This window comes from Zootoca vivipara, chromosome 8, assembly GCF_965207765.1.
Source record: "Zootoca vivipara chromosome 8, rZooViv2.hap1.1, whole genome shotgun sequence".
Classification (NCBI taxonomy): domain Eukaryota; kingdom Metazoa; phylum Chordata; class Lepidosauria; order Squamata; family Lacertidae; genus Zootoca; species Zootoca vivipara.
Window position 1 is genome coordinate 49,391,912 of NC_142591.1, and position 144,179 is coordinate 49,536,090.

General features: G+C 40.9%; 2 protein-coding genes and 1 long non-coding RNA gene across 12 annotated transcripts in view; 1 reads left to right on the forward strand and 2 right to left on the reverse strand.

Moving 5' to 3' along the window:
• The window catches only part of PCMTD1 (protein-L-isoaspartate (D-aspartate) O-methyltransferase domain containing 1), a 37,183-nt gene extending 31,027 nt beyond the window's left edge, over nt 1-6,156 (reverse strand). For 2 of the 9 annotated variants that reach the window (XM_035125078.3, XM_035125074.3), the window contains exons 1-3: nt 6,017-6,156; nt 1,241-1,309; nt 484-570 (exon numbers count right to left, since the gene is read on the reverse strand). The gene's annotated coding sequence lies outside the window, so the exon portion shown is untranslated. Of the gene's footprint in view, nt 1-483; nt 571-1,240; nt 1,310-3,932; nt 3,993-5,608; nt 5,834-6,016 lie in introns of those variants that run through there. The other 7 variants (XM_088675486.1, XM_035125075.3, XM_088675485.1 and 4 more) reach the window with 6 other exon arrangements.
• On the forward strand, nt 5,795-28,099 carry LOC118089928 (uncharacterized). Of its 2 annotated transcripts, none has more exons than XR_015951486.1 (4): nt 5,795-6,903; nt 8,224-8,479; nt 9,686-9,745; nt 24,872-28,099. It is a non-coding gene; the product is annotated as an uncharacterized LOC118089928 (long non-coding RNA). The 2 variants fall into 2 exon arrangements; XR_015951487.1 differs by lacking the exon at nt 24,872-28,099 and adding an exon at nt 14,671-14,810.
• Nucleotides 28,100-32,539: 4,440 nt separating this feature from the next.
• Nucleotides 32,540-98,938, reverse strand: ST18 (ST18 C2H2C-type zinc finger transcription factor). The gene is given in 21 exon segments (XM_088675488.1): nt 32,540-33,226; nt 34,721-34,864; nt 38,422-38,525; nt 39,625-39,713; nt 41,325-41,546; nt 43,332-43,412; nt 43,625-43,687; nt 46,856-46,924; nt 47,527-47,589; nt 49,532-49,541; nt 51,052-51,253; nt 58,095-58,340; nt 68,302-68,513; nt 69,670-69,875; nt 70,392-70,496; nt 72,370-72,460; nt 74,613-74,747; nt 77,429-78,217; nt 83,215-83,393; nt 95,298-95,328; nt 98,779-98,938. Coding segments are annotated over 21 exon segments (3,237 nt in total). The 5' UTR covers nt 98,834-98,938; the 3' UTR covers nt 32,540-33,085.
• Between the last annotated feature and the right edge of the window lie 45,241 nt (nt 98,939-144,179).

The window sequence follows — 144,179 nt, forward strand, 5'->3', positions numbered from 1 at the left end:
GGTGGGGGTAAAGAAGATAAAAAAGTGTAACAGTCTGGACAGAATGCAACATCTTTTGGCACTGAGGGGGCAAGAACATGATCCCACAATCCTTCTCCTTCCTCTTCACTCTGAACTTCTAGAGTGGCAAATTAGGAGCCAGGCGGTAACGATATTCCCGCAGAGATTGTGAATGAATGTATGTATGTATGTATGTATGTATGTATGTATGTACCGTATGAATCCACCCACACAATTTCTCCACATAGGAATGCTAAGAGTAGGGACAGGCTCCTAAATACATTTGTTAGTAACTAAAACCCTAGGCTGAAGAAGTTGGCATTACCAGTACTGGAACAGGGCTTAAGAGTTTGCAACCTCAAATACAATCAAATCCTAACAATTTTGTATCCTTTCAACTATTCTCTAATTAATATTCCTTAACCAAAGCCCTATTTTGTACTAAAACAATCCACTTACTGAAATAAAATGGGAATCACTTACCTAGAAAAAAGGTAATTCTAGGAAAAAGCCTTCTGGCCTATCTTTCCTTGGCTGTATTTTTCTTCAAGTATCATCATCACAGAAATACTGTAAAATAATAAAGTGAATTATTCTAAAGCATTTATAAACTGTTTAATATTTTAAAAATCCTAAGTGGTATACAATATAAAAAAGCAACACAATGAAACAAACAATATCTTTAAAACAAAGATTCAATCTTACAAATGTGTGTTTGGAACGCATTAAATTCGTAGGTAGAGGTACCACTGTACTGTGCTGTGTAGCAGCAGGAGAAAGGTTATGTAGGTAGGTGGACAAGTATACATGTGTTATGATCCATACTGCTCCAAACCCACCTTCAGTAAACTAAAGTTCCTCCATTGCTTGCTTCAGGCAGAGCAAGAAATAGAAATGATCCAGCCTTTGAGAACACATGACAATTTGTGGAATGAGACATTTAAAAAAAAAAACACACACACACCCTGAAATGACTTAAAAGTTAAATGTAATTAAATAGACATTTGGTGCCTCTGTGGGAGGTGGGATTGTAAAAACAAAACAAAAAATAAATCAGCTGTTTATGAATCACTGCTTATGACTGATATATATTGCAGATAAAGAAGAAACACACACAGAAATAGAAATGATCTACATGAGAGCAAGTCTGTGAACTAAACACCTATTTAATGGGATAAATTTGCAATGGAAACTCCTTGGGATTCTCAGATATTTAGGCTGAAATCCTAACCTTGTTTACCTGGGAGTTCCTTTGAATTCAATAGGACATACTTCTGAGTAGGCATAGTTACAACTGCATTGTAAATTGCTGTGGAGAGATAGGGGAGGAAAATGAGGGTTTTTTTAAAACAACAACAACAACAACAAAACAATCCAGAGTAACAGTTTGTCAAATACAGGTTTTGATTACACATTCAGAGCCTATTAACGTTCATTCAGAAGGAACTCACATAGAATTCAATATAAAACTGCCAAGGGTAGTTAGGATAACAGCCTAAATATACTTGAACAACTGTTCCATACTTCTCTAAAATAGTAAGCAGTTATAGTACAACTTTGCACTATTTAGTTTGATCCCAGAATTTATATGGCTTTTGTATGAGGCTCAGAAATACCATTCAGAAGTTATTCAAGAAGCTTTTGAAAACATGATGTAGCAATACTGTAAATAATAATTTACCACCCAACAATATTGCTATTGTACAGATAACCTTCAGGGATGAATAATCAAATATTGCTGACTCTCTATATTATAAACTTAAAAAATTGAGGGAGCAGAACTAATAACATTCTAATTGATTAACATTCTATGGCTTTTTAAATGTGTTTGTAGGAGGGGGGGGTTGTTGGTTTATTTTTGCTTTATTGTGTACAATATTTTGTATTCCCATTTGTATTTTTCTGCTGTGAACTGCCCTGGGATCTTTGGATGAAGTGTGGAATTCAAATTTAACAGTAATAATTATTATTCCCAAAGCTTTTAAGTATACATTCATGGTGGCACACAAGGGGAAGTAAAAATAAACACAATATTTTAAGCATTTTTTCTGATATTTATTTTTTTCTGCTTTAGTTCCATAGTCAGAGAAACATTAGTTTATATTACTGTAAAAGCAACTACAAACCACAATTAATAAAGCAGTTATTATAGTCCCATTGTAAAATGCATGTGTTTACATAAACTGGGCCAGCCCTTAAGAACCAATGCATTATTGGAAAGCCTTCCAATTTTTTTATTTTTTGGCATTACTAAAGGCTTATTGACATCATCATTTACTGTTGTGACAATGACTTTTTAACATGAGCCAATAATTCTTATAATTATTCAGTATTGTGTTGTGTTTATTGTATTTTATAATTGTTGTGCACCATCTTAATTTTTTTAATGAAAGGCATTCTATATATTATTGTTGGAATTAAGACATTTGATTGTGAACTATGTAAATCTAGCAAATTCTCAGACATGACTTCGAGTTTGTTTAGCTGTAATTACTGCATCATGAGAAAATGCAAGTGAGGTCAGGTCTAAAAATAATAGACCACATTCCTGACATTAGAAACTTTTTATTCTAGCTATATATTTAAACACAATTGGAAACATTTTTCTCCTCACTTCTTTTGTTTGCAAAAAAGGCAATCTTGTCTAAATGCCTTCAAATATTTGCAGATACAGTACTATACTGAGGAAAACTTAAATGAAACTCATCAAGACCTTGAAAAACTGCATAAAAAGGCACTTGTAGTACTAGGCCTCAAACTAAGCAACATTTTTAAAAAACAAAAGTCTAAACAGAGACATCCTATCATCAAGTTATATCTGCTGGGCAAGGATAGAATTACTATTACGGTAAATTCTACTGCACCAGCAGGACATTATGCTGGTATAGTGTATTCACACCAGTGTAGTATTACTGTCTTGCCAGCAGTAGTACAACACTGACACAACTACTATGCTGGCAATGCCAGCACAAGAAGAAAACGTGGTCAAAACTGGAGTGTGGAAGGGAACAAACAAAAAGCTTAGGTAAAATTCTACACTCATTTCCAACGTCAGTCCTGCACCTGGAGCCAATGTAATATTATGCAACAAGATAGACTGAGATAGGTGATGTAAAATTATCTCACTGAATTCAACAGAGAAGCTGAGGTAACTGTCCCTTATCCACTTCTCTTCTACCAACCATATCAGAAAAAAGAAACTAAAATTATGATCATGCACCCAAGTTGTACAAATGGTTCAACTGGTTGCAAACCAATGTTTTTACTTACTATAACTTGTATACAAGCTATTTCAGGAAGTTTATGAATTTTGAAATGGAAACTTAAAATTCACATTCATATTCTCCCTCCCTGCATGTACATTTCAGCAATTTCAAAGCTCAACAACTTTTGTGTCCAGATTTTCATTTTCTGAAATATGGCAACCCTAACTTGTGACTTTAGGCATTGGGGTAGGAAGAAGGCAATGTGGACTTGATATGATCTAAGTTCTACAGCACAGTGTTCCATGCATCAATGATGTGGGGTTGTTATCAGAAGTGAGGTTATGGTGGGTGGGGGGCAACAATGCTTTTTGGTAGCCAAGAGCATATATATCATTGTTATGTTCCCTCCCCCCCCCCGATTTCTTCATGGATGTTTTCCCACAGGCCCTTCATGTACCTCTTCTGTCTGGAACATGACAAAGCATGTGCTTGTTAATATTGTTGTATGTTTTGTCCACCTTACATTAGGTACCAACAACTACCATAAGCTGATACAGGCATATGAAGAAAGAATACGATCAGGCCACTTCTGCCAGTAATGAACAGACCTTCAGCAAAATAAGAAGTCAGGTTTAATTTGTTCCACAGTGACAAGTGCAACATTAGGTCTTTCACTTTGGCACCAAATCTAACAATATTTGCTAAAGGGAACTCAATTTCCCTTACCCAGGGACTGCAACTGGTAGGCAGCACATGTTCCACTGACCAATAAACCATGAGTCACTGGAAGGCTGCAAGAGAAAAACCACTGTGACCCCATTCACTGACCAGAGAAAGAACTAAAGGAAGCTTCTTTCACCTACCTAGCTCTCTAGAATTAACAGTTAGAAAGAACTTTGTAACTAAGAACTAGCTACCTGAGTTTGCTTTATACACCCTTGCCACAATCAATATATTTACCTGTTGTGTGTTTAATATTTTAAAGTCTGACAGCAGCATACCTCTCAGTACTTATTTTTGTAAGCCACTATGAGAACCTTAAGGCTTCAAATAAATGCTTCAAAAAAAATATAAATTTAGGCAGAAAAAATGTTTTGCACCCAATGTTTTACTCTTCTTAGATGAAATGTAAAAGCAGTGCTGAGTGGTTTTGTTTTTATCTTGCTTATAAATAACATACATGGTATTTCATATTTCCAAATACAACTGGCCCTCTCCAATCACTACTACAACAATGAGCAAATATAAATGGCTCTCAACTAGGTCAGATCAGGAGACTAGCCAGTAATCACAAATTGAATGGGAGGCCACATTCTGCAATCACAGATTCTTGACTCCCTTTCGATATTCATCTCTTAGCTTTTGCCTCAAGGTCAACAGCAGCCATCACAAGAGGTCCTTTACTTTGGCACACACACCAAACAGGAGATAGCAAAAGCCAGGCCCTGTGTTGCTTTGCTGCGTTACAAACAACGTGCAAAAAAGACTCCTTCCTCTACCGTGGAGCCAGACACCGACACTTTCTGAGCAACTGTGCACACAAAGGAGGAAGCAGAAATGCAGGAAGCCCGCAAGTGAGAGCAAGGAGCTAGAGGCAAGTCTCTGTGGGCCGCCCTCGTTCTTCCTTCCAGCCAAAACAGAAACGAGAGCAAACAGCAAGCGCCTCTCCGGCAGTCAAGCCCCCTTGCCTCTCCCCCTCCAGGGTTCAATGCAGAAGAACCTTCAGTGTAAACAGAAGGAAAATGACAAGTTCCTGAGGAGGAGCCATGCCAGCTTGTTGCAACAAACACAACAGAGTGCCTGGTGGCACGTCCAAGCCTGAGAAATGTATTGACGCGTATTATTTTCCTGGCCCGTGTCGTCAGAGATATTAAGGCCAAACGTGGCTTCTTTTAACTCGGGTAGGGGAGGGATGATTTGTAGGGACCAATTTTGGAATGGAGGGGACACAAATGACGCTGTTTCTGTCTCCCCCTCCCCCCCATCAACCTTGTGACGAGGAGACTCTGGCGCCCTCCGCCTCTTTATTGTGGAGCGGCTCATTTGCTCTCTTCTTCCTCTTTGGCACCTCTTCAAACCGAAGCCAACTGGCGGCCAAAAAGGCAGAGCAAGGAGAGGAGCAGACAGACGGCAGCGTCGGCGGCGACTCCACCAACTTGTTTATCCTTTTATAGCCCCGGCTCCGAGGGAAAAGCACGGAGAGCAGAAAGGCCCGCCTCGTTTAATTGCTAGAACCAAGGTGGGGAGGGAAAAAAGGTTGGGAGAGAGCTGCCGGTGAACATTATTTGTTCCTCTCTCTCCCCGCACCAACATCCCGACCGGTCTCAGGATCCCGAATTAAGCAAGGAAAGCACTTGCGCTTCACGATATATATATATATATATATATATAACCCAACAAACCTCGCCGTGCTGCTTGAACTGCGCAGGGAAGGAGAAAGCAGGAAGCGCCTCCAAGTCCCTTGCGCGCTCTCCTCCTCTCACCCACCCGCTTTCCCCAACGCGGGCCTTCCCGCGTCGTGAAGTGCCAGCGCAACGAACGCTCCGCGGGGGGGGGGGGGGAAGCAGGCGAGTGATGCGCGGACAGTTGGTCTCGCGCCGCTGGACTTCTCAACGGCCTTCGTGCCGGACGGGGGGCGGGGCGGGGGAGGAAATGCGGGTGCAGCATCACTAGCCGGGACGTTGGGCTCCAGCCCCGATGTCGGCGACGCCATAAGCGCCTCGGCGGCCACCGCCGTTCCTCTTCTTCCCCAGCAACTGCCCCTCTCACCCCCCCCCCCCAGCCCCGTGCGTCCACCACCAGACACTCACCCTTCCGCAGTGTCCTCTGGATCCCGAAGGGGGAAAGGGAGAGGGAAGCTTTGGCGTGAGTGTGAGGGAAGCGGGGCCGGAGAAGGAAAGCCCTCAGGCGCCCATTTCTCAGGGGGCGGGGGGGGGAAGGGAACTTGTTTTCAGACCGTGCGGCCAACAGGGTGGTTGAGAAGGGCGAAGGGTGGGCGAGGGCAGGCGCTCTTCAGGGTCAGCCACTCTCCGCCCCCTTCACACGCCGCCGCCGCCGCGGGTCCCGACTGTTTGTGTTGCTGCGAGAGGAGGAGGGGGGCGGGGAGCGAAAGAGAAGGCGAAAAAGAGCCAAACAGCTGAGAGGATGTAAACAGTGGCGTCACGTGATCGCATTTACAGCCGAGAGCCTGCGAGCCCCGCCTCCTTTTTCTTCCGACTGGGCGCCGGGTTTGTTTGGTCTCCGACGCAGAACGAGCGGAGGCTCCGCCTCGCAACTCGGCGGCCAATGGAGCGGCGAGAGAACCACGTCGAGCTGCCACTGCCGCCGCTGCAGTCAAGGGCTGGGCGACCAATCGCAGCTCCAGCTCTGGAGGCATTGTTTTTTTTCGGCCGGTCTGTCAGGCTGTGCAGCGTTACTGAGTGTAAGAGGAGCGAGCAGCTGGCTGTGAAAAATAGGGCGACGTATCCGATTCCACCCGTAGGGAAGGTTTAGTTTTGAATCACAAAGAAAGGGATTTATTTTCTGCTTTCAAATAATAAGTGTTTTCATTCTTACCTTACTCCTAAAACCGAAGAGTACTGGGGTGGCTTCCTCTTATTTTCACTTTTTTCCTACCGTGTTTTCCACTCCTCTGGTCCATGCGTTTAAGAGCAAGCTTCCCAAGCTCTCCTGTCAGAAGTGGGACATGCTCATGGTGGTTAGTACCCTGTTTCTCATATTTTAAGACATACCCATAAAATAAGCCATAGCAGGATTTTTAAGCATTCAAGGAATATAAGCCATACCCCGAAAATAAGACATAGTGATAGGCACAGCAGTAATACCGGCCATGGCAGGAGGAGGAGGAGGAAAAATATAAGACATCCCCTGAAAATAAGCCATAGTGTGTTTTTTTGAGGAAAAAATAAATATAAGACATGTCTTATAATATGAGAAACACGGTATGTCCTCTTTTCTGGCCTTGCTGGCTGCCATGTCTTTAACAGCAGCCTTATAAGCATGCAGACATGCTAAGTTAAGCATGCAAAGCTTTTGCTCTCTCTATATGTGTAGCAGAAAAATAATCATGGGTTTCATTTATGTATTTACTGCTGCCATTTTTTTTCAAAAAAAAAAAAAAACTGAAGCCACACTTTAACAGAAGGTTATAATTAGTGCAGAATGGCTGCCACGTCCTTGTTTCATACTTTTGATCATTAACACTAACACTACATGATCCTTGCACACCTGAATAGAAATCTACTTGCCTACTCTAATTATGAACATCCACAAAAGTGTGAAATGAAGACTGGATAGGATAACCACTTATGCATTGTCAAAGAAAAAAGAAAGAAATGGGTCACCAAAACGGACATAGAATTTATGCACATTTACATGCAATAATTAGTTGAATGGAAATTTGTGTGTGTGTGTACTTATACAGCTATAAGTAGTAACAGAAAGGTTGCTTATTTTTACTATTTCAACAATGCACACAAGTGGTTTATTATTACTAAAACACTCCAAATATTATACTCCAAATATATATATTAGTAAAAACATATATATATATATATATATATATATATATATATATATATATATATATAGTGTTTTACTAATAATAAACCACTTGTGTGCATCATTGAAAGAGTAAAAATAAGCAACCTTTCTGTTACTACTTATAGCTGTATCAAAACTGGGTGGAGAGGGTTGGTTACCAATATACAGAACGACATGCGCACATATCAGTAAAACAGCATGAAAGCTGTCTAGATGCAATTACACATACTGTACAATCACATTGAGATTGCTTTTGGTTTTTTTTATCAATGTATGATTACATATCAGTATGCCATAGGGGAGAAAGGTGCTCTAATTCTGGAATTAAATTTAGCAAATCTGTTAAAGAAGAACTCAGGAGGGTTGGAAAACAGCTGAGCAAACCCACAGAATAAATGTATAAAATAAGGTATAGGTTCTCATCCCTAATGGTAAGACATGTAACGGTAAGAATGGTGTGTTTTCTTCTTTGCAGGTTGCTTTCAGAGCTGTTTTAGCTGAAAAGGGATGAATTAAACAATCCCATGCCTGAATAAAGGAGAAAAGGCCCCGGTTTCCTATGGTATACCCCTGTGTCTGTTGAGGATGAAGTGAATCAACAACACCAATGAGGCTTGCGGGAGAATATTTTATATCACAAGTGAAGTCCTCAAAGAGCCTTTTCCACCAAGAGTTCCAAGAGCCAGGAGATACTGCTCCCATCTTTCTGAAGAACCCTACAAGATTTCAAGGTATGTCCTCTTCTAGGAAGAGTGCAGATAAAACTGAAATAAAACCTTTTAGAATTTAGGAAGTTTTAATTGTTGCCCAATTTTACTTTGCAAACTACAGTGATTTTGTTGTTAATGTGGTATATGGATATTCCAAATCTAAATTAATAATAAAATAAAATGTATTGGCATATATTGGTTTCTGGCAATGAATTGCATGAGTGGCGCAATTGAAAAAAAAATGATCCATTGATTGCATTAAGAGAAATCACTGTAAGAAACAACTGATTCAGTGTCCTTGTTCTGGCCTACACTTCTTTGTGGCTCCATCCACAGGGCTCCCCCATGAGAACATAGTGTTATGAGTTTGGAGGGTCAGTCTGGATAAAACCCTGGTTGCCCTTCCAAACTGGGGAACCTGTATCTGTGAGGGTAAAATGTATGAAGGGAAGCTGGTCAAACCAGTTCCATTGTCCAGGTAATGGATTTGGCTGGCTAGTTAAGTATCATGATTTAGTATAACCAAATAAGTTGCTCTGTAATAGAACAAATGGATGGGCCTTTCTCCCACCCCACTCACCTAGCTGCTATGTAGGAGATCAATAGACAATGTTGTGTGTGACAGGATGCAGGTTGGAAGCTGGAGGCACAAATACATATTTACTCCTTGCTAGATATTGGGGCTCACATAAAAACCAAATGGGAAAGTAAGATCTATTGGGGTGCTATTGGTGTCTGTTCCTCCATTCTATGCTCAGGTTGTATCAATCAATCTTTATTGTGGTCAAAGATCAGAGAGCAAATTTAACATATGCCACATCCACATGAAGAAGCAGACGTACTGAGAGATTAAAATCAGTAAAATCAGCTTGCCATCACTGTCACCGCAGCCTGTCTTGTGTTCAGGTTGTATATATGTGTAAATAAAACCTAAAGACACCACAGTCTCAGCTGATCCTCATTCCAAGGAAACCAAACCGTGGGTAAGCATTTGGAACCCCTGAAGTCTCTCACCACTCAGAGTTTGGGGTGGTGTGTAACAATATGAACTGCCATACAGGCTGTGTGATACTTCAGCAGCCAAATTCCTTTATCCTATCATACTCTATTGTAAGCACTTTGCCAGTGGTACAAACCACTCTCAATATATTTTATTTACTCAGTTTTTACCACATTGGTCCCTCAAACACTATTTTCTCTCTTCTTATGTCTGTTTCTCCTGCTTAGCACAGTGGCATCGCCTGTCTGGATAATCTGCAAACCGATCTTAACCATATCTACTCCAAAGTAAGTTCTACTGAATTCAGTGGTGCTTACTCCCAGGTTAGGATTGAATCCTTAGTTTTGTTCAGGGCAGTGAGACAAGTCATACCTTTCCTTTTGGTTTCCTTCATCTGATGTTACTAATAAATATCCCTTTAACTAGTAGCAGATTGAGGAGGACATTTGTCTCTTATTTTAAGATGTTTACCAAATTTCTGCATGCATGCTTAGTAGCAGCAGCAGCAGCGCATGAAATTCTGACAAGCAGGAGCAAGTCTTAACATAATGTTAGAGCTCTAATCTCACCAGTAGCCTGAAGGTTTCTTTGTACTGAGAAAGAGCCAATAACCTGTCTTTCAAGAGGTTGGACTTAAGCACTTGTACTGCTGCCTCACAAAAGGGGGAAAAGCTGTTGCTGCTTATTCTTAATTTCCAGTATGACTAGCAGGTAATAAGGATGGGGATACCGTAGGAGTCTTCATAATCCACAAACACACACATTTGATTACATTAGCAAAATGAGAAGCAAGGACACCCAGCATGGAATATTGAGGGCAGGCCACTGAGAGAGAGGCAAAGGAATAATGTTGACTGTAGGAAGTCAAATCTACAAATATTAATACTAGGTTTTCCTAAGGGAAAAAAAACCAATTCCCAGCTGGTTCAAGCACTGTAAAACTGTACAGGCTAACCAAGTAAAAACCTTAAAAGGATTAGATTTGATAACAAGGCTGTTAGTTAAACCCTGTAGTAATCACCTGAAATAGCCCCAGTTGAGCCAGGATGAGAAAGTTGCACCAACATATCTCCTGCTGAGCTGTGGTTGGGGGCTTCCTCAGGGTGAGAACATGCAAGGTGACAGGGGAGCAGGTGGACAGGATAGCAGCAAAGTAGTGTAGAGTTCCTCCACTTGCAATGGGAAATTTTCTTGCTTTGTCTGAGAAGTTACAAAACACAGCTCTTTAAAATTCTATGTGTCCATAGTAAGTGGCATTTCAGTTCTATAGCAGTTTCTTGACATATTTAGATCACAGGCTTCTGCTAAAAGTAGGAGGCAATTCTCTTGGACATATTCTTATCTACTTGAAGAGTGGGAACAGCCAGTTCTCCACTGTTGCTCATTTCCAGTCTACTTTAGGTATATTATCTATGGAGCCTTTTCAAGTCAGACTTGAGGGCCTGAGACAGCAGAGGTAAAAAGGGTGGGTAAAGAAAAATCCAGGTTTTTATCCTCTCAACCCCACCAGTTAGATTGCAGCATATCTGTTAATCAGAAACGTATTTATGTGTCTTCATTTTGTAAGAAATACATCCTTCAAATATTTCTACTGTGGAAATTGTGCAGAGCAATTTAGGGCAAAGATCTTTGCCTTGGCTTGGACCTTGATGCCATGGTAGAGGCAAAGCCCAACTTCATCTCAACTGTCTCTCCACTCCTAAGAGGTCCCTGATGTAAAAGCCCTCTCACTATTTAGAGCAGTTTCGTTGGACAAGTCTGTATAGATGCAGTGACGACAATGAAGTATATATATTTTAATGTAACCTGAAACCTGAATCTAGAAGAATTTCATGTGAACAGGTTTGTAATGTATACAAAAGATGTTTAAGGGCTTTCAGATATTATCTATATTGTTACTGTTCCTCTTAAGGAAAGTATAACAATGACAGAATGTATTTCAAGGAAGCTGAGGGAAAACGTAATGGGAATGCATTGTGGAGTCATAGATTGGCGTTGCAGTTCTCCTTTATGTGTAATGATTTCTAAGTGAAAAGTTAGATTAAAGGCAAGGTGAAGAGAAATGTTTAGTTTTTTTATAAATCTGTGTTCTGTGTAGCTGCTTATAATATACTGCAACTTGACAACATCGTTTGAGGCAATTCTTCTACTGAATCAGTGAAGATTCAGAAAGGAAGAGCAAGTTTCAAGTTGACAGATGCCATAGGGGTAGAATGTTAGTCTGTTACACCGAAGAGATACAAAAAGAGTCCAGTGGTGCCTTCAAGACTAACAGGTTTATTGTGTTATAAGTGGGCTCTAGTCAGTGAAAGCTTGTGCCACAACAAATCTCGTAGGGCTAAATGGAATTTGATGTTAATTGTGTATGTGTAAGCAACTATTGTGCTCAATTTGAAAAAGAAGAGCAAGATTAAGGCCTTCTCTCATGCTCCTCACAAAAATTGTCCCCTCAAACTGCTAGTGCATCATGTACCATGTTAGACTTGTAGAAGTAAGTTGGCCCATAACCTATTAGACTTGGGCCCACCATTTGTTGTTCATACTACATCACACTTTGACCAGTGTGATCAGCAGAGTATTGAGTCTGGACTAAGGATTCTGAGCTCCTGTGTTCTGATTCTATACATGATGTCCAAACACAGAACATTTCAGGATTTGTGCCTCTGCCATTGGCCCTTGAACTCCGAGTCGTGATTCGCAGCTTGGAAGTTTAGGCATTGGGAGTGGCCCAGGCTTTCAGGAATGTATATAAGCAGTTGCTTTGCCCCTGTTTCCCAATTATGTAGTTCAATAAAGGTTCTTGCTGTTATTGCTGTGTCTTGCCTCATGGGAACACCTAGACTTCACTTTCCATCTTTTACAGCAGGAGAAATGTAACATGTCATTTTATTTGAAAGACAAACATCAGAGAGTGTAAGTCAATTAGCAATCCAGGTGTTGATAGCATGTCTATGATAGGGTTTCTAAAACAGCAGTTGTTTGTCTTCACCTCTATGAAATGTTGCTAAACATTTTGCTTTAAGGGAAAAGACATTTAATCGAAGTTATTTGTAATGTAGCTGGGAAATTAAAGAGAGAAGGTGATAAAAAATAGAAAATACACTCTACCTTATTGTTTTATTAGGATATAAAAAGGGCAAAGTGCTGATATTAAAGTGTAGTTTTCTTTATGGAAAATCCCCTGCTTGTGTGATAGTAGATCTGGTAAACTTTTAGGAGCAATTATTATTTCCATAAACCATAGTAATAACAAGTCTTTCTATTAAAATGTAATAAGCTTTATGATGCTATGTGATTGCATGCTAACTTCCTTTTTCCTTAGCATCTGTTTAGTAAAAGAACATCACTTTCGGTTTAGAATCTGATTTTTATAAATTTCTCAGTGTGTCTCATTTATAACTACCGGTAACTAACTATGGCTATGCTTTCTCCCCACTGCCTCCTGTTTCATGTCCAAGTAAATGTCTAGGTTGTACATCACATTCATTTCGTCATAATCAGATGCCTTTTGTATTCTTGCTATATTAGCCTTGGTGTACTGTATCTCCTTGTGCAAGACTGTACTCTCGCTCACCTTCTTAGTTCACTCTAGGCATCTGATAAAGTCAGCTGTTGCTTATGAAATCTCACTCCAGGTAAACCAGTTATGTCTCCCGCTTGCCACAGCAGTTTTATATGAGCTTCTACAGTTTAGCTAACTCAGTATGACAGATAACTCAGTCCAGTCACATTATATCTAGCTGCTGGGATTTAGTTCAGATTTACTAGTCTCTAGGGGTGTGTGTGTGTGTGTGTGTGTGTGTGTGTGTGTGTGTGTGTGTAGAGGTGTGTGGCTTCTAAGGTTAGAGTGGAGTTTGGATGAAGCGGAGGTACACCTTTGACTTTTGGCCTACACCCTAATTAGACTCTTGCTTGGAAGTCCCATACATACATACTGAAGGGTTTGGAACCAGTTTATTTAAGAGATTGTCATACCTCATCTGTGCCTATTTGATCCTTCCAATCTGTGGAACAAGCGCCACACAATAACCATTCTGCATTTGTAAGGATTCATGTCTTTAGTGTGACAGCAGCTGTACTTTGGAGCTCCCTGCTTATTGACATTAAGCACTACCACTGCATTCCTTTAGATATCTGCTGAAAACTTCTGTTTAAGGGCTTTGAACATACATAAAAAAGGCAGCATTACTTCCTTTTGGTGAATTTAGCTTCTCAAAATCATTACTGTCAAAGTGAAAAGCAGACCTTTGTCTCAGCACTATTTTCATCTTTGTAAAACTTGGACATTTTCCCTAGCATTTCTCTCCATCCATCAGTTGCCTTGTTTGTTAACTGACATCCTCATTAGACTTGTTTAAATTCTCATTGGTTTCTTCAATATTTCAGCTTCACTTCCCCTAACAGAACTTAATGAGGCTAGCTAGTGTTTGTTGTGGGTCTCTGTTAAGCTTCATTACAGCTTGGCAATAGCAGCTGGTGAAATGTGCCTTGTGCAACCCATTTCTTCCAGGCTTATCAAACAGAATGGCCTGCAAAAAGGTGGACTTCATTTGTTTGATTTACTTTCATTGATTCTTGTATGTGGCAACTGACACCATATTGTGCATTAAAAAACTTCCTGAGCCCTGTCTTTGTGAGTGAGTTATGCTGGAATGTGCAGCTTATGGCAGTATGGCATGGATGCACTGAGAATTGGCTAGAGATCCAGTGGATTGTAACTCTTGTGTTTAGATTGCTCCCATAGTTGAGACATGACCTTCAGATGATCTGATATTGACTGATGGAATAGAATCAAAGAGTTGTAAGGGACCCCAAGGGTCATCTAGTTCAACCCACAGCAATGCAGGAATAATACTAGGAGTGTCAGGAGTTCCTAGTGTAATGATACTAGGGTACTAGGAGTTCCTTTGCTTACCATAGTTGATGATGGTTTCTGGCTGTGTTGGCACAAAACAATTGTTTGTAGCAAGTTTGTGACAGACCTAAGCAGGTGGTTAAGCCCTTCAGACTCAACTTGGCCCCTTCTTTATATTTTCTATCATAGATAGATAGATAGATAGATAGATAGATAGATAGATAGATAGATAGATATTCTTTTTTCGTTGTTATCACTTCACATGCCCATTTCTATTATATGCAAGCTAGCCTTGACTGCCTTGAGTCAAAGTATATTGTTAAGAAGTGAGTGTTGATTGTTCCCCATTTATTTTAGGATAAGCCTGCCATTTCTTAAAGAAATGGGAGTGCTTGATCGCCTCATCTGTCTCCTGAGAAATCTCTATGTGGGACAAGAAGCTACAGTTAGAACTGGATATGGAATAACTGATTGGTTCAAAATTGGGAAAGGAGTACGACAAGGCTGTATGTTGTCTCCCTGCTTATTTAACTTATATGCAGAATTCATCATGTGAAAGGCTGGACTGGATGAATCCCAAGCCGGAATTAAGATTGCTGGGAGAAATATCAACAACTTCAGATATGCTGATGACACAACTTTGATGGCAGAAAGTGTGGAGGAATTAAAGAACCTTTTAATGAGGGTGAAAGAGGAGAGCTCAAAATATGGTCTGAAGCTCAACATCAAAAAAACTAAGACTATGGCCACTGGTCCCATCACCTCCTGGCAAACAGAAGGGGAAGAAATGGAGGCAGTGAGAGATTTTACTTTCTTGGGTTCCATGATCACTGCAGATGGTGACAGCAGTTACGAAATTAAAAGACGCCTGCTTCTTGGGAGAAAAGCAATGACAAACCTAGACAGCATCTTAAAAAGCAGAGACATCACCTTGCTGACAAAGGTCCGTATAGTTAAAGCTATGGTTTTCCCAGTAGTGATGTATGGAAGTGAGAGCTGGACCATAAAGAAGGCTGATCGCCGAAGAATTGATGCTTTTGAATTATGGTACTGGAGGAGACTCTTGAGAGTCCCACGGACTGCAAGAAGATCAAACCTATCCATTCTGAAGGAAATCAGCCCTGAGCGCTCACTGGAAGGACAGATCCTGAAGCTGAGGCTCCAATACTTTGGCCATCTCACGAGAAGAGAAGACTCCTTGGAAAAGACCCTGATGTTGGGAAAGATGGAGGGCACAAGGAGAAGGGGACGACAGAGGATGAGATGGTTGGACAGTGTTCTTGAAGCTATGAACATGAGTCTGACCAAACTGCGGGAGGCAGTAGAAAACAGGAGTGCCTGGCGTGCTCTGGTCCATGGGGTCATGAAGAGTCGGGACACGACTAAACAACAAAACAAACCCTGCCAGGTCTCTGTCAGTAGTAGTAGTAGTAGTAGTAGTAATTTTTTATTTATACCCCGCCCATCTGGCTGGGTTTCCCCAGCCACTCTGGGCGGCTTCCAACAGAAAAATGAAATAAAATAATCAATTAAACATTAAAAGCCTCCCTAAACAGGGCTGCCTTCAGATGTCTTCTAAAAATCTGGTAGCTGTTTTTCTCTTTGACATCTGATGGGTGGGCGTTCCACAGGGTGGGCGCCACCACCGAGAAGGCCTTCTGCCTGGTTCCCTGCAACTTGGCTTCTCGCAACGAGGGAACTGCCAGAAGGCCCTCGGTACTGGACCTCAGTGTCCGGGCAGAACAATGGGGGTGGAGACGCTCCTTCAGGTATACTGGACCTAGTGACTAGGCTGCCCTAGCAATCCCCAGTTGCTTCCTCGCCTAACACATATAATTTCCTCACAAAAGAGGAAAAACAGGTAGTTAATATTCTGGAAAATTAAGGGAAAATATGCCCAGATATTATGTATGAATGAAGGAGGAAAGCTGTGGCACATTAGATACAAATTAACTTACTGATGTATAACCTTTGAGAAGGCACAATGTTCTTTAATCAGGAGGTGATGTGAGTGAGAAGATAGTGAAGACAATGGGTGTCACACCAAGTTAAACAGAAGTAATGATAATGGGAATGAAACACATACTTTGTTCAGGCTAAGGCAGCATATCACTCTGGCAAATCATTGTTTTGTATCATATAGCCTGGAGACAAAGGTGTGGGTGTGAGCTAAGGGTCATGCCTTCTCATTTTCTGTAAACCATTTGCCCTGATTTTAAAAGCTGCAAAGTGTTGTCCTTGCTTTTTAAAAAAACTATTTCTAGCAGATGCTGTTCTGAGGTCTGCAACGGACAGGGCATCCGGCCCCCCGCCCAACACAAAAATGATTCTCTGTGTGTTTTCCTAACCAATGGAGAATCAACCACACTGGTACTTTTCTGAAGAAGTAGTAATTAACTCATAGCAGTTGCAGAGCAGCCATCTAAACAAAGTTTATTGTTATTAGAACTGGCCTTGTTATAGGAAATGTTTAGCCATATTAAATACCAAGAAAACTTTCTAATGCTAAGAAAGTGCCAACTAGACTAACCGAATATGATATATCACAAATTTATAACTACCCTGCAGCTGGTTACAAAATGAACCACTATTTTCAATATTGTTAGGGTCGCCTTATGTTAAGGTGGACTTTACAAAACATCTTATTGTGGGTTGACTGCTGTGTTACAATGATTTCTGCTTTACAATGCGTTTCTCATTATTTACTGAAATCAAGGAGAATGGGCTTTAAAAAATATCTTATTATGTTTCTATTTTCTTTTGTGAGCTAGTTTTGAAGTACTTTGTTAGACCAAAAAGGTAACAAAAGTATTTTAAATAGCTAGGTTGAATTTATTACACACACACACACACACACACACACACACACATATTACACACACACACACACACACACACACACACACACACACACACAGTATCCTTTTATTTTTCTGTTAGGAAAAATGGGTCTCATGGACAATAGAGAACAAATCGGCAATCAAAAAAGAGTTGCCAGCCCTAGTTCCTTTATCCATGTTATATAAATAAATAAGCACATTTCTTAAGGATTTGAGATTGCAATGCTTTCCTCCTGTTCTGCATTATACTATGTTTTGCTCATTTGAATCCTTGGTACTTTATTTATACGGTACATATGTTGTCGTCCCCCCCCCTTTTTTTTTTACTGCTCCTTTTCTTTCTCTTTCATTTGGAAACGATGCAGGTTTGAATCTAGAAAGGCCAGGTCATTTCGTGAGTAACATGCACCTCCTGACTGGTCAACATCTCTTTATTGTGATCCCCGGCGGGGTGCTAGGTCTTGGGGAAAACAAATATTTGAATATAGGTTCAACAAAATGTACCCTCCGCAAGTCACTTCCAGTCTGTTAATGCTCCTTTTAATAAACCAGGAGAAAATGAAGCTGTTTAATTCAGAAGCGGCACGAACTCCTGTTCATTATTGTGTGTACCCAAAAGGATTCGCCAAAGAGTACTCGATGCAATGACAGGCTGGCAAGGGCCAATTTGTGAATAACTTGTCAACAGCTTGAATGAAATTCTAGAAATCCATAACAGGTGCTCTCTAGCTGTAATCGAGTGACAGATGGATTAGATACACAAAACCACAACAAATTGACTGAACGAGAAAGGGAGCAGGGACAAGGGCAAATGCAGGCAGGCTCATTAACTATGCACACAAATACATGAATGATTAAAGATGTTACACAAGACAATTTATGTCTTCTTGCTCAACTTCATGCTGGTTGTAAAGGGAACTGTGCAACAACAAGGCAGGAAAAGCTGTAGGTTATCTAGTCCAAACCCCTTAAACAAAGCATCCTTCCAGAACCTACTGCACTCTACATTTCTGGTACTAGGCAATGGTGGGGATGGCAAAAGAGGTAGAAGGTGGACAAAAGGCTCCATTTTGCCTCTCATTGCTGTTGGGGCCACAACTACTATAAAAATAATAATAATAATAATAATAATAATAATAATAATTTTATATCCCGCCCATCTGGCTGGTTTTCCCCAGCCACTGTGGGCGGCTTCCAGGCTTTTAAGGAGGGAAGTGGGCCCAATTCACTTTCATACTCATCATCTTTGTCCCTTTGAGGGACCCAAGTGCCTCAAAGAGCTCTTACCTCAATAACAGCCACCTCAGGTCCTACAATCATCAAGGGAGGCCCTATTGGAGGTGCCACTGCTGGGTATTGCCAGTTACTGCTAACCTATAACAGGACCTTCTTGATGGTGGCTCCCTGTTTCTGGACTGCTCTCTGGACTGTTCCCCCTCATTATTAATTGTTGAGACAATTTATGGGCACCATCTATGGGCACCAGAAAATGGCCGCCTCTGGCGCCGGAAATAGCTTCTACGCATGCCCAGCGGCCATCTTAGGGCTGGCCATATGGCGGCGGCCATCTTGGAGGTGGCCGCATGGCCACCCCTAAGATGGCCACCCCCAAGATGGCCACCGGACAACTTCCGGTGCCGCTGCTGCTGCTGCTAATCCCGTATTTTTCTGTGGGAGACTTGGCAGTTATGGGGCTGACCCTGCAGGCTCTTATATTCTTACTTTCTTAAGCACTGCTTATGGTTAGTGATGTGAGGTGAGAATATTCTCCGGAGAATATTATTGAGAAGGAGAATATTCTCGAGAGTATTCTCTGCTAGAAAATTCTCCAGAGAATAGTCTCCACAAACTGTAAAGTCTAGTGTAAGAACCAGTTTTACAACCCACATATTTAAAAAAATCTAGTAAATAATAAGTCAAGCTGTGATGTTGCCAGTGTATGTAATGAATAATGATTTTTTTAAAAAAAAAATCCAGTTACATTGGTGGGCATTGTGTCATTCACCATTGGCATTTCTGAAATGTGAGTTTTAGGTTAAAAAATGCTATTCATTTAATTTGATGAATATTTGAATTCATATGTATTTCAACTATATGCCTTTTTTCTATTTTGGTGTGGCCTTATTCTTAGCAATTCTATACCCTTGGCCACACAGTGCGATTTAATTTATTTTATTTTTTTACAGAACGTAGCTTTAATGCTTTATACACTTAAAGTACCTAGGCCTATACAATTATGTGTAACAGCATGTGAGGTGGCCTTGATTTAAACAGTTGACGTTTCTATATTTTTATTTAGTGTCAGTAACTGGTGTTTGCAGTACTATTCAATGGTACAAGGTGCCATTTTCCAGAAATTGACATACTGGTAACATACTGAGATACTGAAATATATTCCAATGTAGATTATATCATTTTCAATGCATTAAAATGAATATTCTCCTATTTTGAATGAAAATTCTCTAATCTCACTAATCCAGAATATTCTCTAAAAGATTATTCTTGAAAATTTAACATCACTACTTGTGGTTATTGCAAGAGGTATGCTGGTGCTTTTCTGACACTTCATTAATTGCATTTATAGCCTCCTTTTCTTTCAAGGCAGTTTGCAGTTTAAAATATTAATTTAATATCTGACAATCTTGAACAGCAATCTTCTTTGAAATGCCAGTGTGGCTGCCTTAAGAGTTCTGCTGTACAAGATGGATCTTTGGTCTGATCCAGCATTCTGTTCCTTGCTGTAACCTGTAAAGTTCCTTTACATCCTACTTAGGGCTACTGGAGAAATTAGATTTGGTTCACATTTAAAGGTGAATCTCCCCAATTCACGCTTTGCAAAATTTTGTGCAAACCTCAGAGGTGTAGCCATCCTTCAAAATTCACCCTTCTTCTGTTTTTGCAGTGCAGTTCTCCAGCCAAGTAATGTGTACAATATTGTAACTTCTAAGGTAAAGCGACCATTGCTGCAACTTGTAGTAGTGAGTTTCATAGGCATATGCATTGTGTGAAGAAATATATCATTTTGCATGTTTTGAACCTCTCACTATTTAGCAGCATTGGATGGCTGCTGAGTTCCAGGTATATATATATAATTGAATGTTATCCATGTAACCCAAAAAACAAAAAAAGAATTACATGAGACAAACAAAGACAAACTATAACAAATAAAACCAAGGTTGGCATAGGATGTTACATTTGAAAGAAGAAATAAAAACACAAAATTCATAACATTGTTTCTTACATTGCAAACTGCCCTGCAATCTTTGAATGGTGGTATATAGAGGACCCAGGTGGCGCTGTGGGTTAAACCACAGAGTCTAGGGCAGGGGTCAGCAAACTTTTTTCAGCAGGGGGCCGGTCCACTGTCCCTCAGACCTTGTGGGGGGCCGGACTATATTTTGGAAAAAAATATGAACGAATTCCTATGCCCAACAAATATCCCAGAGATGCATTTTAAATAAAAGGACACATTCTACTCATGTAAAAACATGCTGATTCCCGGACCGTCCGCGGGCCAGATTGAGAAGGCGATTGGGCCGCATCCAGCCCCCGGGCCTTAGTTTGGGGACCCCTGGTCTAGGGCTTGCTGATCAGAAGGTCGGCAGTTCGAATCCCTGCAACGGGGTGAGCTCCTGTTGCTTGGTCCCAGCTCCTGCCCACCTAGCAGTTCGAAAGCACATCAAAGTGCAAGTAGATAAATAGGGACCACTCCGGCGGGGAGGTAAACGGCGTTTCCGTGCGCTACTCTGGTTCACCAGAAGCAGCTTTGACATGCTGGCCACATGACCCAGAAGCTGTCTGAGGACAAACGCCAGCTCCCTCGGCCTATAGAACGAGATGAGCACCGCAACCCCAGAGTCGGACACGACTGGACCTGATGGTCAGGGGCCCCTTTACCTTTTTATATCGATTTAATTAACAATAAAATAATAATAAAATCTGGCTGGCTACTATAGAGAACAGAATGCTGATCTAGACTGGCCTTTGGTCCAATCCAGTAGGGTTCACTGTATGTTCTTATGTTAAATTTCATTCTGTTTAATTTTATCTTTTGTCTTTTGGTATCTGCTCTTAGCTGGAAGGCAAGGAATGGCTATCAACTGAAATCAGTCAATAAGCCAACTAAAGCAGTCTCAGAAGGAGTAATAACCAAAGTTTTGTTTTGTTTTGTTTTGTTTTTTAAAAGCTCCATAGATCTGGATATGAGTCCTCATAAATATCGTTCATTAAACAACTGCATTGTGTCACCATCCAAAAACACAAAAGGAAGGCAGCTTTAATTCATATCCTGTCCTGCTTTAAAGGGAAACATGGAGAAACCAAAGGAATGAAAGCACCAATAACACGGGGGGAAATGTGTGTGAGAGAGAAAGACGGGGGTGTAAATGAAATCTCAAGCATGTAACAAAATTAAAATTGCATTGGCCCAACTCTTTCAAGCCATCCTTCTTCATGAGCACTTAAAGCCCCCCGCATTCTCTAGTGTGCTCTTTAACCGAATGGATAAAATGGACAGCAGAGAACTCAGACCGTTTAGTTTAAAGGGATGCAAAACAAAACTGTCTCATATTGAAATGAGACCAGTTTTGGCTGCAGTCAATAAATGTATCGCATGTCAAGAATGATGTATTAACTGCACAGACTTTCTTGTAAGCCAGAGCCCCAGCCATAACTGGATGTAGAAGGTCAGCTCTTTTACCGCTCACACCTTGGACTGAATCCTACAACGCTTCAATGGAAGTGAGCCTCATTGAGTTTCGTGAGGACTTGCTTCTGAGTATGCACACATAAGACTGCACTGTAAAAATACCACAGATAGTCACATTAAGCTGTTGTTATGCAGTGCAAGGATTGTCAAAGCCCTGCTCATCCGGAGGTTTTCTGGGTGGTTTTAGGCAAGTTACCTATTATTCACACACTGAATCACTTCCTAATCTGTAAAACTAGAATAATAATGACCAACTATATGTTGTTGTTGTTGTTGTTGTTGTTGTTGTTGTTTTTACAGTTCTCACGCTGTCCTGAAATGTCAGTATGAGGTAAAACATTTGACACCTTCTGAGGTGGTGTATGTTTATATCTATATCTATCTATTTATAGCTATTTCTCTCTACCTTGACACTGATAACTACTTGGGGTGTGCACTGACTCTGTGTGCGGGCCAAATAATGAGACAAAGTGATGTGACGCTCTCTCCCCACAGCCCGAGTTGAAACATGATGGCAATAAAACTCCCAAGTTTGAACAGGACCCCCATAAAGCTGTATGTTGCCCTATTATTTCTCTATTCTTCTGAAGTATATCCATATCCTGCAACATTCTCCAATGAAAATAGGGACATCCTATATTTTCTTATATCTCTGTTTCTTTAGCTCCATGAGCATTTCAAGAAGTGAGTGGCTGTACAAAATGTTGCCTGTGGAGTACTGAAGAGTCCTGGGTTGTTTGACGTTAAAACACATCAGCAGTTTGTTTTTTAACGGAAAAGCTTCATTTAAGGTTGTTGTTTTTAAAGGAACTCTGCAGGCACCATTATGGAGACAGTGTAACATTGTAAAGGCTATTGGGCACAAGCAAAAAGACCAGGCCAGTGTGACCCCTTACTGCGTTATAAAAGATCAATTAACAACAATAAAATTATTAAAGGTTTTCTTCATTAACAAAAGTATGTTCTTTATGTAATTTAAAGTAGTTTATGTAAACATGTTAATCTTGTGATTAGCCCCCATTAGTTTGGTTTAAAGAAATAACCAATTTAAGGTTTCCCTGTTAGAATTTGGTAAAGCACATCTACACATTAATTGCTATTGGATTAGAAAATTACGCAAACCTAAAATACAGCTTTTTTTTAAGGCAGCAGGCTCTGAATCCTAACTTAGCTTTTTCAATACAATCCTGTGCATAACTGTGGTGAGAACTGCCACAGCAGTCTAGCTTACATAGTTCCCCCTTACAAGACTGAACAGTATGTATCTGTGCTATAGATGTGCCCTCCGTCAAACAGCTTTAATTTTTTTGTAGAATTATTCTACTTAAATTCCAGTAGAGGGCAGTGGTACATAGGGATACATAGTAGCCTCTCCTTTTAACCATATTTTCCTTTGTACCTTTAAGGTTTTGGGCAGCTGGTGTTTGTGTTTGTGTGTGTGTATGTATGTATGTATGTATGTGTGTATTTTGGTAAAGAATAAGTTCCCAACTCAGCAGGTGAGATTCCCTGTTTGCCATGTCAACCAGAAGAGCCCTATTCTGACAATCTTCTGGCAGAAAGCCACATGGCTAAGAAAGGTGGAACTGGCAGACGTAGCCTTTGCAAAATCTCACATCCAAAAGCTGTCTCCTCTTACAGTACAATCCCATTCATGTTTGTTCAGAAGCAAGTCCACTTGAATCTAAGAGGTGACGGCAGGCTGAGGCCAGTGGGGCAGTCCCCCATCCAACCTTATAGACCAGCCTCCTTTGAAACAAACATAAATATGAATGTGAACCAGGTGTATCACTTATCCTGACTAGAATGTTCATTCATACTGCAAATATAGTGCTCTCCCATGTTTAGTTTCTCATTTTCAATCACCATTTCATTCTGATAAATGGTGCACAAGAGAGACTCTAAAGTGATTTAAATCCCAGGCAAATGATTTGACTGCAAAGAGGACAAAAATTATTCCAATTCTTTTATCTTTCCCTCCTACCTTCTGAAAGATGATCTGTCCCAGTGAGACAAATGTGCAGCTCCAGCTGCAGGCACATTTCCTCAGAGTTATGGGAGCTATAGCACAAGCCCCACTTCTAGCACACCCCTATTATAGCCAAATCACCTGGCTGCCACAAAACTTCCTAAAAAGGTCACTTAGGGGTCTGCTATGAAAAGGGACTCCCTCTGACCCACTATAATTTGAGTGCTGCATTTCCTCTAGTTGCATCCGGGAGTATGGTTAACGATAAAGGAAGCATTTTGCTAATGTTGGCTTTGTGTATACTATGCGAAGTTGTCGTTGTTAACCCAACCCTTATTTCCAGAATGATATGGAGGCTAAAGTTAATTATTGAAGCTGAATGGGGGGGGGGGAATCACCAACATTTCTGTGAAATGAAAGACCATAGCTCAGTCAGTAGTAGAGCAACCACTTTGCATGTCGAAGGAGGCCCTAGACATCTCCATGTTGGCCTGGGAACGTCCCCTCTGAAATACTGGAGAACTGTTTTCATTAAGTGTACTAGATGGACCAATGGCCTGATTTGGTGTAAGACAGGTTCCTATGTTCATGGATACATCTGTAAGCCAGAGTTTCCCTTCAGACTGCTTAATTTTCTTCTACCAAAACACCTTATTAAACAGATGAGGTTGATGAACCTGGAGAATTTCTTCTTCATTTTTAAACACACAAGGTAACTTGTTTTGCCTTGCTCAGACGTGATTGAAAATGCCATGCTATTTTGTCAAGAACCCCATTTGATGCATAATGGCTCTGGCACTGATAGAGGAGAAAACATATGCTGTTTGCATGCCTCTATGGTTCTGCCTCCTCTGTAACATACACTGTGATTATCATTATGAAGACATTATTATTTTTTTGCCTGTTCTCATTGACACACAGCTGGTTGTGGGTGAAATGGAAACTGTGATGGGAATGCTCTGATGTTGCTCTCCTTAACTACACCTGCACAACACAGCCATTTATATGTCACTACCTTTCAGATATCTGATTTACTTCTAGCTTGCTTCATCCTGAATCAGCAAGGGCAAATTTGCATGAAGAAATTGGCATTATGTTCATGGATAACTCTTTTGGATGCAGTCCTGGATGTACAAATGAACCTGAGGGAGATGCTTCGAATCTTACCCCCTTTGTTCCGTAAATGGGAAGGGGTGTCGCTCAGTGAGAGCATCTGCTCTGTGTGCAGAAGATCCCAAGTTCCATCTCCAACATCTCCTAGTAGGGTCAGCATAGACAATACTGAGCTAGATGGACCACTGGTGTGGATCAGTATAAGGCAATTTCCTCTGTTCCTATCTCGGTGCTGATGACTTATTTTTGTCATGGGCCAAGAGCAGCCAGAAGTGGGAGACGGTGGAGTGACTCCCAACTGCAGCTGATCAGCCTTCAAGGACTCAGAGAAGGCACTGATGAGAACCAGCTGGCTTCAGCCTTCTTAAGCAGAGCTTCCAGCAGCAGTCAGATAATGGTAACAATGCTTGTAGTTCCTAGCCTGACCTTGCTGCTTCCTGCTCGTCTTGACCCTTGACTCTGGACCCCAAGATCACCAGATTCCCTGAACCCTGGACTGACCATGTGGATTGCTGTTCACTTGACTCTAGGACTTGACCGACCTTTGGATGCTGACTCTGCTTCCAGGCAAGTACACACCAGAGATTCTTCTAGTTGGCTGGCCTCTTACTCGACATGGTCTCTCAACAAGACTACTACAGTTTTGAGCGGTTAGAATTTAAGTACCAAGTTGCTCTCATTATCAAACAAGTGATCAGCACTGTGAGAGGCCTGATTCATAATATGTCAAGGGTGATATGGTTGCTGCTTCCCTGTACCTAGATCCCACATGTTCTCCGGTTAACATTTGGAAGAAGGAAAAATGTGAGGCAGCAGATCACATTGGAAACAATGTCAATTTTACAGGCCTTCCAGAAAGGCAAAGCACCCAGAAATGTAAGATTTGCTGTGGTTAGGGAAAGGCTTCAGAAAGTGCACTGAACATCTTTGAAAACCCAGTTTGTCATATTCTGTAATATTTGACATGAAAGATCAAGATGAAAATTTCAAAGCAATATCTTAAAGAGTCTAAATTCATCCACCATCATCTTGTTGTTACTTCAACCTATTCCAGGTATGTTGAGACAGGTGGAATTAGACGGAATAGGTTTGTGTTGGGACGCGGGTGGCGCTGTGGGTTAAACCACAGTGCCTAGGGCTTGCTGATCAGAAGGCCAGCGGTTTGAATCCCCGCGACGGGGTGAGCTCCCATTGCTCGGTCCCAGCTCCTGCCAACCTAGCAGTTTGAAAGCACCTCAAGGTGCAAGTAGATAAATAGGTAGTGCTACAGCGGGAAGGTAAACGGCATTTCCGTGTGCTGCTCTGGTTCACCAAAGCAGCTTTGTCATGCTGGCCACATGACCCGGAAGCTGTATGCCGGCTCCCTCGGCCAATAACGCGAGATGAGCGCCGCAACCCCAGAGTCGGTCACGACTGGACCTAATGGTCAGGGGTCCCTTTTCCTTTACCTAGGTTTGTGTTACATGGTATAATACTAATTTTTTATGGCTTTCCCGGCAAGTGTCTCTGCCAAGTTTGAGGGATGCCTCTTTCATCAGCAGCCTGTCATGCCACAACCCTGTGATTCTTGGACTGGAGGACTTTTGGATCCCTTCCAGAGGGATTCTGTGATTCCTTAACCCAAGTAGAGCAGAAGAGTCCATTGACTCTTCAGAAAGGCATTTAGGGTGATGGTGGGGGCGGCTAGACACAGTTCCTGCAGTGTTTTGAGAGTAATATGTGGGGTTGCTCTGAAAGCATTGCATGGACAGGTGGAGCCCCCCAAACCCCAGGCGACCCCTGAGCGGAATAATGACTCAAGGCAGCTTGCTATGGGATTAAAATTGGCCACAACTTTATTAAGATTCAGATGTAGGGAGACCTTGGCTCAGGCATTGGGCGTTTATCCCTCCCAGTCCCCAACCTTGGATCTGGGAGACTTCAGGGTTATCCAGAATGTGTTGGGATTGGGCTGGCTCTGGAGAACATATGTTCAAGCAGAGAGCCCACCCCCCGTTCGTCGCCGCTGGAGGGGAGAGCAATGACAACCTTTTGGCATATGGCCAATACCTCCCCTCAAGACCCCTTTAACGGGGAACCCTGATATCGCCACCACAAAGGGGGTGTGGGGCACAGCTCCACGCCCACCCCCACCCCTCATTTAGGAAGATAGACTAAAGGATTCTGCCCAAGGCCTGAAACTGCCAAAGTTGTGACGTATTACTTTGGGAAAGGCGAAACCTGCCAATGCAGGGAAATTCGTTTCCAGCCCTTCAACAGCGGCCCTAACGTAGCAGCGCCTGCGTACCTGTGGAAAAGAGGTTAACCTGCAAAAGAAGACTTAAATGAGGGTGTGGAGGGTGGGAGAAACTCTGGAGCCAACTGCCGCTTCCCAGGTAAGATTCACCTTCTGTTGTGTGGGCTGTATGGTCCCTCCGCTTACCTGGCCAATCCCCTGGCAACGCCTCCTCAGGCGGGATTGGACAATTGGCTGGGGTAGGCGGAGATCCCATGTATCCAGCCTGGGGAGGATGCAGCCAGTCCGAACTACCAGGTAGCCGCTCTGGGATCCAGGGGGCTGTGCACGACCACGCAAAAGTCGCCCCCCATTTAATGTGGGGAGCAGTCATTCCAGTCAATGAGAGGTTGTGGAGAAAGCCACACTGGTGTAGGCTTCTGAGCAAATAAAAGTTTAATGCATAGAGGAAACCCCTTGGCTACCTTGTAAGGCTGTTTTTTTCCCACTCCCCACCCACCCACCTAGCCAATGGATGAAAAAGACAAGCTTTCAACGTAGCTATAGTTCAACCCATTCTATAGCTGCACATTTGCAATTGATCTCTCTTTTTGAAATGGAGTCTCTTCACACCAGGAGCAGCCAAACTGGCAGACCAACAACAACAACAGTTAGCCACCCTTTACCCTAAGGTCCTAGGGCAAGTTACAATCATGTAAAAATACATTAAAACTGATATTGACACCATCTTTTGACACTCCAAAGGTAGGAAGATGATAGTTCTACTGATAGGAGGACAGAGGGTTCTTCATACTGCTCAACAAGCAAGCAAATGACACATTTTCCATGCTATATTAGTCTTTGTTTTATATTGTTGTATTTTCCAAGAACTTTCAAAATTTTGGATATATTTTTAAACAAATAAAGCTGAATCCTACTTGAAAGCATTTTTAAATCCTCTTTCATGAAATGCCCAAAAGAAGAGAAATTAGGAAAGGAAAATGGTCCTAAAAGTTAACTTGTGTCTCAGTGATACATGTGCTCATCTCCCCCCTGGCTTTCAAACATGCTTTTCATACCACCATTTGCATGCAAAGCTATTTCTCAGGAAATGTGTTATTGGACTTTACCAGGCATCCCCAAACTGCGGCCCTCCAGATGTTTTGGCCTACAACTCCCATGATCCCTAGCTAAGAGAACCAGTGGTTGGGGAAGATGGGAATTGTAGTCCAAAACATCTGGAGGGCCGAAGTTTGGGGATGCCTGGTCTTTACTAAGGGCAAGATGAGCAGGTGGATACCATTAGTAGGAAGGACAAAGTCCATGCATGTGGTAGTACAGCATCTCTAGGAAAGAGAATTTGGGATAAATGGACAAAAAGTGGGTCCATACAACATTAAATGGTTCGGTCCATTGGTTCCTGGGTGTGCCCCGGAGGTCATAGATTTTGCAGCTCTTCCTCTTTGTAGACAGAAAGGGAGGTCCATCCTGGCAGTTGTGAAAAGGACCATTCCCAATGCTCTTTCACCATTGGTGAGAAGGGGTGGTTCCCAAGGGTGTGTCAGGGCAGATTGGGGAAGTTTTGACTCTTCCAGATCTAAAACTGTTTCATTCCCTTAATACACACCCAAAATGGTGCCTCTGTGTTTGTGCAGATATGCTGGATAGGCATTAAGACAATTTTTTGCAGATGTATTTTCACTCTGCTACCCTGCTTCCTTCCCGAGGCATGATACATTTCCGTGTCTCAGAACGCCACTGGAGCCAACTCCAGGAGGCCACGGGTGCTTCAGCACCCACAATAATATATTTGTGGGGCTGTGCCCCCACAAATTCAATGGGCAAAGTTGAAGCCCTTCGTTGTGGGCAGCCACAATCTTCGGTGCGAGACGGTACCTATGCAAAGTGGCATTCAAATACTGGCTGGCGGGGGCTCTGAACAGTTTCTGTGAGGGTTTTGGGGGGATATGCAGCAACATTTTGTTGCCAGGCTCCTTTTCTGGCCTCAAAGTTTCCTGCAGTTAAGAACCACCTGCTGTTTCAGAGAAGTTGAGATCCAGCACACTAAACACTAGATCTCAGAGAACCTCTGAAAGAGAAGGTAGATCTTAACTGCAAAGAACCTTCATGCCAGCTTTTGTGTTTAAATGTACCAGATGCTAAAGGCAGTACAAATTTATTCTTTCTATTTTTTCTTTTTTCTTTCTTTCTTGTTCCGTAGGCAATTGAACTTTGCCCATGAGTGAAAGTACAATACAAAGTGGTAGCTATGGCTTCCTTGGTTGTATTCCCAGTGGATTCTGAAATATTTTCACCTCCTATGTACACACACACACACACACACACACATCTTGTTCTTACAAATTCACACACTAATAATTTCATTCCTGGGTGTTCCATTAAGATGTTAAAGTTTAGAGATGTCTGTAGGTCACCGTGTTGGCTTGTGGCATTTATCACCCCTTGCCTTTGGCCATGCTAGCTGGTATTGATGGGAATTGTAGTCAAACAACTTATAGGCCTTTAAAGCCCTAAATGGCCTCAGTCCAGTATACCTGAAGGAGCGTCTCCACACCCATCATTCTGCCCGGACACTGAAGTCCAGTATCGAGGGCCTTCTGGTGGTTCCCTCACTGTGAGAAGCCAAGTTGCAGGGAACCAGGCAGAGGGCCTTCTCGGTAGTGGCGCCCGCCCTGTGGAACACCCTCCCATCAGATGTCAAAGAGAAAAACAGCTACCAGATTTTTAGAAGACATCTGAAGGCAGCCCTGTTTAGGGAGGCTTTTATTTTATTTCATTTTTTTTTTGTTGGAAGCCACCCAGAGTGGCTGGGGAAACCCAGCCAGATGGGCGGGGTATAAATAATAAATCATTATTTATTTATTATAGTTGATACTACGTTGGCTGCTACTGGTTTAGAGGAACCCCACATTTCCAAGGCAAAACAAAGAAAACAACTGGCTGAGTTGTTTGTAAGTGTAGTTAGATGTGCACCATACACCCCTGTTTATTGAAGACATCGAAGAACTTGTGGAACCTGTTTCAGTATCAATTTTATTTCCTACCATACACCAAATGTACAGCACAGAACACAGTTTTGTTGCTTTTGATGTAAGAAATATTAATTGTATGAAGAAACAGTATACAAACTACTCCAAATTAAAAAAAATGCATACATCATTGCTCTTTACAAAAGGTCTAATTTACAGGATAACTCGTCAATGCAAATTAATCCAACAAAGGAAAGGAAGAAGGAAAGGAGGAATCAGAGTGCACATTACAAAACATCAAGTACCAAGAAGGCAAATAAATACAAAGATACATCCTGAGCGAACAATCCAAACACAGATAAATTAACCTGAAGCCATAGGAAATCATAGTAATAAATAGATAGGTCAGTAGGAGATTGTTTAAATTAAATTAAATATATAACAAATTTCTTAAAATATTTAGTAAATTAACTTTTAGTCTCTGTCATGAGTGAACTTGGTTTCTCTCCCCCCCCCCCGTAATGCATTGAACAGGTATAGCAACCATCTTTTTTAAAAAACAAACAAACAAACAAGTACAATAACTTAATAGCAATTTGGTGTTCTATTTTATATTAGCACATACTGTGATAGCTTCTGTCAAATTGTTTTCTTTAAAAAATAAACACAGCTTCTAAGGACATTCTTGTCTAAACTAAGGTCCGAGGGCCAAATCACCGCTGCCCCCCGCCGCCCCCCAAACATTAACAGCAAGCTCCACCTAATGCAGAACAGCAACCACAGCATGACAGCTGAATGATTTGGGAGAAGCACTCTTGGATAGGAACCCTATAATATAAATGTACGAGTGAAGACTGTGAATGCTGTCATATTCAGTCAAAATATAAAGTAGGCAAATAAAAATAAACACTTTCATTGTAGCACAGGAAAATTAAATCACACGCTAGAGTCATGTATACATTTTACATTGAGGCACATATGCACATGAGACGTGTGTGCATACCAAAAAAGGCAGTTCAGCTGGTTGTATATATACCTTCTTCTGAAAACATTAGAATTCTGGAAAAAAAAATTGCATTATTACTTCTAATCCCTGAAACAGACACTGGACCCCTGTTTATAGCTGCTTACTAAACTGAGAATGGATACGGGTGATCAAGAGGTCCACCTGGGATGCGCACGTATTTCTGAGTGGCTGCCTAAGGACTGTAGCACTTGGAGACATACCCTTATTATGGGATGGTAATCAACTGCAACTAAGGCTGTCTTTAAACTCTGCTCCAAACACATGCAACAACCTGATCCAAAGGAACATGGGATTCTGATATGTATGCAGATCTCTTCTGCAAGCAGAGGCTTCCCCATTCACTTCCATGCACGAGGCAGCAGAGATGCACATTTAGGGGGCATGAGCCGTTGCACAGTGGTCAAGCTTTTGCATACAAAAAAGGCCCAGGCTCATTTCCTGGCATTTCCAGGTAGGTCGGTGAAGTTGCCTGTCTGAAATACTGCCAGCCTGTGTAGACAATACTGAAGTAGATGGACCAGTAGTTCGACTTGGCAGGTAGATGGCAGCTTCATATGTTGAAATGGAGCTGCTGGAGTAGGGATTTTTTTCTGAGATGTTACATCTTAGCAGTCGTAATGGAACTTGCAGTAAATCTGCTCGGAATCACAGCATTTGTGTGCAATTGGAGGCAAACCCAATCGGTGCATTGCTACAGTTCATAGATCCAGTCACCAAACACCATTGCCGTGCAAGCTCAGTTCACAGCAATGGGGCTTAGTCCCCCTTGTCAGAAGAGAAAAGCAACTGCAGCCTTCTCAGATCCTTCCACTCAACCTAGTACAATAACTGACATCTCAGGGAAGATTTGCTCGGCTTAATTGTATGTACAAAATCATCAGCTTGGGATGCATTTTTCCAATATGAAATTATATTGATATTGATCAACTGACCAATGTTTTTACAAGGCTCTGTACAAAAAGGGGGGGAAAGCTACAGGTCATTTCAAAGCCTATCACATTAAAAGGGATAAAATTTATATATATATATATATTTTCCCAATGAATGACCATGAGATAGGGGAAAACATATCTTAAATCACTCCAACCTTCCCTTCAATGGTTACCAAGGATTATTCGGGGCAGGCTAAGATACAGAGCCAAGTCCAAAGCTTTGCTGATTGCTATACAGTATTTCATTATTGCTAAAAAAAAATCATGAACTATTACGTTCTGCACTTGAAGAGCTTATGTTCTTCCAGCAGAGGGCACCATTCACCTTTGCATCCTTGGTTCATCATATCTCATGCTATTGAAAACCCTTTTGAATATTTTTGTGTGTGTTAAAATAAAGCTGTTATAAAAAAAGCAGGATGTGGTAAAAATAAAACTAGAATCACAGTTCTGTTATTTTTGTTTCTTTCATAGATTTCCCCCCTTCTTTCCTGTACAAACCCAGCAAAATGTTAAATTTACACTATAACTTTCAATCTATTTTAAAATCCCATTGGAAAATAAATTAACAAACACATTTGTAAAAATATGGCAGGCTGCAGAAATGCTGTTAAAAGATTTAAAAACACACGCACACACACAACTCCTTGATTGAAAATAAATTAAAAAAGTAAAAAAATAGTTACACACACTTTTTACATTCACTTTACAAAATGAAAAGAGTGCAAACCATGATGACAACAAAAAGGATTTGTACAGAAATAAATATATTCTATGATCTGAGTCATTGCTGTTAATACAATAGTCTGTTATGTTCTCTGTCCTTTTTATGTCAGCTGGAAAAAAAATAGTGCAATGTTGTAAATTGTAAATGCAGCACAGAAACCAATACTCCTAAAGCAGTCCAGGCGCTCTTTGCAGATCCATCTGGAGTTTGCTGCTGCTAAGTCACTCCTGTTGCCCAGCAGCTTCCTCATCCTACACGTGGATACCCTTCACTGCCTGTTTGATACTTTCCAGCAGAGCCTTGCAGTCCGGGGAATACTCCCGTTCCAGATTGCTGTACATATCTGTGAGTGTATTTACATATGCTTCAAAATTCTGCTCGCTGATTGGGCCCTGGAATGAAGATGAAAACACATCACACCTAAACATGGGAGTTGAATATTAGGCAAGAGGTCCACTATGTGACAACTGGAGAGAGAGAGAGAGAGAGAGAGAGAGAGAGAGAGAGGAGCAGCTAGACATGGAAGGAAAACAGCAAGTGTGTGACTCCTGAGACCCTCCAAATGTTGTTGGACTTCAACTCTCATCAGCCTCAACTACGATGGGCAGAGATGTTGGGAGTTGTGTCCAACAACATTTAGAGAACAACAACATTCCTATATCACAGCGAGTTGGACTAGATGATCCTTGGAGTCCCTTCCCAAACTATATGGCTCTGGGTAACCCATTCCTAGTTTAAGATATTGCCGGACTATGGCCTGTTGCTAGGATCACCACCCAACCAGAGAAAAAAAGGCCTGGTCATTTTGAATTCTCTTCTTTTCAGAAACAGTCAAGTCTTTGACAACAGCTCTTTGGATCCCAGCCAGCCAATGGGATGGGGAACTGGGATTCCTTGGTCCTCTATCTGGCACTTGGGTTTCTAGGCTCACCATATCCCCTCCCTAGACTACACCTCTCACTGCCCCTCCTTTGCACCCACCTTCAATGTTTTTGTCTGGATGGAAATGTGTTCTTGAACTCTGACCATGCTTTTTTGCTTGCTTGGATAGAGAGGTGTTTGTGTAGAAAACAGCCTGTTGTAGAAACATAACATTTACAATTCTTCCTCGGCTCACTGGTATGTGGCCCTTGGAGGATTGCCCAGAAAGGAATGTGACCCGAGTCTTCCCCACTCCCAAAATATTTCTCTTCTGTGCTTCAAGGTATGGTCATGGTCTTCTCCAGCAGTAGAGGGGCATTACTCACCTGGTTTCCCAATGCCACATGTCACTGCCAGTTTCCAGGAGGGAGAGTGGGAGGGGCAAATGTGTGGGAAGCTCAGCATGGTGCAGGCACAGCAACACAGACAATCTCACCAGCACTGGACAGGCAGTGTGGTGTAACAGTTAGAGCGTTGGACTTGGACCTGGGAAGCCAGGGTTCAATTCCCCACAAAGCCATGAAACTCACCAGGTGATCTTCAGATGGGCCAGTCACCATCTCTCAGCCTAACCTACCCCACAGGGTTGCTGTGATAGTATTTAGATTCTGCCTTTTTCCTTGTTAGGGGAAAAGCTTACAGATAAAATGGGGAAGAGGATAACCATGTACACCACATTGAGCTCCTTGGAGGGGCAGAATTAGGAATGTTGGACTGGCCATGTTGCTGCACCTGCTCTGTGCCAAGCTGCCTGCTCCCTTACCACCACCGCCCTTGGTAATTGGAAAGCCAGGTGAGTCCTCGCCACCCCCCTGGCCACTACTACTATCCATAATTTTTGGCACAACCCAGAGATTAAGAATGTTGTACAGTTTGAAATTCATCTCTGACAGCCCTACAGCATGGCGTTGAGTAACTTCCCTGAGCTCCCAGAGAAACTGCCACGTTCCCAGCCACAGACATACCATTTGTGGAAGCTGAATGTCGGCCAGACTGGAGATGAGGGCTTGGCTGAGGCCAGCCAACTCCTTTAAGAGGCTCTCGTTGTTCTGCTCGATAAGTTTGTTCTCCTCTTCTATCGTTTTCAGATTGCTCTCCATAGATGTTATCTGAAACCATGAAGCAAAGCAACGTGTGGCGGTGTGAACAGCAGAAGAAAACCAAGGGCTGAAGAATTGTCAAAACGCTCCCAAAAATGTTTAGTGTGCCTGATAAAGCCTGGCACATTTTAGCGGGAAAGTATGCTTTCCAAAAAAATCCTTTCACTTTTTGCTTTATGAGAAAGTATATTTGTAGTTCTTTTTTATTAGTATTATTTTTCAGAATCATCATATACCATCTAGAAACAAAAATAACCCATACCCAACAGAACCAACCAAAAGTCCCTGCTGACCACCAAAAATACATTATGAGAACTTGTGTTCCTGTATGATACCACAACATACAACATCTGTAAAACATTTTCATATTGATGGGTTCTTTTAAGTGTACAATTCCGTGTTTTTGTGTGTGATTGATATTGCCCCTGAAGAAGGAAAATTCACTGCTCCCGCAAAATGCATTGGGCTAACACACATAATTTATTTTTCCAGGGAATCAGGCTCTTTGCAAAGTTTTCTCTCTTTTGTATTCCTGCATTCAGTTCTGGTTACTGCAAACAGTGGGGTTCTTGGCCTAAAATGCAGCTATCAGAAGTGATAGCCCAGGGCAGTGGAAGTTGCCTATGCAGAAGTGAAGCACAAGTCCTTTCCATTCCATGCACATCAATGTCAAAAGGCGCTCCTAATTGGGGCGAGCCATTTTATTTCTAAGTCAGTGGATTCTGCTGTTCTTTCAGAAGAGGAATATGTTTAAATGATGCTCTAGACAGTGACCCTGCTGGATGAAAAGAGCATTGTTTGTGGGAAGCGTGTTCAGAAATGGACGAAAGACTGCAGGCCTCGAGCTGACAACTCAGGAGGAGTGTCTGATTTAAAATGAAGTGTTTTGCCCTTAGGGACTGGCGTAGGTAGGGAGCAAGCAAGCTGCTATTTACATTGCTGCCTTTTTCTTACAGCATCGCTGCTGACTCACTACAATAGCAGCAACCCTGGTACAGTATAGGCTTTTGAGCTACTTTCCAGGGCAAGGTTATGCTGCAGAGTGGCTGAGTTTGGAGACAGGACAGAGTATAAAAGCTAAAAATAAAAAAGTAGAATAGGAACAATGCAACAATTCATTGTAATGTAGGCCAGGCATTATATATATATTATTTTGAGAGAAGCTGAGTGAAAAATTGAGATTGGGGCTGAGACCATACATTTTAAACTCTATACCACTTTAAACAGTCATGCCCCCGCCCCAAAGTCTGGCAACTGTAGTTTCCTCAGGGTGCTGCAAATTGTTAGGAGACTTCTATTCCCCTCACAAAGCTGTAATTCCCAGTTCCCTGGGAAGAGAGATTGGTTTTAAAACACTGGTAATTTTAGCTTTATGAGAGGAATAGGGGTCTCCTAACAAGTCTTAACAAACTACAATCCCCAGGAATTTGGAGGGAGGGTGACTATTGGAAGTGGTCCAATAGTGCTTTCAATGTATGGCTTGGATGTGGCCTGAGACATTTTTAGATAGATACTCTGTCATATAGGGATGGCTCTACTCAATCTTTTCTGTCCTGTTTCCTCATTTGATGGAAGTACTTATAAACGTTTTCAGATGTGACAACTCCCATAACATACACTTCAGTATACTATTTATATTTCAAGGAGGAAAAATGAATGCACTGAAAACAGTTAACATACCCAACTCAGCCCAACTCAGAGTAGACTCATTGAAATAAGTGGACATAGCTAAGTTAGGTCCATTCATTTCAATGGATCTACTCTGAGTAAGACTTAGTTGAATACCATCTCTGGTTTTTAGCATGCCTGAGGAGCTGTGTATATACACACAAACACATATCATTGGAAAAAGTTAATTACAATTAGAATTTTAGATTTAGCTTGTATTTTTTTTCCATTCCAGTTGTCCAATTTTACTTACATTGTGCTCATTCATTAATTTGATGAAACGATGCATTTTTAAAAGTGGAAAATTTGCCATATTTGTGGAAATTTAATTGAGCAAATCATTAGTTTTCCGTATCAGCATGATTTTTTCAAAAATGGGCTGCAGATTCAGTTAAACAACTGCATAAACAACAACAAATTTGGCTCTCAGTAGGAACATAAAAAAGCCTGCTGGATCAGACCAATGACAAATCTAGTCTAACATCCTGTTCTCTCAGTGGCCAACCAGGTGACTGTGGGAAACCCACAAGCAGGTTTCAAGCAACTGTGATTTCCAACAGCTGGTATTCAGAAGCATTGCTGCCTCCAACTGTGAATTTGTCAAATCCTCTTTTAAAACCATTCAAGTTGGTAGCCATTACTGATTCCTGTGGGATTGAGTTCCATTGTTTAATTATGTGCTATATGAAGAAATACTTCCTTTTCTGTATCCTAGATCTTCCAACATTCAGCTTCATTGGAAGTCTATGAGTGCTAGTGTTATAAGAGAGGAGAGGAACCCCGTTTTCTCTTGCCACTAGGGTTGTCAGACTCAATAGAGGACGGGACTTCTGTGCCTTTAATTGCCCTGCTCTCTTTTGAGTATGGAAACCTTAAAGAGAAACCAGCAGACCCTTTGTTTAATTTCCAAGCAAAGGGTCTGCTGGTTTCTCTTTAAGGTTTCCAGACTCAAAAGAGAGCAGGGCAATTAAAGGCACAGAAGTCCCATCCTCTATTGAGTCTGGCAACCCTACTTGCCACTTTCTCCATGCCAGGCATAATTTTACAAACTTCTGCAGGTCGCCTCTTACTCTCCTTTTCTCTAAACTAAAATGTTCCAACTCTGCAACCTTGCTTCATAGGGGAGTGGCTCCAGGCCCTTGATCATTTTGGTTGCCCCTTTCTGAACCTTTCCCAGCTCAACAAAATCCTTTTTGAGCTGAAGCTGTATGACAGCAAACTAGAATGATCTGAAAAAATTAAAAGCAACCCAGGCATTCTATGAGACCATGACTTTAAACCAGTGGGTGGAATGCAGGGAGACCAACAGTAGGTGGAGCTAGACAGATGAAGCAACAACTCCTTTAAAGCTCCAATGAAACCCTCGCTGAACCAGGGAAATGGACCATATATGGGTCAAGGTAGAAGAAGGCAGAGGCAAAACCTCCAAAAATAAAATTGGGCCATGTTGCTTAGGTTTCACAGGCCAAAATAATAAGCTGCAAAGTTGCTGTGATTTCCATGCAACTCTGCCCAGTTTGCATGCTGCTACAATGCTGGATCCATGGGTGCAGGAATGGGAAACATAGTATATGTTAACAACAGCTTGCAAACAAAATTCTCAGTGGTCAACATGCAGTAGCAGTGGCATAGCATAGGGGGTAACAGGGGCAGTTGCCCCAGGTATAAGATAGTTAGCAGGTGCACATTTTGAACACCTGGTGCTGTCTCAATACAGCCATGTGCTTCTGTTACTGGGCTCTGTTGAAAACAGCTTCATGTGAACCAGGCTGGCAACCCACACTACGCTACTGTGCAGTAGAGTTCACCATCATTGGAATGCTAGAGCAATGCCCAGAGAATAGTAGGAGTTTTTGATGTTTGTTTTTAAGGGCTCGATCAGAGATTTTCTTCCTTACCTGTGTCTGAAGTTTCATCATGTCAGCTTCAATTTTAAGGTTGGATTCATTCAGTTCTTTTATTTCTTCATCCAAATGTCTGATTTCCTCCTCATTCTCTAAACCTGCACAAGAATGAGCCAAGTCAAGTGTAAAATCACACCTGACTGAAGAGATGGGCAAATGCTAACCCCTGTGTAATGGTATGTTATAGAACAAGCCTCTTCAGTTAACCTGGTCTCTGGAATCAAAATTGCACATTTGCAATTTAATTCTACACTTAACGGGGTCAGTGTCAAAGCTTCCATTATGGCATGTCAGGGGCAGAGAAGCAGCCATGAAATTTTCCCTTTGCACTGATGGAGCTCAATAGGCCTTCAAGTGGCTGAAAGTGGCCCGCCTGGATTGAAAGGATCAATCCAGTACCTATATTTGTTGAAGGGCAACCCTGGGAACAGAGCGCAGGTCTCCATAGCTCAGGATGAGGGAGAAATTTGGATTACATGTCAATGCAGATCCTTTTATTTTGCAGTTTCTGAACCAACGAGCATACTGAAAAAGCAGTGATCCCTCCAAATTCGCACTTTCCCAAATTTTGTTGTGCAGCTCCCCAACCACAGCATGTGCATAAAATGCTCATGTACAGAAATATGTTAAGGGAAATTGCTTGAAAAATGTGTATTTAGGAGAAACACATATCAATGTGCTGATGAATTTTGGTTAGGCCTATTTTTATTACTAAAATTGTTGTTGGTTTTTATTGTTATTATTGCAAATTTGATGTGGAAATTTGGTGGACTAAAGATGAGACACGGATATAGGCAAATTTGTCCATCTCTACCTGTGTCCTGTTCCTTGTGAGGCAGTACAAAGTACTTTTAATTAAAATGTTCAAATGAAAGGCACAATGTAATTATATATATATATATATATATATATATATATATATATATATATAGTAAACCAAACATTAAATTAATTAATCCAATTATGTGTCTTCATGAGGCAGCAGAGGGGCTGTAGCTCTGTGTTTGCAGAAGGTCCTGCTTTCAGTATACAGCATCTTCTGTGAAAGAATATCTGGTAGCTGGATGGAAAGACACTTTTTCTAAGACCCTAAAGAGCTGCTGCTGGCCAGAGAAGATAGTACTGGGCAAAGACAGACTCATTTCCTTACTCCCAGATTCCAGCGTCATATATGTACTGCTTTTGTTATCTTCTTACCTCCACTTGCTTTCAATTTGATGGTCATCAGTTCTTCAGATATTTTGCCCTTTTTTAAGGCTTGTGCATTCAGAGGGCATCCAGACAAACTGAAAAGAGTAGGAAAGGGGACCTATTTGAAAATTGAAACACATTTTTGATTGCTGTATCTCAGCTTCCAGGTTCTTGGCAATACAAGTCCATTTTATTGTGCTGCATGTAAGCTGCAATCATATATTGCTACTATACAGTACAGTGTTACTGGGTGCAGAATATTGCCAATGACCTACTAACTGGTTGTGTAGTTACTAAAATCTCTCTAAGACAACAAATAGGCAAATTGTCCTCAGTGCAGCTCCCTACATGGCCCCACATTTGAGCTGTGTAGTGGGTCATCTTCGATGGTGGCTGCTACCAAAGCAGAAGCTTTAACACACCTTCTGGAAACTAGTACATAGTGGTGCAGCAGTGGTAAGTCAGTGCTCTCTACTGGGAAGGAGAGGCAAAGCAGTGATGAGGTCAATGTGGCACAAACACACTGCAGGAGTGCTGGATTGGCTCTGCAACTGCATTTGCACCATGGAATACCCCGCTGCCTTGCCCTCTACCTCTCAAACTCTGCTGTCATGCTATCTGCAACTAGAGGCAGCAGTGTAAACTCCTGGACCAATTACAGCACAATCCTATACATGTCTAAAGGGACCCCTGACCATTAGGTCAAGTCGTGACCGACTCTAGGGTTGTGGCGCTCATCTCACATTATTGGCTGAGGGAGCCGGCGTACAGCTTCCAGGTCATGTGGCCAGCATGACTAAGCTGCTTCTGGAAAACCAGAGCAGCGCATGGAAACACTGTTTACCTTCCCGCTGCAGCGATACCTATTTATCGACTTGCACTTTGATGTGCTTTTGAGCTGCTAGGTTGGCAGGAGCTGGGACCGAACAATGGGAGCTCACCCTGTTGCAGGGATTCAAACTGCCGACCTGTCTACTCAGACATAAATTCCATGGGATTCAAGAGGGCTTATTTCAAGGTAAATGTGTATAGGATTATTCTATTAAAATCTGTGACTGGTATTCAACTAAATTTAACTCAAGAGTAAACTCAGGAGTTTACTGGAATGAATTAACATGACCAAGCTAGGTCTATTAATCTCTGCTGGTCTGCTTGGAGTAATACTTAGTTGAACACCACCAAATTTACAACTCAAAGGGTCAGCTTAGATACGCAAATGAACATAACAGCTCAGTAATTTGCTAATAAAAATACTTTACATTTTAAACAGGACTTTAAAGCAATAAATTATATTTGCATTCTCAGATAAGTGAATTTAGGATTGTGGTATTTAAAGTCTAAAAAGCTTGCAACTCAGAGTCAACTTCAAAATTTACATGAAAAGAAGAGTTCAGCAATATGGTGCTAAAAATACCTTGCCTTTTAAAAAGAGCTTTTAAGGCTAAGCAGTAAACTATATTTGCAGATTTATCACCTATTCTAGGTTGATATGTGAATGTTTAGACAGCTAAAATAAAACTAAAGACATATCGAAAAATCCTGGAAATCTCTAGGAAACGAGTTGGGGTTAAATCAGGGACTTATGCAAAATGCTAACAAAATTATTCTTATCAGTTCAACAGCTTCAATTTGTTAAATTCACACAATTGCAATACATTGTAGGTATTTGTTGAGTTAAAAAAAAAAGTAAAGATACAAAGTGATACCTTCTATGGGTGACAAAAACGTTATTAACATGACCCAGCCCGTTGCAGCCTGGCAAAGGACAGTGTGGCAGCTCCTGCTTGTTCAGTCTCCAGGGCAGCGAAGACCCATTGAGAGGACTCTCCTTCTGTCTCTTGGCAGCCATAGGACAACCCGAAGCAGTGCGATGAGAAGTGTATTTACCTGATATGTGACCTTGGCCATCACAGCCTAGCACCGGACATCTACAGAAGCACAGCAAAACTGATGTTATTTTTAGGGGAAAGAAAAGAAAAACCAAGAGGCAGAGGGGGAAAATGTCCATGTACCAGCAAAAACACCTCAAGAAAGATTTCCTCCCCGTAAATAAAACAAAGCCTACTATGTTATAATATGAAGGTACTAATAGCGCTTGGGTCTTTCGTGAGGGTTTCCTGTAGTCATCTGGTTGGCCACTGTGAGCTGCTAAACTAGATGGGTCATTGGCCTGATCCAACAGCATCTTTTTTTGTTCTTAGAAGGGTTTCTAATGACCAAATGCCTTGTTTGATGCTGGATTACTGAATTTTTGGCTACTGTATTTTACTCTTGTTTTAAGAGTCATTGATTGATTTTATTTATATGTACTATTAAATAGTGTGGGTTTTTTTTGCAAGCTGCTCTGGAAAGTTTTTTTTTAATTTGAAGAAACAAGGCAAATATATTTAAAAGGAAAAGGAAACAAGTAAAAGGCATGGTTTGAGGGAAATGGCCAAACAAGCCAAAGTAGACTCCTTGGTGGGCCAAGATTGGCCCACAGGCTGCTGGTTCCAAGCTGTCTATACATTAGGGCTGCTATATGAAGACCACTTTAAAAAATACAGTCCAACACACCGTTATTGAACTCAATGGACTTGAGTGTATGCAAAGGATTGCACTGTGAAATACTTTAAATATGGTGGCTTTAAATATGAAGGAGGCCCAACTAGCTTCCATTAGTGGTCTGCCACAGTGTCACGAGTCCCATGCTGTGGATCACTTTTTCAGCAGGCACACTCACTTTTGATTTTCAGGCATCTCTGAAAGACCTTTTTATGTAGGCAGGCCTATGCACCTGTTTAGATGTTTTGATCTATTGATCATTTTAATGATCATTTTGCATTCTTCTTATAATGTTTTCTATTTTATTGCCTGCCCTGCCGTATGCTAAAGGTAAAGGGACCCCTGACCACTAGGTCCAGTCGTGACCGACTCTGGGGTTGCGCGCTCATCTCACATTATTGGCCGAGGGAGCCGGTGTATAGCTTCCAGGTCATGTGGCCAGCATGACAAAGCCACTTCTGGCAAACCAGAGCAGCACATGGAAACGCCGTTTACCTTCCCGCTGTAGCGGTTCCTATTTATCTACTTGCATTTTGACGTGCTTTCGAACTGCTAGGTTGGCAGGAGCTGGGACCAAGCAACGGGAGCTCACCCCATCACAGGGATTCGAACCGCTGACCTTCTGATCAGCAAGCCCTAGGCTCAGTGGTTTAACCACAGTGCCACCTGGGTCCCTTGCTATAAATATATGTTTATAAAGAAATAAAGAGGTCAAATCTTCATGTGCAGAGGCTCCACATGCAGACAATTGTCACCCCCTGTGAGCATCAGCCAGTGAACTGGTAGGGGGAATAATGAATGATGGGTGTACAAGACTGGCAGAAGGGTGAGGTTACTGGTCATAAGGGCTCAGAAGAAGAATGATAGAGTGTCTAAAAAGGGATTCTGCCTAAAGTTTGGCTCATCTGGGCTGAGGGATGAGCCAGATAAACTCAGAGACTATGTGCTTCCTTTGTTTCTTAAGACCTGGGACTTTTCCAGAGCTGTGCCATCTGCTTTACTTCAGGGACAGCACAACAACACCTGAACCATAAAGCCATCCTTTGGAGATTTTGTTTGGATTTATTGTTAGGAGAGGATATAAGTTAGTGAATCTGAGACCAATCTTCCTGTGATGTATCCAACTGAATAGTGAGACATAAGCGACAAGCCTTTGCCACTCCACTTACTTAAGTTCAGGGTCTTCTTTTTCTTCCTTGGTAGGAGTCACTTTGAGACCACCTTTCCTGGCTCGGGGACAACCAGACAAGCTGCAAGTACACAGAGCAGAGCAATATAGATTTCTCAGGCTTTTGCTTCTGGATGATTCAGGGGTGATGATGCTGTGGCCCTCCAAAAGCCGGACTGCAACTCACACCAGCTGCAGCCAGAATAGCCAGTGGTCAGGGGTGATGGGAGTTGTAGTCCTGCAAAATCTGGAGTGCCAATTCCCCCCCTCCCCAAATAAGCAGAAGATTCTTACCTTCTGTGTGAGGCATAGTTTCCAGTGACATGACCAGACCCATCACATCCTGGAGTTGGACATCTATAAAGCAAAGTGCAGAGAAGAAGATGACCCTTGACATTTCATGAAATATCTAATTTAGGAGATTTTTGCATTGGAATTTCCCACAATACTGGTTTGACATGACTGTGTGCAACTGGAAAAATAAGAAAGTGTACCTAAGGAAAGAAACTATTTTGGGGTGTACAAGGGCTGTGTTGTACAGGGGGTTGCTGATGAAAACTCAGCCACTGATATAAACCTCACAATTTCCCCACTACTTATTTAGATTTCTGGGAAGGGAAAGAAGAAAACAAATGTTTGATTTGTTAGAATCAGTGCATTTCAAATCTGAGAATATATATGGTCAGGCTCAAATATATGCACTGGATTAATTGTTAAAGAAAGAAATATAACCCCCTGTATACCCAATACACACAAGGATTACATTACTCCTAGGAATAGGGATTTTATAGTCTGGCTCAACAGCATTTTGTATTTCTTTTGTTAATACTGTGCAGTGGAGTTATTCATGCCATTAGTCCTGGATCTCCATACGGTAATTTATAGTAGATGTGCAATACAGGTGTGATGGGAACATCTTAGTGGCCTCATATAGAATATACACAGTAGTGTCTCACAGAGGCTTGCAGTGGTTGTACAAAAGGAGAATAGCGATGTTGCTGGAAGTTATATTAACCTGGTTCAGAATACAAATTTAGCATGTTTGGAGGTAAAGGTAAAGGTAAAGGGCCCCTGACCATCAGGTCCAGTCGTGTCCGACTCTGGGGTTGTGGCGCTCATCTCGCTCTATAGGCCGAGGGAGCCGGCGTTTGTCCGCAGACAGCTTCCGGGTCATGTGGCCAGCATGACAAAGCCGCTTCTGGCGAACCAGAGCAGCACACGGAAACACTGTTTACCTTCCCGCTGGAGCGGTCCCTATTTATCTACTTGCACTTTGATGTGCTTTCGAACTGCTAGGTTGGCAGGAGCTGGGACCGAGCAACGGGAGCTCACCCCGTTGCAGGGATTCGAACCGCCGACCTTCTGATCAGCAAGCCCTAGACTCTGTGCATTAACCCACAGCGCCACCTGGGTCGCTAGCATGTTTGGAATAGTTGCCTATATTCAAAACCCAGTGTCATTTCTCTGATTGCAATCTGACCCAGGGAAGAATCCCCATAAGGCACTGTAAGGGCTCAGGTATCCTAGGAAAATGACATGTCCAGTTTTCCTGGCAGCTGAGACACTAATATTCCAGCATTCTCAATGCCAGAGCCAGAGGGGTGAGGGAAGGGAGGAAGAGCTTCCTGTCAGACCTCTTACTCTGCTCTTATTGTTACCAGCTCACCAAACCAAAGAGAGTGGGGCAGAACACAGCTGGAAGCATAAAATGAAGTGCTTGTTAATAGCATACAACAGTTTGCAGCACTGCTTCATGAATGAAGGGACACTCCTGGCAGTAGTGGTGGTAAGAGTGTGTTGCTCATTGGTAAGAGTTGAGGTGATGGGCCACAGCTCAGCAGTAGAGCAACTGTTTTGCATGCAGAATCTCACAGATTTAATTCCTGGAACCTCTAGATAGGGATGGGAGATAATCATGTCTGAAATCCTGGAGAGCCACTGTGAATGGCACAGGCAATACTGAGCTAGATGGACCAACTCAGAAGAAGGCAGGTTCATATGTTCCTAGCAATTACACAGGCAGTAGCCCACAGGTTCCAATGGCCCAATGACGTTATGCACAGCGCTCACTATTGCAACCAATGCACCAGTTCTGAAGACAGTCACATTTCCTCAAGATGCTACAGTGGGAATGCGGGAGGAGATGTGATTAATTCTCAAACAGAAATGCTGCCCTCGAGAAAGATGTCTGCATTCCTCATAACAAATTAGTAACCAGCTCTGTATTTGTTGCACTTTTTCAAGCTGCACTACATGAACACAGGATTCTGTCAAGCATTCTTGGAAGCCTTCGCCAGACTTTATCCAAGCATCTTCATCAGCCAAAAAGCTCCCAATGATAACTGGGTGACTGCCTGCCAACCTTCCTCTTCAATAATAAGGCCAGATGCCCAGATTGCTCAGGCCTCCTTAAGAACCTCCACAACCACTCTTTTGTTTGTGACTTTTCTCTGCAGTATATGGACTCATCTGATTTAATGCTTGCCTCAGCCACATGCAGAGGGGTATGTCTAGTGGCAAAGGATAAAAAGGAAAGATTTGCAGGCTTGGTTTGGATAAACACTCACATTTTAAAGCTTAGCCCAAGTACTTTGATCTGAAAAACCAGACTGCTTATTTTGTGAGATCCAGCCATCTTGCAAGACTTGGTATTTCCAGCTGGCTTTCAAAATATGAGAATAACATTTTCTTTCCCAACATTTAGACACATCTACTTCAAGACCTGACAAACAGTAAGATTCTCTCCCCTTCCTCTGATTTACACCTGCTGCGTGGGATAAGACTGCTCCCAAATTCCCTTAGCCAGGGCAGTTCAACTCCCTTCTGGTGCAAACCCAACAACCTTGTCCCCGTGGGAGGTGACTATTACTATTACTATAGCTATACCTCTTACAGTGGCAGGATTGCATGAGTGAAAGGGGACAAACTGGACAGGTATGGGGCAGAATGGCAGAGGTGTAGAAGTTAGACACTGACAAGTGGGATCTGCAACACAGTAAAGTATTTCCCCTAACCTTTTCTGCACTTCTGCAAACCCTGGAGTTTCCCCAAGCCTGTTAATATCCCCCTTTTGGACGTGGCTGTCACATGTGGAAAAATAGTTAATTACGAGACCTGTAACAAAATATTGAAGTGTGGAGTTTTCCTGTTTGGAATTAATTCAGAAGTGAATTAATAATCATGCAGTCTCTGGACAATGGGGAGACAGACATCTTTAGGCCTACTTTGATAGCATTTGCACCCATCCAGGCTTATTCCCTGCCTGGCTACATGCTACCCTTTGCCACCATATCCAGGACACCATATCATGTGTCCATGACCAAAATCTAGCACTGGAGCAAGAGCTGGACTAGTAGTGCATTCTACAGAAAGCTGGAGTTGTTACCCCAGAGGCTGAGCGAACACCTGCTCCGCAGCTCTACTGGTTTCTGTTGCTGAACAAGCAGACTGAGTTTTGAAGTAAGTAAAATATGTAGGCAGAGAACAGCAACGAACCCCTCCCTCTCCTTTGATACTAATACTCACTTAAGCTCTTGAGAGTTGGCAGCCATCAAGGATTTTAAGGTCTTGTCAGCCAACGGGCAGCCAGAAACACTAGAAAAGAACAAACGTGAAATAGGCTTCCTTGAATATACCTCAGCAAAAATTAAAAGATTGCACTAAAAATATTTAACCATTTAAATTAAAAAACAGATCACAGAGCAACCGCTTGTAAACAAATCCCTTCTTAGTTTCCTTCATCCCCATAGGGATGTGAAGGAAGAGTGTAGTAGAGGATTCTATCCCTCATAGACCACAGAACTCCTTGTGGTTCAGATGATGCATTTCAACTGCTACAGGGACTAAGCTGGATCTTGGTCATCACAGAAACCATCGCATAAGGAGCTCCATTCAGCACAAAGTAGGAACTGGGCCTTTAGTAGCATTTACCCTTTGGAACCCTCTCCTGTTGCATATCCGACAAGCTCTGCCTCTGTTATCTTTTTGGCACTTACTGCAGACCTTCCTTTTAAATGGAGCTTTTTATCCACATCTGCATCTGTACTGGATTTCAGCTCTGTGTTTTTATATGTTTTTATTGCTAAATTGTTCAGGTTGTTATTATGGGATGAGGTCTGTAGTGTATATGAAGTAAGTAAGTAAAAATTCCACAACATCATGCCTTCATTTTGTTATTAATTGCTCTCACTTTTTACCTGCGGTGCGATGCATAGTTTCCAGTCACATGACCACTGCCATCACATCCTGGCGTTGGGCACCTAAAGAAATAAAATGGAAATGCAGATACACATACAGTTGTTGTACATCTCTCTTATTGAACTGTGTGATAAACATACAAAGATGGAGAATTGTTTCCTACATAAACTGCGCAAGTCCAAAGCAAGACTTTAAAAAGGTGAATGAAGGTAGGGTGGAAGTCATATTTTAATATTTGTATTAATATCATTTCTATGGATATGTCCATTGCTCCTCTTCCCCCCCCCCCGTTTTCTTGGAGACTTTTTCTTTTTTCTTTTTTTGAACTTTGGGGAAAAAATTGCTTTATGTATATACAAAGCTGAAGAAAATGTGGTGTATGTGAAATGTAATTTTGATATTGGTTATTAGATATGTAAACTAAATAAAGATTATTGTAAAAAAAGAGAGAGAATTGTTTCCTACATGGGAACACCCCTCTATTACATACCCATAGATATATATGAGGTGCCCTACTGTGCCAAGAAATATTAGTGTAAGTGAGAGATACTCCCAGGCCTTTCAGTGATTGCATCAAAAAAAATTCATGCCATTGAAACAAACAAAATGAACTTAGGTGATAGTCAAATAAATTTTACTCAGAGTAGACCCGCTGAAATTAATGAACATGAGGATGTTAGGGCTATTTATTTCAGTATGTCTACTCTGTGTAAATTTTAGTCAAGTACCACTCAATGAGTTTCTACACTACATTTCCCAATTTGTGCTAATATTTCTCCAAGTGTATTACGATTCATTAATTTATGTACTGCTTCCATGCCCAAATGCTGTCTTAAGTGATACACAATAATGTGGAGAGGCATGGGAAGATGCTTATGTGTATGAACCATCCTTACATTTGTCTGAAATGATACACTTCATAATAGTACCTTTTTCTTATCACATCAAACATATTATGACAGTGAAGATGAGTTCAGAGCAGAGCTGAAGATTCTCAGAAGGCATGGATGCAATAACTTTCATATTCTTGTAAAAAACACTATACTAGTTCAGCATTGGGTGCCCATAGACTCTTAATTCACCACAGGCATTTTTTTCCCCAGGGGGGAAAGTTCAATTTAATGTTTTTTTTAAAAATGTTGTGTATGGATCTGGATTCACACCCCTTGCTATATATTTACAATATGTGTAATATTAAAAGCTGATGTGACCTTGTGATTTAGATGGGCCAGGTTCACCAAGACACTGTAACAGTAACGAACCTGAGGGCCCTAGAATATGAGAAACTGCCATTTTCTGAAAAGGGCTCACCTATTCCATTTTTTAATAGGTCAATTGTTAGCCCCCACCCCCCCAATTATTTTTTAAAAAATCCAGAGACTGCATTTGGGTCCCAGCTACTACTTTGTTATTTCTTCAGAAGCAAAATTATTCTCTTAGTTAATCCTCCCAAAGCAGTGTTGATGCATGGACCACAAAGTAATATTTTAAAAACAAGCATAGAATGCACCATATTTTTTTTTAAGAACTAGTGTATCATTTAGACAACTTATTCCATTTTGTGTCATACAGCTGCTTTGGTATAAATATAATCACCACAGAGACCATTAATATTTAAAAATATGTAATCTATATTTATAATGAAGAAAGTTCATTGTAATTGAGCCTCAGAGGTAGAATTTTTCTTTACAATTGCTATTGTCATTATAGGTGCTTCCTCACGATGGAGCCATTTGTATTGCTCATTAAACTACCTATTCTGCCGGTGAATATTTAGTAAATGTCCTCTGCCCTCAGTGTTACCTTTAGAATCTTTAAATGGCAAGTCTTAAGTGTTTATGAATTAAATTGTGTAGCCAAGCACATTTTGGGTACATATCAGCATGCAGAGCAAGTATTACGGATGCTTTAAAATCCCATACAAGGCTTGGAGTTATTGAAGAAATTATGTTCAGTCATTAAGGTAGTAAATGGCTGTGTGGATCCCTGGAATTAATGTCACACAGCAACAGATCTTTAAATAGAAATTTAATAAATAGTAAAAAAAAATAAAAATAAAGTGTCATGGGGAAATTATTGCTTTTCCTTCCGTTAGCTTCATCAACATTTGTGTTCTTTAAAAAGGCAAAGCTAACACATAAGTGTGGATACAATATGGTGAGCAGTCTTTAGATTTAGATTGGGGCATGCTGCCTCAAAAAAGATTTGGCCCATGGGAACAGTAATATCTGGAGGAGGGCTTCTAAATCCATAAGGCAAAATGTCAGAGACAGAATTGATATCAAAGTATTTGGTGATGAATAAATGAAATTATAGAAAACAGAGATAGAGGCTGCATTCATGTGGCTATTTATTCCATTTTCACAACTTCTTCCTATCTATTAAGTTCTGCATTATGTTTGAGCTTTCACATGGTGTAAAAGCCAGCTCTGGAACTATAGTGGAATATAGCACAAGCTTAGTATTCATTTCTGTGTTACTTGCTTCCAGAAAAAAACCTGTTGGCAAATAATGTGGAAATGAGTGATATATCCCACTATATTCCAGAAGTGGCTTATATACGGTATCATGTGGAAACTGAAATAGAATGTGGAAATTAATATTTAGGAAAACATTGTGGAAACGGAAACACTTCTCAGCCTTTTCGCTAAGATCAAGTGTAAAACGGAATAAACCGCCTTGTGAATGCTTCCAGAGAAAGATAAAGAATATCAACTATTAATGATACATTGATCATATGAAACTGACTGATTACTACACCAGTGTGGTGTAGTGGTTAAGAGCGGTAGACTCGTAATCTGGGGAACCAGGTTCGCATCTTTGCTCCTCCACATGCAGCTGCTGGGTGACCTTGGGCAAGTCACACTTCTTTGAAGTCTCTCAGCCCCACTCACCGCACAGAGTGTTTGTTATGGGGGAGGAAGGGAAAGGAGAATGTTAGCTGCTTTGAGACTCCTTCGGGTAGTGATAAAGCGGGATATCAAATCCAAACTCTTCTGATTACATATCAACAACTGCTCTATTAGAAACCAAGCTCTTCTTGGGCAGAGTTAACTTTTTGCAACAAACACATTCTGTTGTCCTTTTGTGTTCCCACAGAATTGTAGCATTCAAACAGGCCTGCCTGTAGATTGGTTTCAGGTACAGCAAACAGGAACTATAATATTTTTCCATCCAAAAGACACCCCCTATTTTGGGGGACTCAGATCTAAGAAAATGGTGGGCGATGGCTCAGAGTATAAGATGCCCCCTAATTTTTGACATTATTTTTTTAGGGGAAAAACCTACTCTTATACACAGAAATATACGGTAATTATTTGTGGGATCCAACCCCTTGCAGGATATAGATGACCTGTTTATGAAGTGATCATTTCCCTGAAGATTTCATACTTGCTATGTGGCATGAGCCAAAAGCAAAGGAGAATATTGCCCCAAATATATCCAGAGATTTAAAGTCCAGCGCTGAAAAGGAAGATGTAATGGCACCCAATATTCTGCAGTGTAAATTAGGGATGAGGTCCAACGTTTCTTCACCCTGGGCAAATCAGCAGTGTATGTGTGGAGTTCTCAAGCCCATAGATAACAAAAAGGAAAGGAATGTTTTGTGACTCACGTGATTAGTTCCTTTTTGAGATCTCTTGAATGGAGCTTAGATTTTGGACTAGGGACCGAGACATCTGAGTATCTTTTTTCATCCAGGCTTTCAGGACAGCTCGCAGGATCTTTCTGAAATAATAAAAAAAGTATGAGGTGTTTCTATCTTCAACACAATACTGGTAGCTAGAGCTTAACCAAAATTTCTCAGAAGACCTATTTCTGAGCCCCCCCCCCTTTTCCCCTAGGAGAAAGTAGCTGTTGCTTCCAACATCAGCAAGACAAAGACAAAACCTTGGGGTGGGAGGAGTTAAGGTGCCAACCTATGGCCACTGCTAATGGAAAGGCTCAGCCCCAAGAAACTGTTTGAGAATTTCTCCTGTCCTTGGGGAAATTTGGTAAAAAATGCTCCCCTAATTCTTCTGCTGATAATATCTCTGATGGAGCCCTTCTGGGGGTTTCCCTAGCCCAAGGCTACCAACCCATAAGGCAAGGTGAGGTGGCAGGATCCACATGGGCAGCTGATCCCAATGATAGATCTTCATTCATCTCTTCTTCCCTGGTAGGGAGGGGCCCCCACCATATTGCGATTCACTGCAGGTACCAAAATGTCTTGGGCTGACCCTGCTTCATCCCCTGAGGTTCAGTTGCCTTCATTAGGAACCAAGGCTTTAGCATAGCAAGCCCTGTCCTGTGCAGCTTCAGCAAGAACTCCCCCTGCTTTCTTTCAGACATCTCTTAAAAGCTGTGCTTTTTTAGGTAGGCCCTCACCTTTTCTTTTCTTTTTAACTAGCCATTATCTATTGCTGCTTTTTAATTATGTTTTACCTAGATTGATTGCTTTTACTGCATTGCATGCTGTAAGATATTGCTTGAATGCCAAGGTTGCAGGTTCAATCTGTGTATGGGACAGCTGCATATTCTCCTGCATTGCAGGAGGTTGGACAAGATGATCGTTAGGTATCTTCCAACTCTACAATTATAGGATTCTATGAAAGTGCAGATCACAAATATTCAAATAATAAATAGAAAGGAGAAACTTGAGAGGCCATTCATGTGCACCACAAATGCTGACTACTGTGAAATGGTCAGTTGATTCAGAGAAATAAGCTACCACTTACAGGTAGGTAGCCGTGTTGGTCTGAGTCGAAGCAAAATAAAAAAAATTCCTTCAGTAGCACCTTAAAGACCAACTAAGTTTTTATTTTGGTATGAGCTTTCGTGTGCATGCACACTTCTTCAGATACACACTGATAACAAGCTAACAAGCTTACTTCCAGTTAAGACCTCTCTCTCTCTCTCTCTTTATAAAGGTGGGGGGAATGTGTACAAAAGCTGAACTTCCCCATTATTCCCAGAACAGTCTGCCAAACTGCAGACTGTATTTGTGTGTATGTGTTGGGGGTGGGTGGGAAGGAAGCTCCACTAGTTTCAAGTTGAGTTCTTGCCAGTGTGCATATTCCTATGTGCACACAGAACGACAAAAATAAATGAATGAAATTCCATTAATGTGCAGATGGACATTTATATTGATTTCTGCAAAGACCAGAACATAATGACAACACGAATAACAGATAATAGCATCTGGCACTTTCAACGTTTTAAACCCTGGAATCTTTGGAGAACTGACAGTTGAACTAAACTGACAGCTCCAGTTATTTCTCAACACTTTCCTTTTGGAGAAAGTGTGAGCCTCTTCCAAATTCAGGATTATATTTTTTAAGGGGCATCTGGACAGGCCATTTCTCAGTGTACGAGGGAGACAATATTTTCTAGAAATGACCAACAAAATCAGCCAACTGTTGTGCAGATGAACCAGAAAATAAATTAAAAATAGATTATTTTATTTTACTCTGAGGCAACTTACACCCTTATAATTTGACAAGTTTCTAAGACTCCTGCCATCATGTAGTGTTGGAAAAAATGTAGAATTTTTTAAAAAAACATTTCAGAGACAGTAAGTTGACTTTGGAGGATCAGGAAGCTTGTGGGTTGGATGATGCGATGCGAGCTTGACTTGTGAGGAAAGTTTCAGATCTTTTTAAAAAGAGTGGTGCACAAAACACTCAAACCTACAACATTTAAGCAGAGAATCGCTAGGTGCTGAAAATCTTGGCAGCAATTTTTGTATATAGTATTGCCTCCATCAAGGTTTTGTGTACTCAGATCCAAAGTTTCTTCTTTAATTCACAGAAATGTTTTGGGGTTGTTATATTTTTTACTTCTACAGCTGCAATAATAATAATAATAATAATAATAATAATAATAATTTATTTAAACCCCACCCATCTGGACTGAGGCAATTTAGGGCTTTAAAGGTCAGCACCAACACTTTGAATTGTGCTCGGAAATGTACTGGGAGCCAATGTAGATCTTTCAAGACCGGTGTTATGTGGTCTCGGCGGCCGTTCCCAGCCACCAGTCTAGCTGCCGCATTCTGGATTAATTGTAGTTTCCGAGTCACCTTCAAAGGTAGCCCCACATAGAGCGCATTGCAGTAGTCCAAGCGGGAGATAACTAGAGCATGCACAACTCTGGTAAAACAGTCCACGGGCAGGTAGGGTCTCAGCCTGCGTACCAGATGGAGCTGATAGACCGCTGCCCTGCACACAGAATTGACCTGCGCCTCCATGGACAGCTGTGAGTCCAAAATTACTCCCAGGCTGCGCACCTGGTCCTTCAGGTGCACAGTTACCCCATTCAGAACCAGGGAATCCCCCACACCTGCCCGCCTCCTGTCCCCCACGAACAGTACTTCTGTCTTGTCAGGATTCAACCTCAATCTGTTAGCCACCATCCATCCTCCAACCGCCTCCAGGCACTCAAGGCAATCTATTGGATAAATCCCATCACTATCTCCAGGGATTTTCTAGATTCACTATGGAACAATTTTCCCTTTTGGAAACTTGGCTCATATCACCAGCAACAGGACTCAGTTGTGAGTTTGGTTCATTGGATGGGTTCAAATCAACACCAGCGGAATCAAAGTAAGTTTATATTGAAATCACTCATTATCCTGGTTTACCACTTCTTTATTAACAAACAAGTGTTTTAGCATGTCTATGACTAAAATGTGAGCATCTGTGTCACAACAAACACACTCCTCCCTCCTCTTCCATCACCACAAATGCAGCAACTGCTGAGGACCCAGGAAGATAAGGCACTTCTTTAGCAAGGTCAACCTCAGAGATAGGAACAAGCACAACAATCTTGTCTTGCAATTACTACCCCTGTCACAAGCTGCCTCATAACTCTTTGGTGGTTTATCTTCCTTGTGGCTCCTGTATAGTCCTCTCTGATCATACCCACTTGCACCTTACATGTTTTCAGCCAGCCTCGTGTTCTCCTAACCCCTTTGCCTCGTGTTCTCCTAACCCCTGGGTGCTGCTGCCAAAAAATTAAAGCAAGATGCTCAACAATAACATCAACAAAAAGTGGGCCTGTATGGCAATTGTCCTCCTAAGGAGAATGTCACTTCAACACAAGGTTTTTTTTTTATAAAAAAACTATCACCTGTGAGATTGCTCAGGACCAGAAGACACACATAATTCACGAAGGCACAGCTTTAAAATGGTTGATTGTTGCAGCTGACTTATTGCAGCATGTTATTTGAGGAAACAGTTATGGCTAAGCAAGTAGAAAAATACTTTCTGTGAAGAAGGTATAAGGTTCAATTCCTGGTATTTCTCAAGTAGGGCTGGGAAACCCTGGAGGGTCATTGCTAGTCAGTGCAGACCATGGGAGTCAATGAGGTGCCCTCTTCTACTACCACCACCACCCCTGATCATTGACTAGCTGGGGCAGGTCAGAGGTAAAATATACGTGTGTGGTAGGGGGGGCCCACCGGTTTGGCTACTTCTGGTGCAAGCAGTATTGAACTACATGGACCAGTGATCCTTTAGAACTGAAATCTGAGCAGTTGTATCACAAGTTTACGTAAGCTTTCCTATGTTTAATATTGGTATGCAGCAGTTATCCAAAAGATTCAGGAATCCCCCCCCCCATACTATGTGGGAATTAGACTCTAGTTCCCATTTGCAGACAGCCCTGGGTTGTTTGGCCCTTTAAGTAGTTCTCTTTTCCCTTCCTATAAAAAATTACGCAAGACACTCTTCTTTTAAAGTTCAAACAACATGTACTGTAACTTTTTGTACTTGCAGATTAAATATACAATGCAGGTAGGTGATACTTAAGTTGCTAAAACATGGATTTGTATCTAAGACTGACTAACATTTACAGACTGACTGAAACTCTGAGGCAGACAGCAGCCTAACACAACATACCTGCTGCTCTAACTGTTAAGACTCTTAAACTAACAGCTATAACTGAAATAACTGCCATAACTGCCTTAGGCGTATGACATCGCAGAGTTCTACATCTCTTGCAATTAACCCTTTACATATGCATTTCGGATGCTAACATCCCACAGACTCTTCACTCGCAAAATTTACACTGGCACGGAGAGGAAACCCTCATTTTCTGCATTTTGACCAAAATAGCTTTATCAGCATGAAACTGCCATGGCAGCAAAAAAATAATATGACCTCCACCTGGCAGCCATTTTGTCTGTACCGTTCAGTTACAGGGATATATAAAGCTGAACAAACTGTTCTGATTTCTGTTAATTTATCAAAGTGTCAGTCGGTTGGCATAAAAGGGTCAATGCTGGTGTTTTTTTTTCTGTCATAAGAGAAAGTCCAAATAAACCTCCACTTTGCCTTGATCTGGCAACAAGTTCCTATGGAAAACATGGCCAAAAAGATGGAATGGGGAAGAAAACAAACAAACAAACAAGCAGAAAAAAAACACCCCACAACATCCTGCCAAGGCTCAATAAACATAAAAATGAAAAGAACATAACAAAAATCAAGGAAATCACCAGGTTTAAATTATAATTTAGTACAGTATCTCTTACAAATGATGAATTACTTTATGTAAATATTTGTCTTATTTATGAAGGGGTGGGCAGGGGACCACAGCTGCATTTTTTGTTTTCTATTCAGTTTCTATTGTAGGCCAAATTGATGTGCCATGTTGACATGCATATTGATGTTCTCTTCTAGTTTCTTTGTGAGGAACACAGAGAAGTAAATGGGATGCGGCTTATATATTTTTAAAAAAATATGTGCTTGATTTCTTTAATGTCTAAATCTGAGCATTAGCTTTGGGTCAAGCTACAGATGACAGCAGCAGATCTGTGTCTTTAAACCATGGATCTATACCAGTTTAACAACAACAACAACAACTAGTAATAATAATAATAATAATAATAATAATAATAATAATAATAATAATAATAATAATATATTTATAGTCCGCCCATCTGGCTGGGTTTCCCCAGCCACTCTGGACAGCTCCCAACCATTTATTAAAAACACAATACAGCATTAAACATTAAAAACTTCCCTAAACAGGGCTGCCTTCAGATGTCTTTTAAAAGTAAGATAGTTGCTTATTTACTTGATATCTGATGGGAGGGCGTTCCAGAGAAGGCCCTCTGCCTGGTTCCCTGTAACTTCACCTCTTGCAAGTGAGGGAACCACCAGAAGGCCCTCGGCGCTGGACCTCAGTGTCCGGACTGAACAATGGGGGTGGAGATGCTCCTTCAGGTATACTGGACTGAGGCCGTTTGGGGCTTTAAAGGTCAGCACCAACACTTTGAATTGTGCTCGGAAACATACTGGGAGCCAATGTAGGTCTTTCGAGACTGGTGTTATGTGATCTCGGCAGCCACTCCCAGTCACCAGTCTAGCTGCTGCATTCTGGATTAATTGAAGTTTCTGAGTTACCTTCAAAGGTAGCCCCACGTAGAGCATAGTTTTATGCTTAACAAGCAGCAAAGATGGAATCTGAAGTGTGTGGGGAAAGGATAGATAGCCATGGGGCTCTTATCCATTGCTTGCCTTTATGCCCCCTCCCTAGCCAGGTTCACTTCCAGTGTCAGTACCAGACTGGATAAAAAAATGACCTTGGGGGAGAGGCTGCAGGATGCCAATGGGAAGCAGCGGACAGAGGTTTCAGCACCCTACATCACTGCTTTTTAAGTGTACCACCATTTTACATATGATTGGGCAGGCCTGCACATTCATCCAGGAAGTCTGTACTTCATAAATCTTAGCTCTATGAGTTTGATCACATGATAGCAGAGACTTTTATATTTTGACCTCATATTTCCCTAGGGATAAGAGATGTATAGCCAAAGGGTTGAGACTTAATCAAAGTATTTTAAATGCTAAGATTTAATGTTGAGTTTGCTGAGAGAGAGAGAAAAGCCTTTGGAAGACCTTCATTGTTCTAGCAAATCTCTTTAAAGAAGTGATATTGCTAGGAAAGCAAAAATTACCATCTCTCTCTAAATCATGATGTATAAAGAATATGAATGCATAGCAGATCAGAGATAAAGCTGGGTTATAACTTTAATTCTTAATGTCTACCATGGAAGTGTGAACTTTAATTATAAATTGATCATATCATATATACAGAGCTAGAATGCAGTCCCCCCCCCCTTTTTAAAGGATATAAGATGCTTTCATTATTCCCTACATAAACTGGTTCCCAAAATGTGATGCTACTTTCTAGGAATACTGATCATGCTTTCTAGAATCCATGATTTACAGAGCAATCCTGTATGCATCTAATCAGAAGTAAGCCTCATTGAGTTCAATAGGACTTATTCCCAGGTATTTGGATACAGGATCATAACTTCATTGGCTTTCATAACGGTTCTAACTGCACATCTTCCGTAATCCCTCTTTCTATAGGTCAGGAAGGAAACATCCTCATTAGCACCCTAATTCTTAGTACACTGTCTCATTCTTACTCCCACCAAAATGAATAGTATCATAGACTTGCACATGGGCTTAGGAGTGGAGTGTTAGCTGCCAGAGCTCAAACTGGGTACTGTAAAACAAATTATTCCAAGATGAACAATCCCCTCCATGGTGTATCCTGATAAATATATATATATATATACCTCTTTCTCTTCCCCCTTTCTCGCCTGGCTCTTGCTATAGTTGATTGGCGTATCCCATCCTTCCTTCTCACACAATGCCTGGTAGAAGGTGGCATTGACCAGAATGCTGCCTGTTTTGAAGGGAGAAGAGGCAGGAGTGGGGGCTGTTGTACTGAAAGGCGTTAGCGGAGTACCCTTTTCTTGGTGCCGGTTCTTTTTCATGCTCAAATCGAGGGTGCCATTTTCATCCACTTCTATATCAGCTCCCTGATACCCAAGAGGAAAGAGAGAAATGTTTAGAGTGTGAACAGTTTGCAGCAACAACATAATAAGACTTGCAGAGCTTTTAAGGGATAAGTGGAAATGCCTGCTTTTATTTAAATTTATCTAAATCTAAAAAACCAGCTTTTCGATTTACACCCGTTAATATTTAATTCTTAGGCGGACTTAAGAGATACCTCTATAATGCTCTTTCCATGTTTCTATGCTTAAACACAGTAAGCAGAATAAGATGCTTCTTAAATGTAAACTATATGTACTAAATCTGAGGGTTTTTTTTACAAAAAAAGTTTAGCATTAAATCTCCTGAATCATTTCACTTTTACAGAGAACTATGATCCCCTTTCAGATAAAAGCATTAATTCACTGCTTAGCTCATCAACAGTATTATTATATTTCATCCACCCCCACACTCTCACAGTATTGCAACATCTGTATCAGAGGGGGAGGGGAAACAAATGTACAAATCAGACCCAAGGGGAGCATTCGTCATGGGTCTTTTATACAGTATATCAGTGACAATCTCACTTTATCTCAAATGGAGCTTGAATTATAAAGATCTTTTAAAAGGTTTACTGTAATCAAGAGGTCCAGACTGTGTCCTTCCCTGAAATGCAGAGCTCCATTGTGGACTGAGATGCAAGTTGTTATTCTTCATGGTGGCCCTTATTCTGCCATAAGGCCAAACTCTGTCATGCCTCTGAATGTTATGTGTGAATCATATTTCTCATCTGCTTCACCATATTAAGAACATAAGAGCCTGCTTGATGAGGGCAGTGGACCATCTAGTCCAGCTTCCTGCTCTCGCAGTGGCCAACCAGAGGCCTACACAAAGCCTGCAAGCAAGTTCTCAGTGCAACAGCACACTCTTCTCATTTGTACAGAGAAATCTACCAGTTAAGTTAGTAGTTGTACAACAGTGTCTACACAGGGTAGAACGTCTGCTCCCTGCATCAGTCAAATGGCAGGTGCCTCCCAGGACCTTATAGTACAGAGGAAGAACTGGGGCACTGCACTGGATTCTCTGATTATGATTTATCAGGGCCAGCCCAAGACATTTTGGCACCTGAGGCATACCACAAACTGGTGTCCCCCACCGAGGAAGAAAGAGTGAGTGAAGATCTACATTAGGAACATGGAAGGAGTAAAGATCCACACGGGGAACAAGGGTAGGAGGAGACCAACAGATCTGGCCTGCAAGGGGTGTGCCACTACAGCAACAGTAACAGCCGATGCATTCATTGGATGCCAGATCTCTTGCCCCTGTGGATCCTGTCACTTGAGGTGGTCAACTCTGCTTGATCAGCAGTCTGCTTGATCAGCAGTCAGGTCAAAGGGCTTCAGAAGAGGCAAGGATTCACTATGCCAATAGTTTCCATACACCCTTGCCTGTTCATTTGTATTGTATCTGACAGAACAGCCAGAGAAGTTCACTGGGGGAAATCTATATCACACATCCAAGAGGTCTGGACTAGAAGAAGAGGAAAGTTTTTCTTCTAACTGTGGAAGGGAGGAGGAGGAGCAATTACCAATGGAGAGATTCAGTAGACAGCCAAGTGCTGCTTAGGGATGGATGGGTGATATGTGGAATAGTGTTTCTGGTATGCATCTCCTTAAGAGCAGAACTATACAGAACTCCAAAGCACTAGTTACATATCAGGCATACAATAATAATAAATAAAAATAATAAATTTCTATTTGTATCCCACACACCCTGGCCAAAGCCAGGCTCAGTCATCTTACATCAATTATTCCAAATATTTATTTAAAATGCAGAGTAAAATCATGCGGAGTAAAATAACCAACACCTGGAAATGAAGTGTCAGGGGGGCCTTCCTACAGGGAGCCTCCTCCCCTCTTGCTGACCAGCACTTCGCCCAGTGAGAGCAGCAGTGGTGGGTCAGGTGAGGGGAATCAGGAAGTGAGCGGGATGGAGGTGTCAGGGCTCAGCGATGTTAGAGAGTCCCTGCGCCGCCAGGACCAAGAGGTGGAGGGGAGCAGGCAGCCCCTTCCGGCGCCCAAATTAAGGCGCGCCACCAAACGTAAGGTTGGGAGGAGGCGTTTCGGGATGCCCAAGCTCTTATGCTGGTCCCGTAGCTGGAAACGTCCACTCCTGGATTCTGCGAGTGACTGAGAGGTCATGTTTACTGCTATCTCTGCACTGTGACTACTATGCACCATAAAACTCTCAAAGACAGAGAGGACTCGGGCGTCTTTACTCAAGAGTAGCCGCAACAACACCATTACATGAAGGGTCAAGTGATAATAATAATAATAATAATAATAATAATAATAATAATAATAATATATTTGTACCCCGCCCATCCGGCTGGGTCTCCCCAGCCACTCTGGGCGGCTTCCAGGAAATCCTATGGCTGTGCCTGGCCCTGGAGGTCTCATACCTATTGTCTAATAACATCTGGCCTAATGCTTTACCTCACATGCCTGACAAACAACTCAGATGGTTGGCTAGAAAGGGGAGGGAGTCAAAAGGAGGGTCAAATGTTCCTCAAACTTTGTACAGTCAGCAAATATCTCAATGGCATCCAGTTGTGAATGTAGATGTCAGGTACAATGTTGATTCAAAGAAGGCCAACCACTTAACATAGACAATCCTGGTAGCAGCATCCAGTTAGCAGAAGAATTCCTGAGAAAAATAACTCATCTTGACCTAACTTGCTGCAGCTGCATCACTGTATGCTGCTTCTCAAAGCACGAGCCAGGAAATGTTATGCCTGCACGATGCTTAGACACAGGCCTAGACAAAATATCAGTTCATCTCAGTTCCTTTTGAAAAGTTGAAAACAATCAGGCCAATTGCCTGAGAGAGTGCAAGTTAGAAACTCTTGCGTTTGTTCCTCTCGTATGACAAAGTCCACATTTTCAATCCCCCAGCTTAAAGAGAGATATGCTTTATTATACTTATGGGAAGTAAATACACTTCTAATATGTTCATACACTAAGATGCTTTCGTTATATCTTTTTGCCCCTTTTTAGTAAATAGTTTAATCTCCTGTGATAGTTTTAAGCCCCGACTTTGACAGTACAGCTTATCCTGGATAATAACTTAGTAACCACAACATCTTATGCCATCTGTATAATATCAAATACATTTTTATATCAGCATTAAAAAAACCCTTACTTACAAAAATCCAAGATATTAACTGTATCACTGCCAGCTGAACCTCCCAGGACCTGAGCACATTGTTGCCATGATTACCCTTGTGTTTTTTTGGCTTCATAGCTGATATATAAGTACAGCCATGAAACAGAGCTACAAGTAATCAAGTTTAATGGCCACTGTAAAGTAAAATGCTAAACATTGTAGTTGCTGACATTTTTCATAGGGGAAAAAAAAAACTTGGGTTAAGTCTGCCTGACCAACATTCACATAAAATGCCAGACCTCTGTGACAGATGGCTTAGGAGAAGATGCCATGCAATGGGGGATGCAGTAGTTTTATAGTGCAAAAACCATAAATAGTGCAGATTTTCTGTCACTGACAAAATACCAGCAACTCAGAAGGCAGGAGACAGCAGCAAACAAATTCCATAAAACAGTCAAAGTCTTCTCAAATTAAATCACAGATCCAAACATGTCAGGAAACACATCTGACAGTTGGGAATCTGGCCTCATTTAGCAGCACCAAAGAGGCTTGGTTGGAAGACAATACACGTTTGTTGATGTGAATATGAAGATACTGGCGAGGGCTATCTTCTGTTGTGCAAGGGAGTTGGGTTGGTGAGTATGTACCTAATTCAGATCAGAAAATACCCGGGTTGTGTAACAAGAGTGCAGATGGGGTTTAAGTGAGCTCACAGATGTACACAACAATCAAATACAGTCACAGAGAAATAGCCCCTTGTGCTCACAGAAGGATGGATCCCATGTTTACAGCATGGCCTTTTTATTCAGTCCAATATAAAATTGCTATAACTTTTGCTGCAGTCTCCACAAATGCCAAGTGAAAGACTATCAGATTACCTCTCCCCCCCCCCATCATGCCCTTACTAGATCTTTCAGTGTTCTTTATTGTTCAAATGTTTTTAAATATCTGCATTGAAGTGATTACCAACAGAGAGTAATTTTTAAAGGATAGAATTGCCTGCTTTATTTATACAGCTTATTTTCATCCTGTCAAAGTAAAGATGTGTTTACATTAGTGCTATACTGAAACTACCTTCTGCTTTTTTTAACCATTCTCTACCAAATGACAAGAAAAGGAATTCCATTCAAAAAAATTCAGAAAGAGAGACAATGTTGCTGAAACTCTCCTGGGTTGGGTGCCACGTTTTTGTTGCAATTGATTTACTTCTGAGGTAGCTCAGAAATTTTTTGTATCCTTTCATCCTGTAGATAATTTATCCAGTGATCTGCATTCTGCAGCCTTCCTGGGTGCCTATACTTCCTGAAAACCCCATAACATCCTTGACTGGGTTTCCCATAAGCATGGGAGGATGGGAAGGCTGCCAACTGAGCATCTGTCAGCTGTTCATTATTAACTGTTAAGTGAAATCTGTTTACTTTTAAAGAAATCTGAATTGAAAGTTTTTTTTCCAAGGCACAAGGGAAAGCTTTCCATTTAAAAACACAATCAGTGAGAACTCTTAACTCAGAAACTGAGTAGTCAGGCTTCCTGCCCTTCAATTAAAACCGGGGGAAAGTATCATAAGGTACCTCCCTCCCAATGGGGCTTTTTCAGAGCAGAGGATGTGGGCAGCCAAGGAGGCTGCTGGAGAAATGTTTATTGGAAAGAAAACGCACACACCACCTTCAGATGCCTGGACTCAATCCCAAAGCATCTTGCAATCCTTTTGTGGACTCAATCCTTTTGTGGAGCAGAAAACTCTTGAGAAATTGGGGGCAGGCTTTGGCCCAGCAGTATTTTGCATGTCTTTGGGAGGTGAGCTATACTTTAAGAAGAATCATGAAGTTTCTCTCTCGAGATTAGTCACTTAGAGTGTGGGAGGGACACTGTATTATTCCTGGTTTATTTTTTATCTGCCAGAAAGAATGACAAAGATCATGCAGATTTTATTGTGTTGAACAGTATTTTTAAAAATGTTTTAGACTTTTTTTCCTAGGAATTGCCCAGAGAACATGTATTATTGAGTGGCCAATGCATAGTACAGTATAGCCAACAAACAAACTAACAAATATTAATTCTCAATATTCCTTTCTAATTCCTTTCAAGCAGGAGTGAAGCTCTGGCCTGCAGGCCAAATGTGGCCTACTAGGCCAACTCAGTCAGGACCCCTGAAAGTGCCCCTCATGTACTTCTGCTTTAAAGCCACCTGAACCAATGCCCATCACCACAACTTGAATCAGTAAGTTCAGTGACTTAATTATGTACTATGGAACGTATTTCAGTGATCCTCAGGAAGCAGTCCTCCCAGGGTTCTGACCAATGGGTCCAAAAACAATGGAACAACTGACAAGAACTTAGCAGTTCTTTTTATTTTATTTTAAAAAACACTTTCTGTGTTTTTTAGGGTTGTGTGCAACTAAGTGATACTCAGAGTAGACCTACTGAAATCAATGGATTCAAGTGAGTGATAGTGGGTCTACTCTGAGTATCACTTAATTGGACATCACCATTAGTGTTTAATAGGGTGGCGCTGTGGTCTAAACCACAGAGACTAGGGCTTGCCAATCAGAAGGTTGGCGGTTCGAATCCCTGTGACAGGGTGAGCTCCCATTGTTTGGTCCCAGCTCCTGCCCATCTAGCAGTTTGAAAGCACATCAAGTGCAAGTAGATAAATATGTACTGCTCCGGCGGGAAGGTAAACGGTGTTTCTGTGCGCTGCTCTGGTTCACCAGAAGCGGCTTATTCATGCTGGCCACATGACCCAGAAGCTGTCTGCGGACAAATGCTGGCTCCCTCAGCCTATGGAGCGAGATGAGCGCGCAACCCGAGTAGTCCGTGACTGGACCTTGCGGTCAGGGGTACCTTTACCTTTATTAGTGTTTAATACAGTGGAATAACTTTAAAATTAGATTACCTTTCTTTTGATTCTGGCAGCGCTGCTCTCTCTCTCTCTCTCTCCCTCCCTCCACACACACACACACACACACACACACACACACACACACACACACACACAAATATCTTTGGGTACAGTTCTGATTCACTTGTCAACTTCACCATTACTAACACAAGGGAAGAGAGGAAAAACAAATATGTTTTCATCCTACGGTAGTTTATGCTGTTTGCTTTTCTGTTTTGTTTTCTTTCAAGGCACAGTATGTATATGTCATTTTGTCCAAACATGTTGGGAGGAAAACACGCAAACATTAAATAGAATTCTTGGCAAGAGGCAGCTCAGAGGAGAAAGACAGAATGTACGGCTTGTTTCTTCCTCTTTGAGTGGCAGCCACATAAGCTATAAGATAAAACTGTGGGAAACTGTGACTTGATGGGATTGATATGTGATACTATATGACATGACAGAAAAACTTGCAGTAGAAGTTGTGAATCTTAAGAGCTCCAAAAATCATTTTGCCACCTTGTTGGACAAGCCCATGTGCAAGGGGTTAATCTGAAAAGCTTTACTTAAACTCTTGGTGCTATTTTTCTTTCAGTCACCCAAAAAATGAAACAAGAGAGACAGCTCTTGTTATTTAAGTGCATCAGGATTGTCAAAACCAACTCTATTTTTTTTTTGCTGGTAATTAACTATATTTGCATGCAGTTGATTGTAGACAAATGTAGAATATCTGCAATCTGATTCAGTTAGCCAAATTAATTTATAGAGGTTTGTACACAATATATGAAACACCACATGGGATCTCTGAGCCTTTTCTAGATACCACTATCACTGCCACTGTATTTTGGGAAAATAAATTTGTGATCATTTTATTTATGCTGCTAATTATACCTTTCCCTTAAAGCATGTATTGCCTTAAAACATTGTGTCTCATGGATGTTACTAGTATAACTGGATTGAATTTTGTATTGCAAACCCAGCGAATACAGCTATGAAGTGGTATCCTCTGGAAACAGATCCTCTGGAAACAGATCCTTCCGCAAGGCATGTTTCTGGCAGGAATTCCCACCAAGTGAAAAGGTCAGGAGACGTCACTAAAGTGTCCCTTGCACTTGGGTGAGGATTGCTGCAAGAAACATGCCCTCGAGGGAGGAAATGATTCTGAAGCATGTTGCACCTGAAATAAATCTCATTTCTAGAGCCTGGATTTTTTTCTTTTTCTTTTTTGCCATTCAGATGTGCTTTCCCCCCAGATTTAATCAAAAGCTGGATTTTTTAAAAAAAGAAAAGAGAAAGAGACTGGTGCCCTGTTCCAGAATGCATACTAATAAGGAAATAAAACTGACAGATAAGACAATCTGGAGACAATGAGGGATGCTTTTTGTCCTGATCCCTGGAGTTCGAATTTGAAAGCTGGTGGGCATCATTTCTACCTTTCCATCCATCCCATTCTCAAGACCCAGATTATATTTTCTTGCATTATGGTGAGCAGAATAGATAACATTTAAAGAGAGGATAGTTATAGGCAAGGCCAAAGAGAGGATATATTAATTCCAATTATGTTGCCAGTACCTTTTTGTTTTATTTTAGTAGATACAAGTAGAGCTATGGTGGGCTTCAGGAAGAATAACTGGATGCTGGCAGGTTACTTCACAGTCTTTGTTTAAAAACTCATGACTCAATCTACCAAGAACTTTTCATTGACAAGTAACTCTGAAACAAATAGAATTTACACAAAAGCACTGCTGTTCATTCATGTTTACATAGGAGATGTCACCAGTAGGGGTTTCTTTTCTGAGGGGCTGGGAGATTCACATGGAAAAGCTGGATTGGAGAGGAGAGAAAGTTATACCCTTTCAATTTTATTTTATTTTTAAATCCAAACTAAATGAAGGCATTTCCTGAGAAGGTGGTGCACAGGCTTGAAGTGCATCTTTGCAATTAAAAGAAAAATAATGTGCAGTGTGAACAAAAAAGCAAAGCGATGGTCAAATGAAAACCAAACAAGTTTACAGTATTTGATTCACTTTATATTTTCAAACCTCAGTGATTTGTTTTAGTTTAGGCACCTGCATCCATAGTCTATTGCAGTATGCATTTCTCTGTTTAAAAATCTCAATTTCCTAAAAAGGAGCACTATCCAAACCAAATAAAAAGAATGTGTGTGATTTTGGCTACTTCGTCTCTTTGAGCTTTGCTTGCCTTCACTCTGGCCAGAAGCTAATTCTCATTCTTCTGTCAGATATTTTGTACCACTGGTTGTCATTGTGCCCTGCTGGAAGTTTGGCAAAAGTGAAGGCTGGCAGAGAACAATGCCTGACGACCATTTTAATACATTTTTTTTTAATTTCTGGATGAAAATCACACCCACCCACCTCCTATATGCCCCAAATGCTGCCACGAGTGGTTACGATTGCCTTCCGCTTTTTTGGCAAACGCAAAACAGGTGTACAGCTGAAGAAGAAGAACAATAATCTTATGCCTGGTCCCTTTATTACCTTTCTTTGGCAAGAAAGGTCTGTTTCTAAGGTCAGCCAAAGGTAGGGGAAGCAATTTAATACAGCCTCTGGCACCAGTCTCCTTTTCAACAAGAGGGGGTGGGGGTGGCAAAGTAATATCTGCCATAGCCCAGCTCTAGAAAATGTCTCTGGCCAATATCGTGAATAAAAGCCGTGGATGCAGAGATAGCCAGCAACACACCCTGGGCCCTAAAAATGGAGCTGTCTTGATAGGCAGGCTTTGAATGCAAGGATGCCACTATTGTTGGCTCTGAGAACCTGGCTGCTGCAACGGCAGTCAGGTGCGGGGGGGGGGGGGGCAGGTAGGAAAAGCAGAAAATTCTACTGCACTTGAAGACAGGACTCAGATATAGAATCTGATTTTGCCCATGTGGTAAAAAGATGAGCTCTCCCACTAGGCAAAGCAGTCAGTTATGTGGAACAGGAGTCCCGCTGAAGAAGCATCTCTTCAGCCAGGATAACTGCTCTCAAGATCCTGTTGTTATGAGTCTGCTGCTGCATTACACAGTGGAAAGCTTGCTAAACAGACATCTCTCTGTGTCCCAGAGAACGTCTCCAAGTACAAAGGCAATGTTGTATGTGCCATTCTATAAGACTTTTCATTCATCACCCTTTTCCATGCCCTGCTCCCATCTATCTTTTCTACAAGATGGATTATGTGAGCTGCTGCCAATGCCATAGTCCAGTCCCTAATGGTGCTATGAATGGTTTCCAAAGGTACTAATACAGCTTTCAACAACAACGGGCCGAAGTTGTTTGTTTTCTGGGTTTCATAGCCAGAGGTGTTTCATACCCTATGGAGCAAGGTTTTTCACAACACAAAAATAACTTTTGTAACTCTTAATACACCCTGAAAATGAAACTTGATTACAATGAAATAGGCAGAGTTATCAATGGGCTACTAAAATGGTCTATCCCTATGTTCATCACACAACGCACCTTTTATTCACCTCTTTAAAATATTCAGTGGAATTATCAGTAACAAAAACAGCAAAACAGGTCTGTGATAGCCCCTCCCCACCTCTTTTCTATTAATTTTAATAACCAGACTAATGCTGGTAACTTGCAGTAGTATTTGCACCATGCAAATAAGCCTCATTTCAACAGATTCTGCACCACTGTCCCCTCAAAACCATTTCTGGAGTTCTCCCCCACTTTCCATTATTATTATTATTATTATTATTATTATTATTATTATTATTATTATTATTATTATTACCTTCCACAACACAGTTTTTGCATTTCCTTTCTTCTGCTATCTCCCCCACCCCCACCCTCCCATCTCTCTTCAAAAGAACAAGCAAAAAGGGGCTGCTCTTTTTCCTTCTCTCTCTCTCTCTCTCTCTCTCTCGGAAGGAATTGAATGCAATCACTAATATGAAAGACAGTTTATTCACACAGTTCAGTAGCTAGCACACCCTCCAGGTTCTTGGACTTGCCTACCTTGGCAGACAAACTCAGTGGTTTGTTGGAGAGGATCTCTGCTGCTTCCCTGCAGTGGGTGGAAAGGTTCAGGATTGCAGCAGCTGCTGCTATGTGGGTGTCTTCACTACATTGACCGTAGCCATAAGAGTTGGCATGGCAAGGGCTCTGTGTGTGGGCGCTAGCACTAGGCAGCCGATTAGAAAATTTCCCTGGATTTGAAAAATGCTTTGCTGTTGAAAAGAGATTTGATTAGAAATAGCTTGAGTGCAACTGTCCCCCTGTTAAAGATACTGGGGTTTTTATGTATTATCGTTTTATACAATAAAAACAGGCAAATAATACATTAAAATAAGTCTGGTTGGTTTTTTTTACTGGAAGCTCTACCATTGCTATTAAGAAGCATCAGAATTGAATGCATTTAAAACATGAGATCATGAGATTAGTTAAGAAACCCAGAGTTGCTTTATAAATTCACAGGTGCTCCCATTTTCAGCGAGAGCCTAAATTGTGGGTCCTTTCCTTAAGACTTAATCACTCCTTACACAAGAAATCTTTTACTTCCATCAAGTCCAGTGGTGGATGAATAAAGAACAAACAATATTTGGCTCAGTTGTAATTTAAACACAAATGGGCTTGTAAACTTTATTAACATAAACATGATGAATTCCATGGAACTCTGAGTTATAATATATAAAACCAAAGCAAAATTAATCGGCCTAAGCTATAACAATGCTGGGTTGTAGCCAAAAATGGTTTGCCTCAAATTTACTGCAATGTTTTGCTCTTCTTGTGATATCAGTTTGAATCTTAGAAGGCTGGAGCAGTTAAATAAAATATAATTAACAAATGTTAATTATAGTATACATAAGGAAAATGAATATAAAGCATACTGTAAGTGTCAGCTATATTAAAAATCACCTATGTCACCCCTATGTCACCTCAGAAGTAAATGCAATTAAGGACACAGGACAGAATCTGCAATGTGTGTGATCGGGACCAGCTATTCCTTTACTATGGTAAGGTGAGGAACCAAGAGCTCTCCATATGTTGTTAGACTTCAGCTCCATGGCCAATGGTCAGGGAGGGTGGGAGTTGTAGTCTGGTAAAATATGGTTCCCATCACCCTTTTATGGTATGTTTGGAAATGTTTTGGTCAACCAGTGCTGCTTAGCTCTGCTAGGCTATATCCAATTAAGGTTAGATTGCATTGGTTTTAGATGCTAATGTGCATATTTTTATGCTGCTGAGGATGTTATGTTATTATCCACCCTGAAACAGTTTTTTTTGCAATGAAAGGCAGAATATAAATTTTGGAAACACAATAAGATAATGTTCATATATTCATGCTAGCTGATATAGATATGGAGATTGAATTTGTCCACTTACATTCAAGGAACTGTGGGGGGGTTTGTCCTTGCATAGCTGGCACCAATGTACGTTTGCCAAAGACTTGGGCATCAAAGCTAGCATAGTCGAATGGTACTTTCCCACATTTCTCTTGCTCTCTTATGAAGGAGGTTCTGGGGGATGGTGCTGGTTGAGCAGATCGGCAGCTATGCTGAGATATCTCAAGTTGCTTCACCAAGTTTGTTCTGCAGAGACAATGAAGGGAACGATAGGAAAGAACAACAGTGAGTATGGTTTCAATAATGCTGCAGTGTTGAGTGCTCCTGTTAAGTACTCCAGCTAGCCATCTTTGCCATTCTTCAGGATACTCCATCCCATTCCCCCTCCCACCTAGTTTTCCCATTTCCACTCCCCACGATAGTTAGCATTCTGTGGCTACTGTACATGCACAGTCCTTACTGTGCTAGTTTTTACCCCATTTACTAACTGCATGCATAATACATTTTGTACTCATGGAAAAGGAGTCACAAAGTTAGTTCTTCATGCAGGAAAAGACACCTGATCTGTACAGAATGAAACAAAACACCGGAAGTAGCTGGCTAAATTTGCACTGCAATCTGTTTACTCATCCCAAGTTTCCTGTGTCTTGCACAGGACACTATGGATTTGATTACGACTTTTTTCTTTAAAGCAAACGGGAACATTTCAGGGTATTTCACGTTATAATGTTAGCATAATGTTATAATGTAAGTGAAGCATACCTGTGGACCTGATCATGGCACTGCCCTGTTTGGGGAGACTCATGCTGATTTTTTTCCTGAGACATTGCCATTTTTTCAGCTGCAGCAATTGGACAACCAGAAAGACTGTTTAAAAGAGATTTTCCACATATGAGGAGCCGTGAACAACCTGCATTTCTTCTCTCCAAAGATCTTTATAGTGCATTCTGGCAGCATAATCAAAATACTCCCCACATGATTCTGGGGTTCATCTAGATCTCACTATTCTAATTTACGGAAGTCCAACCATGTCTCTTTCCAGAGCTAACTCAGGCATATGTTTCCTGCTGGGGCTTCTCCCCTCTGCATTTTTTGAGGATCCCTTGATTGTTGCAGGTTTGGGGCACTCTTGAGCAAGATGTTCTCAATAGGAAGGTCTGCCCTTGTCCTCACTGTTGCCCATTCATTTGACCTCTCCCTCTGTGTCCAGTGATGCTACTCTTAATATCTGCCCTGTTAGGCTGCCCTTGCTCATCCACTCATACTTCAGCCCTGGGCTGTGAACTTCTCACCTGCCCTTCACTACCATCACCAGCAGTAAAGTTGGCTGTGTAAATATTATATTCATAATATAATGCTCATTTCCGCATCTATTTCTGTTGGGGTGAAGTCAACCCAAGCCAAATGTATCAATGATTTTGGTGTGTTGGATAAAATCATGATGAATCATAACCTGAACATATGTTGAGGAAGTCAGAAGAAGTACATTTGGGGTTGAAGGGAATCAAATCAGATTGCTTTCACCACATAAAACTGGTTTTATCTGTGTTCCTTTGGAATTTGCTTTAATTTCTGCTATTCCTGGTTAGGAATCTTTATGATTTCATATACAATTAAGGTGAAGCAACACAACTATTTAACTTATATACAAATATGCAATTCAAAGCAAAAGTAAAAAATAATATCAGAGAGTGGGCAGCACACATTTATATGGATCTTCCCTGTCTCTTTGGGCAGAAGTGGTGATCTGCCTGCCTGTTAGCTTAGTCTCCCCACTCTCACCCAAGTAATTTCATCTGCCCTCTGAGAACTCAGAAATGCAACAACGGCTTCTGCAGCACGTACCTCTGCTGCACTGAGCTGGAAGGAGAGAGTTACGGTAAATCATGCCCTCTCTGCTCATCAAATCAATGATCTGTAGAGCAGAGGGCAAAATTTAACTTGGTACTGGGCAGGGCAGAGTTTCCTCTCTGACCACCACTGTAATGGGGAGAAATAACCTTTGCTCTTCTTCTGATCTGCACAGATTGCTGGGAAGTGGGGGGGGACCCCTCTCTGAATGTGTGTGTGCTCTGATGAGAGTGTAATGTGTGCATGCTCACTTTTTTAGACATACCCACACCCATGGCATGGGTTCCCCAGAGAGCAATCACCCCAAAAAGGCTAGCCACCCTATCTCAAAGCATTGGTGTCAATAGCTTACGATCAATGAGTGAACCTATTTCTATTGCATTTATCCATAAACACCTAATATTTTCAATACTGCACTAAAGTAAATTGTAAATTGACACAATCCAGTGAAAGTTAAGCACTTTGAACTCTCAAATATTCCAATGGGACCATTAAATATGTGCTTAACTCTCTGCCACTGAAGACACTAAATCTAGAAGTACTTCATTTTGGCTGGATTGTGTCCTAAAATTGTACACACTGTACAAATACCACTTGTAGGGTATAAGCGATGGTTTTATGGGGGTAGGATTGCAGGAGCCAAGTACCTATGCTGCCATTTTGATATTACTTGAGTGACAAATATTAATTAAAATGTTCCCTTCTTGATCAGGCTAGTTTCGGGATGGGGCAACAGTAGCCCTGCAGATGTTGTTGGGTTGCAGCTCCCATCAACTTTGATCATTGGCCAGTTGGGGATGGAGGGAACTGGATTTCAACAACATCTGGAGATGACTGTTTCTGCATCCCTGGCCTAGATTATCACGAGTGGTAACAGACTAGGATTTACCTCCTGTGAGTGTTGCGATTGCTGTTGACATGTCCTCTTCCTGTACATCCAGGAGTGGGGCACTTTAGAACATTTTCATGCATTGCAAGGACTAAAAAGAAGAAGAAAAGAGTGACCCAAACACATATGATCGTGACAGTGCGATTCCTCGATCAAAACTTGGAGATACTGTACAGAAGTTCAGTGGTTGTAGTCATAAAAGAAAACTAAGCATTTTCTACATGAACAAGGAGTTCCAAATGTTTGAGCCATCATGGGCCTTCATGGAACTGTGAACTCCACACATAAGGGATAGCAACCCTGCTATTTTCTACATGGTCATGCATCTCTGGAGGAAGGGGAGATGTCAAGGGTCTCTGGTACTGCCAAGCTTGTTGGGTCCTTCAACCTACTTTAACCTTAGTGTCAACCTCCCACCACTGGCGGAGGAATGCAGGGGGAGCGCACCGCCCCGGCAGCGTGATCCTGGTGGGGTGCCATCACGGCTGCCTCCCAAGCTGGGTGCCACGCCTTCACAGGCAGTGTGTCCCGCCCCCAGGATGCATGTCACGCCCCTGGGCCGCACGCCAGCCCCAGCCCCGCCTGCTGTCTGCCCCCCGGTGCCAGAGCATGAAGCTCCGCCATTGCCTCCCATCATGTAAGCACATCAGAGGCTGATGAAAACAACTCATGTCCCAGGATAAAAGATTATAGGTGCACCCAGGGCTCCCCCCCCCTTAAAAATGTTTAGGGGTACTCTCATTTTGACTCAAGAAAACCACTATTTTATAGTTCAAATCAGGAAAAGTAAATACTGTAAGTGGACAAAAGTACAAATTTTCACAAAATGTTTAGGGGTATGCGTACCCCTGCGTACCCCCAGAAAAAAGCACTGGGTGCACCTTCTCACAACCCTCTCAGGCAGCAATATTTTACTCCAAAAGTCATTTCAGAAGTAAACTGCTGTCAGTGAGCAGTGCAGTGTGTGGTAAAATGCTTTGTTCACTTCATTGTGCCTGCTCCTCCTGAGATGAAGTACCACCATAAATGACTACTGTTTGGGAAGGTAGGCACAAGGGAACCCTGAGGAGCCAGGCTTTATGGCTGGGGCACATAACTCAGCTCATTAAAGCACCAAGGTTTTTCCCAGCTGATCTCCAAGTCACTGTTTCTTGATTTCAATGCAAGCAGACTGCACAAATGCATGTGCAGTTTATCTTTTTAAATATAGGGGTAATAATGCCACTAGAATAACCTTAGATGGAAAATGTTTGTTTTGAACAGTGTTGCTTGATGTGGTGAGAGAATGCAGTCTACAACAGTAACAGATCTAAGTTCTGTAAATGGAGGGTCTGGAACTTTTGACCCTCCAGATATTGCTGGATTACAGCTTCCATCATGACTGATCACTGTTGATGCTAACTGAGGCTGATGGGAATTGTAGTTCAGCAACATATGGAGGGCCAAAGGTTCCACACCCCTGCAGTAAATGTATATACACATGTGTGAGAAATAGTGAGCAAGTAAGGGAGCTTGGGACGCAGGTGGCGCTGTGGGTTAAACCACAGAGCCTAGGGCTTGCCGATCAGAAGGTCGGCAGTTCGAATCCCTGCGACGGGGTGAGCTCCCGTTGCTCGGTCCCAGCTCCTGCCAACCTAGCAGTTTGAAAGCACGTCAAAGTGCAAGTAGATAAATAGGTACCGCTACAGCAGGAAGGTAAACAGCGTTTCCGTGCGCTGCTCTAGTTCGCCAGAAGCGGCTTTGTCATGATGGCCACATGACCTGGAAGCTGTACGCCGGCTCCCTTGGCCAATAATGCAAGATGAGCGCCACAACCCCAGAGTCGGTCACGACTGGACCTAATGGTCAGGGGTACCTTTACCTTTACCTTTAAGAGAGCTTAGTGAGTTATACAGCTCTGAAAGGCTGTGTGCAAGTATTTAACTCAGAAGTAGCCAACTCTCCAGAGGTTGTGGAGTACAGCTCCCATCAGCATCAGACAGCATGGCCAATCACCAGGGATTATAGGACTTGCATTCTGAATTACTGGGAGGGCACCATGTTGGAAACCCCTGGTGTGAATGGATGACTGGATGCCATGTAAGAAGCCATTGTGGCTTCACACTCTGCCAAGTAGTTGTATAAGTTCAGAAAGCACTACAGCCATGCTACTGAGAGGCCAGTGGACGGAAAGAGATCAAGAGTGCCAAAATGACCACACTCCTCAAGAAATCACACACAAATTATAAAGATATTGTACTTACTTTCAAGTGGCACTCTAACTTTATGTGGACAACCTGAAAGACTGCGGTGGTGTGGATACAATCCCGTCACATGCCCTGTGCCATCACATCCTGGAATGGGACATTTGGTCTCTCTCTTTTCAGGCCTAGGCAAATCTGCAGAAAATAGCAATGCAGTCTTGTCACCTACATGGAACATTGCTCAGTGTGTGTGTGGAGGGAGAGAGGGGAGGGAATGGTTTTAAGAGGCAGCGGTTCTCTGTCAAGGTGTTAAGTACACTGAAATCCTACATACATTTTAACATTCTTAAATCAATTATTTTAACCAAATTGTTCAAACTGAAGGTTTTGGAATGGTGAATATATTTGAGTCACGAGAAAGAAAATTGGAACCATCCATGAATAAATAATAATAAAATCTTTAGAGAGCCTTGAATATTAAAAGATTTTCCAGGGGCAGGTATCAGAAAACAAACTGTTCCTGGTAAATTGGGACAGCTGAAAAAATATGAGCTAAGGTCGTCACAGTGGAACAATCTACCATATTGTCTATGTTGATGAGTAGTTGTATCTTCTCCTTATATGTTGTATGTATAGCTATTTCCTTATATATCTAATCCACATAACAAAAACAAACTATAATATACTAAAGTGAAGTGTATCCATTTGCAATAAGGGCAATTGTGGTATTTGCAAGTAGCTTGCAGATAGATGTGTTTATAGACAAAGCCACAAGGAAAGTTTGTGTCTGTGTTCTTAAGTTTTTCTCTTTGTAGCTTCCCTGATCTGTTGCTTCCCACCTAGTTCAGCCAATAATTCATTTTCAATCATTCTTCATGCTCTTGCCTTCATAACACTTTATGGGGAAAAGACCATCATATAAAGCATCATCAAGGGCTTAACCTTCTTGAAGAAAGCCCATCATTATTTTTCAAGGCTTCCAGTTCATTTTTCAAGGCTTCCAGTTCTCCAACCTCAGTCCAATGAAGGGGGTATATCTCTCAAGAGTCTTGCTGTATGTTACTGGCTCCCTTCTTTATCCTTCACATCCTATAACCCAGCAGCTTTGGCTTCACCTAATGTTCAAGACTGGACACAGTGGGATATTCCCGTGCCCACCCCATTTCCAGGTCACCAATGCCATCACTAACCACTGCAGCACATAACCAAACCAAGAGAGTCTATGGGTAACTCAGCATCAGAGAATAAACACCCTCCCTGATGCTGATCACACCATTGGTTTAACAAGGCTCATATTGCCCAAGAAAGCATGGCAGCGGAGGCTAAGAAGACATTGGTTGCTGGAAAAACAGAGAAATAATAGGAGAACTGGCTATGGAATGGAGAGAGGAAGAGAATTGGAAATCAGAAATGTTCAACAGGACCCATGGGAACCTGCTATTCTCAATAGAGAGTTGTTTACCCTTATTATACATAGACGTGCATCACCCGTTACATTACGCTATCTAAATATAATATATAGAAATAATACAATATGATATAATTAAATGCAGTGCAACATATTACAAAATAAATAAGTACATCCATTCATTCGCTGGGTAGTTTTTCCTAAAGTATCCTCCATGTACTTAAGAGTTTGGAATTCTAGACACTGAGGCATCATTTTTAAGCTAAGATTATTATAGTGGTGAGGATTAAAGGCTAACCAGGAACACTTTGAAATTCTTATTATCTGCAAATTATTCTGACAACTAGGAGCTGAATTCATTCCATTGCACCCAGTACAAATCTACAGTATTATATATATATATATATATATATATATATATATATATATATATATATACATATATATATATGTGTGTGTGTGTGTGTGTGTGTGTGTGTGTGTGTTTGTTACATTTCTACACCACCTTTCATTAGAGAATCACAGGGTGGTTTACAATAAAGCATAACATAATAACAAACAAAAACAGTACCCCTCCCCTGCTATAAAAGGCCATAGTTTGTTTAATTAATTAGGATTGTTTTTGCCTGGTACCTAATGATATGTAATGAAGGTGCCAGGCAAGCCTCCCCGGGGAGAGCATTCCACAAATGGGGAGAAACTACAGAAAATGCCTGTTCCTTTGTTGCCACCCTCTGGACCGCTTGTGGAGGAGGCACACATAGAAGGGCCTCAGATGATGATCACAGTCAGTTCATAGGAGGAGAGGTGTTCCTTGAGTTATTGTGGCTCTGAGTTGTTTAAGGCTTTTATAGGTCAAAGCCAGCACTTTGAATTGGGCCTGGAAAGTAATTGGTAGCCAAACCATTTTGCCCTGGTAAGCAACTTGGCTGCTGAATTCTGCACCAGCTGAACTTTCCAAACCATCTTCAAAGGCAGTGCCACATATAGCACATTGCAGAACTTGGATGTGTATATGAAACATTGTATGGAAATTTTGCTAACTCTCACAATGTTTTCAGACCACAGCAGAAGCACAAACATATAGGTTTGGGGGGTAACTGCCTACCATACTTTTTATATTATTCTGTCAATCTGAACAACTTTATACATTCCTCACTGAACCATATAGTGGTTTCTCACTTGGGAATTGCTGTCACTGGCAGTGACATCACTGCAATGTACTAAATGGTGAGCTATCAAAGCAGGGTAGCAGTGAGCTCAGGGGAGTTTGGGAACAGCAATGTAAGTGCCAGGTTGCCTCTGCCCCTCTGCCTTATCAATATACTATGCTGGAATTCAATAGGACACCGCTGCCAGGCCAGGTTCATGGCAGTCACTTCTCCCAGCTGAGCGCTGTTGGTGTGGAGAAATCACCAGCTGTCTACACAAATGCACACTCCACTCTGAACAAGGAAAGTGAACTTACGTTTGTTGCTATAGATTGGTCTACCACAAAGATCAATCACTTTGGCTTGTCTTCTTTCACCAGCAAGATGCTCTAGTAAGAACCTGTCCAGTTCTTTGTAGGTGCTATGAAAGACATGGCCCTGCTCTGCCTGCAGAGCTATTGCTCGTTCCAGCAAGCTCAAGTTATGTTTTGTTTTATCCAAGTCAAATGACATTTCTGTATTTTCTGATAGACACTCATCTTCCTCGCTGTCTGGAAATGGATTTTTACTCCTGTTGCTGAAAGATTCAACATGCGACTCCTGTGATTCTTGTGGCCCTGTATCTGAGTCAAAAATGGTTTCAGAGTTGTTGAAATCTGCTTCTTCGGTTTTGACCCCTGACACTTTTACGACATCCTGCTGATTACATCCTACAATATATGTTGTATTTAGAGGAAGTTTGACACTTATCTCTTCAGAGAAATTTGAGGAGCTATCCCATTCATTGTCCAGAATTTCAGAACTACTTTCATTATCCTCAGAGGAGCAGAACTGTGGGTCCGAAACACAAATTCTGTCTTTTCTTACTAATGAGTTAATCATGTAACATTCATCAAAGTTGTTATTGTCCATTTCTAAGGACTTGCTGCTACTGTCCCTCAGTTTATTATTCTCTGGGGGATCTGGAGTTTCTTTCTCTGTTTTTTCAAAGTTAGTTAAAGATTTGGCCATTAGGTCCTGGTAGCTGCCGTAATTGTCCGTCATTTGATCATTTTCTTGCACATCCAAATTAGGGGTGGCTTTTGCTGGTGTTATATTAGTCTCTTCTAGAGGTAGGAAAAAGAGAAAAAGCACAACATTAAAAGAAATTCCTTCTTCTTTGACCACAATCCACAAGCCACTTACTTATAAATTAGTCTCATTCATATTAAGTAATTTAAGTTGATAGGTTTGCTCAAGACAAATATCTGTTTTATGAACATGAACTAGAATCATATTGAGCAAACATGCTTTCCAGTACAGCAAACTTCCCCAACCTGGTTCCCTCCTGACTATAATTACATTGTCGGTATTCCTCTGAATATCAGTTACTGAGAATTATGTGGGTGGAATGCTGCTGTGCTCAGATTCTGCTTGTATTTTTTCATATAGCGGCGCCTTGGTTTTCAAACGCCTTGGTACTCAAATGCCTTGGTTCCCAAACGCTGAAAACCCGGAAGTGTGTGTTCCAGTTTTTGAATGTTTTTTGGAAGCCAAATGTCTGATGCAGCTGTCAGCTATTGTTTTCAGGGCGCCTGCACCAATCTGAAGCTGCACCTTGGTTTTTGAACATTTTGGAAGTCAAACAGACTTCCGGAATGGAATAAGTTTGGCACTTTTGTTTTTGCTATTTATTTTGCGTTTTTGTTTTTGCTGCTTTTTCAGTTAATTTGTTTTTGTGACTGTGTGGAACCGAGTTCAGCTACTGATTGATTGATTGTGTGACTGCAGAAATGGATAAAAATCCCCAATCCCTGATGACTATCATCAGTGCAGGTAAGGAAAAAATTATTTTTTTAATTTTATCACCTACAATACTGTCTTATTTATTTTATAGTACAGTACATTGATTATTGCTTTCATTTCATGGATCAATGGTCTCGTTAGATAGTAAAATTCATGTTAAATTGCTGTTTTAGGGGTTGTTTTTAAAAGTCTGGAACGAATTAATCTGTTTTGCATTACTTTCTATGGGAAAGAATGCCTTGGTTTTGAAACGCTTTGGTTTTGGAATGGACTAATTTTGAGAACCACAGTATCACTATGTAGGCATCTGGCCACTGTGAGAACAGGATGTGTTAGACTAGATGGGCCACTGACTTGATCCAGCAGGCTCCTATGTTCTTAATTCCCATCATTCTTAACCATCGACTAAGGTAGCTGGACCTAACGGGAGTTATACTCAAAAACATCTGGAGGGCACCAACTTGAGGAAGGTTGCAGGAGAGAATACTTTAAATATATACTATAACTGGCCAATTCAAATGACCAGAATATTGTGTTGTGAATATACAGAGAAGATCCATGCAACAACTGTGTGATCGTTTCAGCATGTACCCATTTCACACATGAACACCTTGCAGTAAATAGAACTTTGGTTGTGACTCTGGAACATGCATAAAGTATCACACAGCTCCTTGACTACGTGGCTCTTTTGTGTTTGAAGCTGGCATGTTAATTTAAACATTACAAGAAAAAGACACATTGCCTGTGTATTGGTTTGGAATATCATGTATAACAAAATCCTTGGATGCTGCTGCACTAAATGTACTTGTGAAGCTGCTCCTAGTTTCACTGACGTCAGTGGGGACATATTTCCAAAAAGTGGGCCATTAGTTCTACCATAGTCTGAAAAGCTATTGGGGGGGGGGAACGAACATAGCGCTTGCAGTGACTGAACTGCTTATTCCTCCAGTATTCCAGTGTAGTTTGAAACATGTGAGGGCAGAATAAAGCTATCCTGGACACAGCTAAAGGTTTTGGTACTATTATAACTTTATGCTGAAGAAGAATCTCCATACTGGGTAGCAGTTTCACAGCGCCATATTCCCATCCATTCTCTCCCTTCTGCTTCAGACTACAGCAAACATGCAAGGATGGCCTGATGGCTGTAGCAGCCCTGAAGTTAGGGTAAGGTGTCTGCTCTTCATTGAGGAGGTGTTGACTTGCTGCTGTGATGAAACAAAGCTTTCAAAAATATCAGATAAATGTAACATTGTCACCTACAGTTGCATCACGTGCTTTTTAGACTGCTCTTAGTGTTTTATTTTAAATTGTTGTAACCCACCCTGGAGCCTTATGAAGGGTGGATAGTAAATAAATAGGAGGAGGAGGAGGAACAACAACAACAACATTCCTTCTCTTCTCCATAGATTTTTTAAATATATAAAATGAATGCTCTGGGTCACTTTTGGTTTAATGAAAGACCTGAATTCTATAGCTCACAGGACACGTGTTAGAAACAATCATGGGAGTCATAGAACTAAAGAATATATTAGATCACAAGGGGGATTTTTTTTTAAAAAAAGAGTAGATTTTTATTTTTACTAAAGGATGGCAAAATACACGTGTATCTTGTGTTAAGAAACATTTTTTTTCTTTGAAATCACAGCAGGAAACAGAAGGTAGTAAAGGCTACTGGAAAGGGGTGTCAAATGCTGAAATACAATAAATCCTTTGTGTCTCATTTAGTTTTTTTCTAAACATTTCCCCCCCTGACAAGGACACTCCAAAATACATCTCCATCATCTTTCTTTCTGGTAATTATCTCCCTAAAATCAACACTGGTCTGCCAGGATCAAGTAAATATTACCATAGTAACTAAAAGCATTTTTGGATGAAAGGAAGAATTTAGCCACAACACTAGCCCCTTCAATAATGCTGATTATAGGGTGCATTCTTTAGTTGGGATGTATTCAACATAAACTGGAATGGTCTACGTTTTACTTCCTAGAAGGGGGAAAACTGAGATAAACAAGCTTACAATAAAATAGATAAGACAGTCTGGTTCTTTGCAGAATCCATGTCAGACCAACTCTGGGTTTAAATCATAAATTAAATATCATCTAAAAATGCAAATGAAGTTTTGTCTCAACAACAGTGAGCTATTAAGAGAAAGTGTAAAGGGTTATCATAATTTCAAAGTATTATCAACTACAGAAAACAAATAAAAAGCATTTTCAGTGAATATGTCCAATTCATTGAACTATTCTCTCAATCCACTTAACGACCCACATGTGTACAATAATGATTTATAGACATTATACCTAATTATGCATATTTGGACTATGGTGGAGTGCCTAACAAAAGCTCTAGAAAGCAACAATTACCTCTGTTGCTTAGCTACATAGTTTAAAATATTCCTATTAAGTGCAGATTATTGTGGAAGGGGGGAGGAGACACAAATGCACATGTGCCATCACAATGCATTTCACTTTACGGCTGCCAAACTGTTAGCATTTTGGGTCATTTCCAGTTTATCTAATTGTTTGGTTCAACTGTTTGTTATACATTAAAGGAAAATATTTATTAGTTATTTCTTGGAGGTTTTCTTGGGCCCTAGACCGGAAGATGTGTCCCTTTCCTTGAAATGTTTTACCATGCACTTGTTTTGTTGGTGCCTGGCTTGCACAACTCCATTGCAACTTTATTTCTGTTGTTATTTTTTAGAGGCACAGTCCCATTTGTCCTCTGCACATTAGGCTGTAAAATCAAAGGCAGGGTAGGGAAAGAGTGTGGTTTGCCCATGTGCCAATTCTCAGAAAAAGGTGCTTGTAGTATTAGACATTAAGATGAAAAACTGGAAGCATGATTCAGAGCAACATGATAAGGTGATCTCACCCCCCCCCCCCAATGAACAGGTCAAAAAGTAACTCTTCTAGGTGGCAGATATTTTTTGGATTACGTATATTAGAGAATTATCTTGAATCCAGTCATCAAGATTGATTGACGACATATAGAAGTATTGCGAGCCTAGACAAAATATTAATATTACTCACATATTAACTGCTTGTGGCAAATATTGGGAAACAAGCAATATTAAATAATGCTGAGAAAGAAGCTGCTTCTCTCTCCCCCCCCCCACCGGTATGGTTATAATAGTGGCAAATTTCCTGAGCGCATGTGTTTTTCAAAAAGCTAGTGGATTTTCCCCATTCTTATTCACAAGCCTTCTGTGGATTGGCTGTGCTAAAAGTTCACCTTTCTTCATTTGTGTTTTCAGCACAGTATTGTATAATTAATTTCAACTGTGGTGCCGATGCAATTTGTTCTTGCCACAGCTTTCCAGCTTGTTCTTCCGTGTTTATTAAGGTTCAAGAGTGGAGCTTGCCCTCCTGTCCTCTTGTTCTCTGCTATGATTTTTTCTTCTCCACAAAAGTAATGCCCATGAGCAAACTGGGCGCCCCCCCCATTTCTTTCTTTCCATACAGTAGTGTGCACATTAGCATCAATAATCCTTTTAGGCAGTGGAGAGCTAATACAACCTGAAACTGATATGGATATTATCACGTAAAACTAATGCTGACCCAGATTTTAAGAAAAAGGGATTAGAATCTGACTTGATACCTTTGGTTGTCATTGCTCATGCTGGCTGGGACTGATGGAAGTTAAAAGACCAACAACATCTAAAGGGTTACAAGTTCAGATCAGTGCTAGGCCTACTCAGAGTAGACCCATTGAAGTCCATGGACATGACTAACTTTGGCTCACTAATTTCAGTGGATCTACTCTGAGTTGGACTTAGTTGGCTACAAACCATATTTCTATTTATTTCTCAGTCTCATTATTCACATTTTGTCCAAACGATCTGCCTTTTATTGCTAGTGAGATTGTTATACCCTTTGTTCTCTCAGGAGCATTAGCATAATAATAATAATAATAATAATAATAATAATAATAATAATAATAATAATTGTTGCATTATTTGTATGCTGTCCATTTGAATGGGTTGCCCGAGCTCCGGGCAGCTACCAACATATATATTAAACATTAAAAAGCTTCCCCATTCAGGGCTGCCTTCGGATGTCTTCTAAAGGTTTTATCTCCTTGACATCTGATGGGAGGACATTCCACAGGGTGGGTGCCACTACTTCTCTGTAACTTTACTTCTTGCAGTTATGTACCACCAGAAGGCCCCCAGAGGTGGACCTCAGCATCTGGGCTGAATGGTGGGGGTGGAGCTGCTCCTTCAGGTATACAGGGTCAAGGTCATTTAGGGCTTTGAAGGTCAGCACCAACACTTAGATGCTTTTTACATTCATCTGGAGCCACTAATCTTTGATACCTGCTTTGAGATCATTGCTGTTGTCTTGCAGATCAGTCTTGTCCTCATTTTCCCCTTTGCCTTCCACGCTTGGACTGTAGTGACGGGGTTTCATTAACAGGGACTTCCTTTTGTTGACTGGAACGCCCAAAATCTGTTCTTCAGCTTTTCTCTTCTTTGCCATGGAGCTTTTGTAGGCACTACAGTTAATGGGAGGAGAACATCAACAAAGGAAGAAATGGTTGTAAAATACATTGCACAACTCTACTGTTTTGTTTTCACACAAAAAAGGGAAATTATGTGGACTAGTATAATTGCAGCTCTAAACAGCTGGATATTTTGTGTGTATTTGGTTTTAGCTGTTGGAGCTAAAGAGCGCAAAACACAGCTCCACACCATTTCTTTTCAATTGCTACCAAAAATCTGGATACATATATTTTTAAAGCCTGAATCAACCTTAATCTTGAGTAAACGTTGTTGTTGTTGTTGTTGTTGTTGTTGTTGTTGTTGTTGTTGTTGTTGTTGTTGTTGTTGTTGTTTGTTTAGTCATTTAGTCGTGCCTGACTCTTCCTGATCCTATGGACCAGAGCATGCCAGGCACACCTGTCTTCCACTGCCTCCTGCAGTTTGGTCAGATGACTAATATGCTAATCTAAATATATGCTAATCTACTCTGTTGTGGACTAGACTATATCCACCCAGGGGATAAGGAAAGGTGTATAGCTGTTTGCTAATTCCTTGAAATAAAAAGAGCTAATGTAAAAATTGCGCTACCAGTTACATGTGTCAACTTTCTCTGTTCCCTTCTTCCCCTGTAAAAGGCTTTCCCCCTTCAACAGCAGAATCAACTGTGTTGTAATCATGGCCACCATTTTACATTAAATACAATGCAAAGTACCTAGAGGAGTTAGGGAGCATTGTCAACAGAGTGTAGGGGGAAATAGTAGCCACCACAAAAAGGTGGTCAATAAATAAAATTATTCATAGTGGTCTTCTCCCCCCCCCAAAAAATAGAGTAAGGTGAGGAGGAGGAGGAGGAGATCTCAGGGGACTTTTCTGGGGGAAATTGTTTTCTGATAAATTTTGGGTCCCCATTTCTGAAAGAACCCCCAGAATAGATGTAGGGGCACACAGGCAAAACAAAGGGAGAGACCATTCTGCTGCTCAAGGTGAAATGTGCTTAACACTATGTTGAATACAAGTCATGGCACTCCACCTTAGATTGACTGTATCAAGGGGTTGATGCAGAGATTGGATAGATACAGTCTCTACTGGTCACATACAGATACTCTCAGGACTGAGTCTCCTTTCATTCCTTGTTTGTATACCTAACAGATAGGCATAGACTGTGTTCACTGTAACCAAATGTATTGCTGGCAATGTACAACTGTACTGTATCTCACTTTCCACAAGATTATGCATCTCGGTCAAATGGGTGTTAACAAAATCTCCCAGTGACAAGCATTGCTTGGATGTGACTATGTAATGAACTCTGTTTCCTGAAAAGTCTGTTGTCACCTGTTGCAAAATTCTCCATTCTCTCTTTTTATTTTTTGCATAAACAATAGTAATTGTCGGTGGTTCTCTTCCAGTTATGCAATATGAATAATAGCATTTATATTATATCTGTCACAGATGAAAAACTGCATTTGTGGATCAGTGTAATCCACTCATTGGTTGCTGGACCCCAGCTCCCCTAGGGAGCATGACAAATCTACATGATGCCCCTGGTTACCAGATTTTGCATTTGGCTCATTGATCTAGCTGAAAGATTTGCAAAAATCCCTGTCTCCAGACAGCTCCCTGTTGGTTACACATATTATGAGGCTCAACAGCATAAATTAATCCTTCCAAGGTAACTTATGTGCACTAAATTGGCTCCAATTGTGATTGTTTTGGATGGTAGCATATGACTAACTTAAGCTTTTTGCTTCTTCTTTTTTTAAAAAAGCATTTTGGCAAGGCATCTTCTTGGCAACTCACCATTGCAAATATGAAGGACGTGGAAACAAATGTGAAGATCTGCACTACTGAAGAAGTTACAGTACAACCAGTGTGCATCTTAAATTGTGAACTCGCTTGATCTGTCACAATGCTGCACAAAGCAAGAAACCAATATAACGGATACTTTCCAATCCCTTCATTTAAAATGGCTTAGGTTTATGCAGCATATTTATCTGTTGTAACAAAGTAGATGCTGAAATGCCACATAACAATATGGTAATGCTATCCGGTGTACATATTACAGGAGTATGCAGCATGCATGTGAATAATAATTAGCTCATACCAAAATAATTAAAGTCACACACCAAGATTTTTTTCTACATATTCCATACGCACAGCATTTCACCCTAAACTTAATAAAATTTGTTAGTTGCTTTGCCAGTTAGGTTAGCAAGTTGAAACAAGGCAGTGGATTACAACTATTTGCAGTGTGGATACCATAGCTGCCAAGTCTCCCACTGAAAAATGCGGGATCAGCAATGGTGCGGCACCGGAAGTTGCTTCTACGCATGTCCAGACATGCGTAGAAGCAACTTCCGGTGCCGGCACTGCCTGATTTCCGCCGCCCAGATATGGGCAGAGCGGCATCCAAAATGGAGCCTCCCTCGCAGGTAGGAAATCCAGGGGATTTCCGGGATTTTTTTTCGATTTAGGATAACAGCGGGAAACGGATTAAAATCCGGGGGTTTCCCGCGAAAAACGGGAGACTTGGCAGCTATGGTGGATACATGAAAAATATTTGTAACATAATTAATAGAATGTTTAAAGAGATGTCAGGGATGCGGGTGGCGTGGCGTCTCTGGACCGGTCTTAGATTCCCATTCAGATAGGGTTTTTCTATTCCTACATCACAGTAGGCATCATTTTACTCTACCCCAGATAGCATGTGGGAAGGATGTGTGCAAAACAAAATGGTTCAATTTCCTTCCATCTGTGGGCATATTTTTTAAAAAAGAAAAAAAAAGTTCAGTCCCATCATTTTATTGACCCCCTTCTTTCCCTTTGCAGCTCTACAACTTGCTTTCTACAGTCGATCAAGTAAACACTCAAAGGAATATAACAAATAATGCTTGAGAGAAAGGAGAAGTAATATAAGTTTTATTTTGTATCTGAAAATTGTAGAATATAAATTTAAAATGGATGAAAATTTATTTTTGTCACACTCATTGTCCAAAGGCAATACAAATTATCTGATCTATAGCTGATTCTAATTATTCATACTAATTACTTACACTAGGAGTGTCTAACCCCCAGTTCATGGGCAAGATATGTCATTTCCCCCAAGACCCCACCAACTTTGGTGGAGGAAAAAGGGATACGGTGGGGTACCATCTTATTCCCAATGTTATTTAACTCTATATTAGGAGGTTTGGGGCAAGGTATCAGTATGCTGATACTACCCAGCTCTATTTCTTTGTAACATCTAAATCAGGAGAGGCTGTTCAAGGCCTGGACTAGAGCCTGGACTCAGTGGTAGGCTGGATGAGGGCCAACAAACTGAGTCTTAATCTTGGCAAGACAGAGGTGCCATAGGTGAGTGGTTGCAGAATCTAGATAATTGGGCAATTGCCGGCTTTGGAAAAGGTCATACTCCCACTGAAGGAGCAGGTTCACAATCTGGGGGTGTTCCTGCATTAATCTCTGTCACTAGAGGCCCAGGTGACCTCAGTGGTTAGGAGAACCTTTTACTAGCTTTGGCTGGTAAAACAAATTTGGCAATTTCTGGACTGGGATACCCTGACCACTGAAATAGTTCTCCATGCACTGCTAACCACCAGACTAGATTACTGCAATGTGCTTTATGTGGAGCTGTCCTGAGCTGCCCTTGACCTTGCAGCTAGTGCAAAATGCAGCAGCTCTAATGCTCACTGGGACAGGATATCACCATCATGCTATGCTGTTGCTGAAAGAATTGTACTGACTAAGTTCCAAAGGCTGATACTGGTTACAATCCCCCCCTATGATACATTTTGGTCATTATTTCAAAAACAGATATAAACCAAAGCCTCATTTTAACTATTCTTAGAAAATTCTTCAGTCCTGAAATTATGAACTGGGGGGGGGGGCACTGTAAAACACAGTCCCATGGAAAGCAATTGTACTGTTTCTGTACAATGTGCCAAGGGGTCATGAGGTTCGATAAGTTTTTCTCTCTCCAAGATGCATATTATGCATTTGCAAATATATGTCAAGCTGTAGTTTGTCAAACAGTAAGCCTATAATTTAGCATCCCTATTACTCATCTCATAAATTCAACCTCTAATAGTTTTGTTGCTATTTATCAATGGTCTGCTTGTTGTCATGGAACACTGGTTCAGCTGTCAAGGTTATTGGTGAATCGGAGTCATAAAATGGATGGATATTTTTTTATGAATCAGGAGTGAATATAACTCATTCTCACAATTTCTGATATGAGCATACAGTACTTCTAATGAAATAGTGGTACAAGTCAACTTTTTGGATACTGGAGACATTTTTGCTAGGCAATGAAATGAAACCCAAGGAGGCTAAAAACTAAAACCAGTGACTTGAAGACGCCAAGATGTTTGGCAGCCATAGCTTTTTTGTGCAAAAATACTCACTGGTACAGAGTACCAGTGCCTCTTCTTTGCTGCCCATGGCAGCCATTTAGCACTTTTCTCAATACATGAGTACTGGCACCTCATCTTATCATCTTAAATAAAGCACTGGTTGTGCCAACACATGAATCCTCACAATGGAGTGGGACATGTCTTTCTCTAGTGCCAGCCTAATTTTTTTTTTAGGTGAGAGAATTACACTGAAATCCTTTTGAGTCACCAGTGAATAGAGTTTGACCTGAATAGAATTTGCTGAGATATAAAAGTACTTAAGCTAAGAGTGGATGTAGATATAGGCTAAATTAGATACAGGGAGCTTTAATATGCCATAAAACCATGTAGGCTATTCAGGAGCAATTAGTGCAGAGGTACAAGGTGAAGTCAGGCCAGTTCAGGCAGAAGCACCAGATTCGCTCTGCTGGTGTGTCCAAGGTGTCCTTCCTCATTGCTGCCCTGCTCCATCACCAGCCAAGTATGTGGCAGTGATACTGATGCCAGGTGGTCAGATCTGTGGTACCATCCCCTCTGCCCATTGCTCTTGAGCCTAATACACTGAATACATATAAAGTTATAGGATCTCAGATAATAGTTGTGGCACCCTGGACTGGTAGTCTGATGAGTATACCGTGAGTAGGGTTGACAAACAACTCTTGGGATGTTGTCAAAGAAAAGACCAGCACCAAATTTATACTATTATGCATCTGCAAGCACTAATATGTATTGACTGGCTACTTAGCCAATGGTTCAGGACTTGGAAATTTCAGGCCTGAAAACCTCCAGGACTTGTTACCAGTCCCTCATCATTATTGCTAGGTCAGTCAACTAATTAGCCTCAGGGTAATACTACTACTATGTTTAATGCTAGTATTTATGTTTTATATTTTAATATTGATATTAATCAATTTACTATCCCCAGCAACGTAGAACTAATTCCTCTCTCCATCCCAACTGAAGTCCTGAGAAGGAGTTTAGCTTAATCTACTCTTGTGTGACGTCAGGGCAAGCACGCTGACCAAACAGAGATGAAAGGAGTACATATAAAGCATTGGATGGCAATGAAGATAAAAGAGGGAAATCAGGATTGATTAAGACTAATTTTAGGGCAAAATAGCAGCATGAAGGTTATTAAAGTGTGCAAACATACAAATGAAAGGCTTGGCGAAGAAGAAAGTGAGATGGTGCTAGGACGAGGGGTATACATAATAACTCAGAAGAAAATATGTTATGATGTAATTGGAATCAGGCCGGAATTTCAATATCAAAGGGGTAGCTTCTTTTAAAATAAAATAAAATAAAATAAATAACATCGGAAGCAGGGGAGGTGGTATAGCCTTGTTGGGAAAAGAGAATTTATTAGTCCTTCTAAGAGGAGGCTGGGGAGAAATGGGTAATGCTGTTGAGTCATTATGCTTTGAGGCTGGAGATGTTTCAGACAGTAAACTAATGTTATAGGCCACCTGACCAAAAGGAACGATTCAACTGTGAAATGGCTGAGGAAATAAAAAGAAGCATGTAAAAAGGCCAGAATGATAGGAAGTTGGTAATAACCCAGGAGAAGGCATGCAGCTATAATGAAATCTATGCGTGCCTTGAGTTCATTATGAAACCTGGGGGGGGGGGGGTGAAATATCTTTGGATGGACAACAAATGCACACTGTTTGCTAAGAAGCCTTAGGCTGCAATCCTAACCCCACTTACCTGAGAGTAAGTTTCATTGAATTCAATAGGGCACGCCTACCAGGACATGTTAAAGACTGCACTGAAAACAAGGTGCTATAGGAACTGGGTCACTGCTTTTTAAAACAAGCCTGCCTTTTTTTTATAAAAAAAAAAGCCCACTGAAAAGTTATAATATACCATGAAGACTCTTGAGATTGGAACATTTATCCTTCCTGAAGGCCCATGGCTAGTAATTTATTGGGTGTGGGGGGCAATGAGATTATTTTGGACAAGGCAATGGTATTTACTAGTTTATTGTACCAGGTTTTTTGGTGTTTGGCATTTTACTATGAAAATAGCTAAAGAACATTCATTAAAATTTTAAATAAAATGTCTGGAACCTATTTTTACAATCTGGTGATAATTCTGTACTAATGAGGTGCTGCTTATTTTATTACAACAACAAAAAAACCTAAAGGCAGCACTCTACATTAAATTGCACACTGTTGTCTTCGCTGCGTCAAAGTTAACTTCAAAATTATTGATTCCTTTGTTTTGCAATGCAAGTTAGCTAAACAATGAAGTGTAGGTGGGGTCAGGCATAACCCAAGACCAAGATTCAGCTCAAAAAGGATTTATTGGAACATCAGGAACAAGAAGAACAAGAAAGACAAACAGGGGCACTTGCCTGGGATATATATACCTTAAGCCAGCCCAGGCAAAACACACTGTGATAGGTCACCTTAATGCTGCAATTAGCGAATCACAACACTGGCCCTATTGGCTGCCTGCCAGCTACTAACAATGTTATTGGAGGGTTTTAGAATCCTCTCTGTCTTTTGTTATGCAGATGAAGCTCCTGAGCTCCAGGAGGCCTGAAGGCCTCGGCATGCGTACAGCCTGGCGTTGGTCTTCAGTGCCTGCATACATAAAGAAATAAGATGATTTCCCCATTTCAGAAATTATGTTTCACTCTCTGTTTGCACCATAGCTGCCAAGTTTTCCCATTTCTCGCGAGGAAGCCTATTCAGCATAAGGGAATTTCCCTTAAAAAAAAGGGAGAACTTGGCAGCTATGGTTTGCACTGAACTAAGACTGCATTTATCCAGACTTCCCACTTTCTTGGTCTAGGTACTATATATGTGTGGGCATGCAAAGCCTTAACAAACCATGACCATGTTTTTAAATAAAAACTTCTGGTCCTAGGTGAGGCCTCAGAGGTACAGACCTCTGAATCTTTGGAAAGAGTCCAGAAGGTGGAACTCTGGTCATTTATTTATTTATGAATGGATGGCAACCGTAGTTGGAATGGATGGCAATCTACCATTGCAGTGAGTAAACCTATGTTCAGTGATACTGAACATAGAACTTCCCTACTTGGAGTTTAATCGTGACCCAGCCAATGTCCCATGTACAAACTAACACCCAATGTGCTCAGAGGATCCCATCACCTCTTATATAAACTTATTTGCTCATGGTAGTGGTACACCATAAGTGCAGGCAAGTGGCTATCATGTCATGTGTGCCTTAACCTGCATGTCAGAAAATCCTACAGAACAGAACTATCTACTAGCAGTAACAGAAAAGGGTGTCATTAAATTGTCACTTTACTAGATAAGGCTATTAGAATTACTGGATGTTATCAAAACTGTATCCCTGGCTTTTAGATGTAGGTAATTAAGGAAAGATTTAAAAGATGGACAAGAAAGAAACAAGGGAGGATCCCAAAAGACTGCAGGCCTATAAAGTTTATTACAGTAATGGTTTAAATTTATAACTAGTTTAATTAATGATGATATGAATGGTTGACATACAGGATATAGTAATAAGGACAGGTGAATTTTAGCATAAATCCTTTATTAACATCATGAATGGCATGCAATGTAGAGTAACCTCATTATAATTACTAGTGCTCTGTACTGACATAACTTCAGGGTAAAATACCAAAGTATGTAATTTACCACACTTTGCCACACAGTTTACTGCTTTAAAATGCCAGCTGTGACAACTCCAAAAATGTGAAAAGCCATTGTGGATAATGGTGTTGCATATCAAGACCCGCAAACCACCTCCTCATTGATGAATAAGACACAAGGACACGGATATTAGGTTAATGTTATTGGGCAAATATAGGGTACAACTTTATTGGCTACAGAATGTGAGCGGTATTAGCGTAGGCATTGGAATTGACCCAACTATATCGGACTCCTGCCCGTCATGCAGGGAGTCCAGTAAGGATCAACCATCGGTAGGGGGAGCCTTGTCGATGCAAACCAACTCGAGCTGCCCCTGGGTTCCCGGCGGAGTCGTGGCATGGCCCTAGCCCCACTCCAGGCTTCGGACAAGATCCACATGCCCGGATTCCTTTAACGGAATACCCTTAAGCTTGGAGAGGCAGGTGATAGCCACACCTCCCCCATCATAAGATCAACCAATGCCGCAGCAGAAAGCTGAGGAAAGAGTCCGCGGAGTGAAGCCAAGGAACTGTGCGAAGAGATTGAGGAAGCGAGCCAAGAGGAAGCTCTCTGGCTCGCGCCTCAGTTTAAATGGGGCCCGGCCACGCACCCCCCCAACCAACGGATTGGCTGGCTGGCAAATGACGTGGTTGGGAACCTCCGGGTGATGTGGGACTTAGTTCCCTGCCCCCAGAGGGGAGTGGGTGGCCACGTGGTCCACCACAACTCCTCCCCACTAGGAAGTGGAGTGGATTTGCCAAACTGTAATAACCCAGCTCAGAATGTGACATTGTCCAACTTGTAATGTTCACTTGGGGGGGGGGGACTATGTTTCAAGATTCATTGTGCCATGGGTGCTGAATTCCTCCAGTGAGACCATGGAGGCCGAGGGGACACCCCATCATTTCCCCATTGATTATCAGGAGTGTGAAATGGAACTGTTTTTTTGGGGGGGGAACACACCTCCAAATCAAGCTAGGAAAATTCACTCAAAGCTACTTGGGGTACTTGAGGTCTCATAGCCACAGTCTACACATCAGCTGCCCACACAGTTGGCACCATTGCTGGAATGCTTTAAGGCAGCGATAATTGCCTCCTCCCAATTCACCTCTCACTAGAGATGGGGGATAAATTTGATTCAGTTGACATTTAAAAGCGAACCTACCAAATTAGCATTTTCCAAAGAATACATGAACACAGCCATCCTTGAAATTTGCAGTTCTGTGAATTATGCAATGCTGTTCTGCAGTCAGACAATGTGTACAAAAATTCATATACTAGGCTAAAGTGTGCATAAAATTGCACTGATTAGGGAAAACAGCATATCAAAAATACATTAGAGTAGGGAAATTGCTTTACACAAAAATGTGTATATTAGACAAAAATCTATTTAGGAGAAATTCATAGTAAACAACACTTGTGAATTTGTATGAGGACTTTTTTAAAAAAGCAAACTGATGTGGAAATGTGGAGAACTGAGATTAAGATTGTAAAAATAATAGAGAAATGGAAATTGACACACATCTCCACCTCCCACTTCTCAGGTGGCGAATGGGGGTTGGCATTTCATGTCACTTGTTGCTTGGCCCAAATGGGTGGCATTCAAAATAAACACTCTTCTTCCCCTGAACCACAGCAACATGATCCAGTGGTGAAACCTCCAAAATTAGGTAGGCATCTTTGCTTAGCTCTTGCCAGTGCCTGCTTAAACCATTTTCCTTTAGGCAAGCCTATCCAAGTATGTAGGTGTTGATGTGTCTGAATATTTTTACTGTTAATTTCAATAGTTTTAAAATGTTTTAATTGTTGTTGATATTTTAAATATTTCTTGTAAACTGCTTAGAGGTTTTTATTACAATCAAGTGGTAAAGAAATAAATGATAAAATCATGCACCCATTTCCTAAAACCACCACCTGAGGGGAAGGAGTTCAGCTTTTATTTCTACCTAATAGGCTAATTTTGTATGTACAGAACATCCCCCCCCCCAAAAAAAAAAAGAAATAGGAAATTTTGAACCATTAAATCCTCCCCAACTACCTGCAATCTGAAGTGGTAGAGCTCGGAAAAATATATATCACTCAATTCCACTGAATGGGCAAGCTGGCCTTGTCTCATAACCATGATGGTCCCTCGCATATTAATATGATATAATGCAGATTAATGAAGAATGATACCAGCACGTATTTAATCCCCTGTGCTACGAACCCAGGCACCAGTTGTCTCAGATAAAATATTCCCCCGAAGGGTGATCTATGCCCTAAAGTCTATGGAGTATGGCCAGATGTTCATTCTACTGCTGCAAGACTATTGGCATCCTTCGTCATGACTGATAGTGCTGTTGGCCTGCTGCCTCACTCCTTCTATTTAGTTGATTGTAGAAAGGGTGATAGGCAGCTGCTGCTCTTCACCATGGGATCAGTGTTGTGAGCTTCCATAGGATTCAATCCTGTGCCACTCACTTGCCATGAATATGTTCATCATATCATAATACCCTTGCAGAAAGGTGGCTCTACACGAAACACGAATATCCTTATTCATCATATCATAATACCCTTGTAGAAAGGTGGCTCTACACGAAACACGAATATCCTTACCACAAATAGTATAAACAAACATTTGAAACAACTTATGGTAGCTATGGATAAGAAACCTCTGTAAGGTTTAGCCAATACACTCTGAAACGATGAAATCCTGGTGGGATCGTCACACTTTTCAAGCCCTGCATAGGCATTCATTCCTCTCCTATTTCACGAGGGGAGAGCATGGACACTCATGCTAGTTCCACTGCCTTCCAATACATTCCTGTTACTTGGTCCCACCACTGTCCACTCATTGGGGGTTCTGACCACAGAGGGAGTCTCCTTGGTAGAACAGGTTTGCTGCGTACTACGATGAGGCAGCAGTGGGATGGGGTAGTGTGGCACTGGAAAAGCCAGTTTGGTGTTCCCACCACCCTGACCTTTCTCCCCATTATCCTGCTTTACAGTGGTAACGCTGCTGTAAGTAGACCAGGTCTGTGGCACTGCTCCTTCCCCTCCTACTCTCCCCACTGGAGATATTTCTCCCCACTAAATTCTGCTGGGCATATGAAATAATAAAATAACAATCAGAAATAATTTAAAGTGGCAGCCACCAGAAGAGGAATAGTCCAGCCCATCTAGTTAACAGAACTGGAGTGTGTGTATTTTAATGCTCAGCTGCCTACTTACAAAACTGCCTACTTACAATAACAGAGGGCAGGTCAAGAAAACATGAGAGGTCTACTTCCAACCCAACTCAAGACACTTGTTGTTGTTTAGTCGTGTCCAACTCTTCGTGACCCCATGGACCAGAGCACGCCAGGCACTCCTGTCTTCCACTGCCTCCCGCAGTTTGGTCAAACTCATGTTCGTAGCTTCGAGACACACTCAAGACACACACCAGAACTATCTGGGATAGAACTTGAAGGGCAAAGAAATTCCTTCTCCCCCAGCCAGTGCTACCTAAAACAGAGGCGGATTTAGGGCAGCACAACCAATTTCCACACACAGGGTGCAGGGGCCAAAGGAGAGCCTTCCTGCCTCCTTCCCAAGGCCTTGTAAGTGTTTGGTTTGGAAAAGCAGTGGTGAAGGCTCTGATAGGGTACGAGAGTCCTCCCTCCTCCTTTCCAAAACCTAGTTAGCACTGTGGAAGGCCACAGATTGACCAGCCTGGATCTCTGTGAAGTTTTCCTCATGCAAGGACCTCTTGATAGGTTACAATATTGTTCTGGTGAACTTTAGAAAGCTTACAGGCACGTTAAAATATCCCAATTCAAGTTAATTATTGTGAACACACCATCTGTCCTGGCTATGTTCGTAAGAGATGCAATAAATGTGGGATATAACAGCACTTCTTGTGACAAAGCTAAAGCTTCTTGAATCTTACCTGAGCTCCTGTGCTATCGAATCCACGTGTGCTGTTGGTAAAAGAAGGGAAGACTGCATCAGTTTACATTTAAACTTCTGTGCACCTGCCTATTTCTGATGAGAGATGAAAACCTGGGAGAACACAGGTGACTCTTTATTTCTCCCTAACCACAGGATTATTGCTGCTCTTGGCAACTGCTAAAGTTGATGTTCAATTCCCATGGTTACTTATCTGTTAAAAAACAAAAACTCAAAACAACTCAGCACACAAGGAAGATGATCTCCAGCAGGGGGGAAAAGCCACTGTACCTTTCCTTCTTCTTTTTTAATTGGATGTGCAGTGAGAACATTTTCTTTTCCTAAGTGATAATTTGATTTGGGAATGAGGAAAGCTGGTGTTTACAAATACCTGCCCACACAAGGCTATGCAGCATATTGAAACAGCCAACAGGTGGTTCTAAAGATTACTCATGTTGCACAGGCAACATCCGTTGTCCCACTTCTGGGGAAATCCTGTTGCTCTATGAAGCCTGTGTGTGCAAGAGAGAGGCATTTTAAGCCCTAAATATGTTTAACTAGCTTGCTAAATGAGAGAGATCACCTTTTAAATGTTTAAAGAAAGTATGGCAGTGCATTAACTCTGATTAGAAACTGCTAAATGAAACCCAGCCAGTTAGTCAGTAGCTCCCTGCAGACTTGATCTAATGGAGGCTCACTACAATGTTCAGATATGCAGCAGTAACTTCATTATGCTGTTGCAATTACTCACTTCATTTGGGGATTGATCCTGATCTCACTGAACTATATAGAAATGCTGCCGGGGGAGGCGGGGTGGGCTCTTAAAATAACGTCTATCTATCTTTCTATCTAAATCTTGCCTTCACCATTTCAGGCTTTTGTTATTGAAAGGCCTGTGGAATTTTTTTTTTTAATGACAGTGAAGGGAGATTGGGTGATTTAAATCCCTTATTCCCTTGCAGTTGAATATATACAACATCTGAATGCTTTTGGCTGGTGGCAGGAGGAGTAATAGGAGTAAAAACAGATTTAATATTTTCTGAAAAACAGCCATCTGCAAAGCAGCTGTGTTAAAACGAATTTTGTACAGTCATGCATTTCAGGTGGAAAGTTTTTTGATCCTTCAGGGTGTGTCAAAATCTTGCCTTACCTTTACCTTTGGTACACTTATTTTGACACATCTCAGAGATAGATTATTTAAATTTTGTCATTTAGGAAGATAGCAAGCTATACACTGAATCAGACCATTGGCACATCTAACTCAGTACTGCATTGTCTATGCTGGAAACTGCTCCCCAGGGTATCAGACAGCAGTCTTTCCCAGCAACACCTGGAGATCCAGGGATTGAACCTGGGACCTTCTGTTTGCAAAGCATCTGCTCTACCACTAAGCGGCAGTTCTTTTCCTATTTGAATAAAGACTTCCAGCTATCCTTTGGTATAGTGATTAATCAGCCAATAATTTTTTAATAAAAAAAAGAATCACTGAATACATTGTATTAGCACAGAAAAGTAGCCCAAATTAAGGATCCCATCACTATAACCATCTGCAAGCCACTTTGCTATAAACAGCTTCTGTGTATCTTGGGTAACATTTAAATGACCCAATATTGTGAGCAGAATAGCAGCTTCCAGCCATGGAGTTGGCATCCCACTAGGTGCGGGGTGCTGAGCCCATAGGAAAGTCCCACATGATCAGCTCCCAGCAATATGGGTGCAATGTGGGCACCTCAGTTCACAAGGTTGGGTCATTAAAATCTGACCCCCCTCCTTGTGTAGGGATTGCTGTACAGAGTGAAATGAACACTTACTTTGTGATTATTCATTACTTCTTATGTGGCAAGTGCTTTCCATACAGTATAAGAATGTGTGAAGTAGTTCTAAACAGTCCTAAATGGTCAAAGTATTCTCTTTGTTTGCCCAAAATGTTATGAGGAGTCATGGCTAGTTGGAATGTGGGCAAATCATAGCATTTAACAGACCAGTCACCCCTTCTAGAGAAGCATAGACTATAGATTTACTATAGATATTGTCAGCCTACTGGGATAAATTTTACCTATAGTTACCTTCATAGGGGATAGTTTCAGCTGCCAGGGCTCCCTTGAAGCTGTTATGGTCCTGTTTGTCTGCTCTCTGTATAACAGTGTTTGCCCCAATGGGACTTTCTCTGCCCTGACCTAACTTGGCCTGATGTGACTTGATTTGCCTATCTTGACCTAACCTTGCTTACTGTGACCTCCTCTTGACCTTCCATGTGACCCTCAAGTGCCCATGGAACAAGACAACAATGGGCTGTGCATTGCAGTCTACATAGATCGCTTGTTTTATCCTCTCCTGGTCCCCCACATACCTACACAGATAACAAGGATGCCTGTGAAATCAGATCTGGCTCTGCTATCTGAGTAGCTGACTTCCCATTCTCTTCTAGCTCTGTGCTGCTCATAGGGCATTTCCGCAAGTAATGGTTGAATCATTTTTTGCTACTATTTGCTTCGGATATACACTTGATTTAAAAATGGACTCATCTATACTGCATTAGCAACATTCATACATGGCATAAGTAAATAGATACTTCAAAGGCACTTTAGAGAGTCATGTGTAAAAACACCCTTAGGGCATATGTGGTTAATTAATTGCACTGGCAAATTAGACTTGTTAGCATTACATCTAGTCATTTAAGTTTAGCTACAAACTTCATAACTAAAATCTGCTTCAACTTTAGGTAAAATATCCCTCTTTTATTTTACATATGCCCATTTCCCACTCACAATCAAGGGTCACAAAAAGCATTAACAATTATAATAAAAAGTTATTTTCCTTAAGGGGTTGTATGACTAGTCAATCATGTTTTCCAGATGTTTAGATCATTAAGGGGCCTTTTAATCTCAATATTACATTGCCATCTGTTCTTTACCCAATGAGAGAAAAACCCGAAAGTTTAACTTTTTTTATCGTGCATTTGAACAGATAAATACAAAAACATTAGGGGCATTGCAGTGTTTTGGGATGGAAGCAGATCCAACTTTATATTGCTAAGGTTTTTTGTTTTGTTTTTCAACTTGCCGATAGCAGATTTGATTCAACAAGAAGCAGACAAAACAGTAAAATGTATTCCCATGGATTAACACAGTTTACATATAATTGGAAGAGGATCGTTCTCGTTTGGGAGAGAATATCTATTAAAATCACCGTCTGCATGTTCAATGCCATTCTGCATCAACCTATCCAACAGCATTAGTTGGATTTTTAGATTATCTCCGCGAAATGATTGTACATTTGTTAGATTTTCTTTCCACCTCCACTCTCCCACACATCTAAATAACATTTCACTTCCTAATCTCTGCAGTTTGTGTCCTGGCTTGATTTAAAATGAGCCCTCAGGAAGGTGTAGACTCACTGATGACACATTTGGGACCATGTGCAGAAATTTACATTTCATGGTGCGATGGACACAGGGTCGTAGATGGGGTCTTCTAACTCACCCTTGGTTCCTCCTGAACGTGTGCGTAGCTTTTTATCTTCACCATCTGCATCCATCTGTAACAGTAACAGAAAGTCTATTCACCATTGGAGGCAGTGATGGGAGAATCGTCAACGTGTCTTTACAAAGTTTCCATAGGCCAAGAACTTATTAATCTTGTCACTCAGATAAAATGCCATCTGTGAATAACTTTTAAGCATAGTTCAGAAGATATTTGTAAAGGAAAAATATTTAATTAAGCAAATGCTAATTAGTCCTTTTGGGCAAGTGCCAATGTCTGCAAGCGATCAAGATTTATGTTCTGATCCCAATGAGGTTAAATAACTGATGAGGATGGGATCATGGGAACATATGAAGAGTAAAGATCCACTAGTTCAGCATCCTCTTTCTCACATGCTTCTGTGGATGCCCTGTAGCAACTGATATTTGGTTGCATACTTCCCTGGAAGATGAAGGCTCCAATTAGTTATCAAAGCCAATGAGAAATTTGTCAGTCTAAGAATTTGTCAATCGCCTTTTAAAGCCACACAAGCACTACACTGAATAACACTGAATTCTATATATTAATTCTTAGGCATGGACTCCACAGAGAAGTATATACTAAATAAATACTAGGGTTATGAGAGATGGAGGGGGAATCTCTTTGTTCACTTCCTACATACTGCACATGATATACAAATTGTATGCATCTATCATGGTTTCCTCACTCATCTTCCTTCACAACTAAAAAAATCCAAATGCTTTAGCCTTCCCTCCTATGGAAGATACTCCTGCCCCTTGATCATTTTTATTTCAGTTGCTATGGGGTCATGAAATAGTAAAAGTGGATTTGGAACATCAACACATTGATTCAATGGGAGCGCCATGTGCTAGTAAACTAGGAATGGCATGACTAGAAATGTGGCATGTTTTTTCTATGGTCTATGCACAAGGTTCTAACAAAGCATGGAATCTGGTGGAGACACAGCATGAAGTTGGTCAGTGAAACTAGAAATAACTCATTGATGTAACTTCATAGAGACATTTTAGCCACCACTTAGGATGGATGAATCTCTCCATTAGACAATTTTTCTCTAATAGACACATATGCACATATTTGGCTACATATTTTTTTTTGTCTAGAGAACTGCATCACAAAATTCAGAAAAGTGTGAATTTTGAAGGATGCTTTTTGGATCCAATATTGTTGCATGAAATGCTTTTGTGATGTGTCTAGATCCAGCCCTGAAGCAACTCATGATCTTATAATGGAACAGAGAGTGGGCTGGTTGGATGCAAGAAAACAGCCATAATTTTATTGTATTAGGAAAATCTTAATAAAAATTATTATTACTTCTTCTTCTTCTTCTTCTTCTTATTATTATTATTATTATTATTATTATTATTATTATTATTATTATTATACTCTGGGCAGCTTCCAACAGAAGGTTAAAAATACATTAAAACATCAGTCATTAAAAACTTCCCTAAATAGGGCTGCCTTCAGATGTCTTCTAAATGTTATGTAGTTGTTTATTTCCTTGACATTTGATGGGAGGGCGTTCCACAGGGCGGGCGCCACTACTGAGAAGGCCCTCTGCCTGATTCCCTGTAACTTCGCTTCTCATAGTGAGGGAACTGCCAGAAGGCCCTCGGAGCTGGACCTCAGTGTCCAGGTTAAAAAAGAAAAGAAAACAGCCAAATAGGACCTTAGGGGACATAGTCAAGGAATAGAAAGCCTGTGACTACACACTAGATACCAGTGTCAATGTGCATGCATTTGCAGACAGAGCAGCTTGGTCCCCTCACCCACATCCTTGGCTAGCCACAACAATGCTCCCAGATGCATTATGCAGCTGGCGGGGGCAGAATTGGTGACTCTAGATTAATCTTTTGTTCTAAAGATCCAACTGCAGAAACCAAAGAGCCACAAATTGCTATTTTGCTCTAGATTATAACACAGTTACACAGCCCACTAATGGATATTTCACATTGTGGAATGACCTCCCATCATATGTCAAGGAGATAAGGAATTACACAAATTTCAGAAGGCATCTGAAGGCAGCCCTGTATCAGGAAGCTTTTAATAGTTGACATTTTATTATGTTTTTATATCTGTTGGAAGCTGCCCAGAATAGCTTGGGCAAGCCAGCCAAATGGGTGGGGTATTATTACTACTACTACTACTATTGTGGTGATATCACTACCTCTGATTGCTGTGAAGGAGTCTGAGTTTTGGAAAGGAAAAAGTTGGGGTTGAAAGATAAGTTCTTCAACGATCAGGAGCTAAGTATGCCAGCCAGATTCTTAGTCTTTCAAGTGGCTGAGCTAATGGACTGGAATGGCTGGTGTATGTTTTTCTCAAAAACCTAGGAAGCAGCTGGATCCTCCTTGAAAGCTCCTAAGGGGAAAGGTGACACCTCTCTCCCTGCTTCAGCCAAGGATGATGTAATCTCAATCTCTGTGTGAAGAAAAGAAGCATGTTTCCCTACATTTATATCCTGCAAAGGAAGCCAAGGAAGTATACATTTGGTTCCCAGGCACTGACCAGATCCAGGTCTACCTTATGTCAGCAAACTGGTGTCCTCATGTGTCCTAAGACAAACTGAAACAGGTGGAAAGATAGTTCTGAGCACTAGAAAGCACTCGGGGGAGGCTGCCTCTCTGGGGATCTGATATGGAGCAATGGATTTCTTCTTTGTAGGATTGCTATGCTTTCTGTTTCCACTCAGCTAGTATATTTGTAACAAACTCAATATTTCTACAATTCTACACCATGTTTTTCAGTGATCTCACCAAACCAAAGTGAGTGGGTTCACTGTAACTTCTCCCTGCAATCTTATATGGAAGGTGCGCAACAATATTATGAAGTAGCTACACATGGAATGTGTGCAAAGGAGGGTAACCAAGATGATCATGAGTCTGGAAACCAAGCCTTACGAGAAACAGTTGAAGGAGTTGGGTATGTTTAACCTGGAAAAGAGGAGACTGAGAGGAGATATAATAGCCATCTTCAAATATATCAAGGGTTGTTACATGGAAGATGGAACGAGCCCGTTTTCTCCTGCTCTGGGGGGTAGGATTTGAACCAATGCCTTCAAGTTACAAGAAAGGAGATTCCGACTAAACATCAAGAAAAACTGATGAGCTGTTCAACAGTGGAATGGAAGGTAGTGGAATCTCCTTCACTTGAGGTTTTTAAGCAGAGATTGGGTGGTTTAGTTGAGATGCCTGCATTGCAGGAGGTTGGACTGGATGGCCCTCAGGATCCCTTCCAACTCTACAGTTCTATGATTCTATAATAATGTTGCTATATATATATAGTGGCAGCATATGATAGCAAGAACAACCAATGAAGTACAGTGCCCAAATGTTTCTTTCCATGACATTAGCATGACTGTATTCCAGCAAGGTCAACCAACATTTGGGCCTGCTCAATGTGGTGGGTGGTTACTGGATATACAGATTAAATGAGAACTGGAAAGTCTGCGAGAAAAGAGAAGTTTGGTTTTTGACATATTGACCTGGTTTCGAACTGGATATCGAGGTGGAAATAACAGCTAGGGAGTTGGAGATGCAGGAGTGTCTATTGGAGGCAAAGTTCTGGGGTAAAGAGTAAGGTCAGGTGTCATCAGCATATTCATGGGACTGTGGGTCAGAAAGAGATAGTGTGTGCAGAAAAAGAAGCAGAACCCAGGAATGGGTCTGTGAGGGATCCCAAGGGAACGAGTCCCTCTGATACATGAACCCAATACTAATGAGTTGAGCAGTAGTCTGGTAAAATAAGGCCGTTCTATCTATCATCTATCTATCTATCTATCTATCTATCTATCTATCTATCTATCTATCTATCTATCTATCATCTATCTATCTATCTATCATCTATCATCTATCTATCTATCTATCTATCTATCTATCATCTATCTATCTATCTATCTATCTATCTATCTATCTATCATCTATCTGCAGTATTTATTTTATAAAATCTGATTCTAGGCATATGATGAAACAACTGCACAATGACCCCACAATTTGTTCAGAAGACAAAACCTTTGAGAAACTTTTAGTGATCACAGGGATTCCAGACTGAAGCTGCTCCTACACTGGGTCTCTTCTATGTCACTGCAGTAATACGTAGCATGGTTTATCATGTGGTTTCACATTGCATGGATGTGCCATATGGCGAGGGTGATGTGTACAGTAGGCCTCAAATTTCAATCACTCACCTCATCATCTAAAAACAGTTGGGTAAACGATAATCTCTGCAAATGCGAATTTGTCTAAATTATACTGTTAGCATGTGCACCAGTTCTTCACATTTACCCAGCAGCTTCTCTGCATTCTGTCTATTTACGTAGAAAAGCAGTGGTTGTCTGAAGTCCAAACGGGGCTTCTAAGTATCTGCTGAACATGGATATGGATGGAGTTTCCTCATGACATTTGTTCCCTGTTTACCAAACTGTTTTTTTTTAGTGAACATATTTTCCTCCATCATATACAGAAGGATACAACTACATAATGTTGAAATTTATGGTTAAAGTCCGCGTGAAACAAGGGGATACACCCCTCTTCAAGATTGTGAGGAAGAATAAAGGGGGCCGAGTTAACTAGCTGAAGATGAAACAACATTTGTGTGCCTCTCTATTTTTCCCCTGCTAATTATTACAGAGGGCTACATGAGACACAGAACATATGGTACATGACATATGACCCAAATAGCTCTTTACAGGAATAAACAAGCAGTCAAATGCTTGAACAGATTTTTTGAAAATGTTATGCAAATACTTGAATAACTCTGTTACTGCTGTGTTTGTCTCATGCAATCAGAAACTAGAAATATACTATACTATATTTGCAATTTCCAGAAACTGAATGTCATATTTTCATCTGCTTGATTTATAGCTAATGGTTCGCAACACAGCAATTAAAAATAAGGTGTCTGTTTGATCAGAAATGAAAACTTGCCCATGGTTGCTTGCTGCCATTCAAGCCTAATACAGGGTTGGTTGCAATGTGACTGCAATGGTAATGGGGAAACGTAGCTCTGTTCTCGGATGCTGAGTAGTGATTGAAGGCACTGACCTGCCATAGACTTATAATAGGGGAGCAGGTGTGGCAATGATGGACTTTAATTTCCTTTAATAAACCTTTTATGTGCCACACTTTTACTGCCATTCTATGCTCTCCAAGGTCCTGCACATAATAGGTTCATTACTTTTGATTACTATAGTCTATTGAGACAAACAACTCCAGAACACACTATATATTATGTTCAGTTAAACCAATACAGACTATTTATCCAATGTGCATTATTTTACCTGCAACTCTGCTGACAAAATTAACAGCCGCTCCTGTAAGCTAAAACTGTTTAAAACCACTGGTACTCTTTTGTCATCATTTCATAATAAATACCACACCAATCACTACATTTCTCTTTTAACTGTGTAACGAAAAAAAGGGGGGGCTGCCTCTTTTTAAGCAGCAGTTACTTGGGTTTTTTATTTTGTCATGAATATTTAAAAACCACACAATGGATGAAAACCAGCAGCCAAATCAATATAGGTGATTCTTTCTATTGATTTTCTTTCTTTAGGAAAATCATTTGAATTTATGACAGATGTTTAAACAGATTAAGATTAAACTGGCTAAGGCCTGTTTAGTATGATGAGCATAGCACTGTAAACCCATCATCATGGGCTGAGGGAGTCTGATGCATATAAAACAGTCCACTCACACACAACTAAAAATGAGGGAGGGGGGGGAGCTTTATTTTTCAGGAAACTTGGTGTAATCCACATAGTACAACAACTGTGCAGCTTTCATTCATATAAGTGGGTCTTTTGCAGGGCTGTCAAATGAACTTGAGGGATTGTTCCTCTTGCCTTTGATAGACACTGGTGCAATCTTATTCTTGGTCTACTCAGAAATTAGTCCCCTGGAGTTCAATGGGACTTACTTCCAGGGAAATGTCTACAGAACTGAAGCCTAAATTTCCTTTATATGACCTAACTTCAGTTACCTGACATTACCATACACCTTCCTAAAAAGGAAGTTGTTGTGAAATAAGCCACACTTCCAGGTAGGGCGGTTAGAATGTGGGTGGCACAACAACTTTTCATCATCAACTCTGGGAAGAATCTTTTATTTTTATGTTAAAAGAATATATCATTTTGCATTTAATTCAAGGGAGACTGGCTTACATTAGTAGCAATAAATATGGCATATCTAGATTTCATCATGACCCAACAGCCCAATGCTCTGCTATATCCAGCATCCTCTCGCAATCCATGAAAATTAATGGATGACTATTTCGTCCCATCACTTTAATTCTACATATTTGCAGAACATAGAAAAGAATCAACTTACCATGACTCTTTGGGTGAGCTTTATCTAGTACTGAAATTGTTGGAAATAAAGAGTAGTCAGCCTCTCACAATATGCTCATGTTGCTACAAGATATTTTCCCAAATAAGGCCCATGTTGAAAGGGAAGTTTCATTATTTGTACCTAATTTATGCTGCAGTGTCTGGACCATTGGTTGTGGCCTCAGTGGGACTACTATGGAACTTCACTGAGGTGGGCATCCCTGAAATAGCATGGACAGGAGACGACAATCATGCATGTGTTCAATCAACACATGGGAGAGTCAATGAGACAACCATCTCCGCTTTGCAGACCTCCTTTATTACTCCAGTTTAAACCAGGCACTGTTTCTGTGCTTACTGCATCAAGGAACAGATTTAGGCCTAGTTTTCTAGCCTAGTCATCTCCTCAAATGTACTTTTCTATATGCAGGGATGCGTTTCTTTATGCATTTTTGCATGTATTGTATGGAGGCAGTGAGGTGAGCTCTATCTCCAGTTTGAAGTGGTGTGGTCCAAGCCAGCTCCATGATGGTCAAAATGCCAGAAGTCATCCAGAATCCCATCTACTATTTCTTTCATTGTTCCCTGGAGTGGTACATAGCGCCACAAAAGTGACCAGATGAATACCATTCAAGTGTGGAGGAGAAAGTGGGATCACCCCCAATCGCCAAGCCCTACATCACCAACGATGCCAGCCATCCCCATATGCTCATCAAATGTAAAAAGGATTCTTGCTGCTCCCCCCAATAGTCCCTGGCTCACGGCATCTGGGCTCACAAAGCAGGTTGAAAACTTCTATTCTGGGAAGGTATGCATAAGAGGAAAGGGGAATGGAGGTGAAATAAGTTCAGTAAGATATTTCACACAAGTTTAAAGTGTTCTGTGCTAAATTCTGTATAGGAAAAACAACTCTCTCCAGTAGAAATAGAAGAATTATATTACTTTGATATATTTCACTAACACTGTGCTGAAAAAAGAAGACAAAAATCCAAGCTTACATGGCTCCTGGACAGGGCCGTCTTTACCCGGGGGTGCAAGTGGTGTGGGGCACCCAGGCACCGAATTCTGGGAGCGCCAGGCACCCATCGCTGAAGCCGCCTAAGCTCTTAACTATCTACCTGTTATGAAATAATAATTTTGATCAAGCTAGAAAAATAAAATACATATATACCTAGGTATTACCGAAATGTATACCTACTGTTTCACTAAAGGACTTTCGATTTTGTGCGCTCATTTACCAAAGACGCACCTCGCCAGCGGGGCGCTGGTGCGGATCTTTGCACCCCATTGGTGCATATGCTAAAGACCACACTACTCCTGAAGGAGTAGCCACATTAGTCTGTTGCATCAAAAACTAGGAGTCAGATTTATTGTCACATTGTTTTCTGTACAAGAGCTACTCGATCAGATACATGTTGTTTTTAGTTTTACAGTACAGACTTCACCTATTACAAGAAGCTTTTCTGTTCATCAGAAAAACAAACCTAAAATTTGATGAATAGCACTGCAGGGAAAATTGTTTTATTTTATTGTTTAAGAGATATAACAGCACTAGAGTTTATATATTAATTTGAATGTTAATTATTTTTATGTAGAGTTCACAACATTACTCCCAATTTCTAAGTAAAGGCTGCCATATTACGAATACTTACTGGGATGCATATTTTGCAAACAGCCATAAAATATATATTATGATTTAATCAAGACTTCCTCTAAGTATGTGTTCACACAATGGAGCATTAGAGTTCAATTGACACTAATGATTTTCATTTTAATAAGGCCTTCAAAGAGCTTTTATATTCACTGATGACAGGTAGTGTTTTATGACATCTTAAAATAAAAATATTATGCTTTGCCATGAGTTTCTGGGAAGAGCCTTCATATCATTTTGGAGTGAAATGCAAAAATATTATGTGCAGTTAAGGATCCCCCCCCCCAAAAAAAGTGTGCATTGTGGCTTTCCCATAAAAATCTATTTAGAAATGTTCATCTTTTCTTAATGGACAATATGAGAGAGAGAGAGAGAGAGAGATCTGCCTTGCCGACAGCAGTTTAAGCCGATATCACTGGATAGGCACAATTTTGGTACCACTGAACTTTATACAGTAGTATAAATACGATCTGTCTGCTTGTCTTGATTTTAGCCTACATAATCAAGGCTGCGGTTCTGTAGTATGTCCAACTGAAGTCAATGGAACTTCTGAGTAAACAATTGCATTGCAAAACACATAACAAAGGTATGTGCTGTGCTGGAGCTCTCATTGGGTGATCCCAATGTAATTTTAAAAATAAAATAACAACAGCCATCATCTGACCTAGTTTGGATTGAAGATCATAACATAGCCATAGGAGTCCAACCCTTTCCCAAAACAACCAAACCAGTCTAGATTTTTCTAGAAGCCACAAAAGGTGGAACTTGCAAGCTAAACTTTCATCAGAAGCTCCAAATGCACAACTCCAACTTAACATGTGATGTGGCCCTTGTATAACTAAGAACCTCCACACTACACGTTAAGTTATTTTATATGTATAAAGCTAGCTACTAAAAAATCCTCTGCTTTTCCTCAGCAATGAAGTGCTTTCCTGAGTAACATGGCCTTCTATCACTTCTGAATATATCCAGAAATTGTCTGCATACATATGAAGATCTATTGATGCCTTGCTTCTAGATTACTCAACACTTGGGACAAAGTTCCTTCAGCATGTGCTTCTCACATAATGCCTCTGGGAGCAGCTCCCATGTTTTATATGATCATGGCAGTCTTAAGAAAAGAGTTGCTACTACCGGTACCTCACAAGTTGTTGGAGCCAGATACATGGAGATAATTAGTTCATGTCTTCAGTTCCTCATATCATTCCAACCCACGCCTGAGTCTACAGGTACCCAACTGCAGCCTCAGAAACCATCACCCAGAAGATGCTAGTTGTATGATCCAACACTCAGTAACTCATAGACCAACTACATAAAATATTAAAATGCAATCCTAATAATGTATTACACAGAAGTAAATTTCATTCATGTCATTGGAGCTTAAAGGTAAAGGTAAAGGGACCCCTGACCTTTAGGTCCAGTCGTGGACGACTCTGGGGTTGCAGCACTCATCTCGCGTTATTGGCCAAGGGAGCTGGCGTACAGCTTCCAGGTCATGTGGCCAGCATTACTAAGCCGCTTCTGGCGAACCAGAGCAGCACACGGAAATGCCGCTTACCTTCCTGCTTGGAGCGGTACCTATTTATCTACTTGCACTTTGATGTGCTTTCGAACTGCTAGGTTGGCAGGAGTAGGGACCGAGCGACGGGAGCTCACCCCACTGTGGGGATTCGAACTGCCGACCTTCTGATCAGCAAGCCCTAGGCTCTGTGGTTCAACCCACAGCACCACCTATGTCTTAGTATCGGATAAATGTGTGTGTTTATAATATTGCAGTTTAAACGTGTAACTGTATTTGTGCACCTTACTTCCTTTAAAAAAAAATCACAAAAATATCAAATTAATGTGTTAATCCAGATCAGGATCCAGATCAGGATGATTAACCCTTTCCCATACCATTTCCCACTGAATATCAACCCAATTGAAGCACCATTTGTATTCCTATCATTTTCCCTCCCTTGGCAAATAGCAGCTGAAGGGAGAAATGCCATGGGAGAAAAAAATTGGTTCTTATGTTGTACCATGACCATGATCCGGACTGGAGCCATCACTTTTTATAGATATTAAATATGATATTCAAATATGATTACATATTTAGTGTGTCATCTAATTTGGCCATGAGTCAAATGCCCCCGTTGAAAAGGTTTGGGTTTGAGCTAACATGCGGTGATGCAAACATTTTATCTGTGGTGGTTAATGTGATGGCTCATTCACCTCAGCAAAAAAGAGATGAGGAGAAAAAATTATAAAGAAGAGACTAAGTCTCAAACTGGTACCTCTGAAAGGATAATTTATTAGTATTTGTAAATACTACAGATAAAAACTGTTCAGGAGCACTGCAAATCACTAATATGTGAAATAGAAACATTACAATGAATTCAAAATGCTGAAGCAAATCAATAAATGACCTCATGCTTGCAAGTCACCACTTGATACTACAGTCTGCGAGTGATCAATACCTTTTTGGACTTTGAAAGAAAGTCGTAGAGGTAAGTAGTAGCCACCAAGCACAACTCATTACAGTAGTTTGAAAAGAGGGTAGTCCAAAAGCTAAGTCCTAAATGTTTATTATGTCTCCAGGGCAAGATCATGTGGTGCTGGAAATGGAGAAAAGTTCTGCTGTCAAGGATCAGGTTGCAAATCGGCATAAAATTTACTGGGTTATTATGAATAACAATGGTCACGTGTGTGTGTGTGTGTGTGTGTGTGTGTGTGTGTAGTCTTGGTTACAAACTTGCAATTTATACAATGTAGATCAAAAGTAAATTGTTGCCTAGAGGGAAGACTGAAGCCAAATCAACAAAATTGCATATGGAATCTTTAAATCTATTTAAAATAGGAAGATTATTATTGCTTGTATAGGAGGCTAAAGCCACATCAACAAAATTGCATATGAATGCTTTTAATTCATTTAAAGTAGGAGAAATATTATACTTCAATCATACATTCTTATCTACAATGCAAAGGAAGTTGTTGAACAATGCAGACTATTGCTTCAAAAAAGGTCCATGACATATTTTTTAGCACTTGCCAAGAAACAATCTTAAGTATTCTTCTCTTCTTCCCTCTCCCTCATGAATTCTTTAGTCATGTTTCATTTCCCCCCTCCTCCTTCAGCAGGTATAAAATGTAAAAATGGGATTGAAAGATCTTTTCAGTGATGTGTACTTTTTGGATTTTGATAACTTCTTTTTCAAACACAGTATTTTCCATTTCAACATTATTGCTGGTGCTTCCCCAAAACGAAAAACGAATGGTGCAAATTTGACTGCTTCAGCTGTGTTACTATCCTCCCAAACTAAAATAAATAAGTTCAAACACTAAATCTAAATCTGAAAACAGATTCAATTTGAGACTACATACCGTGTAATCCATTCTAGGACACCATGATTACTGATGGCCAAATGCTATGTATATTTTTGAAGGAGTATTTTTCAAAGGGGGTCTAATATTTGAAAATGCATAACGGCGGAATAAACGTTAGACCAGAGACAAGCTTGGATGGTTCTGTAATGAGGATGATTTATTTTGATTCTCACTTCTGATTTCAGAGTTGTCACTGCTGTTGTGTTCCTCATCCATGCAACTTTGCACAACTGGCAGTGCTGAATATAAACCAAAGCCATATGTTTATGTCCTTTTGCCAAACGATTACAGCAAATAGTTCTATTATTCCCTTAGGTAACTAATGTGTGCCAAGGATTTCTATTAGTCTGCTTTACCAAGGCATCAGAGGGTAAAGTCGCAGCTTTATGAAATGAGGGGGCAGGTGCCAGCTTTATATTTTCAGAGCAAATATGTAAAAAAAAAAAATTATAACACATAAAAGATTGGACAGCACAAGCTGAAACAGAATCTTAATTTTTTAAAATAAATAAATATCTGTAGGATTTCTTTTTCAATGAAATGTGTTTTTTGAATAGCCTATGACAGAAAACCATTTAAAATATAAATAACAAACTATGTTTACTTGCAGTCAAGCACATGATGTGCACTGCAAACATTAAACATGTTAAACACATGCAAAACATGTGTGACATTGCAAACATGCAACATTTGGTGCATGTTTGGTGCTGTATTATTATTTTTAAATTCTTATAATGAAAATGGTACATATTAAAATATATTTTCAATTCTGATGAGTACATGCGACTCTGAAAATATTGTTGCTGCTTGATTTGAGAATGAGAAAGCATCAGAAGTATCGGCCTGTTGTACTGAGAAGATGCTACTACATGGACCTATCAAATTTTGTTAAGAGTTTAAATGAAGCCAAAGTTTGGAAGTCATAATGAGATTTCCAAATGGAACAGCAGCTCAATAAATGAAATCACATACTTTCCACTCAAAACTAAACACTGAATGCATTCTCCCACCTTTGCTTGCTTCGGAGCAAAATTATGTGCAAATTCCAAATGACCAAATCCGTCTCTCGGACCAAAATGTCTTGTTTGACTTAACAGATAATCCAAAAATTCATTCTCTGTAAGAAAGAATGCAAAATGAATGAGCAAAATCACAGACCAAGTAAAAGGAAAGTGTGCTAAATTTCTGCTCCCCTGCCCTGTTATCAGTGTACATGTGAAGAGTCTGCCCTGTGCTTTTCAGTGAGTAAACTTCCATTACTTTGAAAAGAATTATAAGTGCACCTATACAAAATTCAATCCTGCTCTTAAAATAGCTTTATATTTTGAGGATTTGATGCTACCATTTGAGCACACATGGTAGATGTGAGCATTATAAATTTAAGTTATGGAGAATTAAATTGTTCTGTTTTAAACTAAGAGGGAAATTCATGCTACTTAACTGACACCTACATTATTTATTTGGAAATAAGATGCATAGATTTTACAAAAGAGTACATAATTAGGAGTACATAATTTTACATAAGAGAGCCAGAGTAGAGTAGAGGACAGATGCTGCTGGACTCAACTCCCACCAGTCCCAGCTACCGGGCCCAAGGATGATGGGAGCTGTAGCAAAGCAACATCTGGAGGGCAATGGGTTGTCCACTCCTGTGCTAGAGGGATAGACTTGAAAGGCATTCTGTGACGACTCATTTAATAAATACTGGTCTTTCTTTTTGCAGTATATTGCAATGGTTGGATGAAACAACCTTGGATAAGGGATACTTATAGCCCAATGTTACTATCCAGTGTTCCATCTCCATAGAATTAAAACTTAAACAGTTCTTTAGCGGTTCTATCACTATGCAGAGCAGAACCTGTTTGAGAAAGGAAGGAGGCACCAATGATTCTTTATAGGCAACAAGAGCTGCAAATCAGGGCTTAATAATTTGTGCAATGGTTCAGTGTTAGAGCTTAAAAAAGGAGGAAGTGCATGATGTAGGAATAAATATAAATATTCTGAGCAGGTCCAGAGTGCATTTTCTCATCAATGAATTAATGAAAGGGAGTCAGCACATATCGGGACCAGGGGTGTAGCAAGGGGGGTGCGGAGGGAGCGGCTCGCTCCTAGCTCCGTCTTTGGGGGGACAGCGCGAGCAGCACCGCCAGCACCCCACTATATAGCATGCATGCGCAGCATCGCTACATAGCGACGCTGCACATGCACTCTACATAGCGATGCCCCACCCCCAGGTGCATGTCATGTTTGCTGCTCTGGGTGCCCGAGTGGCTTCCTACGCCACTGATCGGGACTAACAGGGAAGAATGTCCAAATCATAGGTCAAGGCAGACTTGAGACCCAACGTGATTTTTCTCTAGAAATTAAATGCTCATGCTACAAAGGGTACACTGATATAATGATGATGATTAAATGTACCACCATCAATATATGCAGCACTTTACAGAGTAGCAACATGGTGTTAAGGAAACGGAAGAAGTTAACAATCCAAAATTCCACACAAAGTCAGTTATAGAGGAAAGGAAGGAAGATGAAGCTTACGCTAAAAAAAGAGAATAATATGCTGAGGTGGCGCTGTGGGCTAAACCACTGAGCCTAGGGCTTGCTGATCAGAAGGTCGGCGGTTCGAATCCCTGTGACGGGGTGAGCTCCTGTTGCTTGGTCCCAGCTCCTGCCAACCTAGCAGTTCAAAAGCATGTCAAAATGCAAGTAGATAAATAGGAACTGCTACAGCGGGAAGGTAAACGGCGTTTCCATGTGCTGCTCTGGTTTGCCAGAAGTGGCTTTGTCATGCTGGCCACATGACCTGGAAGCTATACGCCGGCTCCCTTGGCCAATAATGCGAGATGAGTGCGCAACCCCAGAGTCGGTCACGACTGGACCTAATGGTCAGGGGTCCCTTTACCTTTACCTTTATGCTGAATAAGCACATCTAAGGGGAGGAATAATGATTTCTTGGTTAGAGACCTAGGACCAGTAAGTATGCCTCACCCCAAGGAATGAAGTCAGGTTTTAGTCAAGTTAACGTAAGTCAGTATTTATGTCACTACTGTACATCTTAAGTTGATCCATGGGATTCTTTTGCTTATCATATTAAATCAATGTCTGGCTCAACTATTTGCAACATTCAGTCCCCCATCTTTCACTGTATATAAGTATTATATAATGATTCATTACTACAAAACCACCAACTACGGTAGATGGCTTTAAAATGGGGTTAGATGAATTAATGGTGGATAAGGCTATCAATGACTACTAATCGTGGTTATCGCCAGTATCATGGGGAATATGCCTCTGAGTACCAGATGTTGGGATTCACAAGTGCTCTTGTGCTCATGTCCTCCTTGTGGGCTTCCCTTAGGCATCTGGCTGGCCACTGTGAGAACAGAATGCTGGACTGTGTAGATTTTGAGTATGATGCAGCAGGGCTTGTCGTATGTTCTTAATTTCTGACAATGCACTACACCAGATAAAGTGAAGCTCACTTGGTACATTAAAGTTGTCATGTAAATTAAAGAAGCCAGAAGTGCTAATGTTAATCCCTCAAGATATACAAGCTACATTAACACTTAAGGAATCCAATTGAATAATTTGCATATCTACCTGCATCACCAATGCTAACCTGAGAGTTTTTGATACTGAGTAGTTTGCTTACTGTTCTCTAAATAAGAAGACAGAAGCAGAAGATGGGTGCTCAGAAATTACTCTGAATCTAGTTCTTTGAGGAAGTTCACATTAGTGTCAATTTGTTCTCTTAATATTGAAAGCTGGAAAAAATGTTATTTAGTAATGCCAGACTTTGGAGACGAAGAAGAAGAAGAAGAAGAAGAAGAAGAAGAAGAAGAAGAAGAAGAAGAAGAAGAAGAAGAAGAAGAAGAAGAAGTTGTTCAACTGGACAGGATAGGACTATTTCAACTGTGCAAGAAAAGTTCTTGATGGATTTTGACCACTTTGTCTTGTTTTCAAAAATGGAAATGCCTTTGTTCTGGCTGCTTCAGATCAATTCTGCCTGTCCCCCACAGAATACAATAATAACACCTCTTTTCAGTTTCCTAGATTGAATTTTGTCTATTATCTGTCCTTTTGAAATGGTAGCTTAAAACATTTTCAGAAGTGTTCTGGAAATAATACTCTATGCACAACTTTATCATGGTATGAGTTTACTTTTTTGTAGTTTGACAAGTTTGATACAATCATATTAATAAATTATATTTCAGCTACTGAAATAAAAAATTCTACTTTTAAAGTTTTCTGAGGTATTTTACACACACACACACACACACACACACACACACACACACACACACACGAGACACAATTTTGGCATGGTTCTCACTGCTCCTAGGTTTCTAATTCCTAACATGTCAAACAAAGAAAAGTTTAGCAAGTACACACAGCACTGAGTGAACATTACAGCTAAGAGGAGGGAAATGATCCAACTAACTAAAAGGATGTTAATCTTATAATAGACATGCTACTCAAAAAAATTGGTTGTGTGCCCTGATAAGATTTTAATTTACTAATCTTGTTCTGTACAAGAGCCACTTTGCACCTGCCTCTGTCCTTTTGTTTGCAACACATTATCCTAAAACAAAGGATCCCTGAATGAAGCCCTTTCTATATCCTTAAATTTAGCAGCCTTTTCTCCCTCTCTAATGCTCCATCAGGTTATATATTTATTAGCGATACATTTTCCACTTATTTTCTCAAAGATTGCCAATAAACCACTAAATCACATAAGGGAGTAGCTGTAAACCCTTGGAGTTCCCCAATGTCAAACTCATTAGCATCCGAATAACCACACAGCAGCACATCATCTGCACAATTGTAAATTTTACTACTTTTAAATAGCATTTCTCAAAAGGCTCATTTTCAACTTTCTTCAGTGGTTGGCTCTCATGGGGCAAGGCGCTTCCTGACGCTCACAGCTTCAACTCAACAACCGGGCCGTTTACTGTCAGAAGCGTCAGTCCTCTGCCCTAACCCCATCTGCTGTCTCTTGCTTCCTAAGGGACCGAGAGTTAAGACAGCACAGCTGAGATCCACTTAGGAAAGTGCACAGAGGGCAGGGGCGGGTGGAACTTTGCAGACTGACTACAAAGTGCAATAGATTTCTGACTGAGGCAGCGATGCTGCAAAAACGGCTCTGAAAAGTATCATGAAGCTGTAGGGATTTCCTAACCCCTTGACATTAGACAACATGATGAGCTGGGTTTCATCTTGATTGAAGGCCTCAGTCGTTTCAAAGAGACTCCAGTATTTTGCTCTTGATGATGGACCAGTGCAGCCAGCAAGTCTTTCGGATAAAAAGAAAAACCACCTCTTTGATGGAAGATTAGCTTTTTGAAATGATATTCAATGTATTTGTTAGCTATTTTCACATCCTTCACATATTTAGGCTATGCGTGTGTGAGCCTCAAAAGATGACAATTGTTTTGAAATGTAGGAAGACATGTTGTACCAAGTCAGATACCTTGTCCATCTTAGTTTAATATTGTCTGAATAATGTCAAACAGTGGTTCTCTGGGATTACAGGCAGATGTTTTCCCCAGCCCTCCCTGAAGTTTCCGGGCACTAATAGGGTGCTCTGCTGTTGTACTGTGGACCTTCCTCCCAAACACATTAAGACCTTCACACAGCATTGGACTTTTCTCCATTAACCAATGAGTCAATGTCAGCACCTTCAATCAGCCTTCAGACAGATTGGCCCTCCACTCGCTTCATCATTAAGTACAGACCTAGGAAGATTATTGTGAGTTTTATATTCATGGTCACAGAAGCAGCAGATGGAGACAAGCCAGCACGCCTGCTAGTGTGCTTACATCACATCACCCCTTCCTTCCCAGTAAGCAACAGTGACCCACCTACCAGGAAGCTAGCACAGCAGTTCTGTCCCACCCTGCTTGCAGTTTATGCATGACCATGCTTATGGTACAGTGAAACAAGCAAACTGGCCAATCTCTTATTGAACATGTGAACATTTGAGCTGGAATAAATGAATATGTTTTTGGATGCTCCCTTGGCATATTTCATGATGGTGAAGATTATTTTACAAATATTGCTGTATTGTTTGATACAGTTGCACACTTGAGGCTCTCACCATTGCATGTTCTAATGAACATATGCAGTGCTTTTTGTCTGGGGGTAAAGCGTGACACTTACTGTAACAAAATAGTCTCTTGCAAGGAGAACAATGTTTCTTCCCCATCCACTTTCATCCTTAGGTTAGGGGATTAGGCCTATGGACCTGTTAGGCCTGAGAGTATAGGCCAGGGGTTGGAGGTTGTGCAGAAGGAAAGGAATTCATTGGAGGTTGGAGGTAGGAGGTTGTGCAGAAGGAAAGGAATTCATCCTTCAGGCTGAAAACTCCTGATGTAAAGCCAGGATTACAGTGAACACATCTATCTTAAGGGGCGGGGAGGTGTAATACTTGAGAAGCTGGCCCTATGCACATCACCCTCCAAAGCTTTTGTGTCTATCATAAATTCAGCTTTCAGTTTGGGAATGTGAGCAAGTGCCATGAGTGTGCTGATTGCTTTCAAACATAACAAGAGAAGGGTCCCTGTCTGAAATAAAACCAACAATCCTTCACAATTCAATCCTTTCCCTATCCTCAACATCAGCAGGAGACTCATTATTATTATTATTTATTTAATTAATATACTGCCCTAGACCCAGAGATCTTAGGGCAGTTCAAAGAATAGGGTCAATTCACATGATCCCCCATATTGAGTTGACTATGCACACTAGCAGAATTCAGAGCTGGGCTCTGCTAGTGTGTACAGCAAATTTTCTTTTTTCTTTTTTAATAACATATTATTTATTTTCCAAAAATAACAAAAATAAAACAACAAAAACAATTCAAAAACAAAACAAAACAAATTGACTTCCTTCTAATCACTTTCTTGGTTCTATTCTTTATCAAGATACTGCATGTCCATTGTTAAGTTTGTAACATATTTAAATCCCCTATAATCCATTCAAACTAAAATTACAAGTAATCTTAAAACCCTGCTAGTGTATTAACCTGTGTACATTGCTTCTGTATATATGCAATAAACATTTCCATTCTTCCTTAAATTCATTATCATCTCTTCCTCTTAATTTCATCATCAATTTTGCCATTTCAGCGTATTCCATTAGTTTAACTTGCCAATCTTCTTTAGACGGGAAACCTTCTTCTTCCCAATATTGTGCTATTAAAGTGTACAATGTGTACTACAAATTTTCAATGTGTGTCAACATAGCTGCCAGCATGATTTGCCCTATGACTACATGTCAACCAAATGCACAGTAAGTTGCATTCACAAAGTCCACACATTTAGGTGTTTAGATGGCAATACTGTTGAGGGAAGTTGAAAGTTGTTAATATTAGTTAATCTGTACCACTTACATGTTAAGCATGCCATATGGCGTGTATGCTTTAAATTATGCATTTGTTGGTTGGTTGGTTTTTTCGTAGGGATTGACTATATATCAATAAAAATCCTTAAAAGAAAATAAAAGGTAGCACATTTCATTATGAGATCAGCAATGATCTAAATAAAGGTGTGAGATAGGGGATCAGTGCAACTCTGTCATGTGCTGAAAGTTCTTTATGCGCCCATCAAAGAAGCCACTCATTAGGAGGGCCTGGTTGATTTTAGATTCAAATACCCATTTCTTCTACTATTGCTACCTGCAAAGTTGTAGCTTAAAATTAGGAATCTGCTACCCGAGTAATGGCCCTGAAAAGGAAGTTTGAGCCTTTCCCCCCCATCACGATAGACATGGCAATGCAAAAATTTCATACACTTTAATGTTGTAACCTGCCCTATGGCCTTAGGATGAAGGGCACATAAAGGAATAATTCTGTTTGGGGAAAATAAAACCATTGTATACGAGGCATTTTTCTTCCACTTTCTGGAACATAATGTATAATGTGAAGCCATTAACCAACACTAAACCATTTTTTGAGGTATGTGAGCTTATTCCCACAGTGCATGTTCCTTCCTATATGTGACAGTTCCTTCCATGCCATCTCAAAAACTGAGTTTGTGTCCCATAGGGTGCTGTTGTGATTGGTTCCAATCAGACGCTGGTTCAGAAATCTGAACCATTATTTGTGTTAACTTTACATTTTATTTCCAATTTATTTCAATTTTATGACTTTGGATAAGATAAAATGTAACAGTACAAAAGTGTAAATACTCAGAAAAATGTAGCTTAACTGGAAATGTGTATATGGTAAGAAAGGCCTGAATCTGTTAGTAGTACAGTGAATCCCCTGGATATATATATATATATATATATATATATATATATATATATATACCGGTATATATATATATATAAAAGCAGATGATTTCACTTGCTATGGGCAAGCATTTTAAAGCCCCAAATTTAACATACAAATATTTATGAACTTCCAAAAAGTTTCAGTGGTGCATAGAATGAACTGAATCCATTCCATCTTGCCCAACATTTTGGAGTGGATTTTGCCACATTTGAGATGGATTCTACAACCCATTTCTCCCATGTGCCAGAGGTCTCAGAAAGGTGGAAGGATGCCTGGTGTGGCTTGGAGAGGTCACCTGACCACACTGGGCTTCCTTGTATGTCATATGCCTTGTAAGCCTATGTCAAGTGGGTCGTAGCCTATCATTGTTATGTAGGGGTCCTCATAAAATAGGAGATTTAGGTCTAGCACAAACCATGGGAGACCTTGTGTTCCAGGCCAGCCATCAGAGGGAGTCAATAACGCCAGGCACATACTGAAGGGACAACAGTGGCAGCTTCCCATGACCACTCCCCTTTGTTTCAGGACCAGACCTATGTATACCATGCCACCTTTTGTCCATCACCCTAAAACTTGCCAGTTGGCCTCAGGTGCAGTGGAGGACGCTAGCCTTTTGCTAGACTCAAAGTAAACTTCACATGTAGAGTCAGTTTCCTATACGTGGAATGAGAGGAGGGACAGGACTATCTTCTTCTTTCATCATCTAGTGTAATGTCTTGAGTCAGGCCTGGTTCCCATCATGATCTGGGGCCAACTGCCAAGATGTCTGCTTGTGGATCCCAAAGGCAGTGAACTCTTTAACCATTACTTTTAAATGATGGGTGTCACACTGAATTCAGAATACAATTGCTCCCTGTGTTTCATTACACCTGGCTTAACTTTGTTTTAGTTACTGCTGTGACACAATGAGAACAGATTCCCTTTGCCTTAATGAGAAAACCTTTCCACCTTTGTGCTTGTCCTCACAACACCTGTAAAAGGCAACCTCCTTTGCGTTCTTTTTATTTATTTTTAAATACACTGCAGCAGTTTCTAATGCCTTGTGGAAGATCATATTTTGCCTTGCAGAAAGGTTTAACTTTCACCTGATTCAAGCAACAAACTATCTCACAAAGATGCCTGAGGCCTCACATTAATTAACATAACTGCATTTAGATGCTATTCATGGCTGATAGTTCCAACACCTTGTGTCAAAAGAAAAAAAGAAAAAAGGAGGGGGTGCCTGCTGTAAACATTATAAACATATTCAAATAAGCTTAACACAATCTGCCATGCTTATTTCTGCCTAGATCATGGACCAGCGAAATGGTTAATGCAAATGGATTTATAATTTGCTTTGGGGGGCCAGTTTCTTCTCCTTATTTATTAGCCCAGCTGATGGGGCAGATTTGATGAGGCACTTCTGGAATAATTGAGTCATCACACAAAGAAGGCTGCTAGCATTCAGAGTGGTTTTATCAGCAGCAAGCAGGCCTGATTACTGACAATTACACTCTGATCCGGTGATGGAGGAGAAAGAGCCAACGAGTGGGAAATGTCCGTGTTTCTATCCAGGAATAATTTCTACATTCATTTTACATGCTAAGTGTTTCCTATCTCTGCATAATAAACTGTAAACAGGAATAGATGGCACAATGTCCCTTAATATTTCCTGGTAATGAAGACACAAATGTACAGTGAGTGCTGATAAATATAGATGAAACATAAGCTCTTCTCCGAGTCTGTATTGTTACCTTTAAAATAAATGCATTTTGGTGGTAAAAGCATAATCATAGGTAATGCAAAAAAATGACAGAAGATTGAAGCTGTCCTTGTAACTACACAGAAACTTTATAAAAGTCCTGTTAATCACTGCAGCTTTCAAGCTGAAGGTGAAATACACGGAAGTACATCATTTTGGTCCACGGCAGTCAACTATGCAAAAACTCTTTTGGTTATAAACAGGAAAAGGAAGCTACATTGACCTCCATTAGCACTTTGTAGAGAGCGTAACTCAGTGCTAAGCCACACACACAGATTATCCTGAAGCTGGAATACATCTTCACTAAAATAAATTCCATTTCCCTCCTATTGGGCTTTAAAGAGGTAGTATACATTAATGAACAATAAAGGTGGACCTTGGAGAGCTTTAGTTCAGTGTAGGTTGGTCCATTAGGACAAATGGGGCATTGCCCCACTTTGTTCAGTCTGCCCTTGGGCAGCCCTTGTTTGCCTACCTCCTTACTTATAACCAATCAAAGGAATGGCTTTGATTGTCAGCTTCCTCCTCCTCCTCCTCCTCCTCCTCCTCCTCCTCCTCCTCCTCGGTGTCCATGTTGCACTTGTAGAACTCATCAGGGAGGAGGATGGGGACAAAGCTAGGATTAGCCGACTCCACCTCTCATTGACTTTGGCTCCACCTACCTTTAGTCTCTCTGCTTTATGCCCTACCAGTCCCAATGGGCACCAGCCACCACTGGTTTGGGATATCCCCCCCCCCCCCTTTAGGATGCTGGGTTTTTTTAAACAGATACTTCAGAACTTTATAATCAATTATCGTAAAAGTAGGAAATTTTACATCCCCAAAGAGTCCTTGCTTGGAATGGGTGATGGTGAACAGCTGAAATACAATTCGGTATATTTGGAGAACCAGTTATGTACGTCAGCTATAGAAATGTTAACATGCTAAACTATCAAGATTTCTGTTTTCATTCCAGAGTCTATTAGTTTGAAAACCCAAATAATAACCTTCTGGTGCTTGTTTGCCTCTTTTCCTAATTTCAAGCTGCGTTGTCAAAGAAAGAAAAGTTAGGTGGAATCTACACACATATTAAAAACGCTGTGAAAATGATTTTGTAAAAAATGTTTTGAAAAATACATTGAATTTTACATAGCTCACTGTCATCATCTAGTGTTACATTTGTATACTGCACTTTACAACACATTTAAAAAGTTTTATTTGCAGCTTTATAGCTGAGTCCTTATTCTCTGTTTTCCTAGGGTAACTATGGCAACTGTGTGTTGCTGAAGTAATCGCTTAACTTAACCTGGGTTAGAATAATATGCAATATTTTGAATATAAATGTACGCAAACAGCCCTGTGATTTCAGAACAATTTCTTGTCTAAATTAACAACCCAAATTTGCAAAGAAGAGGAAAATGCATACTTATTTCAAAAAGGTACTGGGCTTAGATTGCAATCCAAGAGCAAGGCCCATTGAACACAGTGGGAATTACTTCTGAGTAGACATAGTGAGGGTTACAACATTAGGCTACATTCACATCATTCATTTAAAGCACTAAGATACACTTTAAAAAGTCATGTAGAGTTGGAAGGGACCGTAAGGGTCATGGCTTCCCCAAAGAATTCTGGGAGCCGACAGCATAGCTGCCAAGTTATCCCTTTTTTAAAGGGATTTTCCCTTATGCTGAATAGTCTTCCTCGCGAGAAAAGGGAAAACTTGGCAGCTATGGCCGACAGTTGGTAGGAGATTCCCCAACCCCGAGCTACAATTTCTAGTGAAGTTTAACCAATCAATCCTTTTTCACAGGGAACTCTGGCAATTATAGTTCTGTGAGGGGAATAGGGACCTTCTAATAATCGTCATCACCCATAGCAAACTACAACTACCAGAATTCTTTGTGGTATCATGCCACTTTAATTGTATGGTGTTAATGTGACCTGTATCATGAAATAACTCAGAGGCTTTAGAAGATGCTTGGGATTGACCAGTATGGTAGCTATGTGGCACAACCCACCAAGTTTGCCTGGGGCAAGCATTATTGAAATGAAGAAAAGTTGTGAATATCTATGTTTGGTGAGCTGCATATATAATCAATAATAACAGTGATGAAGTAGCACTCAAAAAACAGAATGAGGAAGTGGAATCAATAGAAACACTCCAGAGTCAATGTCATGCTCACCATTCCCCACCAGGAAGTGCCTTGAAAGGAATTCTTTACTATATCTACAAAAGTGTGCCTTTATATACTTTTGTCATCCAAGCACCCATCACTTTGATGGCCTGTGTCAGGGCAAGTGAAATGAGAAGTCCCTTGTCATATCCAGCTACAATGAACTGAGTGTGTGAGGAATGGTGTCTTGGCTCTCTGCACTGTAGGAAGAAGATGATGTGAAGGAAGCCCACAGAGTGAAAAGGGCAACCAACCAGCCTCTACTAACTTATTCAATAGTGGCAACACTGCAGCAGAAACCCTAAAGGACGGAAGGGAGATTTTCCCTTTAATACAGGAACCCGTTCAGCTACAGCCACAAGAAAGTGGTAGGGACTTGCCCTACCACAGGCTTACTCATAGCAGTAACTAGGGTGGAATCTACACACGTATAAAAAACGCTGTGAAAATGCTTTTTTAAAAAACGTTTTGAAAAATACATTGAACTTGCATAGTTCACTGCCACCATATCGTGTCACAATTGTATATTGCACTTTACAACATATTTTAAATGTTTTATTTGCAGCTGTGTTGATGAGTCCTAGGACTCTGCTGCAATGCCCCTATGAGTTGTAACACTTCCACCACAAAGGGAGGGGATATCTCTGGGAACTTTATTTGTAGGAATATACCATTTCCCTCTCCTGTGATTATGCTCGTGCATATGGTGTGTGTATGTTCCTGCTCTTTAGGATGGAAGAGAACACTGGTTTGGAAGCAAAGCATGCACTATTTTCTAGAAACCCCAAGGCATTGTGGTTCTATATCATTGTGCAAAAGTTTTTAAGACATTTTCTCATGGATTAACAAACATTTGAGGTAGGCCAGGATAAGAACATTGAAATGCCTGAGGTTATTGAACTGCATGTACATGAAGGGATCTGAAGCTTGGTTTATCGGTGTAAGAAATAATGGAAAGGGAGGGGGAACCCCCTTTTCTACCCATTGCATCACTGGGATACTTAAGAATTCTTAGCCTTTTGTCTTCAAATTATTTCAGTTATTTTACTGCTGTCTCCTAACTTTTGATCTTGAAACAAGACAAATGTTTCAAAATAATAATAGTAAAATAATTGTAAAGCACCTTGTGCACTGGAAATACCTTAAAATCACCCTCATCTTCAGCATCAACAACAAGAAAAAGCTATTCCTTTCAGGCTTCAGCCACAGTCCCGTTCTTCTTTGTGAACAAAGGTTTCTTACTTCAATAGACATGACAGACATACCCCAAAGGAGTGGGGTGGGGAGGGGACTGAGTCACACAAAAGAAAGGAGTGTGCCATCTTTGAGCATGCAAATCACATATGTTCATTAAATTCAACAGTGCCATGTGAAATGCAGTCTGCCACCTCTAAAAGATTTGTAACTGCCCTAACAGTTAGAGGCAGGCCTTCTCAGCATTTACTGCATTGTGCTTATGGACAATCTTTGATGACCATGCATAAGCTATGCATTGTTTGACATTATAATTGGAAGATATAAGACACTTAGTCTAGGAGAGTTTCCTCAGGCTCTGAGGGGCCCTGTTCAAGCAACAATGACTGGGCTCCTGAATAATTTGACATGTCACAGGTTCAAGGTGAGTCTACAGCCTTGCACAATCAGACTTACCAATAACTCTGATTTTATATGTTTTCTGGGAAGACATGAATCCTGTTCTCACTATTTGCCCAAGACTTGCCATTCAAGGCATTAAAAACAACAAAACAAAACAAAACAAAACAAAGAATAACCAACATATACAACTTGTCACTATACCAGTTACCACATTAAACTGGTTAAATTGTGTTGATTCCATTTTGCATCCCGGGACCCATAATGGTGTTCAAAAACGTGTTTTGAAAACTGCATCTTTCTTATAGACCCGAAAACCCTGCAGCCAACAATTTCTAAAGCTGCACCATTGACTATAGAGTGAGGGTTAGATTATGTATCTACAAATATCACTAGCTAGAAACACAGTTACATATTTGAAAACAATCACCCCTCCCCCCAATTAACACACACAAGAAAACAGGTACTAGTTATCCCAAATACTGTTAAAGCCTGTGATGAAGTAAGAATAAGGCAAATAAGGACTATGTCAAATTTTGTTCCACTTCAACCTGTTTTCACTTACTCTTCTTTTAACAATGCAACATCTGTATAAGCCGTCCCCAATACTGGGCTGTTTTTAAAGATAAGATGCTGACAAGTAAAAAAAAAATGATTTCCAGCAGATGCTAAAAACAATCTACACGATCAATGTAAAAGTACACCAATTCCTTCCTTTGAAAGAACAATTCCCTGACTTAATATGTATTTGTCTATCTATCGTTTCAAGCGTTCTTCACATTGTCCACAGATTTTAAGTGTGTCCTCAAAACATTCAGTGATCATAATTAGAAAACTCCGTTGGGAGCCAAACAGGTGTGTGGCGTTTTCTCAAACAGCCTTTTTTTTAAGATTAATGACCTTTTTAAAAACAGCAGCCTGACGACACTGCAAGTACCATTCCAGGCCCTTTTTCGGGGGGCCACACCTGAAAGTGAAAGTGAATTATCAATGACATTTTTTAAAAGAATCAGTGGTTTAACACTAATTTCTAATCAGATCCTACAGAAAGGAACAGCTCGCATGGCAGCTGTACTTTTCCCAGGGTTAATTACCTTTCACTGCTCTCTACTAATGAGTCAGCTGTTCCTGTCATCACACAACTACACTGTGTTCATCTGTAGCTCTAGCTGTGGACAAACACAGGAGCTCAAGCCTTGTTTATATATTTGGGGTGTTTGTTGTGCAATGATTTTACAAAGGAAAAAGTACTGCAATCTTTTAAAAAAATTTTTTATAGAAAACCCATACAATGTGCATGTGCAGTGACAAAGGAGTGGGGCAAAAACAACAACAAAAAAAACACAGTCAAATGACTCTGCCCCTGCATTTTTATTTTTTTTATTTTTACCACTTCCTTAGATGTTGCAAAAATCCAATAGCTTTACAGCTTTTGGGAATCTCCTGCCTGTATTTTTTTTAAGTACTGCAGAATCCACTGGCATATGAAGAGGTGATTATATCTGCATGGTAGAAGGTAATGTAAAATGCCATGTAAAAATAGTTTGAGAAGGCTTTATGGCAGATGTGTCTTTATGCGGGCATCAGGAGTCTGGGGTTACTGAATGCATGAAACAGCCTTTGCCAACCTGCTGTCTGGGGCTGATGGGAGCTTCAGTCCAAAATATCTGGAGGGTGCCAGGTTGGCAAAGGTTGGCATGGAAGGCTTAGCACCATTGGGGGAGGTCCTACCTCTGCCACCCAGGCCTTCACTGGCCCTTCTGTGCAAAGAAAGAACTTAGGTATGTTTGTTGACAAGAGTTGATGGGTGTATGGAGGTCAAGGGTGGGGTCTGTTGCTGCATCCTGTGCCCCTCTTCACATGCTCAGTGCCCCCTGGTGGCCCACATATGTAGGATGGACATATCCCAGTTCACCAAATCCAGGTAGCTTAATCTTCATGTTATGCAAAACGCTTGCTAATTATGCAATTTTTTAAAAAGGCAACTCCTCTGCACATGTCTCACAATAGTAGAAGGCATCTGCTTGTAACTGTGTTTGATTTGTGCTTGAAGAGGGACAAAGGGGGCATATAGAACTAGGCGACCTAAGATGCAATAAGCAGCTGGTTCATATGAAGGATTTTAGGCCCACCTCTAACCTCCTACATTAACAGTAATCTATATTACACTGCTGCTGTATGTAACTCTCTCACACACAGACACACATATCCACCCTACCACCCACTACACAACAATGCAATATGGGGGTAATTGATTATGTTGTCGTCAGCACTATTAAAAAGTTTTAAATACTAAAAAAGAGAAAACATTTATTTTCCACAAAAATAACACCTGACTTAGAAAAAGCACAAAGGCAGAGGAGGCAATCTGTCCCCTTATCTCAGGTACATGAAATCCTTTATTTCTCCATAGTTTTCTCTGGTCATCTCTAACTTTGGTCCAGAGAAAATAAACAGCTTCAAAAGGAATCAGAAAATTCCATCTCTGAACAATGTTTTGTTTTTTGCTGCTGTCATTGCTTCCCTTACATACTAATCCTGGCTGTGGTTTTCTTTGTTTGTTTGTGTGTTTGTTTGTATTAAATTTCTAAACTGCTCTTCAGCCAAGGATCACAGTGTGGTTTACAGTATAAAAACACAACATTCATAACACAGTAACAAACAAATATCTCAGTTCTATAAGGGCTAGACTTTCTCTTTAAAAACTGTTCCTAATTAGACAAATGGTTTGGTTGGACGGTGTCAGGATTAAGACTTGTGCTACTCTGGAATCTAGGATGTGTTCAGAGGATGTGGCCCTGGCAGAACCCTGCACTTCCATCAACTCCCAGGCATTCCAAATGCCCATCCATTGCTAACAGACATCCACCTTCAGTTCACTCCCTCTGAAAGGAAGGGTTTGGAGAATCTGGTTGATGACATCAGTAGCAGCACCCCCCCAAAAAAAATATATTATACTTATGTGCGATTTCAATTATAAGAAACTTTTTTGGGGGGGGGATCATGCCTGAAAAGCAGAATATTAATAGCATAACATATAGATAACATAGACCATTGACAGCTTTCAATTCTACGCCCAGCCAGCTGCGTCATGGACCAGCTGAAATGTATGGACCATCTTCAAGGACAGCCCCTATATTACTCTACGGTAGCCAAATCTGGATGCCATCACAGTATGAGTGCCAGTAACATGGTCTTTGTGCTATAGCTGCGGGTGCAGTCGATGAATGAGATGAAGCCTATAAAAAGCACTTCAGGCAACAAGCACTACCTAGTTCCAGAGGGGTAGCCAGTTTATTCCATTGCAGAAAACTCAGCAAAAAGACTTGTGGCATATTAATAACAAATACGTTTTGAGATAAACTTTTGTACATCTGATAAAGTAGACTCTGGTCCATTAAATCTTATGCTGCAGCACATTTTTAGTCTTTAAGATGCCACAATATTTCCTGTTGTAAAAGCACTACCTGGGCACCCTTGAGCAGAGCTGGATCCAAAAGTACTCAAAAACTGTTCACCTGTCCTGACACCTAAACGTTGTGACCCCACCCAGAATAGGCAATTCCCCTGAAAGGTATATGTTTGATTCTTCCTCTCATAATTCCTCTTTTGTTTAGATACACCATCACTTTGTTCACCTTTATCCAATACATCACCATTTGCAGACATTCTTTCAGGGGAGCTACTGCCACACCTGGTTCAGATGAAAAGAAGCTGGGTGTCACACATGTTCTAATGACACTGCTTTGTAAATTACTCAACAATGTCTCTCACTGATTTTATGTGCATATCAAAAAGCAGGGGTGACAATACGGGGCAGAGAGGAGCTTAACAAGATTAACTCATAGGGCAGTGCTTTTTTCTGGGGGGACGCAGGGGGATGCATACCCCTAAACATTTTGTGAATCTAATGAGAGAAGAAACTGATTTTTAAAAATAATAATAGTGATCGTTTCTTCTCTAGCACGATGAATCCTCAGTTCCATTGCTACCCACTATGGCAGCCTCATTTCCTATCATTGTGTTTCCTGAGTCTCATATGGAATGAGAGTACCCCTAAACTTTTTTTTTAAGGAAAAAAGCACTGCCTAGGGGGAGAGAACTAATGTCTCCCAGCACCACCTTCTAGAATCTGTAACACAGGTAGGAGCAGGTAGGTATGCTTCTTCCCCTGTTCTTGAACCTTGGACATTGCAGGAAATGCTCAGAACAGACTACAGCTCTTGAAGAATGCACAGGCACCACACATTTTCACATGGGGGGGGGGGAGAGAGAATGAAATAAAAAGAGGAGGCCAACAAAAAAGGTGATTAAAAAGAGGGAATGAATTAAAATGGGTTTTAAGGGAGGGAAATCCTAAGAGAGGGGAGGGAATGGAGGGAGGGGGCAGGGCTTAAGTCTCAAATAACACCTGACATCTCAAAGGGGTGGGGTACAGGTCATTTTTGCAAAAGCATGCGGGTGGCGCTTTGGTTTAAACCACTGCGCCGCTTGGACTCGCCAATCGGAATGTCAGCGGTTCGAATCCCCGCGATGTGGTGAGAGAGCCAGTGTGGTGTAGTGGTTAAGAGCGGTAGACTCGTAATCTGGGAAGCCGGGTTCGCGTCTCCGCTCCTCCACATGCAGCTGCTTGGTGACCTTGGGCTAGTCACACTTCTCTGAAGTCTCTCAGCCCCACCCACCTCACAGGGTGTCTGTTGTGGGGGAGGAGGGGAAAGGAGATTGTTAGCCGCTTTGAGACTCCTTCGGGTAGTGATAAAGCGGGATATCAAATCCAAATCCAAACTCTCTCCTGTTGCTTTGTCCCAGCTCCTGCCAACCTAGCAGTTCAAAAGCACGCAGTGCAAGTAGATAAATAGGTACCACTCTGGCGGGCAGGTAAACGGTGTTTCTGTGTGCTGCTCTGGCCTTGCCAGAAGCGGCTTAGTCATGCTGACCACATGACCTGGAAAAAACCATCTGCGGAAGTAGACAAATGCCGGCTCCCTCGGCCTGTACAGCGAGATGAGTGCTGCAACCCCAGAGTCGTTCGCAACTGGACTTAACTGTAAAGAGTACATTTACCTTTACCCAGGCATCCCCAAACTTCGGCCCTCCAGATGTTTTGGACTACAATTCCCATCTTCCCTGACCACTGGTCCTGTTAGCTAGGGATCATGGGAGATGTAGGCCAAAACATCTGGAGGGCCGCAGTTTGGGGATGCCTGCCTTTACCTATGCATAGTATACTACTAATGTCCTCTCCAAGGATACACACTCTCAAACCTCTGAAGGGGATGGAATTACAAAGAGGGCCCCTTCTGCTGATCCTAACACCTGAGTGCGCCTGCAGAGGATTTGGGGGCTAAATCATTTGGGCTTTAAACAGTAATGTGAGCAGCTTTAATTGTGCCGAGAAATGAATGGGAAATCTGCTGCTTTCCAGACATTTTGGACTAAACTCCCATCAGCCCCAGCCACCACACTGAGCAAAGAAATTTCTAACTCCAAAGTTGGTCAGAAACCTGACTGAGGAGGGTACAGCTAAGCAGATTCACCTAAGGTACTGTGCAATTAGTCACCCACTGCCTGTTAATCATCTTGTCCCAAAATGGAAATTCAGGACTAGGTCACTAGATGGTCACAAATCTATCAGACTTACTTCAGGAAAACAGGAACAGATCCCTAAGTGAATGAGAAATCTGTTGACCTCTAGCAACTTGCTATTATTAGAAAGTTCAAGGGTTGAGCAGCCATATTATGGCACAGACCTTCCTAAATTCATCCTCAGGTTTAATAATCTGAAAACTCGCCCAAGCAACTGTGACTAATGGACGCTTAGCTGATTGCTGGTACAGACCCTGACATAAATGGAGCACTCAAATAAAATATTTGTGACAAGACTTTATCTGGAAAATATGAAGCAAAGTATCCAGAGTAGACTACAGATAGTTCTATGTGTTCACCCTCACAACTGGAAAAAGCTGTGCTAGGTAGCTGTTTAAGTGTAGTTGTGAAAATGTTGCAAATAAGCATTTTGCTGGTTCACTGTCACCTTCTTAACAGAAGCAAAATCGCTTACTGATTAAATGGCTAGGATGCTGCATACCTCAGAATGTATCAAGGCCATCTCCCCGATTCTGTCCTCCATATATCGAGTAAGAACAGTGGGAAAAAGGAGAAGGGCATTATTTGTGGTTGTTTCCTAGTGGAAATCTGCACTTCTGGAGGTTTGTCGTATCCAAGTTAGGTTTTTCCTTAAAGTGATATACTGTATGACTATTGTACAGATAAGGTTGAATATACAGTAGAAAGTTATGTCATGTGGAATATGTTGCATAAGAGGGCTTTGCAGATGAAAAGTCATGTAAAATGAGCATGGGAGGGGGTCAGGATTGCACCAGTTGGCACCACCCCCAACCTTCATGTACTTATGTGGAACCATAGAATAATAGAATTGTAGAGTGGAAAGGGAGTGTCAACTAAAGCATCAATGACAGATAGCCATGCAACCTCTACTCCAATGAAGGAGAGTTCACAACCTCTTGAGGGAGTCTGTTTCACTGTTGGATAGCTCTTACTGTCAGAAAGTTCTTCCTAAAGTTTAGTTGGAATATCCTTTCTTGTAACTTGAAGCTGTGGGTTTTGGTCCTACCCTCTGGAGCAGGTGAAAATGAGTTTGCTCCATCTGCAAACTTGCTTCCATGTGACAGCCTTTGAGATATTTGAAGATGGCTATCATATCTCCTCTTAGTTTCTTCTTATCCAGGCTAAACCTACCCAACTCCCTCATCTGTTCCTCTTAAGGCTTGGTTTCCAGACCCTTGATCAAATTGGTTGCTGTCCTCTGCACACATTCCAGCCTATCAACATCCTGGATATCTAGTTAAGTGCATGCTGGTTTATGCCTGTTGGCCAGATGAATGCACAAAGGTGGGTCTCATCCTGACCTGCATTACATGTCATATGTCACATAAGGTTAATGTGAAAAATGTTGTTTATTCATTTATTTACAAAAATTATATACCATCAGTTTTAAGAAAAAGAATCATAGCCGTGAACGGCATAAAATAAAATAAAGCAATTACAAAATACATCACAAATCAGTAAATCAAATTATCACATCAACCTAGCTGGATCAACATAGCCAGATCACTCCTCAGGGGAAGTGTTGGTGAACTCAATGCTGACTAAATGCCAATACAGTAGGTGCCTGCCTGCCCAGTTTTCATTGAAAGCACATTCTAAAGGGCAGTTGCTGCCACACTGTAGGCCCTGTTCTTAGCTGACATAAGATGAAGCTAAGTACAAAGTAGACATAAGATGAGCAGCAGTACAAAGAGTGCCTCTCCCAATGATCAAAGTTTTCAGGCAGAGGTATACAAGGTAAGTCTTTGCTTCCTTTGTCCCATCCCAACTACAGAGTCCCACTGCTTCTCATTCTCTGCCTGCATACATTGTTCCTTTCTTCCCATAATATGGGTCCCCACATGATCTAGTTAGAGTGTCAGATTACGACCGAGGTGGCCCAGGTTTAAAAGCCCATGTTCACTGCCTAACCCTGTATCTTAGGAAAGGACTGAACTCTAGTAGTGGAGCACATACTTTGCATAAGGTAAGTCGAAGTTTCAATGCCTGGCAACTCCAGACATGACTGGGAAAAGCCCTTGTATGAGACCCTAGAAAGCCACTGCTGGTCAACGTAGACAACATGGAGCTAGATGGACCAGTGATCTGAGCACACCTGCCTATGTTTTATGATCAAGTGATGATCTTTCTGACCAACCTATCTCACAGCGTTGTTGCAGGGAAATCAGTAGAGATGGCTGAAACTTTCACTCTGCCCTATGCTCATTAGAGAAAGAGCAGAATCAACAAACAGACCAAACCAAATATGGAATCCACCATTAATGTTTGCTTCACTTGTCATCTCAATAGCCTTCCAAAAGTTGCACTGGTTGTTTACACCCCACCCCCTAAGATTTAAGTTCACAAACTCAAAGTTGTGTTATGTATGCTGAATTTTGAGTACAAAAACCCAATTCTGTTGCAGCCATGCGACTGGAGACAGAGTTCCATGAGTGGTTCTGCTCTCAGAATGGAATGCTCTCAGGATGGCACTTCTCTTTTACTCTGCATTAAAGTCTGCTACAAAGGATTGGGGGACCCTCTGAATCACGATGGGAGATAGTGTGTGGTGCTGCATTGGATAGGAAAAACAGAGGAAATACCTCTCCACTTCAATTCATATAAGGCCTCTGACAGATCCTCCAAACCATTATTTATTATTGATTTGATGTATTTATATTCTGCGTTTCTTGCAAGGCAATCAGGGTGATTTGCTATTTAAAATACTTTAAAAAAAATTTGCAGTAGAGAAAATGCAGCAGAGATATCTCAGGCAGTTGGTGGTCTCCTTAGAAGCTAATGGTGTGAGCTGACCATTTGTTACTACTACTAGTAGTATAACATTAGGAGGTATATCCCTGTGTGCTCAAAAGGTGGGAGGGAAGTATATAGCTGAACAGTTGGTGGCTTCTTAATATACATTCAATAGCATAATGCCTGTGATTGAGTACAACATGTGGGTTAATTGGGGCTTAAAGCCCACAATTTGTCTGCTGACACACAGGAAGGTAGTGATGCTCTATCACATTTAGTATTGCCAGATCCCCCCCCCCACTTTCCTTTGGCAGGTCAGCTGTGCCTTTAAAAGAGGCCTTCAGAACTTGCAATGCACCAAGGCAAATGCAGCCCGCCAGCAATGGAGAGTGGCCTACAAAGGACTTGGTAAACTTCCAAAATCTGGAGGATTATGAATCAACAGCATCTATTGTGCACTTTTTCTTTTGACAGTGTTTGTACGTATCTAGTTATGAAAATGGCTATAACAGTGTTTAGTATGATACTCTACCCTAGTCTTCAAGTTCGATACCTTTAATAGCTTGACTCAATTATGTACTTTTTTCTCCATTTCATTCAATTTATTTATTTTTAAATGAAAATTACATGAATATATGTGACAATACACTTTAAGTAGATTTTTGGTCGTTTTAAAATTAAACTGCATTTTTTATATGCTTGCAGTTCCTCATGATATGACACAGGACAGCCCAACTTTTCATACTAAGTGGGCTGCAAGAGTACTTTGACATGGAACCTGTGGGCCAATACACTGCCTTGTTGTGTGCACATGGGGAGGGGGAAATGGGACCAAAATTTGATGCCCCCCATAGCCTTCATGCTGCCTTCCTAAAGCCAGCTAAGCAAGGTACTGAACTTTGGGAAGAAGGTGTGAGGCTCTGGCAGGGTCCTAGAGCCCACCCACCTCCTCCCCTAAGCTGGGAAAGTGTTAACTAGGCTTTGGGAAGGAGGAGGGAGGACTCTAGAAACCTGTCAGAACCCCATGCCTCCTTTCCAAAGCCCAGTGCCTCACTTACCCAGTTTTGGGAAGGCAGTGTGAGGGCTGCAGGGGTTTCAAATGTTGCTGAGCGATGCCAAAAAAAGGCCTTGAAGGCTACCTGCTGCCTTCGGGCCACACATTAGACGACACTGAACTATGTTTGTTGAATCTGCTTGTAAATGACTAGTTTTACACATATTTTTATTGTCCCCCACCCTGAGTTCTTAGGATTAATGATATTATAATAGTCACATTTTTTTCTTATGGTATGATAACCATTTCAGTACTTTCTGCCCATAGCTATGATGAGGAGTTAGCACGTGTGACTTCTAAGAAAGCAATATGCAGGTGGTAACTAAGCAAAATGTCAAAGATCCTGTCTTTCAAATATTTTAGAATCATAGGAAACTACTGTAGATACCAGGACAGAATATTTATATATCTAATTCAGTTCTGTCCACTCCAGGGGGTCATCAAACTTTTTTGGGCATAGAAGCACATTTGCCACCTGCACTGGAAGGAAATCCTGTTCTTTAACCCTGGATAGGAATTGGAATCTGGAGAAACCACAAAATATGTTGTAATTAAGCACACTCCACAATCTATTCCATTACCTACAACATACTGCTTCTTTTAAGCCCACTTTCAGTGGGGGAAGGAACCTTGCAAGTGCCATCGAAAGGGCACATATGTGCTTGAGAGTGCCACGTTGGCAACCCCTGATCTAATCTGGCTGGCCGCATCTTTCTAGGGTCTGAGGCAGAGGTTTTCACACAACCAGCTCCCTGACTCTTTCAACTGGAGATGTCAGGGATTGAATTGGGGGCCTTCTTCATGCAAAATATATGCTCCAGCATGAAGTGAAAGTCCCTCTCACTTTGAGTCTCCACTTAGAACATCTGCCAGTCAAAATGTATGAGTATTTGTGATAATGCTAGTTTCTGTGATATCCAATAAAAAGTGCAAGAAACTATGGGTTGTGTCCGACTAAGTTAGAGTAGACCCATTGACATGAATGGACTGAAGTTAATAATGTCCAGTATTTTCAATTGGTCTGCTCCAAGTAGGAATAACATTGGAAGCAACCTGAATTTGGCAGCTCCCATCTTCACGTTGCCTCCAACTTTCTTCTGAGGAAACTACACATGTGAAGTAAGTAAGAAAGGAGTGCTATATTTATGGATGTGTCCACCACAAATGTAATGGTTAGCTTTGCAGCTTCAGGCTGAGACCAGAGTAATAAAACAAATGCTGCCTCACACATTTAATGACTTGTATCAGCAGCTTAGAGTTTCTATAGCCCCCCTGAGCAAAACAGCATGAAACAGTGGAGGCACTAAAGTAAGGAGACAAATAGTAATAATAACACAGATGCTTTGGGTTTTGATCTACATTCTTCTGCTTGTATCTATCAATAGCCTCACTCATCCTTCCCAAAAAGCAGATATGAAACGAAAGTAATGTATAATAAAGAAAAGCACTTCTCAACATATCATAGCTGCCAAGTTCTCCCCTTTTTTAAGGGAAATTCCCTTATGCTGAATAGGCTTCCTCGCGAGAAAAGGGAAAACTTGGCAGCTATGCAACATATATAAAGGGCTTTTCCATCTCGCTGACAACCTGTTCCTGTCCAGGATTAAAGAATAGGATTTCCTCCTAGGGCAGATGGCAAGGACTGAACTGAGCCCCACTACCGTCCTTTCAGGATCAGCTCAGAACAAGATTAAAATCCTCCCCAGAGGAAGCCCCAGTCACTAGGCCTACCATTTATGACAGGAATAGGGAAGTGGTGGCCCTCCAGATGTTGTGGGACTCCATCTATCATTAGTCTCAGACATCATTGCCATTGAGATGGAAGCTGTAGTCCATCAGTATCAGCTGAACCACAGGTTCCCCATCTCTGAGCTATATGTTTCAAGGGAGTCAGCAGACCCTGAACAATCACCCAAAGAAATGTTGTGCTTGGGTAGTCAATGGACCTAGCCAACCCTAGATTGTCCCAGCCTTGCCAAGATCACACTCAGAAGTGGAGGCAGCAGCATGGGTTGAGTGAAAGCCCAGAGCCAAAGGCATAATGCCTGTCTTGAAGCATCCTTAAGCCACACTCAAGAGGGAAAAGCCCATCCTTAAACCATGCTCAGGAAAGAAAAGCCTGTCTCAACATTTGCTTGAATCAGGATCTTGCTGACACTTCAGAAAGCAGTGGGCAGCTATTAAGATGCTCATTTGTTACTTAGCCAGTGTTGATTTCTCACCATATCCTGTTCTGTTATCAGCGTCTCATAAAATGGACAGCTCCCCTGCTATGTTGAACACTTCAGGCCCTGGACAGCTGTCTAGAAAAACGAGTATCTGAGGCACATTTAAGTGGTAGTGCAAACATGACGCCACATCCTTTCTCAACATTCTAAGAACATAATCCAAAAGGGTGTTGGCTTTTTAGAGTTAAATTTAAAATAGAATATTTGCAGTGTTAAGCATTTACCACTGCTAAACTTCATTCCAACACTCTCCACTTAGCAATACTTACTGGGAAGTGTTGCAGTCACAGCTCTGAGAAAATTCCTAGCCAACAAATCCTGTTTCCTGAGCAGCACTGCACTGACAAATCATTGCCGGATCCCTAAAATATTTGAAATGAACATTTATGTGAAATACAGAGCTATCATGAAGATGATACATTCTTGTAAGCGGATACCTTAAAAAGACCACCATGGGTCAATTTCTTGGTCAAGATTTTTAAAAATGCAAAAAAGTAGTGAGCAAGCTTTTTGAGCTCTTCATAATAATTATTCAGACTAGATGGTTTTTTTAGAATAATAAAATAAAATAATAATAATAATAATAATTTATTATTTATACCCCAGCCATTCTGGGCAGCTTCCAACAGAAACATTAAAATACACTAATTTGTTAAACATTAAAAGCCTTCCTAAGCAGGGCTGCCTTCAGATGTCTTCTAAAAATCTGGTAGCTGTTTTCCTTTTTGACATCTGATGGGAGGGCGTTCCACAGGGCAGGCACCACCACCGAGAAGGCCCTCTGCCTGGTTCCCTGCAACTTGGCTTCTCGCAATGAGGGAACCACCAGAAGGCCCTCGGAGCTGGACCTCAGTGTCCGGGCAGAACAATGGGGGTGGAGACGCTCCTTCAGGTATACAGGACCAAGGCCGTTTAGGGCTTTAAAGGTCAGCACCAACACTTTGAACTGTGCTCGGAAACGTACTGGAAGAAGAAGAAGAAGAAGAAGAAGAAGAAGAAGAAGAAGAAGAAGAAGAAGAAGAGCGAATGGAGAAAAAGTTGGGTATAATTAAAAAGCCCTGAAGAGGAGCCATGTTGGATCAGATCCTACAACTGTTTAGTCCAGCAACTTTTTCTCCACAGTGGCTAACCAGATGCATAAAGAAAGCTCACAAGCAGGACATGAGGGCAATAGTCATCTATGAATCCTCTGCAATTTGTATTTACAGGCATGCTGTTCCTGATCCTGGAGGATTGTAACATTCTTAAAACTGAATGCAAGGGAAGTTATGAAGAGTTAATTATATTAGTATGTAAAGTGCAAACCAGATTTCATGTATCAAGGACTGTTGGGGTAAAGAAACCTCAATGACTGCATCCCTGGAATTTGGAAATATAAAAATCAGAGGTTAAGTGGAACACACAAGTCCCTTGTGAGGAAGAGAGCAGAAGTAATGAGAAATGTATTTACCTTTACATTAGCAAAGCTGTAGCTTAAGTTTAGATAGTGCACTAGGTAAAGAGTCAAGAGAAGTCACATTGGGTAGCATTACCTAGTAGCTGGAGGGCATATCATCCCTAAAAGCTAAATCTAATCATTAGGTGACAAATGGAATGAAGAAGAAAGGGCACAGAGTGATACCACAAATTTACCAACCAGTAAAAGTATTAGAATCACAATAAGAATACAAATGCATGCCAAGACCCTGTGACCCATAGTTCCCTAGTAGATAATACACACAGAGACATGGGTATTTGGGTTTCTGGCAGAGATGGATGTGATTATTGGCTTGGGGTAGAGGTAGTCTTTCTGGAACAGTTGTAGAGACAGATTTATTGGAAAATAATATATAGATAAGAATAATATTGGAGAAAACTGGGTATTGAAACTTGCTTAACCTAAATGGTATATCCCAGTTTCCACTGGCCCTTTAAAGTACGCTTCACACAGACTATACACAGTCAGAAGTCGACCTGGCTAAGAAAACACCACCAAGAGCATAGGGAATTAATCTCCTTTATATGAAACCCCTTACTAGCTGCACACTTGTAAAAGTATGCAGATGAAAATACAAACTGTAGGGTTTCTTTAACTGAAAAACAAACTGACTCTAAAGAGACTTTAAACTAAAGATAAATGCTTTCTCTCTTAGCAACATTCCAACCTTCAACCCATTCCAAACCTCCCACAAACTCCCACATAACTCCTATTAAACTACCTGAGAATTAACAGTAAACTAGCTTTATAACTAAGCAACTCTCATATTAAGATTCAACTGAGGAATCTCTTAAACTGAGAACAACTGAGAGAGTGATCTACTTATAGATGAATCAAACTGAAAGATCTAACTAAGAGATACAGAAGGCTTTCTGGCAGAGCCTTATATACAAAAAGCAGAGCCCATGCCTGTGAGCAATTAACAGAAACACCGGCACCTGTTTCTCTTAAACAGACAGTATTTACATTAGTCCGGCTCTAAAGTAACTTGACTATTCAAAAAATCCAACAAGATTTTCATGTGTGAGTGAAGCTTCAGTAAGTTATGCTTCAGCAGAGCTAAGTGAAAGAAATAAGGGTTTTTTCGTGTGGCAAAGCTACATAGAGAAGAGACTTGGGGAAAGAAAAGCGTGAGTTGCTCTCTGAGTTTGAAAAATAAGATTATTCAATGAATAGTGGATCAGATAAAATACAGTTATATATGTAAACTCTCAAGTACCGGTATGCAATGATTACCTTTCCCTTTAACATTTGGTTTAAAAGTAGACCAAGATTTTGGAAAAAAAGCCCTGAAGCTTTAAAACAACTTTTCCTTACATGTATAGTTAATAAAAGTCATGAAAATGCAGAACACATAGGTAGAGTTGAAAAGTTTTACACATTTTCCTGAATCCAGCATCTCATCACATTTTGATATTTGTTCTGGAGCTTTTTAGTTCTCCTATGGACAGTTTATACAAATAAATCCCCTGAAATTTTATTTATTGACTGCTATACTTGAATCCTGAACTTTCATTCCCAAAGGACCACCACTACCACCAAAGCTGCTATTTAAAAGTGAGTTAAAAGAGAAAGTTATGAAATATCCAGCAATTTTTTATTTTAAAAAAATCACCTAAGAACAGCAGCATTATAGCAAAAAATTAAATAACAAAGATCCTGCAGGAGACAGTTTCACCACCTGAAAACCAGGTTGCCTATGTTTACTAGTCAATGCACTTCTAAAATGTAATAAAATTTAATCTCAGCTAAAGGGACAGTTTCTTTACACATTACTAAGTCTACTACTTGATGCTTCGCTGTGACAACAGATGTCTGTTACAGATGGAAATTTACAGGAACTTTTCATGTCTTGCCTCCATCACTCTATGAATGCCACCCACCCACAGCTGCTTGGAATGTAGATGGGGGCATGGAAACTCGACACCATGCATGTACACTAAAGACAAATTTGGACACACACATGGGAGGAGGACGTTTACAATATGTGTTTCAATGGTATTGGTTGATTTTGTGTGTCAGGCAACATGCCAGTTTTCTCTCATCTGCAGACTCCATGAGACTATAATCCCATGCAATCACAGTCCAACCTACTTATGATTTTGTTTCATTTCAAAGCAGTATCTCCTGCCATTACAGGACTACAATTAGGGGCTGAGTTCACCCCATCTCTTTCTGAAAATACCTTCAGAAGCAACAGGTGATCATAGAGATAGAGTACTTCAGACACCACCACAGATCCACTTTCCAAAATATATGGTCATGAGTAGCCCAAGTGTGAAACTATTTTCCCTTGAGGCCTGCTGATTTAGAAAGGGATTGTTTCAAGAGAGTTTCCCTGGTTATCTTAATAAGGCCATGACTAATGGAAAGCTGGAAAATGCAACTTCCCTACACAAAAAGCAAAGATAAATTGTAAAATCCAAAATACGGCAATACTTTTATTATGTCAAACAAAATGTCACAAAAGAGTGGCCAAGAATTCAAAAGCTTGCTCATTATTTTGTGACATTTTGGTTAGCCTAATAAAGGTATTGCTCTACTATGGATTTTAAAAATTTCCTTATAAAGCTCATTTCAGGCTTTGGAGACAGGATTATGAGCTTGAAGAACAAGATACCTTCTTCCTTCCTTCCTTCCTTCCTTCCTTCCTTCCTTCCTTCCTTCCTTCCTTCCTTCCTTCCTTCCTTCCTTCCTTCCTTCCTTATTTGAACGTATTAGATTTGCAACTCATGGACCAAGAGTTTACTGTTGATCTCATCTTTCTTTCCTACAGAATAAGAGTGACCTACCTTTGCTGTTGTAAGGGTGCATAAGATATAAGGCCCAGAACTTACTACTTATGTGGAACTTTTGTGTGTATGCCAGAGCTCTGCCCAAAACTTTGTATGAACTGTGCTATAAATAACAAGTAACAACCTTTCTTGCATGCACAATTTGTGTGTTACAGGCAACCACGAACAGAAACTAACTGTGCTTTAAAAAATGTTGCCTGTGGCATAAACTTCATGGTGAGGATATAGTCTGAAGGAACATGAGGCCACCACCTTTCTGTAGCTATGCAGGTTTGGGTTTGGTCAGTGCCTGGATGGCTGACTGCTAGGGTTGCCAGACTCAATAGAGGACAGGACTTCTGTGCCTTTAATTGCCCTGCTCTATTTTGAGTCTGGAAACCTTAAAGAGAAACCAGCAGACCCTTTGCTTGGAAATTAAACAAAGGGTCTGCTGGTTTCTCTTTAAGGTTTCCAGACTCAAAAGAGAGCAGGGCAATTAAAGGCACAGAAGTCCTGTCCTCTATTGAGTCTGGCAACCCCACTGACTGACTGCGAACCCCATAAACACTACCTTGGATTCCATGGTAGAAGAAAGGTGAGATACAGGTGTAAGAAAAAATAAAATCACCATTCAGGTCAATGGGACTTACTCCCAGGTAAGTGGCTCTATGATTATAGTGGGCGATCATGATATTTCTGTGCCTGAGTATTTGGTTTTGCTCTCCAAGCCCAGTAAACCCATCCTCACAAACACAGGCTTTTAAAATAGTTTCTATTAACTTGGTACACCATCGTCTTGATTTCTTAGATGATCATTTGTGATTACCACATGAAAGACAAACAGTTCAAATAACTCTATGAAAGGGGGGAAGGGAGCCTTGGTTTCCTGTGTTTCAACAGATGTCGTACTTAATTGGTTGCAAAATAAACCAGAGCTACATTCAGCCAGTTTCCCTTGTTTCAGCTGCTCAGACACTTTCAAACATGTGCATTCACCTCCTGTTTCTCTGTAAATGGGGGTGTGGTACAATAATCAAACTTCCCAAAAGGTGCAAAGCAATACACATGCTGCATATATCCCTTTTATGTATTACTGATTAAACAGAAGGCAAAGTTTCAGCTTATGATACAGTGAGAATGATAACAAAACAGGTCTAAAGTATGGCAACATTATGTTGGGATTAATTGAATATGGAACAGTATTTCAAATGGCACTTTTAATGTACTCCAAGTTTTACACTTGTAGACTTCAGTCACCTCACTACCTCACCCACCCCTCAATATTTCTCCATCTTTCAAGATATTCAGATAATAATAATTCCAGTATCATTCAAGTTTGATCACCCACAAACTCTCTGTTGGCTTCCCAGCAGAAGCCAAAGTGGATGACCCCTGACAAACAAAGGCAAGTGGCCAGCATGACACAAATATTTGTATAGTTAAGGGAGGCCAGAGGGAATATTGATGAGGTGTTACATTTTGTGTATTGCCAAGTCAAGTCTTCAAAAATAAAGTGATGGCCTCTGATCTTCATGATGAAAGGCAGATATTAGGACAAAATGTACAACCTATTCTCCCCATAAGAAACAGAACCATTGTTAAAGACAAAAAACAGTTTTCTAAGAGCATAATAATAATAATAATTGTTCAAAGAACTTCACTATAAGGTGAATAATGTTGCAGATAGGAGACTGAGACAGAATTTTTCAGTAAAGACATTTATTGAATTCATGGTAAGATCCAAACCTGGGACTTTTCAGTTGAAGCTGAGTATTTTAGCTGCTTTACAGTACCAGTTCTCCAAATAAAATGTGCTTCAAATACAGGCAAGGTCAAATGTGTTTCAATCACCTGTGACAACTAAACTGAGCAATATTTGTTCTTTTAGTTTAAAAATGGAACTATGGTCCCAAGAGTGAGAGGAAAGAGCTTTAATCCCTAGCAAAAATTCAAATTCCCCAACTGCATGATAGAATAATCTGTTCCTGGAGATAGATTTTTTTTTAAAAAAACCAAAAACACAATACATAGGGAGGGGTGGATACTTTCTTTATGCTTAGGCCCAGGTTCTCTAACACAGAGGGATTTTTAACAAGTCTGACTTTCGGCAGATGACCTCTCTTGTTTGTTCATATGTGTTTTCCAAAATATAAAAGTGAAATAGAGTCCCAAGGGCACTGTACTTGAAAGGTTATGAGAGTTAGAGATTTTAACCATGCCTGCCAAATCAGCAGATGGCTTGTGATTATAATTATATGCATCAATAAAACGAATAATCTTACAAAATTTGAATTTCTACTAAAGTAAGGGATTTAATAAGCAGATGCAACAGAATGCGTTTTCTTTAACCCTTTTCGCTGAGAGCGATGGTTCACATACAGAGCAGCTAAAGCTCCGCTCAAACAAGTTGACCACAAACTTAAACACTATGCACTTTTCCTCCTTAGCAAGGGTGATCTTTTACTGAATACATATTTTGATCGTACTCAGTCAATAATTCATCATCTAGTCTACTTTATGATGTTTGCTTCTTATCGTAGTGGAAATGTCATTTGTACAAAAGCCATGATTGGCTGGACAAAATCTGGTAAAAATGGCATATTCGAATGATCACTTGATTGTTGCTCTGGAATTTCATCCAGCAAAATTTGTATAGTTTCCAGTATCTTGTCGTCTGTATTGGATGGTAATTTTTGTCTGTTTTTGAAAACAGGATATTATTACTATAATTTATTTATGAAAATTAATTGTTAAACCCTTCCCTTTTTGACATTGGACATATTTATTGCATGTCATGATAGAGAAATATGTATGTTTTCTGAAATTATTCTGAAGTTAATATGAAATGTAACAAGAACCTAGCATCCATATTTATATGAAATTCTGGGTGCTCAGATTTGTAGTGTTTAGTGATACATCTTATAGGTATCATATAAGAAGCTGCAATTCTACTCACACGTTCTTTAGGAAAGCCTCATTTAAACTCAGTGGGTCTTACTTCTAAGTAAATATGTTTAGGACCTGGTTGCAAGAGACAAATGCAAAAGACCACATTATGTTTAAATTGCTTGGCTATTTTTACAAGCAGAAAATAGATAATTTAGAAAAAGGGCAATTTTGTTTGCAAATGGATTTATATCTTCATACTATAATTAAGGGACAAGAAAATGTCACCGAAGTACAATTTTGTTCAGCACTCTGAAAACATTGTCTCCTTCGGGGAGGAAAGTCCCATTTAAATGTTAGATTGTATTTGGACATTGTAAATATCTGTTTGGGTCTATAAATGCACTTTTTGAAAATGCAAACTATTTCATTTAATATCACATATCTGATGCTGGCAGGGCAAATAATTCTTTGATGGCTTTTAAAGTGGCTTGTGGGGGTGGGGGAACCCCAAGAATCAACAGAACTACTCTGTATCATGTCAATTGACCGCATAGTCCATAACAGTGCCTTTGGAGCTATTACTATTTTGTCCTGCCATTCCAGCTGCTTTATAGGTATCCTGATAACAGTAGGTAGAGATGTGGTGTCTGTTCTATATACAGTAGGTGATTGCTATATGGTGATACATTTCCTGTTGCATCATGACAAAAGTAGGAAATAAAGTTTTAACTGCAGTAAGCTTTCCAAGACAACATTTTTGGGGTCATCAATGGCACCATGGGGAACTTTCACACGGTTTCAAATAAAAGTATATTTTAGAAATACGTCTGTGATTGGGGGAAAAACTTAGTTGTATATTTTCAATTTGTTGGCCTACAAGAGCAAAACCAAGAGCTAATGAAAAGATGACAGAAAGTTAACTTTGAGAGCAAGCTTTTGCTATAGCTACAGATCTTGCTTTTTAGCTGTTTTAAAAGTTCATTGTCCAAAAGTAACTTAGCACATAGAAATACGGGCAGCTGCTCTATACAGGTTCAAATAATTTCCCCACTTTCTCAGCCTGGTCTAGTGTGACAAGCTCCAGCTCTCCAGGGTCTGAGGCAAAGGTCTTCCCCATCACCATCTCCCTGGACATGACAAGATGTATTTTATTTTCATTTTGGCTGAGAGTTGTAAGGTTATATTTTACAACCACAAAATATTTTTGTTAAACTTCTTCAAGTTCAGTGCATTTGATTAGACCCTTAAAACCCGGCACTATTTTGGGGGGTTTTAATGGGATCAGCAAATGCTGTTTACAAACATGGAGGGACAGGATCGTCTGTATTTGAAGCCACTCTTCGTTTACACAATCAGATGCCAACCCAAAGATTTAGATTACAACTTGCTGACCTTATGATTTGGTACATTGCATGTCACTAAACTACACTAGTGTGCCAGCCTGTTGGTAATTGTCATGAAAAAGATTGTTTTGGAGAAAATTATGAAGCACT